The sequence below is a fragment of the Coregonus lavaretus genome (genome assembly GCF_964263955.1).
Source record: "Coregonus lavaretus genome assembly, chromosome: 28".
Classification (NCBI taxonomy): Eukaryota; Metazoa; Chordata; class Actinopteri; order Salmoniformes; family Salmonidae; genus Coregonus; species Coregonus lavaretus.
The window spans coordinates 14,042,423-14,186,601 of record NC_140015.1 but is presented as its reverse complement, the minus strand read 5'-3'; the positions used below and the strand labels follow the sequence as shown (position 1 = coordinate 14,186,601).

At 42.7% G+C, this 144,179-nt stretch overlaps 5 protein-coding genes across 5 annotated transcripts in view; 2 read left to right on the top strand and 3 right to left on the bottom strand.

Moving 5' to 3' along the window:
• Positions 1-28,874: 28,874 nt before the first annotated feature.
• LOC311103369 (rRNA methyltransferase 2, mitochondrial-like) lies at positions 28,875-40,822 on the bottom strand. Its single transcript, XM_084144932.1, has 2 exons — positions 40,481-40,822; positions 28,875-29,416 (listed from the first exon to the last, which is right to left on the bottom strand). The coding sequence occupies exons 1-2, from the start codon at positions 40,779-40,781 to the stop codon at positions 28,989-28,991; spliced, it is 729 nt and encodes a 242-aa protein (XP_084001058.1). The 5' UTR covers positions 40,782-40,822; the 3' UTR covers positions 28,875-28,988.
• Positions 40,823-41,528: 706 nt separating this feature from the next.
• Positions 41,529-43,261, top strand: LOC311103408 (oxidized purine nucleoside triphosphate hydrolase). Its single transcript, XM_084144976.1, has 4 exons — positions 41,529-41,697; positions 41,963-42,119; positions 42,392-42,537; positions 42,741-43,261. Exons 2-4 carry the CDS (start codon positions 41,968-41,970, stop codon positions 42,911-42,913), a joined length of 471 nt encoding a protein of 156 aa, XP_084001102.1. The 5' UTR covers positions 41,529-41,697; positions 41,963-41,967; the 3' UTR covers positions 42,914-43,261.
• A 94-nt stretch (positions 43,262-43,355) lies between these two features.
• On the bottom strand, positions 43,356-70,102 carry LOC311103409 (sorting nexin-8-like). The gene is made up of 13 exons (XM_084144977.1): positions 70,051-70,102; positions 54,942-55,069; positions 54,107-54,236; positions 49,360-49,550; positions 48,760-48,880; positions 47,740-47,876; positions 47,538-47,618; positions 47,276-47,436; positions 46,886-47,015; positions 46,716-46,784; positions 46,357-46,506; positions 45,619-45,768; positions 43,356-45,409 (listed from the first exon to the last, which is right to left on the bottom strand). The coding sequence occupies exons 1-13, from the start codon at positions 70,070-70,072 to the stop codon at positions 45,320-45,322; spliced, it is 1,560 nt and encodes a 519-aa protein (XP_084001103.1). The 5' UTR covers positions 70,073-70,102; the 3' UTR covers positions 43,356-45,319.
• A 1,124-nt stretch (positions 70,103-71,226) lies between these two features.
• On the top strand, positions 71,227-122,636 carry LOC311104448 (protein tweety homolog 3-like). Its single transcript, XM_084146286.1, has 14 exons — positions 71,227-71,905; positions 89,166-89,335; positions 95,303-95,414; positions 95,659-95,879; positions 97,369-97,464; positions 103,200-103,272; positions 103,865-103,940; positions 107,517-107,572; positions 108,619-108,711; positions 109,670-109,762; positions 113,716-113,852; positions 115,620-115,796; positions 116,475-116,553; positions 122,457-122,636. The coding sequence occupies exons 1-14, from the start codon at positions 71,780-71,782 to the stop codon at positions 122,625-122,627; spliced, it is 1,680 nt and encodes a 559-aa protein (XP_084002412.1). The 5' UTR covers positions 71,227-71,779; the 3' UTR covers positions 122,628-122,636.
• Positions 122,637-139,861: 17,225 nt separating this feature from the next.
• The window catches only part of LOC311103715 (beta-1,3-N-acetylglucosaminyltransferase lunatic fringe-like), a 7,903-nt gene continuing 3,585 nt past the window's right edge, over positions 139,862-144,179 (bottom strand). Inside the window, exons 2-7 of the mRNA XM_084145331.1 lie at positions 142,865-142,913; positions 142,465-142,567; positions 142,195-142,348; positions 141,826-142,077; positions 141,629-141,714; positions 139,862-141,483 (exon numbers count right to left, since the gene is read on the bottom strand). Coding sequence (XP_084001457.1) covers positions 141,417-141,483; positions 141,629-141,714; positions 141,826-142,077; positions 142,195-142,348; positions 142,465-142,567; positions 142,865-142,913 — 711 coding nt within the window. The 3' untranslated portion in view covers positions 139,862-141,416. The remainder of the gene's footprint in view (positions 141,484-141,628; positions 141,715-141,825; positions 142,078-142,194; positions 142,349-142,464; positions 142,568-142,864; positions 142,914-144,179) is intronic.

Here is a 144,179-nt window from a genome sequence, read left to right as displayed (position 1 = left end):
TTACTAATTAATTTAAAATGAAAAGCTGAAATGTCTTGAGTCAATGAGTATTCAACCCCTAAATAAGTCACAAAGTAAGTTGCATGGACTCACTCTGTGTGCAATAATAGTGTTTAACATGATTTTTGAATGACTACCTCATCTCTGTACCCCACACATACAATTATCTGTAAGGACCCGCAGTCGAGCAGTGAATTTCAAATACAGATTCAACCACAAAGACCAGGGAGGTTTTCCAATGCCTCGCAAAGAAGGGCACCTATTAGTAGATGGGTTAAAAAAAAAAAAAACAGAAAATGAATATTCCTTTGAGCATGGTGAAGTTATTAATTACACTTTGGATGGTGTCTGTATCAATACACCCAGTCCTTCCTAACTCAGTTGCCGCAGAGAAAGGAAACCGCTCAGGGATTTCACCATGAGGCAATGTTGACTTTAAAACAGATACAGAGTTTAATGGCTGTGATAGGAGAAAACTGAAGAGGAATCAACAACATTGTAGTTACTCCACAATACTAACCTAAATTACAGGTCCCCTGTAGCTCAGTTGGTAGAGCATGGCGCTTGCAACGCCAGGGTTGTGTGTTCGTTTCCCACGGTGGGCCAGTATGAAAATGTATGCACTCACTAACTGTAAGTCGCTCTGGATAAGAGCGTCTGCTAAATGACTAAAATGTAAAAATGTAATAAAACATTCATCCTGTTTGCAATAAGGCAGTAAAGTAAAATTGAAAAAAATGTGGCAAAGAAATTCACTTTATGTCCTGAATACAAAGCATTATGTTTGGGGCAAATCCAACACAACACATCACTGAGTCCCACTCTTCATATATTCAAGCATGGTGGTGGCTGCATCATGTTATGGATATGCTTGTCATCGGCAAGGACTAGGGGGAGGTTTATTATTTTTATTTTTATAAACAGAATAGAGCTAAGCACAGGCAAAATCATAGAGCAAAACCTGGTTCAGTCTACTTTCCAACAGACAATGGGAGACAAATTCACGTTTCAGCAGAACAATAACCTAAAACACAAGGCCAAATTTACATTGGAGTTGCTTACCTAAAATACATTGAATGTTCCTGAGTGGCTTAGTTACAGTTTTGACTAAAATCAGCTTGAAAATCTATGGCAACACTTGAAAATGGATGTCTAGCAATGATCAACAACCAACTTGACAGAGCTTGAAGAATTTTAAAAAGAATAATGTGCAAATGTTGTACAATCCAGATGTTAGACTTATCCAGAAAGTCTCACAGCTGTAATCGCTGCCAAAGGTGATTCTAACATTGTCACGATCGTCGTTAGATGAAGCGGACCAAGGCGCAGCGTGATAGGCGTACATACTTTATTAAATGTACAACACGAACCAAAACAACAAAACAAACGATACGTGAAGTCCTAGGTTATAAACCAAAACAAACCTTACGGAACAATCAGAGACAACGAGAAACAGCTGCCTCTGATTGGGAACCACCATGGCCAACATAGATCTACACGATCTAGATCAACAACATAGAAAATACAACATAGACACTACACACCCTGGCTCAACATTTAAGAGTCCCCAGAGCCAGGGAGTGACATTTATTGACTCAGGGCTGTGAATACTTACAGTGCCTTCGGAATGTCTTCAGACCCCTTTACTGGGATGGGGAGCATCACTGCACAGCTATTTTCAGGTCTCTCCAGAGATGTTAGATTGGGTTCAAGTCCATTCATCTTTCATCTTTCCCTCACTGCTGACTAGTTTCCCAGTCCCTGCCGGTGAAAAACATCCCCACAGCATGATGCTGCCACCACCATGCTTCACCGTAGGGATGGTGCCAGGTTTCCTCCAGACGTGATGATTGGCATTCAGGTCAAATTGGAGTTCAATCTTGGTTTCATCAGACCAGAGAATCTTGTTTCTCATGGTCAGAGTCCTTTAGGTGCCTTTTGGCAAACTCCAAGCGGGCTGTCATGTGCCTTTTACTGAGGAGTGGCTTCCGTCTGGCCACACTACCATAAAGGCCTGATTGGTGGAGTGCTGCAGAGATTGTTGTCCTTCAGCGGAACTCTGGAGCTCTATCAGAGCATCGGGTTCTTGGTCACCTCCCTGACCAAGGCCATTCTCTGCCATTCTCCCCCGATTGCTCAGTTTGGCCGGGCGGCCAGCTCTAGGAAGAGTCTTGGTGGTTCCAAACTTCTTCTATTTAAGAATGATGGAGGCCACTGTGTTCTTGGGGACTTTCAACGCTGCAGACATTTTTTGGTACCCTTCCCCAGATCTGTGCCTCGACACAATCCTATCTCGGAGCTCTACGAAAAATTTCTTCGACCTCATGGCTTGGTTTTTGCTCTGACATGCACTGTCAACTGTGGGACCTTATTTAGACAGGTGTGTGCCTTTCCAAATCATGTCCAATCAATTAAATTTACCACAGTTGAATTCCAATCAATTTGTAGAAACATCTCAAGGATGATCAATGGAAACAGGAGCTCAATTTCAAGTCTCATAGCAAAGGGTCTGAATACTTATGTAAATAAGGTACTTCTGTTTTTTATTTGTAATGAATGTGCAAAAAAACAAACACTTTCTGCTTTGTCATTATGGGGTATTGTGTGTAGATTGACGTGCGGTAAAAATTTCATTTAATAAATTTTAGAATAAGGCTGTAACTTAATAAAATGTGGAAAACGTCAAGGGGTCTGAATACTTTCCGAATGCGCTGTACATAATGACACTATAAGTTTACATCTATTCAGCATTCATTTTAAAAACAAAACACTTACAGTTGAAGTCAGAAGTTTACATACACTTAGGTTGGAGTCATTAAAACTCGTTTTTCAACCACTCCACAAATTTCTTGTTAACAAACTATAGTTTTGGCAAGTTGGTTAGGACATCTACTTTGTGCATGACAAGTAATTTTTCCAACAATTGTTTACAGACAGATTATTTCACTTATAATTCACTGTATCACAATTCCAGTGGGTCATAAGTTTACATACACCAAGTTGACTGTGCCTTTAAACAGCTTGGAAAATTCCAGAAAATGATGTCATGGCTTTAGAAGCTTCTGATAGGCTAATTAACATAATTTGAGTCAATTGGAGGTGTACCTGTGGATGTATTTCAAGGCCTACCTTCGAACTCAGTGCTTCTTTGCTTGACATCATGGGAAAATCAAAAGAAATCAGCCAAGACCTCAGATTTTTTTTTTGTAGACCTCCACAAGTCTGGTTCATCCTTGGGAGCAATTTCCAAACACCTGAAGGTTCTACGTTCATCTGTACAAACAATAATACGCAAGTATAAACACCATGGGACCATGCAGCCATCATACCACTCAGGAAGGACACGCGTTCTGTCTCCTAGAGATGAACGTACTTTGGTGTGAAAAGTGCAAATCAATCCCAGAACAACAGCAAAGGAACTTGTGAAGATGCTGGAGGAAACAGGTACAAAAGTATCTATATCCACAGTAAAATGAGTCCAATATCGACATAAACTGAAAGGCCGCTCAGCAAGGAAGAAGCCACTGCTCCAAAACCGCCATAAAAAAGCCAGACTATGGTTTGCAACTGCACATGGGGACAAAGATCGTACTTTTTGGAGAAATGTCCTCTGGTCTGATGAAACAAAAATAGAACTGTTTGGCCATAATGACCATCGTTATGTTTGGAGGAAAAAGGGGGTGCTTGCAAGCCGAAGAACACCATCCCAACCGTGAAGCATGGGGGTGGCAGCATCATGCTGTGGGGGTGCTTTGCTGCAGGAGGGACCGGTGCACTTCACAAAATAGATGGCATCATGAGGAAGGAAAATTATGTGGATATATTGAAGCAACATCTCAAGACATCAGTCAGGAAGTTAAAGCTTGGTCGCAAATGGGTCTTCCAAATGGACAATGACCCCAAGCATACTTCCAAAGTTGTGGCAAAATGGCTTAAGGACAACAAAGTCAAGGTATTGGAGTGGCCATCACAAAGCCCTGATCTCAATCCTATAGAAAATTTGTGGGAAGAACTGAAAAAGCATGTGCGAGCATGGAGGCCTACAAACCTGACTCAGTTACACCAGCTCTGTCAGGAGGAATGGGCCAAAATTCACCCAACATATTGTGGGAAGCTTGTGGAAGGCTAGCCAAAATGTTTGACCCAAGTTAAACAATTTAAAGGCAATGCTACCAAATACTAATTGAGTGTATGTAAACTTCTGACCCACTGGGAATGTGATGAAAGAAATAAAAGCTGAAATAAATCACTCTACTATTATTATTATTATTTCACATTCTTAAAATAAAGTGGTGATCCTAACTGACCCAAGACAGGGAATCTTTAACAGTATTAAATGTCAGGAATTGTGAAAAACTGAGTTTAAATGTATTTGGCTAAGGTGTATGTAAACTTCCGACTTCAACTGTATATAAATTCTACATACTTTGCTTGTATCAAAAACTGGTTTCCAGCCCATATCACTCTCTCTCTTGCTGTTGTTTCATTGGAAATGTGTTGATGGCTCTAGACAATGCTCAGTTTGTTCTTATGTCTTTAATGTTGCTTTGCTCCTAACGTTATGTGTTTGCCATCGTAACCATGCAAATCGTTTTTTATTCAATGAAGATGGTCTTGTATATTTTACAGGCATATATTCTGTGGAACTGAATGTATTATGATGACTTGGCCATTAGAGCCTGGGTCTTTTACATTAGAAGGTGCAAGATTTTCCCAAGTCATCTGACTGTCAGCTCAGCTGTTGTTACCATGGCACCCCTGGCTGGTAAAGGAGGAACCACAAACTGCTGCAGACAGCAAAGGCAAGAATAGAATAAGAATAGAGAAGAATGGTTTTGCATAATTTGGAGACCATTTTGTGAAGACTCAAGAGTACAATATGCAAAGTCCAGTTAAGTGAATTCACCTCAATGGGTGAACTTGAAATAAATTGACATGCCATATCTGTGTGCCAGAACTGTTCAAATTGTATACATTACACAGTTATTGTATCTAACTTTGCCACATCATTTGGATAATTGCGTCAAGATAAAGAGAGTGTATAGTAGATTATTAAGTTCAGAGAAGGGCAGGATTTGAATTGAAACATAGGCTATCATAGAGAAACCTTGCACATTAAAGTAAATGGAACTTGAAAAGAAAAAAACCAAAATAATAACTGGCTTATTACATTAAAAAGCATGCATTAATAATGATTTATTTATGTCGAGTATTTTTGATAAATGTTTTTCCTTTTGCTAAAATTCCTGAAGGGAATACAATTCAAATACAGCTGAAAAGTTTAGAATCACAAAGGCTTTTGGGACAGCATTTTTAAAGACAAAACCAGAGCTATCTCAGAACCCAAACTCTTTGAGAATACTGCTGAAACGAGATTCTCCAAGCCCACTTTCTTCATCATGTGTCTTTGAGAAGCATGGTGCTGGTTCCAAAGAGTTAGGGAGCTTTTCACCGGAGTTTGAGGCAGCTTGTGGAAACCATTTATTGTGTGGAAAGTATTGGCCACCTTTTCCCCCCCTCGAGGATTCATCAAACTTCTCTTTAATGAAGGGAAAATATCAAACACCATCCCATCGGTACTCATTGCCTGTAGAGGCTTTCACTTGTTGTTTGATAGCAGTAGAATTACAGTTTAGCTTTTCAACAGTCTTACCACCAGTTAGCAGTGTGCATTGCACAGCACGGAGTGTAACAACAACAAGTCTGTGGGGTCTAATTGAAGTCCGAACAACAGATCGTCTTTGATAATCCATCCAGATAGATAGAGTGAAGTACATAGGGATCTCTGAGCAGTGTCAGCCGCTGGAGCAAAAAACGTTGTCTAATCACAAAAACGAACGATACCGCTACCAATAGAGGAAAACAAAGCAATGGCTGTCTTGCACCAGAACATACATACAAATTGTGCCCCCAAAACTCAGACAAATAGTGACATAACTACAGTGAGGGAAAACGGTGTTTGATCCCCTGCTGATTTTGTACGTTTGCCCACTGACAAAGAAATGATCAGTCTATAATTTTAATGGTAGGTTTATTTGAACAGTGAGAGACAGAATAACAACAAAATAATCCAGAAAAACTTTCTGGCTCCCAGGTATCTTTTATACAGGTAACGAGCTGAGATTAGGAGCACACTCTTAAAGGGAGTGCTCCTAATCTCAGTTTGTTACCTGTATAAAAGACACCTGTCCACAGAAGCAATCAATCAATCAGATTCCAAACTCTCCACCATGGCCAAGACCAAAGAGCTCACCAAGGATGTCAGGGACAAGATTGTAGACCCACACAAGGCTGGAATGGGCTACAAGACCATCGTCAAGCAGCTTGGTGAGAAGGTGACAACAGTTGGTGCGATTATTCGCAAATGGAAGAAACACAAAAGACCTGTCAATCTCCCTCGGCCTGGGGCTCCATGCAAGATCTCACCTTGTGGAGTTGCAATGATCATGAGAACGGTGAGGAATCAGCCCAGAACTACACGGGAGGATCTTGTCAATGATCTCAAGGCAGCTGGGACCATAGTCACCAAGAAAACAATTGGTAACACACTACGCCGTGAAGGACTGAAATCCTGCAGCACCCGCAAGGTCTCCCTGCTCAAGAAAGCACATATACAGGCCCGTCTGAAGTTTGCCAATGAACAACTGAATGATTCAGAGGAGAACTGGGCCAAAATCGAGCTCTTTGGCATCAACTCAACTCGCTGTGTTTGGAGGAGGAGGAATGCTGCCTATGACCCCAAGAAAACCATCCCCACCGTCAAACATGGAGGTGGAAACATTATGCTTTGGGGGTGTTTTTCTGCTAAGGGAACAGGACAACTTCACCGCATCAAAGGGACGATGGACGGGGTCATGTACCGTCAAATCTTGGGTGAGAACCTCCTTCCCTCAGCCAGGGCATTGAAAATGGGTCGTGGATGGGTATTCCAGCATGACAATGACCCAAACCACACGGCCAAGGCAACAAAGGAGTGTCTCAAGAAGAAGCACATTAAGGTCCTGGAGTGGCCTAGCCAGTCTCCACACCTTAATCCCATAGAGAATCTGTGGAGGGAGCTGAAGGTTCGAGTTGCCAAACGTCAGCCTCGAAACCTTAATGACTTGGAGAAGATCTGCAAAGAGGAGTGGGACAAAATCCCTCCTGAGATGTGTGCAAACCTGGTGGCCAACTACAAGAAACGTCTGACCTCTGTGATTGCCAACAACAGTTTTGCCACCAAGTACTAAGTCATATTTTGCAGAGGGGTCAAATACTTATTTACCTCATTAAAATGCAAATATATTTATAACAATTTTGACATACGTTTTTCTGGATTTTTTGTTGTTGTTATTCTGTCTCTCACTGTTCAAATAAACCTACCATTAAAATTGTAGACTGATCATGTCTTTGTCAGTGGGCAAACGTACAAAATCAGCAGGGGATCAAATACTGTTTTTCCTCACTGTAAGAGCATTAGGTTCAAGTTTAAAATATCACACCACACGTGCAGTGAAATGCCTTTCTTGCAAACTCAAAACCCCAAAACGCAATAACCAATAACAATGTAATACTAGAAGAAAAAAAACACAAGAAATAAGAAGTAATATCAAGAACACAATAAGTAAGTAAGTAAGCATATTATATACAGGGTCATTTCCAATACCATATGCAGGGATACTGGAGTGATGGAGGTAGATATGTATAGGGGTAAGGTGACTAGGCAACAGGATATAAGATAAACAGAGTAGCAGCAGCTTGTTGGTGAGTGGGTGTGTGTGTGTGTAGAGTCAGTAGAAATGTATGTGCATGTTATGTGTGAGTGAGAAGATGATGGAGTGAGTGTGTGTGTGTGTAGGGCCCTGTGAGTGTGCATAGAGACAGTGTAAAAATAAAAGGTCACTGAAGATACAAGGTTAACTCAGATATTCTGTGTAGATATTTGTTAGCTATTTATCAGTCTTACTGTTGGTGCCAGACTTGATGCACCGTGTCAGGAGTGCTGTATGTGAAAGGTGCGGGAATCAGGCGCAGGACACAGAAGCTTCGTTCAACAGTCTTTAGTGAATCAATACGAGCAAAAGTGCCCGGAAACGAGCGATACGCACACAGGCGTAAACGAACAGGAAAAATACTAACGAGCACAACAAGTGCGAAAACCTCTCCTAAAACACAAGGAGGGAAAACCAATACAGACACGAAGACAGGAAGCTCAATAACACACAACACATGACTAACAAAACAAAGAACTTATAGGACACATAATCAACGCTAACTAACCACAGGTGTACAACAATCAGACAAAAGCAAACGAACATAGAAACATACAACGGTGGTAGCTAGTATTCCGGGGACGACGACTGCCGAAACCTGCCCGAGCAAGGAGGAGGAGCAGCCTCGGCAGATTCCGTGACAGTACCACCCCCTTGACGCGCGGCACCAGCCGTGCGCCGACCCCGGCCTCGGGGACGACCAGGAGGACGCCGTGCAGGGTGCGTAGGGTGACTACGGTGGAACTCAGTCAGGAGAGACGGGTCTAGGATGTCCCTCCTCGGCACCCAGCACCGCTCCTCCGGGCCGTACCCCTCCCACTCCACAAGATATTGGAGACCCCCCATCCGACGTCTCGAATCCAAGATGGACCGAACTGTGTATGCCGGAGCCCCCTCGATGTCCAACGGGGGCGGAGGAGTCTCTGCTATCTCACCTTCCTGGAGTGGACCAGCTACCACCGGCCTGAGAAGAGACACATTGAACGAGGGGTTAATATTCTTATACTCAATAGGTAGTAGTAACCTGTAACACACCTCGTTCAATCTCCTCAGGACTTTAAAGGGCCCTACAAACCGCCGACCCAGCTTCCGGCAGGGCAGGCGGAGGGGTAGGTTTCTGGTCGAGAGCCAGACTCGATCTCCAGGTGCGTACACCGGCCCCTCACTGCGGTGGAGATCGGCGCTCGCTTTTTGTCGACGGATGGCCCGCTGCAGATGGACGTGTGCAGCGTTCCACGTCTCCTCCGAGCGCCCTACCCACTCATCCACCGCAGGGGCCTCGATCTGGCTCTGATGCCCCGGTGCCAGAACCGGCAGGTAACCTAACACACATTGGAAAGGGGTTAGGTTGGTGGAGGAGTGGTGAAGAGAATTCTGGGCCATCTCTGCCCAGGGAATATACCTCGCCCACTCCTCCGGCCGGCCCTGGCAATACGACCTCAGAAACCTACCCACATCCTGGTTAACACGTTCTACCTGCCCATTACTCTCCGGGTGGTACCCCGAGGTAAGGCTCACCGAGACCCCCAGGCGCTCCATGAACGATCTCCAGACTCGGGAGGTGAACTGGGGACCTCGATCAGACACTATATCCTCGGGTACCCCGTAATGCCGGAAGACGTGGGTGAATAGTGCCTCAGTGGTCTGCAAGGCAGTGGGAAGACCTGGCATAGTGGGAAGACGACAGGCTTTAGAGAACCGATCCACAACGACCAGTATGGTGGTATTCCCCTGAGAGGGGGGAAGGTCTGTAACAAAGTCCACCGAGAGGTGAGACCAGGGTCGTTGTGGAACGGGCAGGGGTTGTAACTTACCCCTGGGCAGATGTTTGGGCGCCTTACACTGGGCGCACACCAAACAGGAGGAGACATAAACCCTCACATCCCTGGCTAACGTTGGCCACCAGTACTTAGCGCTAAGGCAGTGCACAGTCCGGCCAATACCTGGATGTCCAGAGGAGGGTGACGTGTGAGCCCAATAAATAAGTCGATCCCGAACCTCGAGCGGAACGTACGTCCGACCCACCGGACACTGTGGAGGGCTAGGGTCGGTACGCAACGCCCGCTCGATTTCAGCATCGACCTCCCACACTACCGGTGCCACTAGACAAGACTCCGGCAGTATGGAAGTGGGCTCAACGGACCTCTCCTCTGTGTCATACCGCCGGGAAAGGGCGTCTGCCTTACCGTTCTGGGACCCAGGGATGTACGTGATTTTAAATACAATCCGGGTTAGAAACATGTTCCACCGAGCCTGGCGAGGGTTCAGTCTCCTAGCTGCCCGAATGTACTCCAGGTTACGGTGGTCAGTCAAAATGAGAAAAGGGTGTTGAGCCCCCTCAAGCCAATGTCTCCACACCTTTAGGGCTTGAACCACGGCTAACAGCTCCCTGTCTCCTATGTCATAATTACGCTCCGCCGGGCTGAGCTTTTTAGAGTAGAAAGCACAGGGGCGAAGTTTAGGTGGCGTGCCGGACCGTTGTGATAGCACGGCCCCTATACCGGCCTCAGGCGCGTCCACCTCAACCTGAAATGGTAAGGCGGGATCCGGATGCGCAAGCACTGGAGCCGAGGTAAACAGGGCCTTCAGTCTCCCAAATGCCCTGTCCGCCTCCGCTGACCACTGCAATCGCACCGGACCCCCCTTCAGAAGAAACGTTATGGGAGCTGCCACCTGTCCAAAACCCCGGATAAACCTCCGGTAGTAATTCGGAAAACCCAATAACTGCTGCACCTCTTTCACGGTGGTTGGGGTTTGCCAATTACGCACGGCTGACACCCGGTCAACCTCCATCTTCACCCCTGACGCGGACAACTGATAACCCAGAAAGGAGACCGACTCCTGGAAAAACAGACATTTCTCTGCCTTGACATACAGGTCATGCTCCAACAGCCTACCCAACATACGACGCACCAGGGCTACATGCTCGTCTCGGGTAGGCGAGTAAACCAGGATGTCATCTATGTACACGACCACACCCTGCCCCTGCATGTCCCTGAAAATCTCATCCACGAAGGATTGGAAGACTGAAGGAGCATTCATCAACCCGTATGGCATGACGAGATACTCGTAATGACCCGAGGTGGTACTAAATGCCGTTTTCCATTCATCGCCCTCCCTAATGCGCACCAAGTTATATGCGCTCCTGAGATCCAGTTTCGTGAAGAATCGGGCTCCGTGCAAAGACTCAGTCATAGTCGCAATCAGAGGGAGTGGATAACTGTACTTCACAGTGATCTGATTGAGACTACAGTAATCTATAGACGGGCGCAACCCTCCATCCTTTTTCTTCACAAAAAAGAAGCTCGAGGACGCAGGAGAAGTGGAGGGCCGTATGTATCCTTGTCTTAGAGATTTGGCTATGTAAGTTTCCATAGCCCTCTTCTCCTCTTGGGACAGAGGATACACATGGCTCCGCGGAAGCGCTGCTCCTGCCTGGAGGTCTATCACACAATCCCCCTGTCTATGAGGAGGCAAACGCGTCGCCCTCGATTTACTAAACACAAGTGCCAAATCCTCATACTCAGTGGGAATGCGCAGTGAGGACACCTGGTTTGGACTCTCCACCGAGGTTGCCCCCACGGAAACACCCAAACATCTCCTCTCACACTGGGCAGACCACTCCTTAAGAGCCCTCTCTTGCCACGAAATAGAAGGATCATGGGTACTCAACCAGGGAATTCCCAGCACCACCGGATACGCAGGAGAGTCGATAAGATATAGCTGGATAGTCTCCTCATGACCCCCCTGCGTACACATCCTAAGTGGCGCTGTGACTTCCCTGATCCACCCCGATCCCAACGGACGGCTATCTAGGGCATGAACAGGAAATGGGATGTCAACAGGAAGTAGGGGGATCCCTAATTCTAAACAAAATTTACGATCAACAAAATTCCCAGCTGCACCTGAATCTACTAGCGCCTTATGCTGGGAATGAGGTGCAACCTGTGGAAATCGCACAGGTATACAGAAGTGCACAACAGAGAGCTCTGGGTAAGTGGGACGCCTACTCACCTGGAAGGACTCCCCAGTGCAGGGCCTGCCGTCCTCTCCCCTAGGAGACCCTCCCCAACACCTGGCCGCGGTGTGTCCTCCACGGCCACAGTTGGTGCAGGGGATGGCCCCCCTCGTGCTCCCTCCCCTCTTCTCTCTAGCGCCAGCACCCCCGAGCTCCATAGGGCTCGGCTCGGAGGTGCTGGAGGGTGGAATGGACAAACCCCACTCGGAACGTCCGCGGGTGGCCAGCAGGGTGTCCAGCCGGATGGACATGTCCACCAACTGGTCGAACGTGAGACTGGTATCCCTGCAGGCCAGCTCTCGACGGACGTCCTCCCGAAGACTACAACGATAATGATCGATGAGGGCCCGCTCATTCCACCCTGCGTCAGCCGCTAGAGTCCGGAACTCCAGTGCAAATTCCTGGGCGCTCCTCCTCCCCTGCCGGAGGTAGAATAGACGCTCCCCCGCCGCTTTCCCCTCAGGTGGATGGTCGAACACAGCCCTGAAGCGGCGGGAGAACTCCGCGTATGTGATCGTGGCGGCGTCTATCCTCCTCCATTCGGCGTTGGCCCACTCCAACGCCTTGCCGGTGAGACAGGAGATGAGGGCGGAAACGCTCTCGTGTCCCGAGGGCGCCGGGTGTACGGTGGCCAGGTATAGTTCCACCTGCAGGAGGAACCCCTGACACCCGGCAGCGGTACCATCATACGCCCTCGGGAGCGAGAGCCGAATCCCACTGGGTTCCGGAGCTTGGATGGGCGGACTGGCCGATGGTGATGGCAAGGTACAGTGGGGAAAAAAAGTATTTAGTCAGCCACCAATTGTGCAAGTTCTCCCACTTAAAAATATGAGAGAGGCCTGTCATTTTCATCATAGGTACACATCAACTATGACAGACAAATTGAGAAAAAAAAATCCAGAAAACTACATTGTAGGATTTTTTATGAATTTATTTGCAAATTATGGTGGAAAATAAGTATTTGGTCACCTAAAACAAGCAAGATTTCTGGCTCTCACAGACTTGTAACTTCTTCTTTAAGAGGCTCCTCTGTCCTCCACTCGTTACCTGTATTAATGGCACCTGTTTGAACTTGTTATCAGTATAAAAGACACCTGTCCACAACCTCAAACAGTCACACTCCAAACTCCACTATGGCCAAGACCAAAGAGCTGTCAAAGGACACGAGAAACAAAATTGTAGACCTGCACCAGGCTGGGAAGATTGAATCTGCAATAGGTAAGCAGCTTGGTTTGAAGAAATCAACTGTGGGAGCAATTATTAGGAAATGGAAGACATACAAGACCACTGATAATCTCCCTCGATCTGGGGCTCCACGCAAGATCTCACCCCGTGGGGTCAAAATGATCACAAGAACGGTGAGCAAAAATCCCAGAACCACACGGGGGGACCTAGTGAATGACCTGCAGAGAGCTGGGACCAAAGTAACAAAGCCTACCATCAGTAACACACTACGCAGTGCCAGACGTGTCCCCATGCTTAAGCCAGTACATGTCCAGGCCCATCTGAAGTTTGCTAGAGTGCATTTGGATGATCCAGAAGAGGATTGGGAGAATGTCATATGGTCAGATGAAACCGAAATATAACTTTTTGGTAAAAACTCAACTCGTCGTGTTTGGAGGACAAAGAATGCTGAGTTGCATCCAAAGAACACCATACCTACTGTGAAGCATGGGGGTGGAAACATCATGCTTTGGGGCTGTTTTTCTGCAAAGGGACCAGGACGACTGATCCGTGTAAAGGAAAGAATGAATGGGGCCATGTATCGTGAGATTTTGAGTGAAAACCTCCTTTCATCAGCAAGGGCATTGAACATGAAACGTGGCTGGGTCTTTCAGCATGACAATGATCCCAAACACACCGCCCGGGCAACGAAGGAGTGGCTTCGTAAGAAGCATTTCAAGGTCCTGGAGTGGCCTAGCCAGTCTCCAGATCTCAACCCCATAGACAATCTTTGGAGGGAGTTGAAAGTCCGTGTTGCCCAGCGACAGCCCCAAAACATCACTGCTCTAGAGGAGATCTGCATGGAGGAATGGGCCAAAATACCAGCAACAGTGTGTGAAAACCTTGTGAAGACTTACAGAAAACGTTTGACCTGTGTCATTGCCAACAAAGGGTATATAACAAAGTATTGAGAAACTTTTGTTATTGACCAAATACTTATTTTTCACCATAATTTGCAAATAAATTCATTAAAAATCCTACAATGTGATTTTCTGGAAAAAAAATTCTCATTTTGTCTGTCATAGTTGACGTGTACCTATGATGAAAATTACAGGCCTCTCTCATCTTTTTAAGTGGGAGAACTTGCACAATTGGTGGCTGACTAAATACTTTTTTTCCCCACTGTAGATGTCCTGGATGGCAGGGAGCTCGGCCCCAGTGATGTACTGGGCTGTCCATATCACCCTCTGTAGCGCCGTGCGATCGAGGGTGGTGCTATTGCCATACCAGGCAGTGATGCAGCAAAATGCTCTCAAAGGTACAGCTGTAGAACTTTTTGAGGATTTGAGGGCCCAAGCCAAACTTTTTCAACCTCCTGAGGGGGAAGAGGCACTGTCTTCTTCATGACTGTACGCGTGTGTTTGGACCATTTTAAGTCTTTGGTGATTTGGATACCGAGGAACTGGTAGCTCTCGACCTGCTCCACTGCAGCCCCGTCGATGTGGATGGGGGCGTTTTCTGTAGTCCACGATCAGCTCCTTGGTCTTACTGACGTTGAGGGAAAGATTGTTGGATCCAGTTGCAGAGGGAGGTGTTCAGACCCAGAGTCCTAAGCTTGGTGATGAGCTTGGAGGGGACAATGGTGTTGAACTGAGCTGTAGTCAATGAACAGCATTCTCACATAGGTATTCCTCTTATCAAGTTGGGTGAGGGCAGTGTGGGGAGCAATTGAGATTGCGTAATCTATGTTTCTGTTGGGGCAGTATGCAAATTGGAGTGGGTCCAGGGTGTTTGGGATGGTGGAGTTAATGTGTGCCATAACCAGCCTCTCAAAGTACTTCATGATTATAGAAGTGAGTGCTACAGGACAGTAGTCATTGTGGCATGAAGCCTTAGAGTTCTTGGGGACAGGAATGATGGTGGTAATCTTAAAACATGTGGGGATTACAGACTGGGACAAGGAGAGGTTGAAAATTGCTGTGAATATGCCTGCCAGCTGTTCTGCGCATGCTCTGAGATCGCACCCTGGAATACTGCCGGGGCCCGCAGCCTTGCGGGTGTTAACCTGATTAAAGACCTTTCTCACGTCGGCCTCGGAGAGCGAGAACACCCAATCCTCTGGGTCGGTGATAAAATGCATTGAGTTCGTCTGGCAGAGAGGCATCGTTGGGCAGATCACAGTTGGGTCTTCCTTTTGTAATCCGTATAAACTGTAGCCCCTGCCACATGCGGCGGGCGTCGGAGCCTGTGTAATATGATTCCACCTTATTCCTATATTGTCCTTTTGTTCATTATACCTCAGATTTACATGACTCTATATCATCCATAGGTTGATATCCTTAAGCATTAATGAATTACTTGCCTTATACAGTGAGGGAAAAAAGTATTTAATCCCCTGCTGATTTTGTACGTTTGCCCACTGACAAAGAAATGATCAGTCTATAATTTTAATGGTAGGTTTATTTGAACAGTGACAGACAGAATAACAACAACAAAATCCAGAAAAACGCATTTAGAAAATGTTATAAATTGATTTGCATTTCAATGAGGGAAATAAGTACTTGACCCCCTCTCCATCAGAAAGATTTCTGGCTCCCAGGTGTCTTTTATGCAGGTAACGAGCTGAGATTAGGAGCACAATCTTAAAGGGAGTGATCCTAATCTCAGACTGTTACCTGTATAAAAGACACCTGTCCACAGAAGCAATCAATCAATCAGATTCCGAACTCTCCACCATGGCCAAGACCAAAGAGCTCTCCAAGGATGTCAGGGACAAGATTATAGACCTACACAAGGCTGGAATGGGCTACAAGACCATCGCCAAGCAGCTTGGTAAGAAAGTGACAACAGTTGGTGCGATTATTCGCAAATGGAAGAAACACAAAATAACTGTCAATCTCCCTCGGCCTTGGGCTCCATGCAAGATCTCACCTCGTGGAGTTGCAATGATCATGAGAACAGTGAGTCACCAAGAAAACAATTAGTAACACACTACGCCGTGAAGGACTGAAATCCTGCAGCGCCCGCAAGGTCCCCCTGCTCAAGAAAGCACATATACAGGGCCGTCTGAAGTTTGCCAATGAACATCTGAATGATTCAGAGGATAACTGGGTGAAAGTGTTGTTGTCAGATGAGACCAAAATTGAGCTCTTTGCCATCAACTCAACTCGCCGTGTTTGGAGGAGGTGGAATGCTGCCTATGACCCCAAGAACACTATCCCCACCGTCAAACATGGAGGTGAAAACATTATGCTTTGGGGCTGTTTTTCTGCTAAGGGGACAGGACAACTTCACCGCATCAAAGGGACGCTGGACGGGGAAATGTACCGTCAAATCTTGGGTGAGAACCTCCTTCCCTCAGCGAGGGCATTGAAAATGGGTTGTGGATGGGTATTCCAGCATGACAATGACCCAAAACACACGGCCAAGGCAACAAAGGAGTGGCTCAAGAAGAAGCACATTAAGGTCCTGGAGTGGCCTAGCCAGTCTCCAGACCTTAATCCCATACAAAATCTGTGGTGGGAGCTGAAGGTTCAAGTTGCCAAACGACGGCCTCGAAACCTTAATGACTTGGAGAAGCTCTGCAAAGAGAAGTGGGACAAAATCCCTCCTGAGATGTGTGCAAACCTGGTGGCCAACTACAAGAAATGTCTGACCTCTGTGATTGCCAAAAAGGGTTTTGCCACCAAGGACTAAGTCATGTTTTGCAGAGGGGTCAAATACTTATTTCCCTCATTAAAATGCAAATCAATTTATAACATTTTTGACATGCGTTTTTCTGGATTCTTTTGTTGTTATTCTGTCTCTCAATGTTCAAATAAACCTACCATTAAAATTATAGACTGATCATTTCTTTGTCAGTGGGCAAACGTACAAAATCAGCAGGGGATCAAATACTTTTTTCCCTCAATGTAAATAATGCAGCAATATAGTTAATGCATTCAATGTAAATAATGTTTACAACTTTTAACTCTCATATGCAACGCAAAAGCCAGCTCATTTGACTTGCCAGTTGCCATTGACTATCACCAACAGTGTTCTGTTAAGCTGTGATTTAAAAGGCACAATCTGTAAGATTTCCCACTGTTCAATGGCAACTTAAATGATATATACCAGCCAGGTCAGACTGTTGAAATAACAGATTGTGCCTTTAGGAGGGATATCTGGATTCCTCAGTAAGGGCTTCAGGCTGATTACCTTGAGTGAGAGACTGGTTTGATTCTCATCCAGCTCACTCCTGGCATTTCTGAGTGTTCGGCAGCCCCTTACATCTGTCACCCATCTATCATTTTTCTTGACAATCGATTGCATGTCTTAAACTTTAAAGTTCAATGTAATTTTATGCATTTAAGCCGTGTTGAAAATATAATTACTCTTAACGTTTGAGCTGAGAATAATAGTTCATCTTAATCCTAATGGAAAAATGTGCCATTTTAGACAACCTTTCCTGAGTGAATGCATGCGTCATTCTCTCTAATGGAGGATAAAAGGAAACGATATTACGGTAGATGTTGGGTTGACCACTCATCAGAGCTGTCTAAATGAAATAGTTGCTTTGAGGGCATCAATGACATATATATACATATACAGTGAGGGAAAAAAGTATTTAATCCCCTGCTGATTTTGTACGTTTGCCCACTGACAAAGAAATGATCAGTCTACAATTTTAATGGTAGGTTTATTTGAACAGTGAGAGACAGAATAACAACAACAAAAATCCAGAGAAACGCATGTAGAAAATGTTATAAATTGATTTGCATTTTAATGAGGGAAATAAGTATTTGACCCCCTCTCAATCAGAAAGATTTCTGGCTCCCAGGTGTCTTTTGTACAGGTAACGAGCTGAGATTAGGAGCACACTCTTAAAGGGAGTGCTCCTAATCTCAGCTTGTTACCTGTATAAAAGACACCTGTCCACAGAAGCAATCAATCAGATTCCAAACCATGGCCAAGACCAAAGAGCTCTCCAAGGATGTCAGGGACAAGATTGTAGACCTACACAAGGCTGGAATGGGCTACAAGACCATCGTCAAGCAGCTTGGTGAGAAGGTGACAACAGTTGGTGCGATTATTCGCAAATGGAAGAAACACAAAAGACCTGTCAATCTCCCTCGGCCTGGGGCTCCATGCAAGGTCTCACCTCGTGGAGTTGCAATGATCATGAGAACAGTGAGGAATCAGCCCAGAACTACACGGGAGGATCTTGTCAATGATCTCAAGGTAGCTGGGACCATAGTCACCAAGAAAACAATTGGTAACACACTACGCCGTGAAGGACTGAAATCCTGCAGCGTCTGCAAGGTCCCCCTGCTCAAGAAAGCACATATGCAGGCCGTCTGAAGTTTGCCAATGAACATCTGAATGATTCAGAGGAGAACTGGGTGAAAGTGTTGTGGTCAGTTGAGACCAAAATGGAGCTATTTGGCATCAACTCAACTCGCCGTGTTTGGAGGAGGAGGAATGCTGCCTATGACCCCAAGAACACCATCCCCACCGTCAAACATGGAGGTGGAAACATTATGCTTTGGGGGTGTTTTTCTGCTACGGAGACAGGACAACTTCAAAGCATCAAAGGGACGATGGATGGGGCCATGTACCGTCAAATCTTGGGTGAGAACCTCCTTCCCTCAGCCAGGGCATTGAAAATGGGTCGTGGATGGGTATTCCAGCATGACAATGACCCAAACCAAGGCAAGGCAACAAAGGAGTGTCTCAAGAAGAAGCACATTAAGGTCCTGGGGTGGCCTAGCCAGTCTCCAGACCTTAATCCCATAGAAAATCTGTGGAGGGAGCTGAAGGTTTGAGTTGCCAAACGTCAGCCTCGAAACCTTAATGACTTGGAAAAGATCTGCAAAGAGGAGTGGGACAAAATCCCTCCTGAGATGTGTGCAAACCTGGTGGCCAACTACAAGAAACGTCTGACCTCTGATTGCCAACAAGAGTTTTGCCACCAAGTACTAAGTAATGTTTTGCAGAGGGGTCAAATACTTATTTCCCTCATTAAAATGCAAATATATTTATAACATTTTTGACATGCGTTTTTCTGGATTTTTTTGTTGTTATTCTGTCTCACACTGTTCAAATAAACCTACCATTAAAATTATAGACTGATCATGTTTTTGTCAGTGGGCAAACGTACAAAATCAGCAGGGGATCAAATACTTTTTTCCCCTCACTGTGTATATATCCTCCCTACTGTTATTTTATTTTACTTCTGTTCTTTTTTCCTCAACACTTTTTTGTTGTTTTATTTCACTTTTTTATTAAAAAATAAATGCATTGTTGGTTAAGGGCTGTAAGTAAGAATTTCACTGTAATGTCTACACCTGTTGTATTCGGCGCATGTGGCCAATAAGATTTGATTTGATTTGATTTGAAACACCTGATTTCTTTACTCCCAGTGCCATGAGATAACAATTTGATGTAAACTATCTTCAAAGCTGTCAACTCTGCATGGCTGGAATGGAAAGGCCTAGCTAATTAGCTGATTTCCATTTTTGAGATGAAAAGACAGTGTAAATTCTGTTCATCCTGTCATTTTAAACCCCTTCTTCTTGCTATATGATTGGCAGCAATAAAGTGATTCATTAGAAAATAGATGGTGCTGGATGCTGCAGTATACTTAGAGCAGATATGTTTTTTAAGGGATTAAAACATTTTCAAAGATTTCATAAACATTAAGATCATGCCTTAGATTGTTAGCAAGTGAACTTCAAAGCCAAAACGAATGCCTTTTATTGTAAGTTCCTGTGGCAATTAGACAAAACAAGAAACATCCCTGAGCAAATCATGTTTATGCCACTCTGTATATACACACTTTCCGAATATCTTATTAAACACCAGTTGATTATTTACCCGAAGATAAAACAGGTTTGAAATGGAATTTCTCTGCATGTTTTATTTATTTTAGGGCAAATATATTAAGATTACGAAGTAATTTGCAGTTACCCCCTTTTCCTCTTTGCAAATGTATCAAAATATCCTTGGCAGAGGCAATGCTAAAGACAGATTAAGCTTCATTAAATGCTCCATTTGATTAAACTTTGGGTGAATAAAGTAGTGATGTGCAACTTGTTTTTTTACTTCTTCATATTGAGCCATATGCAGTTTGTGATGACAAACTGGTACTGTACATCCTATGGTGTTGGCACATTCTGACACATTCGGATTCTGAAGAAAAATGGATCATGCCATGTTTAAATTCAAGTGAGGTGCTGTACCTCAGAAATGCTAATCTTTAAAAGATCACAGCTAAACAAGACCAAAGTGTAATTTAAACAGGTCACATGTATAATTCAAAGCTCTTGTGTAACAGCAAGAAGAGTCGTTTTTCCCCCTTCATTTGTAGACCTCCTGCTGCTTTCCATTCTGAGATAAATGTTAGATGTCTTACCAAAAAGTAATGTCTCCAGCTGTTAGCCTGAGAACTATCACCAAAGGTGAGTCAATAGGAATGACCACCAGAGCACCATGGGAACCCTCTGGTTCTCCAGACAGCCAGTCAGAATGGTTTAGCAACCAACACCGCTCCATAAACACAGAGGAGGCTGTCAACATACACCTCTCTATACTGACTCGGGCCCTATGGTGGAACTTACTGTAGTGCTGTGTCAAATTCTGCCTTCATCATCTCTAGAGAGATGAATGACTACATGTAGTCCAAAAGACTCCCCAGTTTACACTGTGGGTTCCAAAGTAATCCAGGAGGGCATCCAGCCATAACCAGAGATGCAAAGTGGGCGAATTTGTCTTCAACGGTTTGGATTTGATATGCAGGGATCATTTATAGCAATTAAGACTTGGTGTGACGGTATGAACATTTGTACGCGTCAGTGATGCGTCAATATTCTTTGGGGGAAAAATAAGTTCCCTTAACCATCAGTTAATTTTAAACAGGAATATTTTCAACCGTACACTTACTTACAAATCAATCAGGGTTTAGTATAAATAATTTGTTCAAGTATTTTAGTGCTTGCCCTGAGAGGTCCCTTCTATATCATGCTCAAATTAGATGTCATGGGCTAATTTGTAGCAGATAGAAAGTGCAGATAATAAATGTACTTGCTACATTTTTGTGAATAAATCATCAACATCTCCCATGTTTTCCTTGTAGTAGGATCCAAATAATTTCCCCTGTCTGACAGGTAACGAAGCAAGATGCCCCAGAACTAGCCCTTGCACCATCTGTCTCACCACACGCTCCATTCCGGCTGTAACTTCTCATTTATACTGTCCACCAGCCTGCGATCCAGCCCTGTAACCCCAGAAACCAGTTACACACCTGTCCCTTGACAAGTTAATTAAATGAAAGGAATAATTGGTCCATAGCAGAGGATCCTAATAGCTCTCTCAAAGCTCTCTCTCATGCAAATAAAAGAGAAACTTCTAATGGGGACTGTATGGAAGTCCATGTGGCCTATAGGTACTTTATACAATAAGAACATACAGTGGGGAGAACAAGTATTTGATACACTGCTGATTTTGCAGGTTTTCCTACTTACAAAGCATGTAGAGGTCTGTAATTTTTATCATAGGTACACTTCAACTGTGAGAGACAGAATCTAAAACAAAAATCCAGAAAATCACATTGTATGATTTTTAAGTAATTAATTTGCATTTTATTGCATGACATAAGTATTTGATCACCTACCAACCAGTAAGAATTCCGGCTCTCACAGACCTGTTAGTTTTTCTTTAAGAAGCCCTCCTGTTCTCCACTCATTACCTGTATTAACTGCACCTGTTTGAACTCGTTACCTGTATAAAAAGACACCTGTCCACACACTCAATGAAACAGACTCCAACCTCTCCACAATGGCCAAGACCAGAGAGCTGTGTAAGGACATCAGGGATAAAATTGTAGACCTGCACAAGGCTGGGATAGGCTACATGACAATAGGCAAGCAGCTTGGTGAGAAGGCAACAACTGTTGGCGCAATTATTAGAAAATGGAAGAAGTTCAAGATGACGGTCAATCACTCTCGGTCTGGGGCTCCATGCAAGATCTCACCTCGTGGGGCATCAATGGTCATGAGGAAGGTGAGGGATCAGCCCAGAACTACACGGCAGGACCTGGTCAATGACCTGAAGAGAGCTGGGACCACAGTCTCAAAGAAAACCATTAGTAACACACTATGCCGTCATGGATTAAAATCCTGCAGCGCACGCAAGGTCCCCCTGCTCAAGTCAGCACATGTCCAGGCCCGTCTGAAGTTTGCCAATGACCATCTGGATGATCCAGAGGAGGAATGGGAGAAGGTCATGTGGTCTGATGAGACAAAAATAGAGCTTTTTGGTCTAAACTCCACTCGCCGTGTTTGGAGGAAGAAGAAGGATGAGTACAACCCCAAGAACACCATCCCAACCGTGAAGCATGGAGGTGGAAACATCATTCTTTGGGGATGCTTTTCTGCAAAGGGGACAGGACGACTGCACCGTATTGAGGGGAGGATGGATGGGGCCATGTATCGCGAGATCTTTGCCAACAACCTCCTTCCCTCAGTAAGAGCATTGAAGATGGGTCGTGGCTGGGTCTTCCAGCATGACAACGACCCGAAACACACAGCCAGGGCAACTAAGGAGTGGCTCCGTAAGAAGCATCTCAAGGTCCTGGAGTGGCCTAGCCAGTCTCCAGACCTGAACCCAATAGAAAATGTTTGGAGGGAGCTGAAAGTCCGTATTGCCCAGCGACAGCCCCGAAACCTGAAGGATCTGGAGAAGGTCTGTATGGAGGAGTGTGCCAAAATCCCTGCTGCAGTGTGTGCAAACCTGGTCAAGACCTACAGGAAACGTATGATCTCTGTAATTGCAAACAAAGGTTTCTGTACCAAATATTAAGTTCTGCTTTTCTGATGTATCAAATACTTATGTCATGCAATAAAATGCAAATTAATTACTTAAAAATCATACAATGTGATTTTCTGGATTTTTGTTTTAGATTCTGTCTCTCACAGTTGAAGTGTACCTATGATAAAAATTACAGACCTCTACATGCTTTGTAAGTAGGAAAACCTGCAAAATCGGCAGTGTATCAAATACTTGTTCTCTCCACTATATATGGGGTTTCAGATACTACCTGAATTAAAGGAGAAACTTCCCTGCGTCTCTATCTCCTCCCTCTCTCCAAGATGGAATTTAATTGATCTGCCTTAGACTAGCCTGGGAGACAGCTGATGTGGAGCGCTAACCCTTGAGTACTCCCGGACGGGTGTAATTTTGAACATTTATGCTAGAAAGAGAAATGTCTAATTGAAGAGAGCAGTTCGGACACATGTCTGAAAGCCTTTCGATTTCAAGACTTCATGGTGTAGAGAGAGCCACTTAAGCACATACTAATGCTGAACAGGTATGAATATTCAATTGCATGCCTCATTGTACCCTCCCACATCCTTCAGGAGGGCCTGCACCTAGATGTTTACAGACAAGTCTCTCAGCGTCTCTGTGTCAATTGACGTAGCTGAACCATCAAAATTATGAAATGTAAGTGTCATTGATAACACAAAGAAAGACAAACATACATCATCAAGAGATTTCTGGATAAGACATTTTGTTAAGCAAAGGCAATCCTTTAACAAGTAATAGCAGGTAGCTTAGTGGTTAAGAGCGTTGTGCCAGAAACTGAAAAGTCGCTGGTTCTAATCCCCGAGCTGACTAGGTGAAAAATCTGTCGATGTGCCCTTGAGCAAGGCACTTAACCCTAATTGCTCCTGTAAGTCGCTCTGGATAAGAGCGTCTGCTAAATGACAAAAATGTAATAGCTAAGTGTCAGGATCTGCATGCAATGCTCGGTTGGCAACTTTCTTAGTCGAATCCTAACTTGACAAGCACCAATTCCTCATGCGTCATCCAACTCTGAACTCAAATGACTACAGACAACATCACTTTACATTCAGGCCCAAACCAACACTTCCTGAATTTAACCACTAAAAGAGAGGCTCCTAATCTCCAGGATACAGGCTTTTAGCACAAGAGCAAATTAACTCATTGCTGACGGAGCCAGGTAGCTACATCTATTAACAATCCCTGTGGGAATACATTTCCACCACAATCCATGAAAAAGTTTATTGGAAATCCCTAGTGCTGCCTGAAAGAAAAGAAACACATTAGAAAGTTAACTTCAAAACAGTTCCTCTAAAGCAGTGGAAGTTTGTTCGCAAGCCAGATGATTAAAGAGGTGATCTCATTTCCATAATTGAATTTGAAGGAATTTATAGTGCCTCCAAAATATTATATTTTTTAGCTTAATTGACTAGTATTTACATAAAAGCCACCAGCTGTCTCCACAAAGGTAAATTAACCTGCAATGCATTATACCTAGCCTAGCCCTTCAGCAACAGAAGTAACAAGTGCAAAGGGATTGTAGGATTGCATTAAAATATGTATCAGCAGCACACAGTGTTTTGGGAATAATATTAAAATGTGATTTAAATATCGAAGAAGTGGATGATCAACAAGTAATGAGCTGAAAAAAAATGGGTCAGCTTTTCACATTTTTCTCTCCATCAACGGACAGACAATTGGGATTAAAGGTTTCTTCTTTATTAACGTAATTTCAGCAGAAATGTGTTCAACAATGTATATTCAGTCATCATTCCTAAAGAAAGTGACAGGTTGCCTAAAGGAAACCAAATAAGCAGATTTAATTAATACATTAACGTGAACTATCTATTTCATTGGTGCCATAAATACATGCAAATCAAGTCATAATTAGGTTAAAAAAAATCCATTTCATGGGATAATCAGACTTCAAAAAACTCAATTTTAGGTTTTAATCAGATTTCAACAAGGATATTAATTCAGTGGTAATTTGAAGGGCATTTATTCATGTAGAGTATATTCAGCCTAAGCCTGAGAGCAGTTGATTAATTAAATAAAATTAAACCGTTGAGAGCTTTTATTCAGTAGAAATGTTAAAACACTGTTAGGCACTATGTTAAAAGAAATATGTTTTGTTTCACCAATTTAGTATGAACAACCCCAATTGTAAGATACGGTCAAAGTTCTATTTGAAAAATCAATTTGAAAAGAATATGAATTTAAGAGGTTATCTTTTGTTTTGACCCATAAAATACTTACGTCTTTTGTAACTTGTAAAGAATGTATAATTCTGAAAAGCAGCTGGTAGACATTATACTTGGGGATGGCTGAACACAAAAGCTGCCATCAGAATTCGTTTTTACATCAGGGTTTGTAAAGATAGCAAAATAAACGCCCATTTACGAATGTGAAATCATTCCCAATTAATTCATGCCTTATAATTGGCATACTAAACCCATTGCTATGAACAGCAGGTAAAGCTGTCTATCAGGGCTCTGGTAAAACTCCACAGGCACTTCAAAACCACCTGTATTGAGGATTTACACTACATTACAGAAACTGGTGAAACGCAACATGTCCCTAAAGCTGGAAAGTGAGGACTCTTCAAAGACAAGAATGGAAGGGCAAATGACTAGACACAAGGTAGCCTAAACTACACGGAGACTGCGAGAAATATCTGGATCTTCTTACCAAGGCAATGCACCAATATTGGAACATGGAATGTCAGAACAATGTATGAAAAGTATTTATGATGATTGTGTTAGGCCTATACCTTTCGCCTCTAAACATTTCTAGTTTACTCAGAAGTTCTTTGCACACCTTCCTGCTGGAGCAGGTGAAACCGTCACCCTGGTTGTGGTTCATCGTACTACAATGACCTCTGTGTCAGCAGCAATAACAAATCGAACTTGAGGTTACCACGGAGGTGGAAAGAAATAGGACAGCATATCAGCTCACGCAGTGTACAATGTCATCTATTACGTCCTCTCCTACCAATGCACAATGTTTTATGGTAAAGGTGACTGGCTACAAACCTCTCTATGGAATTTGTATAGTCAGTGATAGTCTCATTTATGGCAGTGAGGTTGGAGGAGTATTGAATAGAAATGCCTTGCTCATTCAGTCTGTTCTAAGGCATTTAACTGGACATTATTTGTGGCTTTGGTCATCAATGATTTGTGAAAAGTGAAGGTATTTGAAAAACATAATTCAATGTTGAGTCCAGTGGTCAATAACATGTAGACAATATTTAAAACGAGGTTGATTTGTCATGCACAAACCTAATATTTTTGTGCAGGCTCTGATGTCCACATTACTATTCATGCTACAGTGGGGGAAAAAAGTATTGTCAGCCAACAGTTGTGCAAGTTCTCCCACTTAAAAAGATGAGAGGCCTGTAATTTTCATCATAGGTACACGTCAACTATGACAGACAAAATGAGAGAAAAAAAATCCAGAAAATCACATTGTAGGATTCTTAATGAATTTATTTGCAAATTATGGTGGAAAATAAGTATTTGGTCAATAAAAGTTTCTCAATACTTTGTTATATACCCTTTGTTGGCAATGACACAGGTCAAATGTTTTCTGTAAGTCTTCACAAGGTTTTCACACACTGTTGCTGGTATTTTGGCCCATTCCTCCATGCAGATCTCCTCTAGAGCAGTGATGTTTTGGGGCTGTCGCTGGGCAACACGGACTTTCAACTCCCTCCAAAGATTTTCTATGGGGTTGAGATCTGGAGACTGGCTAGGCCACTCCAGGACCTTGAAATGCTTCTTACGAAGCCACTCCTTCGTTGCCCGGGCGGTGTGTTTGGGATCATTGTCATGCTGAAAGACCCAGCCACGTTTCATCTTCAATGCCCTTGCTGATGGAAGGAGGTTTTCACTCAAAATCTCACGATACATGGCCCCATTCATTCTTTCCTTTACACGGATCAGTCGTCCTGGTCCCTTTGCAGAAAAACAGCCCCAAAGCATGATGTTTCCACCCCCATGCTTCACAGTAGGTATGGTGTTCTTTGGATGCAACTCAGCATTCTTTGTCCTCCAAACACGACGAGTTGAGTTTTTACCAAAAAGTTATATTTTGGTTTCATCTGACCATATGACATTCTCCCAATCCTCTTCTGGATCATCCAAATGCACTCTAGCAAACTTCAGACGGGCCTGGACATGTACTGGCTTAAGCAGGGGGACACGTCTGGCACTGCAGGATTTGAGTCCCTGGCTGCGTAGTGTGTTACTGATGGTAGGCTTTGTTACTTTGGTCCCAGCTCTCTGCAGGTCATTCACTAGGTCCCCCCGTGTGGTTCTGGGATTTTTGCTCACCGTTCTTGTGATCATTTTGACCCCACGGGGTGAGATCTTGCGTGGAGCCCCAGATCGAGGGAGATTATCAGTGGTCTTGTATGTCTTCCATTTCCTAATAATTGCTCCCACAGTTGATTTCTTCAAACCAAGCTGCTTACCTATTGCAGATTCAGTCTTCCCAGCCTGGTGCAGGTCTACAATTTTGTTTCTGGTGTCCTTTGACAGCTCTTTGGTCTTGGCCATAGTGGAGTTTGGAGTGTGACTGTTTGAGGTTGTGGACAGGTGTCTTTTATACTGATAACAAGTTCAAACAGGTGCCATTAATACAGGTAACGAGTCGAGGGCAGAGGAGCCTCTTAAAGAAGAAGTTACAGGTCTGTGAGAGCCAGAAATCTTGCTTGTTTGTAGGTGACCAAATACTTATTTTCCACCATAATTTGCAAATAAATTCATTAAAAATCCTACAATGTGATTTTCTTTTCTCAATTTGTCTGTCATAGTTGACGTGTACCTATGATGAAAATTACAGGCCTCTCATCTTTTTAAGTGGGAGAACTTGCACAATTGGTGGCTGACTAAATACTTTTTTCCCCCACTGTATATAACTGAGGAGATAACAGGAAGGTATGCATGGCTTGAAAGTCACAGCTCACTGGCTAATTGTATGAAGGTTTATAATAGTATCATGGAGACAGGTCCCCTCCACCAATGTTTAGCATCAAATATATGAAACCTTCCATCTTTAGAATGAGCTTCTTTTCATCATATTTTCTATTTTAAGGGGCATTTGTATCCGTTTCTCCTGTCCCCATCACATTTAATTGTCTTCTCAGTCGTTTGCACAGTTCTGATACATTTGTTTCTTTGTTCCTGGTAAAATCAGCAGAGTACTTTCAAACCCTGAGAGCCATAGAATTACAGAAAGTAGTCGGTGATAAGCCTAGAGAAAAACAGGCAAAGTAAATAGTGCCAAATCAACACTACTGTGGGCCTTCATCCCAAGGTATTTAGCTCTGTATCTGAGGGAAATCTCAATCAGTGGCAGTCCACTTGGCAAAAATAATTCAAAATCACATCATTTCAAGCAGAGCATTCAAATGCCAACCTGATGTATTGAAGAGCACATCCCCGCTGTGAGAACGAAGCCCAACACTATTTATAATGCACAGCTTCAGTGGCATCAGCCTTTTCATTAGTCATGCTGTCCATGGCTCTTTCATCCAGCCCTTTTCCCCTTTATAAGCCCTAAATGAGAGAATGATTACATGTTTCTACATGGCTGGCAAAGCAGATTATAAGCATTACAAATGGCAAACTGGAATATTTCTTATCAAACAAATACCACATTTACTTTGTAATACTTCAAACATGCCTGACAAAGGGAAAATAATAGTTCTGACATGCACAGAACTTGAGGAACATGGTGCCTCTGATGATGGCTTGATACATAAAATACATTCTGGCCCATAGATGTTGGTATCACCTCGTCTGTAGGTAAAGATGAAAACAGCCCCTACTGAGAAATTATTGGCCCGCAAATGCACAGCTTATTGATGCCTCAAGGACGCCATCTTCTGGTAGGCTAAATATTTCACCTCAAGTGACAAATGAATGACGCATGCTTGATCCAAATTTCTTGTTGGATTTAAAGATGTGGAATGGATGGGGAAAAAACAGTCGACTTGTACTTATAAAGTATGTCTAAAATATTTTAGGAAAGGTTTCAAGAATTGTAGATGTTGAATAATGTAAATCATTGTAGAATATCCATAGATTTTAATGAGTTGGTAAAGATATCATAGATTTTTACAAAAAGTACATTCAGGAAGGATAAATAGAGGGGCTCCTCAAGTGCTATAGCACCTAAAGCCTTTCTTTGCAGGTCAACAAAGCTTACAATACACATGAAAATATACAATCAGACTATTTTATTTCTCTATACGACTTGGCAAGGAAAAACAACTCTGACGACTCCTTTCGGCTGGCTTTTGGTTTGACTGTCCTGACTTCACGGAACACAGCTGAAAGCTTCTGCTGAAGCTGGTGCGCTAATGCCCCGTCCCAATACTTACAAATCAGAGAGCCACCAGTCTGCAACACCTTCTCAGCCAAGTCAATCAATGACAATGACATTGTGATGAGTTTTTCATGGTCCATCTCCTTGAAACCACTGGCATTGGGTGCCATATCACTCATGATGACATGAGCCTGGGCACCGGGGAGAAGTTCAAGCAGCTTGGTATGTGTGACAGGATCAGTGATGTCATGATTGGACAGGAAGTGGGCTCCATCTAAAGGTGCTATGCGCAGAAGGTCAATCCCAACCACAGTGCCACGGGGGAATTCTCCATCTGGAAGTAACAAAACATGCAAGAGGTCATGCAGTGTAGAACTACTGTCATAACTCATTTTCACAGCTTCTCGTGCTAAAAGGACATTGGATAACACTGTCAAGCCTTGACAATTTATTTCACTGATGGCACACTGATGATCTTAATGCTTGGCACACAGCTCTCCACAAGACCAACAATGAACTTAAAATGTCAGAAAACAGAACAATGAGGCAACTGTACATTGACTCCACCCCCAAATGTAACATTCATACTTATTATAAAGGCACTGTGACGGTTCAAGGTTTGGAGGCCAGTCTGGATCAATTTGTCCACTACTTCGACCAAATAAAACCTCTTGCTGCTGAACTTAAAACCTCTCCACTGTCACTATCTACAACAGCCTCCACTCCCTCTGTGCCCTAGTATGTAGTCCCCAGTGTCCCTCTCCCTCCCTCACCTGCAGCAGACACAGCCCTGAGCATGCCTCTCTCACATGTGACACCTGCAGTACCACAGCATCTTCTAGAGGAGATCAGCCTGGTGCTTCAGCATAGGGATGAGATCCGGGAGCTGCAGTGTGCAATGAAAGATGTTGTGGAGGACAACCAGGCTCTCAGGATGGAAGTGCGCAGACTTAGAGAGGAATTGTCCAGCACAGTCAACACCAGCCACATGCACGACCTGCAGAAGGAGCTACATGAGCTAAGGCAGGAATTTCTCAGCCACCACCATCCACTCTACAAAGAGTCCCACAAAAACCCAGGACCAGGCCAACCGCTGAATCAGAACCCACCAACCAATGCACCAACCCAGCTGACCACCTCCATCCCCATCTCACGGCATGTAATTCTCCCCTCACTCCTGCCATCCTCCATAGACCTGACGAGAAACCAGACATTATATTAATGATGGACTCAAATGGAAAGTTTATAAACTTTTCCCAAATAAAAGTGTCAAAGTTATGGTGCCCCACAACAGAGAGAGCTATGGAGCTCTTGACTGTGGCCCAGCTTGTCTCCCCAAGCCATATCATCATTCACACAGGGACCAATGACCTGCGCACCTAACAGGGGAGGGTGGCCACGTCACTAAGGGGATTGATAGAGAGGGCCTCCAACATCTTCCCCTTTGCGAATATCTACCCTGCTCCAGAGGAGAGATTTCCCATCCTGCCACCATCCAGAGGGTAAATGCCAGCCTCTCTCTGGACTGTGTGCTATGGCCCAACGTACACCTGGCCCACCATCTCACCCTCAGCCTGGACTGTCTTTACGAAAATGTAGACCTGTACAGAGGCAGTCCCCACCTTCGCCAGGACGTTAAAGGATGTTGCAGTGGGTTGCCAGTCCACCTCACCCCACAGGAGCAACAGAACAGTCACCAACTCCCTGAGACAAATCAGATGCTCCTTTAGACCTGGAGAACAGCCAGCAACACTGCCCCCCACATCACCCTCCACCACTTCTCTCCCAGGAACTGCATGCAGATAGACTGAGCAATGCCCAAGCCGTACTCAGTCAAAGAGGCCCCATATAGAGTTTGGAGCGTCGCCAGCCACACTGCCCTCCACACCACCATCTTCAATTCCCCCTACAACCTCCCTCCCATGCTACCAGACCAGGCTCGCTTCAGCATAGTTCTACCAGACCAGGCCCATCACAGCACAGCTCTACCAGACCCGGCCCATCACAGCACAGCTCTACCAGACCCGGCCCATCACAGCACAGCTCTACCAGACCCGGCCCATCACAGCACAGCTCTACCAGACCCGGCCCATCACAGCACAGCTCTACCAGACCCGGCCCATCACAGCACAGCTCTACCAGATTTGGCCCATCACAGCACAGCTCTACCAGACCAGGCCCACCTCAACTTAACTCTACAAAGCACTGACCACTACCCTAGGGTCTGGCAAAATACTGTCGAGGGTAGTGCACCATATGATGCAGTCCACACCATGTATCATTCACATCATCAGCCCTCATATGCTGAGAGTTTGGAGCCTCCACACCACCCTCCTCAATTCCCCCCACAACCTCCCTCCCAGGCTTTTGGTTACCCTCCCTAGTCCCATCCACAGGACAGGCTTGGGACACACCTGCCCCCATGGCAGCCCCAACCCTGCAACAGGAGCCACATCAAGGCCTCCTGTGCATATCCAGAATGGAGCATTGGCTCCACTCCGATCCCCTGCAGCAGCTCCACTCCTTTGGCAGGAGCTTCATCAGGGTGGACTGAGCTATGCCAACACTGCTCTCCCAGTTCCTGCCCCAGCATTCAGCGACTTGAGGGAGGTCTGTCAAATGCTCAGTCTTCTCTGCTCTCATGTGAGTTGGCCAGGGACCTTGACAAAGTCTCAGCTCACTCATCAAATAGCTCCAGATGACCCTATGCCTGTTAGCTCTTATGGGAAATAGCTGAATACCCCCTCTGACTTTAGATCTCATAGGGGGCTTGGGATAATGCACCTAAATGGGTACAGGACTCTTGTCCTGACATTCTGGTTCTCTCTGACACATGGTTAAATGGTTCTGTATCTGATAAAGACATTGAAGTAAATTATTATAATGTATATAGATGTGATCGATTACAGAAAGGGGGAGGAGTGGCCATATATACAAAACCAGTCAAAAGTTTGGACACCTACTCATTCAAGGGTTTTTCTTTATTTTGACTACTTTTTACATTGTAGAATAATAGTGAAGACATCAAAACTATGAAATAACACATATGGAATCATGTATTAAACAAAAAATAGCCACCTTTTGCCTTGTTGACAGCTTTGTACATTCTTGGCATTCTCTCAACCAGCTTCACCTGGACTGCTTTTCCAACAGTCTTGAAGGAGTTCCCACATATGAAGAGCACTTGTTGGCTGCTTTTCCTTCACTCTGCGGTCCGACTCATCCCAAACCATCTCAATTGGGTTGAGGTCGGGGGATTGTGGAGGCCAGGTCATCTGATGCAGCACTCCATCACTCTCCTTCTTGGTAGAATAGCCCTTACACAGCCTGGAGGTGTGTTGGGTCATTGTCCTGTTGAAAAACAAACGATAGTCCCAGTAAGCCCAAACCAGATGGGCTGGCGTATCGCTGCAGAATGCTGTGTAAGTGTGCCTTGAATTCTAAATAAATCACAGACAGTGTCACCAGCAAAGCACCCCCACACCATAACACCTCCTCCTCCATGCTTTATGGTGGGAAATACACATGCGGAGATCATCCATTCACCCACACCGCATCTCACAAAGACACGGCGGTTGGAACCAAACATCTCCAATTTGGACTCCAGACCAAAGGACAAACTTCCACCGGTCTAATGTCCATTGCTCGTGTTTCTTGGCCCAAGCAGGTCTCTTCTTATTGGTGTCCTTTTAGTAGTGGTTTCTTTGCAGCAATTCGACCATGAAGGTCTGATTCGCACAGTCCCCTCTGAACAGTTGATGTTGAGATGTGTCTGTTACTTGAACTCTGTGAAGCATTTATTTGGGCTGCAATTTCTGAGGCTAGTAACTCTTATTAACTTATCCTCTGTAGCAGAGGTAACTCCAGTGGTGGGAAAAGTACCCAATTGTCATACTTGAGTAAAATATATGTTAATAGAAAATGACTCAAGTAAAAGTGAAAGTCACCCAGTAAAATACTACTTGAGTAAAAGTCTAAAAGTATTTGGTTTTAAATATACTTAAGTATCAAAAATAAAAGTATGAATCATTTCAAATTCCTTACATTAAGCAAACCAGACAGCACCATTTTCTTGTTTTTTTAAATGTACGGATAGCCAGGGGCGCACTCCAACACTCAGACATAATTTACAAACTGTCACGCCCTGGCTCTGGGGACTCTTAAATGTTGAGCTAGGGTGTGTAGTTTCTGTGTTGTGTTTATTTCTATGGTGAATATCTATTATGTGTAGATCTATGTTGGCCGGTTTGGTTCCCAATCAGAGGCAGCTGTAGCTCGTTGTCTCTGATTGGGGCCCATACTTAGGCAGCCTTTTGGCACCAGTCAGTTGTGGGATCTTGTTCCGTGTAAGGTATGTTGTTTGTATGCTACCTTGGACTTCACGGTTCGTTTGTTGTGTGTTTAGTCGTTAATAAATATGAATGCATATCACGCTGCGCCTAGGTCCTTCTCGTCCGTAAACGATCGTGACAAACGAAGCATGTGTTTAGTAAATCCGCCAGATCAGGTAGTAGGGATGAACAGGGATGTTCTCTTGATAAGTGTGTGAATTTGACCATTTTCCTGTCCTGCTAAGCATTCAAAATGTAACGAGTACTTTTGGGTGTCAGGGAATGTAGTGAAGTAAAAGTAGTCAAAAATAGTAAAGTACAGATACCCAAAAAAACTACTTAAGTAGTACTTATAATTATTTTTACTTAAGTACTTTACTCCATTGGGTAACTCTGGGTCTTCCTTTCCTGTGGCGGTCCTCATGAGAGCCAGTTTCATTTTTTTACATTTTAGTCATTTAACAGACGCTCTTATCCAGAGCGACTTACAGTTAGTGAGTGCATACATTTTCATACTGGCCTCCCGTGGGCAACGAACCCACAACCCTGGCATTGCAAGCGCCATGCTCTACCAACAGAGCTACTGAGGCTGCTAACTCTAATGAACTTATCCTCTGCAGTAGAGGTAACTCTCTGGGTATTCCATTCCTGTGGCGGTCCTCATGAGAGCCAGTATCATCATAGCGCTTCATGGTTTTTGCGACTGCACTTGAAGAAACTTTCAAAGTTCTTGACATTTTCCGGATTGACTGACCTTCATGTCTTAAAGTAATGATGGACTTGTTTTTCTTCACTTATTTGAGCTGTTCTTGCCATAATATGGACTTGGTCTTTTACCAAATAGTGCTATCTTCTGTATACCCCCCCCCCCCCCACCTTGTCACAACACAACTGATTGGCTCAAAAACATTAAGGAAAGAAATTCCACAAATTAACTTTTAAGAAGGCACACCTGTTAAATTAAATGCATTCCAGGTGACTACCTCATGAAGCTGGTTGAGAGAATGCCAAGAGTGTGCAAAGCTGTCATCAAAGCAAAGGGTGGCTATTTGAAGAATCTCAAATATAAACTATATTTTGATTTGTTTAACACTTTTTTGGTTACTACATGATTCCATATGTGTTATTTCATAGTTTTGATGTTCTACATTGTAGAATAATAGTGAAGACATGGAATAAGTAGGTGTGTCCAAACTTTTGAATGGTACTGTATGTAAAATCTAATTTCATGGTGTCCCAATCTTTAAAAATGTCTGTTCCCAAGAAATCTGAACTCCTGGTTGTATGTGTCCATAAACCAGAATACACATTTATTTGTTGCTAGGATTTACCGCCCCACCCCTTGCTTCCATGGCGGATGCTATATCTGAGTGTTTAACACCTTTTTTGTCCTCGAAGTTGGTCATTTTAGGGGATTTTCATCTGGATTGGCAATCCCCAGCCTCAGATCAATTTAAGAGTGCCTTCGGAAAGTATTCAGATCCACATTTTGTTACGTTACAGCCTTTTTAAAAATGGATTAAATAAATAAAAATTATCAGCAATCTACACACAATACCCCAGAATGACAAAGTCTAAACAGATTTTTAGAAATATTTGTAAATGTATTAAAAATGAAAAACAGAAATACCTTATTTACATACAGTGCCTTGGAAAAGCGTTTTTCCTATTTTGTTGCGTTACAACCTGTAATTTAAATGGATTTTTATTTGGATTTCATGTAATGGACATACACAAAATAGTCCAAATTGGTGAACTGAAAAAAATAACTTGTTTCAAAAAATTAGACAAAATAAATAACGGAAAAGTGGTGCGTGCATATTTATTCACCCCCTTTGCTAAATAAGATCTGGTGCAACCAATTACCTTCAGAAGTCACATAATTAGTTAAATAAAGTCCACCTGTGTGCAATCTAAGTGTCACATGATCTGTCACATGATCTCAGTATATACAGTGGAGAGAACAAGTATTTGATACACTGCCGATTTTGCAGGTTTTCCTACTTACAAAGCATATAGAGGTCTGTCATTTTTATCATAGGTACACTTCAACTGTGAGAGATGTAATCTAAAACAAAAATCCAGAAAAATCACAATGTATGATTTTTAAGTAATTAATTTGCATTTTATTGCATGACAAATATTTGATACATCAGAAAAGCAGAACTTAATATTTGGTACAGAAACCTTTGTTTGCAATTACAGAGATCATATGTTTCCTGTTGGTCTTGACCAGGTTTGCACACACTGCAGCAAGGATTTTGGCACACTCCTCCATACAGACCTTCTCCAGATCCTTCAGGTTTCGGGGCTGTCGCTGGGCAATACGGACTTTCAGCTCCCTCCAAAGATTTTCTATTGGGTTCAGGTCTGGAGACTGGCTAGGCCACTCCAGGACCTTGATGCTTCTTACGGAGCCACTCCTTAGTTGCCCTGGCTGTGTGTTTCGGGTCATTGTCATGGTGGAAGACCCAGCCACGACCCATCTTCAATGCTCTTACTGAGGGAAGGAGGTTGTTCGCCAAGATCTCGCGATACATGGCCCCATCCATCCTCCCCTCAATACGGTGCAGTCGTCCGGTCCCCTTTGCAGAAAAACATCCCCAAAGAATGATGTTTCCACCTCCATGCTTCACGGTTGGGATGGTGTTCTTGGGGTTGTACTCATCCTTCTTCTTCCTCCAAACACGGAGAGTGGAGTTTAGACCAAAAAGCTCTATTTTTGTCTCATCAGACCACATGACCTTCTCCCATTCCTCCTCTGGATCATCCAGATGGTCATTGGCAAACTTCAGACGGGCCTGGACATGCGCTGGCTTGAACAGGGGGACCTTGCGTGCGCTGCAGGATTTTAATCCATGACGGCGTAGTGTGTTACTAATGGTTTTCTTTGAGACTGTGGTCCCAGCTCTCTTCAGGTCATTGACCAGGTCCTGCCATGTAGTTCTGGGCTGATCCCTCACCTTCCTCATGATCATTGATGCCCCACGAGGTGAGATCTTGCATGGAGCCCCAGACCGAGGGTGATTGATCGTCATCTTGAACTTCTTCCATTTTCTAATAATTGCGCCAACAGTTGTTGCCTTCTCACCAAGCTGCTTGCCTATTGTCCTGTAGCCCATCCCAGCCTTGTGCAGGTCTACAATTTTATCCCTGATGTCCTTACACAGCTCTCTGGTCTTGGCCATTGTGGAGAGGTTGGAGTCTGTTTGATTGAGTGTGTGGACAGGTGTTTTTATACAGGTAACGAGTTCAAACAGGTGCAGTTAATACAGGTAATGAGTGGAGAACAGGATGGCTTCTTAAAGAAAAACTAACAGGTCTGTGAGCCGGAATTCTTACTGTTTGGTAGGTGATCAAATACTTATTTCATGCAATAAAATGCAGATTAATTACTTTAAAATCATTCAATGTGATTTTCTGGATTTTTGTTTTAGATTCCGTCTCTCAGAGTTGAAGTGTACCTATGATAAAAAATTACAGACGTCTACATGCTTTGTAAGTAGGAAAACCTGCAAAATCAGCAGTGTATCAAATACTTGTTCTCCCCACTGTATACACCTGTTCTGAAAGGCCTCAGAGTCTGCAACACCACTAAGCAAGGGGCACCACCAAGCAAGCAGCACCATGAAGATCAAGGAGCTCTCCAAACAGGTCAGGGACAAAGTTGTGGAGAAGTACAGATCAGGGTTGGGTTATAAAGATTGCTGTACACCAGCAGAACCCATCCAACTTGAAGGAGCTGGAGCTAATCCCAGTAGCTAGATGTGCCAAGCTTATAGAGACATACAGTGGGGGAAAAAAGTATTTAGTCAGCCACCAATTGTGCAAGTTCTCCCACTTAAAAAGATGAGAGGCCTGTAATTTTCATCATAGGTACACGTCAACTATGACAGACAAATTGAGAAAAGAAAATCACATTGTAGGATTTTTTAATGAATTTATTTGCAAATTATGGTGGAAAATAAGTATTTGGTCACCTAAAAAACAAGCAAGATTTCTGGCTCTCACAGACCTGTAACTTATTCTTTAAGAGGCTCCTCTGTCCTCCACTCGTTACCTGTATTAATGGCACCTGTTTGAATTTGTTATCAGTATAAAAGACACCTGTCCACAACCTCAAACAGTCACACTCCAAACTCCACTATGGCCAAGACCAAAGAGCTGTCAAAGGACACCAGAAACAAAATTGTAGACCTGCACCAGGCTGGGAAGACTGAATCTGCAATAGGTAAGCAGCTTGGTTTGAAGAAATCAACTGTGGGAGCAATTATTAGGAAATGGAAGACATACAAGACCACTGATAATCTCCCTCGATCTGGGGCTCCACGCAAGATCTCACCCCGTGGGGTCAAAATGATCACAAGAACGGTGAGCAAAAATCCCAGAACCACACGGGGGGACCTAGTGAATGACCTGCAGAGAGCTGCGACCAAAGTAACAAAGCCTACCATCAGTAACACACTATGCCGCCAGGGACTCAAATCCTGCAGTGCCAGACGTGTCCCCCTGCTTAAACCAGTACATGTCCAGGCCCGTCTGAAGTTTGCTAGAGTGCATTTGGATGATCCAGAAGAGGATTGGGAGAATGTCATATGGTCAGATGAAACCAAAATATAACTTTTTGGTAAAAACTCAACTCGTCGTGTTTGGAGGACAAAGAATGCTGAGTTGCATCCAAAGAACACCATACCTACTGTGAAGCATGGGGGTGGAAACATCATGCTTTGGGGCTGTTTTTCTGCAAAGGGACCAGGACGACTGATCAGTGTAAAGGAAAGAATGAATGGGGCCATGTATCGTGAGATTTTGAGTGAAAACCTCCTTCCATCAGCAAGGGCATTGAAGATGAAACGTGGCTGGGTCTTTCAGCATGACAATGATCCCAAACACACCGCCCGGGCAACGAAGGAGTGGCTTCGTAAGAAGCATTTCAAGGTCCTGGAGTGGCCTAGCCAGTCTCCAGATCTCAACCCCATAGAAAATCTTTGGAGGGAGTTGAAAGTCCGTGTTGCCCAGCGACAGCCCCAAAACATCACGGCTCTAGAGGAGATCTGCATGGAGGAATGGGCCAAAATACCAGCAACAGTGTGTGAAAACCTTGTGAAGACTTACAGAAAACGTTTGACCTGTGTCATTGCCAACAAAGGGTATATAACAAAGCATTGAGAAACTTTTGTTATTGACCAAATACTTATTTTCCACCATAATTTGCAAATAAATTCATTAAAAATCCTACAATGTGATTTTCTGGATTTTTTTTCTCTCATTTTGTCTGTCATAGTTGACGTGTACCTATGATGAAAATTACAGGCCTCTCTCATCTTTTTAAGTGGGAGAACTTGCACAATTGGTGGCTGACTAAATACTTTTTTCCCCCACTGTACTACCCACCACTGTGACCTGTACGCTCTAATTGGCTGGTCGTCACTACATATTCGTCGCCAAACCCACTGGCTCCAGGCCATCTATAAATCACTGCTAGGCAAATCTCTGACTTATCTTAGCTCATTGGTCACCATAGCAACACCCACCCGTAGTATGCGCTCCAGCAGGTATATCTCACTGGTCATCCCCAAAGCCAACACCACCTTTGGCCGCCATTCCTTCCAGTTCTCTGCTGCCAATGTCTGGAACGAACTGCAAAAATCTCTGAAGCTGGAGACACTTATCTCCCTCACTAACTTTAAGCATCAGTTGTCAGAGCACCTTACCGATCACTGCACCTGTACACAGCCCTTCTGAAATTAGCCCACTCAACTACCTCATCCCCATATTGTTATTTATTTTGCTCATTTGCACCCCAGTATCTCTATTTGCACATCATCTCTTGCACATCTATCATTCCAGTGTTAATACTAATTGTAATTATTTTGCACTATGGCCTATTTATTGCCTTACCTCCATAACTTGCTACATTTGCACACACTGTATATATATTTTCTGTGGTATTTTTGACTTTATGTTTTGTTTTACCCCATACGTAACTCTGTTGTTGTTTTTATCGCACTGCTTTGCTTTATCTTGGCCAGGTCGCAGTTGTAAATGAGAACTTGTTCTCAACTGGCTTACCTGGTTAAATAAAGGTGAAATAAAAAATTAAATAAAATATGCATGCACCACTTTTCTGTAACTTATTTTTTATAATTTTCTTTAAATAAGTGATTTTTTTCATTTCACTTTATCAATTTTGACTATTTGGTTTATGTCCATTACATGAAATCCAAATAGAAATCCATTTAAATTACAGGTTGTAATGCAACAAAATAGGAAAAATGCCAAGGGGGATGTATACTTTTGCAAGGCACTGTATATTACATTTTAGTATAGAGAGGCCTTAATCCTTAAGAGTCTATTTTGTTCACATTTTAGTCATTTAGCAGACGCTCTTATCCAGGGCGACTTACAGTTAGTGAGTGCATACATTTTCATACTGGCCCCCCGTGGGAAACGAACCCACAACCCTGGCATTGCAAGCGCCATGCTCTACCAGCTACAGGGGACTATATGAAGGCAGTTGCCACTTCATTACAGCCGTTAGATACAGTTTATCATAGCGTACTATGCTTTATTACGGGCGACAATTTTAGTACTCATCACTGCATTCTCTATCAGAAAGTTGGTTGGCCCTCTTTGATGTCACGTAATAATATGCCATGTAGCAGACGCTTTTATCCAAAGCGACTTAGTCATGTGTGCATACATTTTTTTAACGTATGGTTGGTCCCGGGGATCGAACCCACTACCCTGGCGTTACAAGCGCCATGCTCTACCAATTGAGCTACAGAGGACCAGACAGAGGTCAATGTAGGTTGATACATTGCTATGTTTTCATTTATAAAGCCCTTTTACAAAAAGTCCCACTGTACCGAACATCTCAGTATGACTCCCTGATAAAATAAAGGTTAAATAAATAAATAAATAAATAAATAAATAAATACAAATAAACATGGCAGACAGAACAATGTCAGATGCAGAGAAATATATATTTGGCCTGGCTGGTATATTAATTATAACAGCATGTCATGTGTTAATATGTCAGTTGGGTAAATACAAGATGCACTCACTAGCCCCAGTTGAGTTGACCCTGTGAACAGCTATCTGGCTCCAAGCACCCGGTGCAGCACCACAATCTATTACGTTGAATCCAGGTTTTAAAAGTTTGTATTTGTCATCGATCTCCAGCAGTTTGAAGGCGCTTCTACAGCGGTAGTTGTGCACATGGGCAGCCTTCACAAAAGGGTCATTAAGCTGCCGAACTATCCAACGCTGATCAGCAGTACTCTTTCCTTTCAGATTATACGCAGCCTTTTTTAGGAGATGTACAGAGGTATGTAGATATGATTTTTGTAACACTGAGTGCCACATTGTTTAGCTAGATGTAATGCTGCTAGCAGACAGCATTTAGTTTGACTTTATAGCTGCACTTCCTGATCACGTGATTTTGTTTGGATACGCTCGATTTAGTCAAAGGCTGCCGACTCTGCGATTTAGCGCTCCCGGTATTCCTGCAGGGCAACATTGAATGATGCGTGATCTGCCTACCCGGCGCGCCGCGCGAGCTAAATTGAGCGCAGCTAATTAATGTATCCGAGAACGTTAAGGATGCACATAATCTACGCAAATCTACTTATTTAGGAAAAGTTATAACGTGTGAAAATAATTTTGTTTTCAAATTTGTTAAATTATGAGGTTGCGTAATTAAAGCTGTTACTGTAATACTACAGCAATTGATCTCACCTGCTATAGAATTGTTTTGAAATGGTGTGGCATTATACTTCTGTTTCTAGTCGACAATATTTGAGGGTAACACATTTTTACAGATATTTAACTAAAACGACCGACCTTATCCTAAATTGTTTATATCGATATCGTACACTACAGCTCAGTGCCCGGATGAGATCTAGTATGAGGGAGAAGGGGATACAGGAAATTAGTTTAAGGAGTAAATTGAGTAGAACGTCATTAGATATAGTCTCAAAAATGTTGTTATCTTTTTTAAGAGCAACGGGGCTGATAAGTAGGATTTAGATTATCCCTGTCTCTGGCCCACACTCCAGTACAGTAGGTGGCGGTAATGCACCATAACGTTGGATGCCAACCGCTGATAAACCCCACTGAAGAAGAAAGAAGTTCGTCAGTGTTCGACATGTTGAATACAATCACATGGCAGGCCTTGCTACTGTAAAAGCGGGATTGGAGAAATTCGTTATTTCTTCTGGATAACTCTAATCTATGAAAATCACTTAAGGACTAGATTGACAACCTAAAAGTTGCTATAAAGGTAAGTTATTTGCATGGAGGTTTACTTCAAGTCTACTTGAAGAAGGCAATAAAAGGCTACAAGTTTAAGTTTGCTGCTGTGATGTCTTGCATACGAGAACTCTTACAATAGAGTGTTTTGGCAGCAAAGAACTTTACAGAATGCTTCTCAATAATCTGCTGTGTATCATCTCTAGAGATACTGTAGCTTCGATGCAACAAAGAGAGTGAGATTATCCATGGATTGTGGTCTACTGATTATTACATAGTGATTATGTATGTTACAGGTCCAATGTTTACCAACAAGCTGCTGACCCTGGTGCTGGTGGTGCAGCCTGGACGGGTGCTGCTGGGCATGAAGAAGAGAGGGTTCGGCGCAGGGAAGTGGAATGGGTTTGGTGGCAAAGTCCAATCTGGGGAGACTATTGAAGAGGCTGCCAGGCGGTGAGATTGGTTGCAGTCCTCGGTAGTTGGATGTGTCTTGAAAAATAGTTTTTCCTACAGTTGTGTTTAACAATTTGCATGTAAAATCATGTAACCAGATTCCAGCACTGGGCAGTATCTAACACGGTATACCCTCATACATGTCATATTGTGACGTTACAGTAGGCATGCCTGTTATGAGGCCTGCTATCTAGTTTTTTCCTACTTTGGTCTGAAGGCAACACACTTTCCTGCTACTTTCTCTCTACTTACAAACTATTTGTTCTCTCCAGAGAACTGCAGGAGGAATGTGGCCTCACAGTGGATGCACTTAATAAGATTGGAAATATCAAATTTGAATTCATCGGAGAAACAGAGCTGCTTGACGTCCATGTTTTCCGAGCTGAAAACTACAACGGGGAGCCAACAGAGTCAGATGGTATTCATTCTCAATCTCATGCATTCTATTTAGGGCCAGCAGGTTTGTGACCAGGATAAACTCATGGCCCAATAGGCTATAATCGTAGTCCCCATAGTTTTCCTGGAAAAAAACTGCTGACCCTATACTACATGCCTTTTTATGGACATTTCTTAAGACTGATGTCTGACAAAGCTCACTAACTTATACTTTTTCTCTTATAGAGATGAGGCCACAGTGGTTTGACTCTGACAAGATACCCTTCAGTCAAATGTGGGTTGATGATGTTCTGTGGTTTCCACTGATGCTTCAAAAGAAGAAGTTCTTGGGCTACTTCAAATTTCAGGGTCATGACTTAATCATCGATCACAAGTTGGAGGTGGTAGACAAGCTTTAAGACAGACTACTGGCCTCTGACTCATTCATACTGTATCAAAGATCATCCCCTCATGTTGCCTACCTGCAGAATCCCTACTGATTCCAGCTGCCCTTGTTCATATTCAGTGCCTTCAAATCTCCAGATCTTTGTAAATTTACAAAAGCTTTTAGTTGCCAGTGATAACCATATGCCTGTGAATCAGTCCTAAAAATTCCCACTGAGCCAAAACGAAATACTGGATGTGTAAATGTTGATGACATTTATTTTATTTTATTTCACCTTTATTTAACCAGGTAGGCCAGTTGAGAACAATATGTATCCCATTCTACTATTGTGTTTATATTAAATTGTTGAAGTATGTGCGAATGCACCTCTTTTGTTACTTTCTCAAAAAGGTGGTATGGTAAATTGGAATGACAATGATTTTGATTGTTCAACATCGTGTTTAATTCAATTTAGTACCATAAGAGTAATGAGGCTGGTATCTGATACCTTTTATTTAATGTCAAGTGAGATTCAACATAAAACTGTACAATAGTTAAACTTTCCTGTATCTACATCCTTCACCTATTTCCGCTTTTCTTTCTCAAAGATCATATAAAACATTTGTTCCTCTTATTATCTGAGACTTGCCAAAAATAAGCTCATGACATAATAATACGAACTTGTGAGGAACCAATTAACAGTTCCACAGAGAAGACTAAAAATAATGCATAGAATAACAATGTATTGCCCCGGAGCTCTCTAATATTACTCAGTTGTAATAGGGATACATTTTGTTTTCTTACACAGCCTCATTCATGTACATTAATTACGTGTAAAACACATGCAATTTGCCCATCCTGCAAGAAGAGGGTGGTTACGTAAACCTTCAATTGTTAGTGAAAAATTGCTGGTTAAACTTTTAATCAGATCAAATAATGACAAACTTTACCAACAATCTTATTCTTTAGACATGGAATCGTAATGTATACCTTTGAATAAAAGGACAAGATAAATCTTTGGGTGTGTTCTTGAAAAAGCGGACAAGATAAATCAGAATATTACATACAAAGAAAAATATTCAATCTAGTTTTATTTAAATCTACATTGAGAAAACACTGAACCACCATATCTTAATTGAAACTGAAACATTGCAAACAGGTTAGAAGCATTAACACAGAGCACATTTAATTTCTACCTGAAATAAAACATTACATGATAATTACACTAATGACTATGTGGCACTGTAGCATGTTTCTTTGGTATGTTCACGTGGAGTGTTATAACAGCCATAAATCACACATTATTTTAATTTGATCAAACCTCTTCTTCCTCTTAATAGCTTGCTTGGCTCAGGCGTAGAAACTGAAGTAGCTTTTCACAGTATTGCAACTAAGATTCGATTGAAGCAAAGAATCTGAAGTCCTTTGCATGAAGTTAAAGACAACAAGCTAGCAAGCCCAATTGCACAAGTGTGGTCAGTAGGATGATTAATACCTATGTTGTACTTTATAACAAACCATTGAATAGCATGCTGCTACTACATTTCCTTAAATATATATTGGATTGCCTGTCTTTTGGAAATGAGTCTGTTCCCTGATTAGAATCTTTCTAAACATCTTAAACATTTACACTAGTCATTTTAAACACAAAGGGTATATTGCCACCCCCTGGCTGCGGCCAGGAAACACATCTTCCCTGTGTGGCAACATCTTCAATCAGCTTAATTAGTGTTTTCTTACATGCACATACATTCTTACATTTGTCTGCCTGCAATAAGACACTACATTATACCTCAACATAGCTGAATAATCCTCCAAGAAGTGTAGGTAAGAAGTCCCTCATATGGTAAAGGCAGTGAGCTACAAAATAACACAGAAAGGTCCAGCTTTTTGTGGGTTTCTTTTCAACAAAACGTTCCCCGTATATCAATTATGAAAGCAATATTGTCCTCTTCTCGTACAGCAAAGCAGCATCAACGATGGTGCAGCATCAGCAGCACACATTCTTCAAAGCACTCTTCCACTTCCCAATGAGCTCCTTTGATCAACCTCTGTGACATCCCTAATGAGGATGCACATACTGTATAATATATCATGAGCTGCAGACCACATCCATTCATTGAAATCAGTGATGCAGTGGTAAAAAAAAAAAAGGCGGGTAAACTGATCACCAGTAGCAGAGAAAAAAGTAACACTCCCTATACTTCAATGCATTTTTCTGCAAAAGGTGGATAAACTGTTCCATAAAGAAAAAAAGGTGAGTAAACTGCATTAGGCTACTTGCGTTTACCCTCCACCACACCACTGTTACTTAAGGCACAGTTTGTAGTGTTTTTCAAGGTTTTATGAAAACAGTTCACCATCAGTCCCTTCTGAGACTTTGACTGTATCTTGGCTTGCAAAGCAGCATCTTCATTGCTTGTTGAGAGAGCATGGGAGTCTACTTGGGTGTAAGAGGAGGGGATTGCATTCCATTGACACCAAAGAGACACCCAAGCTTCGGCTGGAGATCATTCCACACTGCACCCATCTAGTTATCGAACAAACAAAAAAGTCTGTTATAGTGAAAGCATCCTCTGACCAAAATTCCAAGACGATCATCTTATAATTGTGTATCTATTAAAGATTACAATTCTAGTTACAATCCACACACACCCCTAATGAACTGTGACCTCTACTGCTTCAACTCAATCCTTAGAAATCCATGCATGACACTGTATATTTCCAGGTGAGTCTCACCTCTTGGTGTCCTTGGACCTGTGAGTTGACGAAGGCTCCCAGGATGTGAGAGGTGATGGGCAGGTAAGTGAAGATGAGCTGAGTCTCCTGGTGAAGGCAGAACAGGGAGAAGTAGTTCCGCAGTTCCATGGTCTGAATGGCGTTCTCTTGCTGTTAGGGGAGGATACAAACCATTACTTCACAAACCACAACCATATGATGGTTATCAAGAGGAACAAAGTCATTGATCATAAGACTATGCTGTCATGGCCTTGTCTGTAGGAGTCAGTGTGTTGAAAAACATGACATATGAGATCCATTCTAAAGGCTGAAATGCCCAACTGTCAAATGCAATATCGTCCTAAGATGGTTTAGTATGAGAAATGTGGTAGGATATACCAGGATATCAATCCTTATACCAGGGTATCAATCAACTCCCCAATGATGGCATATGAGAAAATGCTGTTCCCTCCTTCCTCTCAATGTCAGAGAGGACACAGTCTCTCCGAGGGAGGTTGGGTTGGCCTGTGATGTTTGGTCTCAGCATAATGAAGATTGAATAGTGTTCATGTTGGCAGGGGTGCTATGAAGCTGACAAAGCTGTATTAATAATGTCAAAACAGTGTTGATTTGACGTGTGACAACCCTGAGTGAATGAGGAAGGAACAGCATTTTCAAGCACACTGAGTGAAAGAGAGTGAGAGAGAGAGAGAGAGAAAGAAAGGGGAAGGGAAAGACAGAATGAATGAGAAAGAAAACCTGCACAATGCGAGACTCCAGTTGCTCCACAGACACCTGCTCTTTGGGCTGCACTGTGGCACTCATCATCTGCCTCTTCATCATACCATACTTCTGCAGCGCTTTCTGGTGCTCGTGCAATACTCCCTTCTCATGCCGCTCACACAGATCCTATGGAACACAACACAACACACACACACTGGGTAAGAAATGACTCTACCAACTGAGCCACACGGGACAAAGATATATAGGTAACACTCTAAATTAAGTTGCTCTTATACATGTGTAGTAAATTTGTAATTACACTAGTAACATTGTATTAACATGTTGTTCCATAGTTCTTCAGTAACTGTATTTTTTCATTTCTCAAACAAACTTACTCTGTATGATTGCAGTAAATCCAAGAATAGATTCAGTTTTTCCACAACATCATCCTCTTCTCTCCTCCCCTTAAGATATCAATGAATAAATTATTATGTTTTGCACGCAGGTAGAGTTTGGCAATAGCACAGTAGAGCAGGTGGTATGTATACAGTGGGCTGGATTGTACCTGCTGAGCACCTTTGTCGGCTAGCAGAGCAAACTCCACGGAAAGGCCTTTCAGAGACTGACGGAGAATGCCCCAGGTGCTTTGGGATGAGGCCAGAGAGGGAATGGGTGAACCATCGGAGCCCAGTGTACTGCAACAGAAAGCATATCTAGTGAAGCTGGACCAGTACTGTGTCTCGGCTGACAAAAACGATTTGAAGTGAGAACCATGAAAAGGAAAAGAAAACAAATCCTTTACAATTGCCAACATTTTCTTCCCCAAACCCCCCCCCCCACAAACGTTGTATGGGTGGGATAGCTAACATAATACGTTTCCTTGGGCCAAAACACTTGTGTAGAGAGTGGCGATAGAGAAAGAGCGCTTTATGCCCTTAAATGCTGAGTTCTGTACCTGAGCTCCCTTCCAAACATTAGCAAATCAGTGGCGTTTTCCTTGGAGCGCTCGGCCATCTTCTCTGCCCGGTCCCGCAGCTTGTGAAAGCTGTTGTGGATATTCTTGATCAGTTCCCTGCTTGATGAAAACTGGGCCTGGATATCAGCTGGTAGATATTCCTATTGCACAGATGTACAAAGACTCACACTGCTGCATCTCAGTAGGATTTCAAATAGCTAAGTCATTTGATCAAGTATTTCATAATAGAAACAACACAAACCTTTGCCAGAGTTGCCATTCTATTCGTCATGAATTCATCTCCCATTTTCTTGCAAGCATCACGCATTTTCACTTGAACGTCCTGAGAGAGAGAGAGAGTAAAGTTGTGTGAGCAGTACGTGGCAAACCCAATAACAAGTGATCTTGGCGAAGACAACTAGCAGAGATGATGCAAGGTGGTCTTTTCAGTAGCAGAGACATACCGAGCTGTTGAAGGTGAGAAAGGTCTTGACCAGTTCGTCCTCTGAGAAGAAGGGGTGTCGTGCCACTAGGTTGATGAACCGGGCCAGAGCACGCCGCCTTCCCTCTATAAAGTCCCGCTCAGACATGGAGGTCAGGACTGTAGAAAGACAGAGGTCAGTTAAAGAGCCAAAATAATCCGTTGTTCTGCTTCCGTAAAAGAGAACAGATGATGTCTTACAGTTTTATGTAATACAGTCAGGGTTGGGTAATAACGGATTACATATAACTGGGATTATAATAGGCTATATTTTGAGTTAGCAATCTAGCTAACCACTTCCTCAGTTGGGGAATTAGTCCCAAATAAATTAGCCTATATGATATTAGTGCCCAAAAAGATGTAGACAAATAATTATCTATTGAACAAAATAAATATGAAAATTCTGGAACCATATTTTCATAGTAAAATAATAACAACAATTGCCTAGTTGCCAAACCCCAAATTCATGACAATCACTGGTTTAGGTTGCACATAAAAATATCTGGAATCATGCATTTGTGCTTGAACATGATGTTAGAATAAACTATTTATTTCTTGGAAATACCCATGTAAAAAAAGAAAAAAAAAAGCTATATTTTTAAGCATTTTAAAAATATGTCTGGGTGTTAGAAGTGAAAGTAATGCAAAAGTAATCCAAATGTAATCAGATTAGGTTACTAATTTTGAGAAATCCAAAGGATTACTTTACTGATTACTTTATTTATCATGTAACTGTAATCAGTCACGGATTACATTTTTCAAGTTATTCGCCCAACCCTGAATACAGTCATAAAGTAATAACATTTGTATTTAATAATGATAATATAAAGACATAGTTCATATCTGCTGTAGGAACACGGAGTGAAGTTGGATTAATACCATTGGAGTTCCCTTGGGGCAGCGGGACCCCAGCTCTGATGCAGATTGGAACACTATTATCTACAGATCAAAGCCTCACTCTCCTCCTAATAAGCAAATGTTCTGACTGACATCCTATATATACCTCCTTTCAGCATTCTCTTAGGCGGCAGTGCAGGCACCATTCTGTAGGCAAACCTCTGCAGCAGGAGCTCGTGGAAGACATCGAAATCACTGTACCGCCGGTAAACTGATATCTTAAAATGCTACAAAAGTTAAAACAAACATTATCAGTGAATAACCGAGATGTACAAAATAACATAATGCTTTGGGTTGTAAATTCAACAAATATATTGACAATGGATGTGTTTGTCATGCGTTGGCTTTGGTTCATACTGATTGTGAATGCTCACTGCACAGAAACAACACCAGCTCTGTTCAGCTGAGGCATCAAGTGTAAACGATGCAATGTACAGTATGTATACATTAATTCTTAGATGGACCCTTTATAACGTGGATTAAAGCCATTCGTTTCACCAAGCCAAAAATCCAGAAATAATTGAGGAGCCAGCAATAGAGCCAGAGTGAATTACTGGCTTTTTGGAGTTATGATCAAAATTCCTAGTAAAAGTAAAAAGTTAAATACATGGTAAAAGTATGTACTTGACCTTTTCTATGAATAATTTCCTTCTTCTAACGAAGCCCATTTTTGTTACGATCATATATAATTAAATGCAGCCTTCACCTGGCTGGTGATCTGGTACTCCACGTGTTTGAGGAACAGACCCTTCTTCTCAGGAATTAGCTCCACCTGGACTGTATCCCTGGCCAGCAGCTTGCCCAGGGTCTGGGACACCGTGAGGGGGCTCTCCTGAGTTGGCTGCATCCTCAGATTCTGGAGGTCCTTGAACTCACCAAGTTGGGGCTTAGGGAACTCTTTCAAACAAACACCAAGTCAAACATGAGTAACCAATGCTCTCATCTACTTATTTATCTAGAAGGCAATCAGCACAGCTATGCTCACAGACAAAGTGTACACATCCAGCTGTATTCAACTATTAGACAACATTTATGATTCCCTGTAGTGCAGGTTTGAATTTAAAAATGTTACTACACACATCCATGTTGTGTGGGAAAAGCAAGCATGTTCCAGTGTACATTTGACATTTCACCTCCCTTATGTGAATGGGAGAATTCAAGTATCTGAAGGATCCTTGAGGACAAAAATGTCATCAATACAACAACAGAAGATAAAAAATAAACTACATTACATAAGATTATTACAACAAGTTATAATAGACAATTGAAACAACTGCACACTTCAGTGAACTCATTTAACAACAGAGTTTTAAAACTGCCCTATCGGCACCAAGGAATCCAGGTGTAATTTGTTTAGTAAGGTATTCCATTACTGTGGTGCGTTAAAACTAAAAGCAAATTTACCAAACTTTGTGGAGACAACTGGGACCTCAAGAGTTAACTTCAGAACGGGATTGGAATCTTATATTTTAATATTTCAACAGGGAAGTGAGGTATGTTGGAAACTTGTGGAGCAGAGCCTTGTAAAGAATAAGGGAGCAATTAAGTGATCTACAGGGTTTTAGTGAGGTCCAGCCAACCTTCTGATACAGGATGCAGTGATGAGTATTAAAACTGTCAGTGAAGCTTGCTAAGGTAGATGGCATCCAATGATTTAAGAGTAGTGGCTACTGCAGTCTGGTAAATGGTGTCACCATAGTCAAGAACTGGCAGGAAAGTTGATTGCACAATCTGCTTCCTGCTGTTCATGGAGAGACAAGATATATTTCTAAAAAAGAAGCCCACATTAAATCTTAGCTTTTTAACTAGCTAATCAGTATGTTTTTTAAACGTTAGATTTTTATCAATCCAAACGCTCCGATATTTATAGGCGGTGAGAGAACCATCCAATTAGTGGATATGCAGCTCATCTTAGAGAACAACATATATTTAGTTTTGCCCGCATTAAGTACAAGTTTTAAATCAACAAGGGCTTTCTGTAATGCAACAAAATCTGATCGCAGCTCTAACATAGCTTGGTCAACTGTGGAATGCAGTGTTTGGTTTTTGCCAAGCATAATGGCACCCATGTCGTCCAAAAAGTTGACTCAAGTTTGCCAAAAAGCACCTGGATGATCATCAAGATTCTTGCAAGAATGTTCTATGATTGTTTCAAAAGATGATTCAAAAGTATAACTTTTTGGACAACATGGGACCCATTATGCCTGGCGAAAACCAAACACTGCATTCCCCAGTAAGAACCTCAAACCAACGGTCAAGCATGGTGGTGGTAGTGTGATGGTTTGGGGATGCTTTGCTGCCTCAGGACCTGGACGACATCCCGTAATAGAAGGAACCATGAATTCTGCTCTGTATCAGAGAATTCTACAGGAGAATATCAGGCCATCCGTCTGTGAGCTGAAGCGCAGCTGGACCATGCAGCAAGACAATGATCCAAAACACACAATCAAGTCTACATAAAAATGGCTAAAAAGCAACACATTTTAAGTTTAGGAATGGCCTAGTCAAAGTCCAGACCTAATCCCAATTGAGATGTTGTGGCAGGACTTGAAACAAGCAGTTCATGCTTGAAAACCCACAAATGTCGCTGAGTTACAGCAGTTCTGCATGGAAGAGTGGGCCAAAATTCCTCCACAGCGACATGAGAGACTGATCAACAACTACAGGAAGCGTTTGGTTCATGGTTGTGCTAAAGGTGGCACAACCAGTTATTGAGTGTAAGGGGGCAATTACTTTTTCACACAGGGGCATTGGGTGTTGCATAACTTTATTTATGAAATAAATATGTAATTGTAGTGTTATTTGTTCACTCAGGTTCCCTTTATCTAAGTTAGGTTTTTGTTAAAGATCTGATAACATTAAGTATAAAGAATATGCAAAAGTAGAGAAAATTAGAAAGGGGGCAGATACTTTTTCACGGCACTGTATATACAGTGGGGAAAAAAGTATTTAGTCAGCCACCAATTGTGCAAGTTCTCCCACTTAAAAAGATGAGAGAGGCCTGTAATTTTCATCATAGGTACACGTCAACTATGACAGACAAATTGAGGAAAAAATTTCCAGAAAATCACATTGTAGGATTTTTTATGAATTTATTTGTAAATTATGGTGGAAAATAAGTATTTGGTCACCTACAAACAAGCAAGATTTCTGGCTCTCACAGACCTGTAACTTCTTCTTTAAGAGGCTCCTCTGTCCTCCACTCGTTACCTGTATTAATGGCACCTGTTTGAACTTGTTATCAGTATAAAAGACACCTGTCCACAACCTCAAACAGTCACACTCCAAACTCCACTATGGCCAAGACCAAAGAGCTGTCAAAGGACACCAGAAACAAAATGGTAGACCTGCACCAGGCTGGGAAGACTGAATCTGCAATAGGTAAGCAGCTTGGTTTGAAGAAAGCAACAGTGGGAGCAATTATTAGGAAATGGAAGACATACAAGACCACTGATAATCTCCCTCGATCTGGAGCTCCACGCAAGATCTCACCCCGTGGGGTCAAAATGATCACAAGAACAGTGAGCAAAAATCCCAGAACCACACGGGGGGACCTAGTGAATGACCTGCAGAGAGCTGGGGCCAAAGTAACAAAGCCAGGGACTCAAATCCTACAGTGCCAGACGTGTCCCCCTGCTTAAGCCAGTACATGTCCAGGCCCGTCTGAAGTTTGCTCGAGTGCATTTGGATGATCCAGAAGAGGATTGGGAGAATGTCATATGGTCAGATGAAACCAAAATAGAACTTTTTGGTAAAAACTCAACTCGTCGTGTTTGGAGGACAAAGAATGCTGAGTTGCATCCAAAGAACACCATACCTACTGTGAAGCATGGGGGTGGAAACATCATGCTTTGGGGCTGTTTTTCTGCAAAGGGACCAGGACGACTGATCCGTGTAAAGGAAAGAATAAATGGGGCCATGTATCGTGAGATTTTGAGTGAAAACCTCCTTCCATCAGCAAGGGCATTGAAGATGAAACGTGACTGGGTCTTTCAGCATGACAATGATCCCAAACACACCGCCCGGGCAACGAAGGAGTGGCTTCGTAAGAAGCATTTCAAGGTCCTGGAGTAGCCTAGCCAGTATCCAGATCTCAACCCCATAGAAAATCTTTGGAGGGAGTTGAAAGCCCGTGTTGCCCAGCGACAGCCCCAAAACATCACTGCTCTAGAGGAGATCTGCATGGAGGAATGGGCCAAAATACCAGCAACAGTGTGTGAAAACCTTGTGAAGACTTACAGAAAACGTTTGACCTGTGTCATTGCCAACAAAGGGTATATAACAAAGTATTGAGAAACTTTTGTTATTGACCAAATACTTATTTTCCACCATAATTTGCAAATAAATTCATTAAAAATCCTACAATGTGATTTTCTGGGTTTTTTTTTCTCATTTTGTCTGTCATAGTTGACGTGTACCTATGATGAAAATTACAGGCCTCTCTCATCTTTTTAAGTGGGAGAACTTGCACAATTGGTGGCTGACTAAATACTTTTCCCCACTGTAAATAGTAAAGAGAACAGGTCCCAATTCCGACCTCTGCGGTACACCTTTCGTAATATTGAGGAAACTAGACTTGACGCCATCAGAAAGCACAAATGCCTCTATCCTAAACTCAAACGTCTCTTTAGTCTTTCAAACAACAGTGATGAGGGTGTGATTAATGTGATCCTGAATTCAATCCTCCTTGCACATTTCACAGAGAGGTATGAGCAGAGTTAATCAACTTCCTACAACAACCAGGAAACCAGTTCTACCATAGCTCAGCAGAGAAAACATGACATCAGTTTCACAGAAAGCAGTCAGCTGCCATATTGGCAGCACCTGAAATAACACAGAGGGCCCTAAATAATCATATGAGCTTTGGAACAGAGCTCTAACTCAGGGCTGCGTTCGGAGTAATGGCTACCTCTGAAAAATCAAAGACTCATCCTCCTCTCCAACTTAATGGTACTGTACACTGTAACAAAAACCTAGCCGCAGAATGTGAAAGTAAATTGATTTATATAATCAAGAAATACAAGTGTACATGAGAGAGAGGGAAGAGTTATTCCTGTAACTTTCATTGTGATTTTCACAGAGCTGTTCTAGAGGAAAGAAAGGGCAGGGAAAGGTTGTGAGCCATGTCTTTTACAGAGACATGGGAGGGGAGCTGGTGTATTCCCGGACGCAATGCCCAGAGGTTAGAGGAAACCGGCCAACACATACAACACACTATGATAAAACTAGGACCACCTTTTTGGCACAGCACACTTGCTTGCTTTGTGTGCAAATGCAATGTGTACTTTAGCTTGTCACATGCATATTCAACTTCACACAATAAATATATAGTGAACTGAACTTATAGGAGTCATAAGGGTTCTTGACCTTAGATACTAAACAGTCAAGCTACTCATTAAGCTACACATTTTCGACGGTGTCCTCACTTGAAAACAACTAGTTCAAAGGCTTACCTTGTATGCAGTTCTCCAAGAGTTTCGGGCTTGGTTGCTTTCCTTGCTGAGCAAGTGCAATCAACGCCAGTGCTTTATAGAGGGACAACTTGCTTAAGAATCCATCAGTGTAGTCAACATGCTCAGCAATCTGGAAAAGACAAGGACATAATATGACTCTCTTAAAAGGTCGTTGCTCAATCCAAGGTCTAAATCCAGCAGTGGTTGAGAAGAAAATGCAGAAAACACTTTAGTAATGATATATTACAGTAAGACACATCAAACTGAACCATGAGGCCTCAGCTGAAATACATCTATGAAGTGTTTCCATGGATAATGTGTAACACATTATATTTTCCATGTCCATGTGCACTTAATAACACAACCTTTAAACGTCATCCCCTCAAATACCATCACTTTCGAGTAAGCTTTCCTGAAGCAAATACCACTAATTAAAAGGCAGCAAGGAGATAGTTTGGAGAAAACACCCTTACTAATAACTGGTGTTGGAACTAGTATTGTAATTACCCCCTTAGTACTTAGTGGTAAAACAAATATAGGCTTGAGAGGGTCTTTGGATAGAGTTGAATGGTTTGTATCAAAGAGCGCTAGATGTTTTTCAAGTATTTTCTGTCTAGTGTCTACATCCTATTCTGAAGAATGTCTTGTTCACTTTTCTTGGAGTTCCAAGAAGGGAAGCGGATAGAAAACCCTAATACATAACAAGCCAGTCTGTGCTTCTGTGTCATAACAACAAAAACATGAGCCTAAAAAACCAAACCACAAACTTCCTTTCCACATTTGGTGGGCATTCTAATCATAGCTGTGACAAGTAAAGCAAACGTTTTGTGTTCACCTGGCCCTGCACAGCACTGGGAAGATCTGTCCTGCTGAGCAACCTCTGGAAGACCTCCACCTGCACCCGTTCATCTATCTTACTCCGGATGGCGTCATACACCTCCCTGTAGTATGGAGGAACTGATCCTGAGAGAGGAGGAGCACAAACCATTAGGCATGGATTTATCTGGATGAATAGACATTTTTATTAATTGCATGATTTGTTGTTAAACATCATGGCAAAATCCATTTCATTTAACCTAAACAAACCAAATGCATTGGTCGAGTACACATATTTTGCAGATGTTCTCACAGGTGCAGTGAAATGCTTATGTTTCTAGCTCCAACAGTCAATACAAAACACACAAATTCCAAATAATTAAAATAAATAAATTAAGAAATATCAGAATGAGCAATGTCAGAATCTAGAATATATATATATATAAATAATTATTAACGGTCAAAAAAAATTGAACACCTACTCATTCAAGGGTTTTTCTTTATTTTTACTATTTTCTACATTGTAGAATAATAGTGAAGACATCAAAACTATGAAGTAACACATATGGAATCATGTAGTAACCAAAAAAGTGTTTATATTTGAGATTCTTCAAATAGCCACCCTTTGCCTTGATGACAGCTTTGCACACTCTTGGCATTCTCTCAACCAGCTTCACCTGGAACGCTTTTACAACAGTCTTGAAGGAGTTCCCACATATGCTGGGCACTTGATGGCTGCTTTTCCTTCACTCTGCGGTCCGACTTATCCCAAACCATCTGAATTTGAATGAGGTCAGGAGATTGTGGAGGCAAGGTCATCTGATGCAGCATTCCATCACTCTCCTTCTTGGTCATATACAGCCTGTAGGTGTGTTGGGTCATTGTCCTGTTGAAAAACAAAATGATACTCCCACTAAGCCCAAACCAGATGGGATGGCGTGTCGCTGAAGAATGCTGTGGTAGCCATGCTGGTTAAGTGTTCCTTGAATTCTAAATAAATCACAGAGTGTCACCAGCAAAGCACCCCCACACCATAACACCTCCTCCTCCATGCTTTACGGTGGGAACTACACATGCGGAGATCATCCGTTCACCCACACCGCGTCTCACAAAGACACGGCGGTTGGAACCAAAAATCTCCAATTTGGACTCCAGACCAAAGGACACATTTCTACCGGTCTAATGTCCATTGCTCGTGTTTCTTGGCCCAAGCAGGTCTCTTCTTCTTATTGGTGTCCTTTAGTAGTGGTTTCTTTGCAGCAATTCGACCATGAAGGCCTGATTTACACAGTCCCCTCTGAACAGTTGATGTTGAGATGTGTCTGTGACTTGAACTCTGTGAAGCATTTATTTAGGCTGCAATTTCTGAGGCTGGTAACTCTAATGAACTTATCCACTGCAGGAGAGGTAACTTTGGGTCTCCATTCCTGTGGCGGTCCTCATGAGAGCCAGTTTCATAACAGCGCTTGATGGTTTTTATGACTGCACTTGAAGAAACCTTCAAAGTTCTTGAAATGTTCCATATTGACTGACCTTCATGTCTTAAAGTAATGATGGACTGTTATTTCTCTTTGCTTATTTGAGCTGTTCTTGCCATAATATGGATTTGGTCTTTTACCAAATTGGGCTATCTTCTGTATACCTTGCATTCTACCTTGTCACAACACAACTGATTGGCTCAAACGCATTAAGGAGGAAAGAAATTCCACAAATTAACTTTTAAGAAGGCACACCTGTTAATTGAAATGCATTCCAGGTGACTACCTCATGAAGTTGGTTGAGAAAATTTCAAGAGTGTGCAAAGCTGTCATCAAGGCAAAGGGTGGCTATTTGAAGAATCTCAAATATAAAGTATATTTTCATTTGTTTAACACTTTATTGGTTACTACATGATTCCATGTGTGTTATTTCATAGTTTTGATTTCTTCACTATTATTTTACAATGTAAGAAATAGTACAAATAAAGAAAAACCCTTGAATAAGTAGGTGTGTCCAAACTTTTGACTGGTAGTTTCCTTGTTTTTGAAAGAAAAGCAATTTTTTTGTCCATTAAAATAACATCAAACTGATCAGAAATACAGTGTAGACATTGTTAATGTTGTAAATAGCTGTTGTGGCTGGAAACGGCTGATTTTTAATGGAATATCTGCATAGGCGTACAGAGGCCCATTATCAGCAACCATCAGGCCTGTGTTCCAATGGCACGTTGTGTTTGGTAATCCAAGTTTATCAATTAAAAAGGCTTCTTGAGACTAGTTGAGTATCTGGAGCATCAGCAATTGTGGGTTCAATTACAGGATAAAAATGGCCAGAAACAAATAACTTTCTTCTGAAACTCGTCAGTCTATTCTTGTTCTGAGAAATGAAGGCTATTCCATGCGAAAAATTGGCAAGAAACTGAAGATCTCGTACAACGCTGTGAACTACTCTCTTCACAGAACAGCATGAATAGAATAGAAAGAGAAGTGGGAGGCCCCGGTGAACAACTGAGCAAGAGGACAAATACATTAGAGTGTCTAGTTTGAGAAACAGACGCCTCACAGGTCCTCAACTGGCAGCTTCATTAAATAGTACCCGCAAAACACCAGTCTCAACGTCAACAGTGAAGAGGCGACTCCGGGATGCTGACCTTCTAGGCAGAGTTGCAAAGAAAAAGCCATATGGCAGACTGCCCATCTTAATCTTTTATTTTTATTGGCCAGTCTGAGATATGGCTTTTTCTTTGCAACTCTGCATAATGGGCTTCTGTATGCCTCTGTAGATATTCCATTAAAAGCAGCTGTTTCCAGCTACAATATCCATTTACAGCATTAACAATGTCTACACTATATTTCTGATCAATTTGATGTTATTTTAAATGGACAAAAGAAAAATGCTTTCCTTTCGAAAACAAGGACATTTCTAAGTGGCCCCAAACTTTTGAACGGTAGTGTATATATATATATATATATATATATATATATATATACACAGTGGGGAAAAAAAAGTATTTAGTCAGCCACCAATTGTGCAAGTTCTCTCACTTAAAAATAAAAAAAATCCAGAAAATCACATTGTAGGATTTTTAATGAATTTATTTGCAAATTATGGTGGAAAATAAGTATTTGGTCACCTACAAACAAGTAAGATTTCTGGCTCTCACAGACCTGTAACTTCTTCTTTAAGAGGCTCCTATGTCCTCCACTCGTTACCTGTATTAATGGCACCTGTTTGAACTTGTTATCAGTATAAAAGACACATGTCCACAACCTCAAACAGTCACACTCCAAACTCCACTATGGCCAAGACCAAAGAGCTGTCAAAGGACACCAGAAGTGGGATTTTGAGTGAAAACCTCCTTCCATCAGCAAGGGCATTGAAGATGAAACGTGGCTGGGTCTTTCAGCATGACAATGATCCCAAACACACCGCCCGGGCAACGAAGGAGTGGCTTCATAAGAAGCATTTCAAGGTCCTGGAGTGGCCTAGCCAGTCTCCAGATCTCAACCCCATAGAAAATCTTTGGAGGGAGTTGAAAGTCCGTGTTGCCCAGCGACAGCCCCAAAACATCACTGCTCTAGAGGAGATCTGCATGGAGGAATGGGCCAAAATACCAGCAACAGTGTGTGAAAACCTTGTGAAGACTTACAGAAAACGTTTGACCTGTGTCATTGCCAACAAAGGGTATATAACAAAGTATTGAGAAACTTTTGTTATTGACCAAATACTTATTTTCCACCATAATTTGCAAATAAATTCATTAAAAATCCTACAATGTGATTTTCTGGATTTTTATTTCTCATTTTGTCTGTCATAGTTGACGTGTACCTATGATGAAAATTACAGGCCTCTCATCTTTTTAAGTGGGAGAACTTGCACAATTGTTGGCTGACTAAATACTTTTTTCCCCCACTGTATGTGTGCAATTTTGCTGTTATTTGCTGTGGGATAGGAGTCCGTTCTAAATTTCAAAATGTGTTTGCGCTGGTAACAACGCAAACAGGGGGGAGTGTCTATAACTATTGAAGAATAGAATGAAGGAATAAGGACAAGGAAACATTTATAAAAAAGTAGGACATTGCGAATCTATGTTAAGCCCTCAAACGAGGCGATCATTAGGATGGGCCGAAAAATCCTAAAAGCACATTAGGTGAATTTAGGTTAGTCCCGGGGACTGGAGGTTGTGGTATATACATTCTATTACAAGTTACCGCTCAACTTATAGTTGACGAAGTATATGTTTGATGTAACCGCTCATTGGATGTCCGCGAACTCGTGGTAGCATAAATTTAGGAACAATGAAAAAACGGCGCAATGGAGGTAGAATACTGCCTTAGGGGTCCGTAGGAACGGAAAAAGCCTCTTAAACTGTGTATGTGTGTGTGGGAGAGAGAAAAATAATAAAATAAAGACGTCTCTGTTGTGTTTAAACTGTGTGTCGACTCATGTTAGGATAAGATTTATGTTAGAGATATATACATATATATATATTGGTTGAGGACAGGGGTTTTTGTTTTTATAAGGAAATATGTAAGTTAAGGTTAAAAATCTTATGAGTCTCCGTGGGTGAGAACGTTAATAATTGTTAACTATATATGAGCCCCCTGGAAGGACGTTAAGGTAAAAAATGTTATGAGTCTCTATAAAAAGAGAACGATTAATACTAACTATTAGAATAGCATGAGCCTACAGGGAGGAGTTTTTAACAGTGTATAGATATGTTTTGTAATGGATAAGAAAATAACTATAAATCTGCAGATTAGGATAAGTGAAGTTAAGAAACTTCAAAGTAGGATTTGTGTTCTATGTTTTGTGTTGGTTTGTGAGCTCTGTTAAGTGTTACTGTTTGTCTGATGGGGGAAAGAACGGAGGTAAAGTTGGTCTGTCTACTTTCTGTTGTTTAGCTGGGAGAGAGCTCCTTCCACTCTAAAATCGCATTGGTGAATGAACTACGCATGCGTGGGATTTTATGAGTTTAGAGTTACGTAGAGCAAATATGCCATTCCCCTACCTGCACTGAGCTGCTGGGAGACGCAGACTCAGAGCAGACAGAGAAGAAGGGGGAGATTTAGACACTAATAGTGTAGTCTGTTTGTTAAATCGGCTGTTGTTTAACGATGAAACTATTTGCTTGAGACCTATTGAATTGATAAACTAGAGATATGTTGACGGATAAAAAAAATAAAAAAATAAAAATGTATTGAGCTATCTATAAATATTCCTGAGTTAAGTTGTTTGCTTATTTCTTAGTGCGAATGTGAACAGAGGAATATTGAATGGTTGAAATAACTCAGTGAGTGCATAAAATACTAAATTCTTGTCTGTTCTTTGATCTCCTTCTCGTCTCTCATATGACAGAAGGAGACAGAGAAAGAGAGAGGAGGTGCTGACAAGTACATCACGTGACAGGGTGTGCTGCAACGATCAAGTCAAATTAAGGCCAGTACTGTTCTATTTACAAAACGTACCTTCCCATACAGGATATTTTGTGTGCCTAGCATATTTCATGTTGTGACAATTTGGCAGGGACTTGGCAACAGACTGATCAATTGATGTAATTGCATATTGGAGTTTTTGTGCATAAGTGGGTTTGATTAGAGTTGTGTTGGGAATCGAGTACTGACATTATTCTGTAAAATTAAGGTCATTGGGTGCTTATTAAGCAATTGGTTTGTGAGTGCTGTAGTGCTGCTATATTATACAGTGGGGAGAACAAGTATTTGATACAATGCCGATTTTGCAGGTTTTCCTACTTACAAAGCATGTAGAGGTCTGTAATTTTTATCATAGGTACACTTTAACTGTGAGAGACGGAATCTAAAACAAAAATCCAGAAAATCACATTGTATGATTTTTAAGTAATTAATTTGCATTTTATTGCATGACATAAGTATTTGATCACCTACCAACCAGTAAGAATTCCGGCTCTCACAGACCTGTTAGTTTTTCTTTAAGAAGCCCTCCTGTTCTCCACTCATTACCTGTATTAACTGCACCTGTTTGAACTTGTTACCTGTATAAAAGACACCTGTCCAAACATTCAATCAAACAGAATCCAACCTCTCCACAATGGCCAAGACCAGAGAGCTGTGTAAGGACATCAGGGATAAAATTGTAGACCTGCACAAGGCTGGGATGGGCTACAGGACAATAGACAAGCAGCTTGGTGAGAAGGCAACAACTGTTGGCGCATTTATTAGAAAATGGAAGAAGTTCAAGATGACGGTCAATCAACCTCGGTCTGGGGCTCCATGCAAGATCTCACCTCGTGGGACATCAATGATCATGAGGAAGGTGAGGGATCAGCCCAGAACTACACGGCAGGACCTGGTCAATGACCTGAAGAGAGCTGGGACCACAGTCTCAAAGAAAACCATTAGTAACACACTACGCCGTCATGGATTTAAATCCTGCAGCGCACGCAAGGTCCCCCTGCTCAAGCCAGCGCATGTCCAGGCCCGTCTGAAGTTTGCCAATGACCATCTGGATGATCCAGAGGAGGAATGGGAGAAGGTCATGTGGTCTGATGAGACAAAAATTGAGCTTTTTGGTCTAAACTCCACTCGCCGTGTTTGGAGGAAGAAGGATGAGTACAACCCCAAGAACACCATCCCAACCGTGAAGCATGGAGGTGGAAAAATCATTCTTTGGGGATGCTTTTCTGCAAATGGGACAGGACGACTGCACCGTATTGAGGGGAGGATGGAAGGGGCCATGTATCGCGAGATCTTGGCCAACAACCTCCTTCCCTCAGTAAGAGCATTGAAGATGGGTCGTGGCTGGGTCTTCCAGCATGACAACGACCCAAAACACACAGCCAGGGTAACTAAGGAGTGGCTCCGTAAGAAGCATCTCAAGGTCCTGGAGTGGCCTAGCCAGTCTCCAGACCTGAACCCAATAGAAAATCTTTGGAGGGAGCTGAAAGTCCGTATTGCCCAGCGACAACCCCGAAACCTGAAGGATCTGGAGAAGGTCTGTATGGAGGAGTGGGCCAAAATCCCTGCTGCAGTGTGTGCAAACCTGGTCAAGACCTACAGGAAACGTATGATCTCTGTAATTGCAAGCAAAGGTTTCTGTACGAAATATTAAGTTCTGCTTTTCTGATGTATCAAATACTTATGTCATGCAATAAAATGCAAATTAATTACTTAAAAATCATACAATGTGATTTTCTGGATTTTTGTTTTAGATTACATCTCTCACAGTTGAAGTGTACCTATGATAAAAATTACAGACCTCTACGTGCTTTGTAAGTAGGAAAACCTGCAAAATCGGCAGTGTATCAAATACTTGTTCTCCCCACTGTAGGTCTTTCTTTTTTGGATTGCTCTGAAGTTGACTACTTTCCTTTACTTTTCCTGATCGGATGTGGTAAGATTGCCACTAATTAATAAATTGTTTTTTTTTTTTTAAATACATTATACATATATTGATTGATTAATTAATTAATTAATTAATTGTTTAATTTAAAAAATAAAATAAAAAGAGGGAGGGAACCATAAGCTATATAGTCTAAAATAATAAAATATTTCACAATAAAGGAATATAAAAGAGTCGTTACAATGGGGAAAAAGGACATAAAAACTATTAAAGTAATTACTCCTGTTGATGTAGTACAAAATAGTAATCCTCTAGTTAATGGTATTGCAAGGTTATCTGGAAAATTGAATAAATGTTGGCCTGACATTGAACAACCATGGCCAGTGGAAGGGACTCTTAACCCTGACGTCACCAACATAATGAAAGTGATTGAATAATAGAGAGAGGACAAGCAGAAACAACCATAAAGATGAATCCAAATTCCAAAAGTAAGAAGAAAACGAGACGTCTGGAAACTAAGGGTGGAGTGAGGTTCAGGAGGATGGAACTTGAAGATGATGATGATCAGAGTGATTCAGAAGAGATCATGGGTGGATATGACCCTGTGATCAGATGGAGGTTGGCCAGAGCGGAAAGAAGGCGTGATGGATGTTTGAAGAAGAAGAATACAAAATATTCTAGTTCTGATGAAAGCGAAGATGAAGACAGCGATAAAGATTTGGAGATTAAAGGTGCTTCATATTCAAGAGGATTTTATCCTACAATGACTGGCACAGAAGAAATAGAAAGAGATATAGACCGATGCGTATCATGCCTGGATAAAGCGAATAATTTAGAAGAAGTAAGAGAACTGGAAGAACAACTCAAGAAGCTGAAGATACAGAAGAAAAAACTGCTGAGAAAAGGATCCCAAGAATTGGAGAAAAAGTATACATTGAGGCCAAGGAAAGAGGGCACCAGTAAGAAGATGATGCCAGTGATCATTCGAGGTCAAAACCTAGAATATAAGCCTTTTCAAAATACCGATATGTCAGATATACTTGAGAAGCTGCCTACTCTTCAAGATGGAGCATATCCTTGGATTAAAAAATTGTGGAAGAAATTACGGTGGGAACACAGTCAGCCATAGGAGACATTAAGATACTTTTGGCTAATCTCCTTGGGATTCCAGATATGGAAGAAATATTTCAGAGAGCTGGACTCAATAGATATGTGGGGACTGCAGTGAATGACCCTGAATTGTTGGCTGCAAGTAGAAATCGGCTGTGGAGAGCACTGAAAGATACGTTTCCAACAAATGTGCATCCTGACAACATTCTAATTGACCCACTAGGACAACAAGAAAATCAGCGAGCCTATGTGTCAAGAGATCATCAAGTGTGGAGAAATATTACCGGAAATGATCCAGATGAGTCAAATTGAGCAGTCAATTTTGAGAGCTAAACTGCAGATGGGACTGCCCTCACCAGTAAGGAGCAAACTGGCAGAGGTGGTTGTACTTGGAAGCATGACAAAACGCGTCTATACAGATCATATAGCCCATCAAGTGGATCTGTACAGGAAAAAGGAACACAACCAGAAAGAACAGGACCAAGAAACTCTCAGAAAACTCAATCAAATACAACTGGGGGAGAATAAGAAGGAGAAGAAATAAGCTTTGGTTATGAAGAATCAGTGTGCACCAAATCAACAATCACTGCTACAGCTTCAACTGGGCCAGTTCAAACTGCAATTGTACCAGCCACCAATAGCGGTACCAGTTGTTTCATATCCACAGCCAGTTTCTGGACAGACACAGAATTGGAGAGGAAGAGGACGAGAAGGCTTAGAAAGAGGAAGAGGAGGAAGACTTAAGCCATACTTCCAGCAATCTTCAGAAGTGTGTTATAATTGTGGACAGGTTGGTCACTTTGCCCGTGAATGCAATGGGCCAGGAGGAAACATCAGAGGGAATTTCAGAGGAAGATACAGGGGTCAGTGAAGATCATCTGGAGGACAGGTGAACCCTTATAGGGGCAAGGAGCAAGGATTCTAGGGGTGCCCAGAAGATCCGAAAGGGGGGTGTCAGCTGGTAGCATCAGGACCGGAAAAAAAAATCCAACAATTGAGGTGAAAATAAACAACCGACCATTGGAAGTGATGGCGGATAGCGGAGCTGCTTTTACCTGCGTTCGGCCTGAAGATGCTACACATCTCCCTATGTCCAATCAACTAATTAGGACAATCGGATTCGAGGGAGTAAAACAGCTGATTCCTCTTACGGAACCAATTGAGCTCTGCTATAAAAATCAGAAAATTACAATACCCATACTGGTATCAGAACATACACCTATTGCATTGTTGGGAAGAGATGCATTGTGTAAGTTGAACTGTACAATAAGATGTACCCCAGACAGCTGTCTGGTAGAAGTGCCAAAGGAAAAGGTTTACCAATTGTTGATGATGACAGAGATGGATTTGTCTTTAGTATTCTGGATTGGAAATCTCAGTGAAGATTCTTTAAAGAAGGCTAAGGTTAGGAGAAAGATCACAAAGGAGTAGGGTTTTTGGGCACCATATTTGCTTGAATAGATTGACTATATCATAGGAAGGTGCATAATCTGTCTGAAAAATAATGTTTACAGGGGGTGACTGTTATTCATGGTTACATTCCTACACCAAGAGGTGAATAAGATGTCAAACTAAGCTAAAAGATGCTCAGTCGTTTGCCAAGTTCTTGTGTAAAGAAGTCATAAGCAGGTGGGGACTACCCGATCACATATCCTAAAATTAGTGGGAAAGGAATTTGTGGATAAATCAGTGAAATGGTTTTTGAAAAGTTAGGAGAAAAGTCAGATTAAAAAAGTTAAGAAAACTAAGGTTGAAGTAACTCTAGGAAAGTCAGCTCAGCTCCAATGTAAGTGCACGAGAGAGAACAGTGGTGAATGGAAATTTAAAGTTAAGTGGAGAGATAATTATGGAGAAGAAGTGTTGTTATCAGGACCAGAAGTAGAAGCTGTGCCCCCTAGTCAAAGGAAGTATATTTTGTACAACAATATGAAGTGGAAGAGGGGTATGAGTGATTGCTCACTTATTTTGCATAATGTTACATGGAAAGATGAGGGAGATAATTGTGTACTTAATAATTGTGTACTTATTTAGTGCAAGCATTAAAATTTGTTCCGGTTAAGAATTATTGGTTAAAAGGCTATGTAACTCGTAAGGTGACGCTTATGATGGAAGATTTGAAGTCTGTTGAAGCTTCCACAGTCACCAAAGGAGTTCAGGAGAAGTATATTACAGTAGCCACTCCAACAGTAAATAATACACAGAGGATATCTGTCACTTTCCCACTGGAAATAGTTAAGAGTGTTAATACATCAACTAAAGCAACTATTTTAATAGTAACTTTGAAAGAGATTAATGGTACGACGGCAATAACAAATTTAGGAAATATGACACAGACACCAACAACAACTTTTCTGAAACTAAAGGATGTAGCAAGAGCGACTCAGGAGTTTATGATACGGATGGAGAGTGCTGTCAATGGTAGTAAGGATAGTGTTGAAATAGGAGAGCAGATGGTAGTAGAGAATGATGTAGATTAATCTGAAATAGTGCAGAATACTATCATTGAGGTACAGGATGAGTTCTTTGATTTTAATGGAAGACAAGAAGATATATCTGATCAATACCGCTCGTTAGGGAAGAGAGAAACTAAATGGAAGGCATATGGATTTGATTCTTCTGTTTTGCAAATTAAAGATGGATGGGCAGGTAGGAATCTTTGGTTCCAGCAGTTAACTCATTCTGTAAGATCAGTGAGGAATCTTGAGGGTCCATGTCTGTTGAGAATTCCAGCACCAGGCACATGGGGTTCAATCTTAGAGACGGTGGCTCAACCTCTATCAAGTACGTGTCAATCTTATGCTTTATCATGGCTGTTGTATCAGCAACAATCATTAACAGATACAATAATGTCGTTGTCGAAGCATTTGTTTAGGCCTAGGTTTACGTGTTCTTGGTTAAGTGAATTACTCTATGTGAATTTGTTAGATGGGAAGGAAAATCAGTTAACAGCGATTCCTGAAGCATTGGAGGTGAAACCAGTGAGGGCTAAAAGCTGTTTTTGTTCTAATAAAACATATGATGGAAAGGGTATGTTTATGGGAATATCAGATTGTGATGATTATATGATGACTTTGGGTAAGCATGAACATAAGGTTAGTAATGAGAAATATGTAACTTTTTATGTTCCAGTTAGTAAGAAGAGCAGGACTTTGATGGTGAAAGATCAGCTTTTGCCTGGTAATGTGACTATTGGGAATTTGAGATATTTGGTGGGTTTGTGGTGATAAAGCGTATATATTCTTACCCTATGGATGGACAGGATGTTGTTACATGTTGACGTTGAAGCTTCCATATGAGGTTTTTACCATTAAAAGAGGGGAAGCACCGGACACAGATAAATCAGAATCTAGGTTTGGAAATAGGGTGAAAAGGGACATGGCGAAATTTCATAGTCTGGAAGCCTACCATTGGAGGATAAGTCTAGGAGAGAAGTGGGGACTGGGACTTTTTCCATGGTATGGTGTAACATTTTTGGCAGATCATATTGATAATATTACCTATACTTTGCAGGGTTTTGCAAATGAAACGATAAGAGGGTTTAACCTTCTGTCGAATACTCAAAGAAGTCACAGACTGACGCTGTTGAAACATGACATGGCTCTTGACTATAATTTAGCAAAACAAGGTGGCTTATGTTTGGCTATGAATTTGACGGGGGATGATTGTTATACTTTGATCCCAGATAGTTCCGATAATATCACTAGTGTTATAGATGCATTGAAGAATATAAGGGATGCGTTTGGTAGATCTGAAAGAGCTGGATGGTCAGCGAAGGCTTGGTTGCAAGATCAGTTAGGCCCAGTGGGAGCAGTGATAGTTCAGATTTTAGTAGCAGCTCTGATAGCGCTGTGTGTGATGTTTTGCTTTTGTACTTTGTTATTGACTTTTGCGAAGGCTATGATATTGAGATGGGTTGGAGTTGTGATGCCTGGAGAAAACTCAGATGCCGTTGTTAACTGTTACTGATCTAGATGAAGATGAACAAGTGGGAATGGATGGAGTATTGATGGATAGATATCCATTTTGAATATCCGATCATTTTTCACATGTTTTTAAATATTAGTGTGATTTTAGTATTTTGTGATGAATCAAAGGGGGGAAATGGAATGTGATTCATTTTATATATCATTTTATATATCATTTTTAGTTGATATTGATGTTTTAATTTGAATGTGTTGTTTTGCAAAAGATACTGTTTGGTCTTTTCTTTTCTTCCAGAAGCATATGGGGGAATGTGTAGAGGGGATTCAAATACTCAAACATGGACAATATGAAGGGACAATATGAATGGACTGGAGGAAGTGGAATAAGGAAGGTGTGTAAATGTTCAGATTCCATCATCGACGTTGCATTGGAAGTCGACACTGCTGAGGAGATTAAGTGTAGTGGACTACATTCCAGTGTCTGCAATGATATATAGACATATTTGCATGTGTAATACATAATTTGTGTCATATTCTTTCTGTATTAATTTTTGAAGAATGATATTTGCTGTTATTGGGTACATGTGGGGATCTCAGATGTTTTTGTTTATTTCGTGGATGCTTAGGGATATTGGGTCTAGGCAGGGATAGAGAGAATCCACAGGAGGGTCCGATGGGTCGACCAGCCTGAATGTGGACATTTTTGATTGTATTTTGTTTGCTGAGGCTTTCATGTGTATTCAAATTGCATCATAGTTTAAAATGCATTGATAAAGATTTATGAATTGATCTGGAGTACTTAGGTGGTTGCCTGGGGCAGAGGGGCCGTGAGAGAATTTTACTGTCTTGATTGATTGATGGATATTTGGAAAGAAAGCTGCCAGACAGGTTTTTCGCTCTCACACTCCATAAAGATTTGTTCATATTTCATAGAAATGTATTTACACTCCATAGAAAAGTGTTTTTTGGTTTATTGTTAAAGATACTCAATAAGATAAATAGTTATTTGTCATAATCCTATTCTTTTTGTTTTCGAGACTTAATTAGTCTCGAAGGGGGGAAATATGTAGTGTTTAAACAGTTTATGACTTTGTTGATGTTTGCAAATGGTGTGTTAGAGGAAGTCTGTTAGGTGGCCTCCTGGGATTGGTTTATGGGAAAACACCCATATTATGTTACATAGGGCATAGGATATAAATACCACGGTTAAAACAAAGGAGGACAGAACAACATATTATTTTGAGTTTGTTCTCCAGATGCCTGCAGATGTCTGTAAACTTACGCTGAAATCCTTTGAAATAATAAACCTTTATAATCAAAGTACAGTGTAAGCGGACTCCTTGTTCTCACAGCATAATTAGCATCATTATTTAGATACCACAGTTGAGATCGGGTGACTGAGAAGACCATGGCATATGGTTTACATCGTTTTCATGCTCATCAAACCATTCAGTGGCCACTTGTGCCCTGTGGGATGAAGTCATTGTAATCGATAGCATAGCCTTGGTAGCCAAAATAATGGCCCCCCAGCATTTTTATACAGCATGATGGGTTGTTAATTGCTTAATTAACTCAGGAGCCACACCTGTTTTCAATATACTTTGTATCCCTCATATACTCAAGTGTTCCCATTATTTTGGCAGTTACCTGTAAATCTATGGGCGAAACAGTTCTTAAAATAATGTATTTTTGTATTGGCAAACATGTTTACAAAGTAAACTTTTAATTGTATGTCATTTTCATAAAAAATACAAAACTGTCGACAACTTTCCTATGCTAGTCTGGGTAACAGTCTTTTTAGCTAACTTTCCACTCATGTCATTTGCCAATATGTTGATTTAAAAAAAGTAAAACGGGAGTCCTCTGTTCTCCCCACGCCCAATGTTATGTTTACAATTAAATGTATTAGGTCAGAATACCCAATGTTAAAATGTTTCTAAATAAATGTATGAATTACATTAGAACGTTTTCCTATCAGTCTAATTTGCATAAACATTGTGATTGGATGATAGCTGTGAGGGTTATCGAATCCGGATCAAATCCTCTGATCTCCTCGAGCTCATTAATAATAGAATGTTCATATGAAGATTGCCTAAAGGCTAGTCTCTTAGGCAAATGTCAGGATAGGCAAGGAGTGGAATATAATAGCTAAACAGAGACGACAACCAAGCTAGTCCTATGCTATGGAACGTTGAATACGCGAGTTGAACAGGTCATAGAAATATAATCTAGATTGTAATTATATGGGACAGGTAACATCCATAACAGGTGAGAACATGGGACTGAGCAGACCAATGCAACAGTACAGTAGTTTACCCTGTAAAAAAACCCACAGGTATCGGTCAAACCACCCTTAATTACACTTTTTTATTGAATGTAATATCTTATGTTGTTCTTGTCTATTACTGTTCTGTACTTTGTCATGTATTTGTACGTTTCATGTGGACCCCAGGAAGAGTAGCTAATGGGGATCCTAATAAACTAAACTATACTAAACACCCTTCCTAAACTTGTAATCTAATACTCAGACTAGTAACCTATATTTTACAATTCTCAGTAAATCTACTATATTACTGTTTATCTTAAAGTTGACAGGTTGTATTGTTACATCACGAATCGTAGGCTATAATATGGCTCTGAACACTTCACACCGCGTTCTCTTGGTCTGAATTCAATCAACAAACATAACCCCCCAAAAAACATTATGTCGCCACGTACAACGTTTACAAAAAGTCGAGAACACATTCTTAAATCCAACATAAAGATGCGGAACATAACATGCATTTAGCAAATTACCTTCATTGAGCTCGCCTGCCATAGTTCAGATTGTCATGTGAGCACGAATGCACCTCCATGTGATTTCCTGAAGAAAAAAACCCCGAAGAATTTCCTATTTCTTAAAGTTGTAGTGAACTTTGGATTTTTGCCAGATTTCAGACCTTATGCAGCAGTACTGTATGTGTCCATACATGATTGAAGACACAGTAGGCATTAAACTAGACCTGGATTACTGCAAACGGGATATTAGGAATCCAGAACATAGGAGCATAGGTGAACAAGTGTTATTGTATATGTGCCATTGTATATGTGCCCCCCCCCCTCCTCAATTATAGCCTAACCCTAACTTGATTTGAAAAAAAACTCTAGCCAAATAAATCAAAGAACATCTCTTTGAGGACCATTGCACCAAATCTATTTATTGGATATTGATATACACATTGTTATATGATTACATTGTAACCTATTTTGTACCTGTTGGTCACTCAATGGGTTCAGACGGTCTAAAAGGTTGAAGGGTGATTTGTGGGTTTGTCTCCTCCAATAGATCCCGAAGGATGGTGTAATTGTACAGTATGTGTGTGTCATAATGATTTCCTGGATACAGCCCAATAGTTTATTAATTATTCCCTTTACTCAGCAGACTCGACAATTCGCGTTTACTCAAAATATGCCTGGGTGTGTGTAGCTTCACCAACTCGCCAACAGAGGTCACTACACACAAATAATTTGCACGAGACAGCTGCGATGCGTGAGGAGTGGGGTTGTGGGTGCGAGCGGGACTGCAATCTGCATCGGATGGTGTGGAGGTTGCTGCATTGTTGTCCCCTGAACAGTTCACCGGATTGTTGTTTATGTTTAGTGCATGAACAGGAATCGTCGACTTTAAACTACTTTGCAATACAGTAAAAGACTTGGCCATCATCCGAGCATTTTGGAAAATTGAAGAAAACCGAGATGTCAAAGACAAAGGGCGCAAATGGAACTGGAGCAACCATGGACGGAGCACGGATATATTCGCTAAACCAACTAGCCTGCTGCTAGCTTGATAAATTGGAACACGATGAACTAGCAACTGGCTATGACTAATAACGAGGAAAGGACAGTCAAATTGTAGTCCAGAAGGAATTATTGAGAATCAATCAAATGTTTTAGGTACGCATTTTTTTATTGCGAAAGTATTTGAATGGAATGGATGCGGTCTGTAGAATTGCTCAACAACAATAGCTAGCCGGCTAGCTAGCTAATGTTACTTGCATGTTGAGTTGGGAAGCAATCCAGTTAACCAAATAACGTTACGTCATCTGTACACTAGTTACCCAGGCAGGCAGGCAGGCAGGCAGGCAACTACAGGCAGAAAACTACAATAAGGTGGATGGACTGTCACCTGCGTGTGGGTGCTGGTGAAGTTAGTTGACTGGGTAGCCCATTATTCCTCCTTCAGCTTTTTTCGACACAGTTTAGTATTACGAAATGACAAGTGAACATGGGAGTGTTATAGGACAATGGATATAGTTAGCGACCGTTTTGGCAGGACAGTAGGAAAGAAGTGACAACCGATATCAGTACAGTAACATTGGACTACAATGCAGTAGATCTGACGTTCTGCATTCGGACATAGGGATCTCTTTGGTTTTGCTGGACCGCTTGCTAACAAAAACTTTATGACGCGGGCTCAATTCATTATTTTATTTTTGACTGACCACACCGGTCACAGTTTCCCTAAAGCTTCCACATCCCTCATACCATGGCATCGTTTGTCAACTACTCACCACCATGGTGGGTGAACCTGCTACACCGACTCCCTCATTTCAACCTTCAATTCGAACAGACAAGCAGTGATTTTCGCCCCGAGGACTCGTCATATCAACAGGTAACTTTATGACATGCACTTACTTGAACTGTGCCTTGTGAATCAGAAGCAATATATGTCTCAGTCAAATATTATACGTTTGTAAACAAAGGAGTTGCCAGTTGGTTGCTGTTGTTTGATGTATGAAAATATTCTGGGATGATGCAATTGATAGAGGATTTTGGGGAGTTGAACAAATGGGGCAGGCATCAGGACAGACCAATGCAATGTTATACCCCCGTGCACTGACAATGCTAATTAAACTTGTTTGGTGCAGAGCCTTTGAAAGAATACTCAAGACTCCTTATTAACCCGTAATTCCCTAGGTGTGGTACAGTACATAGGCCTAGACCTAGTCCCTGCTGAGACTGGGGGGTGACTGACAACTACTCTTGCAGGCTATATTCCTCAAACTGTTGTCATGTTGATTTCCCATTGCAGAAACAGCCACTGTTGCCTTCTGACAATACATGACATGTATGGATTCCAGGAATGGGTGGAGATGGATTAAAGACAGTGGTCTTTAAACCGACTCATGTCATAACAGGGATCCCATATGTCATAAATTGCTGCATAATCATAACTATTCATCTAGGCTTGTTTTCTGGTTCTCCTAATTAAGTGTATGTGGGGGGGAGCATAGTGCCCATTTACTCTGTGTCCATTATGGCTTTGGCCTGTGCAACAGCAAACAGAAACTATGGACATTTTAAGTTAAGTAGCTAATCACAGGAGATGGGGATTTCCGAAACGAGCTTGTCTGCTTCCAAAGTGTATGGAGGAGGACAAGAGATTAACAGATGGCTTCCCCTTCTCTCTCAGCTGCTGTGGGTATCACTATGACAGAGTTGTCACAACAGGCTCAAAAAAGAGGGCTGTATTTTCTGGCACTGGGTGTGACTGTCAGTTGAGTGCTCAGGGAGTAGGGAAAGGGAGATTGCCAGAGCTGCTCATTCACAGCTTCTAGGGCCAAGATAACCTGTCAGTTATCAGACTTAATGCTGGGCTGGGCCGTGGGCCTGCTGACAAAACACTTCATCCAGCCTACACATCTCAAGATAACCCTAGATGAAGTCATGCTGAAGGAATTTAATGTACTATCCCCAACCTCCAAAGTTATTTCTCAAATTTCTTGAGGTAACTCTGTCCTAACCAAGGCAAGCTGTGGGCCATGTCAGTGTGAATGAGACTCGGTTATGTCTGTAATGTGCCATGTGTTAGCTGATGATTAGTCTGTTAGGCATTATTGGCATTCTTTTCTGCATTCCTGTCATACTGGAGCTCTGTTCCTCAGGAGACAGAGCCCAGCACCAATAGGTCATTAAGACCTTGATGTATGACCTTTGACCTGAAGTTGTGTTTTCTGGCTGCCTGATTGTACATTTAATAATTTAGCAGATGCTCTTATTCAGAGTGACTTACAGTTAGTGCATTCATCTTAACTGGGAATTTCACTATTTAGGACCCTAATCTGTATGTTATAGAAGGTTCCAGACTGTTTAATTTGCAATTTCACTTGTTTTTGAGAAACGTATCCTACCAGCAATTGACTTCCTGGAGTTACAGGGCATCCAGAAAACATGAACTGATGCTCCAAAAACACCCAAATATGTCCTTTTACAAATGGCAACGCTCTCAGTATCCTGATGCAGGGATGTAGCTCAGTTGGTAGAGCGTGGCGTTTGCAACGCCAGGGTTGTGGGTTCGATTCCCACCGGGGGCCAGTATGATTTTTTTTTTTTTGAAAATGTATGCACTCACTAACTGTAAGTCGCTCTGGATAAGAGCGTCTGCAAAATGACTCAAATGTAAATGTAATGCAGGTCATTAGATGTTGGACACATGACATTTTGTCATACCAAACTTTATCCGCAACTTTATAATATTTTTTTTTTTACCTCAAGCGATAATTTCTAGCGTGCACATATTGACGTGCGTGCATGTACTTCCTTGTTCCTCACGCTTCTGCCTATACCTCAGTGGCTACTGCGCACATATACTTTGGGGGGGGGGGGGGGGGGGGGGGGGCCTGGTTCATAAACGCACTAGGCAGTCCACAACCACGTGTCCACTGTAAACGCAGAGCTGCTAGCTAGCTGCCGTTCGCTAATCTACCATGCAAGCTAATTCTTTTTTACTATGCTACCAACATGTCTGACTAGAAAATACAAGGCGGAAATGTTCGAATTTGCAGGCAAGCCTTATTTATTTGAACCGGCATACACAGACGAAGATCTTCAACAGATGGAGGATGACGGAGAAAGTAGAGGGAGAGACTGAGCAGGCAGGAGCTCAGGCATATATTCAACCAGCAGCTGAGATGTGACTCAGGACATCTGGGATCTGGTGGTATACCTGTGGGCAATGCCAAGCGATGCCCACTGAATACAAGTGTCTCTGCTGCGCGGAGTTGGACCTGCTTATACCAGCTTTGGAAAATCTATACTGAACAAAAATATAAATGCAACAATTTTACAGAGTTACAGTTCATATAAGGAAATCAGTCAATTGAAATAAATAAATTAGGCCCTAATCTATGGATTTCATATGACTGGGCAGCGGCGCAGCCATGGGCATAGGCCCACCCACTTGGGAGCCAGGCACACCCACTGGGGTGCCAGGCCCAACCAATCGGAATGAGTTTTTCCCCACAAAGGGGCTTTATTACAGACAGAAACACTCCTCAGTTTCATCAGCTGTCCGGGTGGCTTGTCTCTGACGATCCCGTGGGTGAAGAAGCCGGATGTGGAGGTCCTGGGCTGGTGTGGTTACACGTGGTCTGCGGTTGTGAGGCCGGTTGGACGTACGGCCAAATTCTCTAAAACGACGTTGGAGGCGACTTATGATAGAGAAATAAACATTACATTCTCTGGCAACAGCTCTGGTGGACATTACTGCAGTCAGCATGCCAATTGCACGCTTCCTCAAAACTTGAGACATCTGTTGCATTGTGTTGTGTGACAAAACTGCACATTTTAATGTGGCCTTTTATTGTCCCCAGCACAAGGTGCACATGTTTTTTCATACGCACAAAAAGCTTATTTCTCTCAATTTGTGCACAAATTTGTTTACATTGCTGTTAGTGAGCATTTCTCCTTTGCCAAGATAATCCATCCACCTGACAGGTGTGGCATATCAAGAAGCTGATTAAACAGCATGATCATTACACAGGTGCACCTTGACGGGATCCTGAGGCCCATTGTTGTGCCATTAATCTGCCGCCATCGCCTCATGTTTCAGCATGGTAATGCATGGCGTCATGTCACAAGGATCTGTACACAATTCCTGAAAGCTGAAAATGTCCCAGTTCTTCCATGGCCTGCATACTCACCAGATATGTCACCCATTGAGTTTGCGATGCTCTGGATCGACGTGTATGACATCGTGTTCCAGTTCCCGCCAATATCCAGCAACTTCGCACAGCCATTGAAGAGGAGTGGGACAGCATTCCACAGGCCACAATCAACAGCCTGATCAACTCTATGCGAAGGAGATGTGTCGCGCTGCATGAGGCAAATGGTGGTCACACCAGATACTGACTGCATATCTGTATTCTCAGTCATCTGAAATCCATAGATTAGGGCCTAATGAATTTATTTCAATGGACTGATTTCTTTATATGTACTGTAACTCAGTAAAATCTTTGAAATTGTTGCGTTTTATATTTTAGTTTAGTATACATCTCATCCTCTTTCCAACTTTCCTTTGATGCTTGAGCTGCTAATCGCTAGATGCGCGGGGGTGTAGTGCGCTAAGGGCTATGGCACTAGTCAATAAATGTGTTTGATGTGTGGACTTTCTTTTGTACAATGCACATTTTCATTGCTTGCTAGTAATTATAGAAATCGATCTTCTTTTAAAAACGGTTGGATGTGTCTGACTATTCATTCATTATTCGACAGCAGTCGACAAGGTTGTTCTGGCTCTGAGGCCTAATGTTATACAAGGTTGTTCTGGCTCTGAGGCCTAATGTTATACAAGGTTGTTCTGGCTCTGAGGCCTAATGTTATACAAGGTTGTTCTGGCTCTGAGGCCTAATGTTATACAAGGTTGTTCTGGCTCTGAGGCCTAATGTTATACAAGGTTGTTCTGGCTCTGAGGCCTAATGTTATACAAGGTTGTTCTGGCTCTGAGGCCTAATGTTATACAAGGTTGTTCTGGCTCTGAGGCCTAATGTTATACAAGGTTGTTCTGGCTCTGAGGCCTAATGTTATACAAGGTTGTTCTGGCTCTGAGGCCTAATGTTATACAAGGTTGTTCTGGCTCTGAGGCCTAATGTTATCTAATGTTGTGTCGTGACGATGCTGACTCAGTAGCTCGTCACAAACGCGCATTATTTATTTCCCCTCATAAATAGTTTAGTGCGTTCACGTTTCTCTGTATATCTAGTAATTCATTTATTCTAAATGTGTTTACTGTTGCTTACTCTTTTGCCAGTGTCATTGGTATTTACTGTGCCCAAGGCTAATTATGTGTTGAGGAAATGTTTGGTCTAGTTGCATTGTGACACATTTCAGTTTCATATTTAAATGCAGTAATTTACCATTTTGCAATCCTCCCGGTGGATGCAATGTTCAGGTGCACATGAACACTTGCTACACTGACGAGAAAGAAGTTAGTTTATTTCCATATTGTAATGTGTCCTGTATTTTGAAGTTTGCGTGTCTCGGAAGCTCCATAAGTAATACGTTCTGCCGCCTGTTGGCCTGCAGAACTATTGTTATGAATTGTGGATTCATTAATGGAAAGTATTCCCGCTTTGAGGATAAGCCAGGAATGTTTAAGATGTTTATTTAGACAGAATATGTAAATGTAGGTATAATGAAGATGTCTGTTACATTATTTAAAATGCCATATTTGGGTAAAGAGCTCCATGGTTAATGGTATGGTCCATATGGAGGGGCCATAGGTATAAAGGTAGCTGTTTCACCTGTGAGCTTCAGTTATGTTCTAGCTCTGCTATGTGAGCTGTGTGGGGAGGCTGTCCATAGCCTGGTATACCCCAACCTGCTATAGTTGGTTGGCAGGGTAGGCCTGATTGAGGCTTAGGTTTTCCATTTATATTCAAACCTGTATTTTGAGTCTGTTCATTTTGTAAATACCTTTGTAGGTTATGTAAATATTCATTACTTTTCGTCATTCACCTGGAACCACCTTTCACTGCTAATAAACTGGACACTATTTTGCACCTGATCCTGCTGCCTCCTGCTACTTACTGCCCTTAAGGCTGCTCCAACATCTGGTCTCTACGACATGTGCCTAATGTTGTGTCAAATGGACAATGAATGTGCCAATCCTCTCCAACCTGGCATGGTATAATTTGATACAGAATCTTTTCTTAATTTATAGACTAATCAACGCTGATCAGGTCCGGTCCTGGCCAATATGCTGCCCTAGGCGGAACAAAAAAATATTGCCGCCCTCCTATCCCCGCAAATAGAATAGTAGCCTAGGCTATACAGTGTCGGCACGCAATTCACATTTATGTAGCCTGTCTGGACTACTACTTTTAGGGAGAAGTGGGAGAAAACCCATCGGACTTGAATGGTTTTGTGCGTCGAAATAGGATCTGTATTAGAAAATGTTATATGCAGAAAAGCCAACAGACAAGGTAGGCATATCTTTATTTTTGACTTGTTAATGTTGTGTCAATACAAAAATGTGACAGATCCTCTCCAACCTGGCATTTCTTAATTTGTTGATTAATATTTATAAGTAATAGCCTGAATAATAATTAAATTACATGATAATAACGAAGTGTAATGTCTTGTTTCAAGTAGGATTTTATTAAGACGCATATCAGTGTCAACAAATGTACAAATATAATTGTTACCTCCCCTTTTTTGATTACCAATTGTGTGGTGGCTGTGCTTAGGGAGCAGGAACTCTCAGTGGGGTGTCGGCAGCAGAGTGGGCCTTGTCTGGTCTTGGAACACTAGCCATGTTCTTGAGTGGTCGTCTTGGAAGTTGTACGCGGGAGAGCGGGTCCTTGTCCTCCCGTCTTTTCAGCACACGCTCTACCAGGTCCAACCGGAAGGTCTGTTTTGTTGGCTCGTAAATGTTCTTAGCATCCCAGGCTTTGGTTTGTTTTGAGAGAACCATACTGTACCTGGGTGTGCCTGAGGAGAAATGACAATTTCTCACTTCCGCATAAGATTTACACACTGTCTGCCTGGTGTCTACCTTTCCTGACAATAAGAGTCTACAAAGATATGAAAACAATGACAATGTGATTAGCTTCTCCCTAACCCTAGGCAATGTCTCCAGTCATCATAGCCCTTTATAGAATCCATGACCTGTCCATTATAGAATCCATGACCTGTCCATTGCAAAACATCACATTTTACCTGCAGCAGTGGTTGCCTGTCAGGTGTTTTTGTCCGGGGCTACAACAAAAATGTGTGATGTAGGGGTTATCGTGAACCAGAGTTCGGAAACACTGATCTAAGGTGTAAGGTCTACAAATTCTAACACATGTTGAAATCCGAAAAGCTTGTGAGAGTACAATATAATCCACTCACTTGTGGTGCAACTTCATGGGTTTGTTCTGTCTGACTTGGAGCAGTGGTCAATTCATTTGAGGTTTCCTGTGACATAAAAAAACCCATAAGCAACAAGACAACAATGCCAAATCAGTCGTTTATACATATAAGTGAAAGCATTATTGGTAACTGTTGATAAGCAGTGTACATATTATTTCTGATAACTATATATATATATATTTTCTCATTGCGTTGTCGCATGTTAGGATTGCACATCTGCAAATCATTTTCAACAAAAACTACTTCAGTCCCCTTGTTGTCGCCTGGCTGATCTTGTGAGTGAGTGACTGACTGAAAACGTAACTAGCTAGCTACCTAATACCTGTGCCGGTAGCACACCTCCTACTTACACGCACGTAGCGAGAGAAACAAGGAAGTACACGCATGTACGCAAATATGCGAGCAACGGAAATTAGCGCTCAAGTTCAACAAAATGGATTATAACGTTGTGGATAATGTTCGGTATGATAAAACTTTGTGTGCAACATCTAAAGGCCTGCATCATGATACTGAGAGCTTTGGCGTTTGTAAAATGATGTATTTGGGTGTTTTTGGAGCCTCAGTTCATGTTTTCTGGATGCCCTGATTATTTAAGATACTCTTTGAAGAGGTAGGGTTTCAGATGTTTTCAGAAGATGGGCAGGGACTCTGCTATTTTACATTTACATTTTAGTCATTTAGCAGACGCTCTTATCCAGAGCAACTTACAGTTAGTGAGTGCATACATACATTTTTTCATACTGGCCCCCCGTGGGAATCGAACCCACAACCCTGGCGTTGCAAGCGCCATGCTCTACCAACTGAGCTACACGGGGCCTGTAGCTTCAGAGGGAAACTCGTTCCACCGTTGGGGTGCCAGGACAGAGAAAAGCTTGGACTGGGCTGACCGGAAGCTGCCCTCCTGTAGAGGTGAAAGGGCTAAGAGACCAGAGGTGGCAGAACGGAGTGCTCGGGTTGGGGTGTGGGGTTTGAGCATTGACTGAAGGTAGGGAGGGGCAGTTCCTCTTGCTGCTCCCTAGGCAAGTATCATGGTCTTGTAGTGGATGCGAGTTTTGACTAGAAGCCAGTGGAGGAACAGGGTGACATGGGAGAACTTGGGAATGTTGAACACCAGGCGGGCTGCAGCGTTGGTTTCATGGCACAAGCGGGGAGCCCAGCCAACAGCAAGTTGCAGTAGTCCAGATGGGAGATGACTGGAGTGCCTGGAGGTAAGGTCGTACTCTAAGGATGTTGTAGAGCATGCAGGAGAGAGTCACTGGTTTGATGTTTGCAGAGAACAACAGGGTGTTGTCCAGAGTCAAGCCAAGGTTATTTGCTCTCTGGGAGGGGGCACCATGGAGTTTTCAACCGTGATGGAGAGGTATTTGAGCAGGAAGGCCTTCCCCGGGAAGAAGAACAGCTCCGTCTTGTCAAACCTGAGGTGGTGGGCCGACATCCAAGCTGAGATATCTGCCAGGCACGCAGAGATGTCTCCCCACCTGGGTGTCAGAAGGGAAGGAAAAAGTAGTTGAGTGTCATCCACATAGCAATGATAGGAGGGACCATGTGAGGATATGACGGAGCCGAGTGACTTGGTGTATAGAGAGAAGAGGAGAGGGCCTAGAACCGAGCCCTGGGGGACACCAGTAGTGAGAGTACGTGGTGCAGACACAGATCCTCTCCACGACACCTGGTAGGAGCGGCCTGCCAGGTAGGATGCAATCCAAGAGTGTGCTGAGCCTGAGAGGGTGGAGAAGAGGATCTGATGGTTCACGGTGTCGAAGGCAGCGGATAGATCTAGGAGAATGAGAACAGAGGAGAGAGAATCAGCTTTGGCAGTGCGGAGAGCCTCCGTGACACAGAGAAGAGAGCAGTCTCGGTTTAGTTACCCGTCTTGAAGCCTGACTGGTTAGGGTCAAGAAGATCATTCTGAGAGAGATAACAAGAAAGTTGGTCAGTCAGCACGCTCAAGTGTTTTGGAAAGAAAAGAAAGAAGGAATACCTGTAGTTTTTAAACCTGTTCTTTATTATGACAACTCTGTTCAATAACACTCAGGCAGCTGTCAAGTGTCAAGCATATATGATGTATTAAATGTGCATGAAAACAGTGTTATATCGATGTTACCAGTGGTGGAAAAAGTACCCCAATTGTCATACTTAATAATAAAGGACTTAAGTAAAAGTGAAAGTCACCCAGTAAAATACTGCATCGCAGTGCTAACTGTGCCACTAGAGATCCTGGTTCGAATCCAGGCTCTGTCGCAGCCGGCCGCGCCTGGGAGACTCATGGGCGGCGCACAATTGGCCCAGCGTCGTCCAGGGTAGGGGAGCGAATGGCCGGCAGGGATGTAGCTCAGTTGGTAGAGCATGGCGTTTGCAACGCCAGGGTTGTGGGTTTGATTCCCACGGTAGGCCAGTATAAAAAAAATAATAATAATGTATTCACTAACTGTAAGTCGCTCTGGATAAGAGCGTCTGCTAAATGACTAAAATGTAAATGTAAAATACTTAAGTATCAAAAGTAAATGTAATTGCTAAAATATACTTAAGTATCAAATGTAAAAGTATAAATCATTTCAAATTCCTTATATTAAGCAAACCAGATGGCACAATTGTATTTATTTTTGTATTTACTGGCACTCGGACCTAATTCACAAATGAAGCGTTTGTGTTTAGTGAGTCAGTAGGGATGACCAGGGATCTTCTCTTGATACGTGCATGAATTTGACCCTTTTCCTGTCCTGCTAAGCATTCAAAGTAATTTTGGGTGTCAGGGAAAATGTATGGAATAAAAAGTACATTATTTTCTTTAGGAATGTAGTAGAGTAAAAGTTGTCAAAAATATATAAGCAACATGCAACAATGACTGGGCAGGGGTGCAGCCATGGGTGGACCTTGGAGGGCATAGGCCCATCCACTTGGCACCAAGATCCAACCATTGGGGAGCGAGGGCCAGCCAATCAGAATTCGTTTTTCCCCACAAAAGGGCTTTATTACAGACAGAACTACTCATACGCACCCCCCCCCTCCCAGAAGATCCCGCAGGTGAACAAGCCGGATGTGGAGGTCCTGGGCTGGCATGGTTACACGTGGTCTACGATCGTGAGGCCGGTTGGATGTACTGCCAAATTCTCTAAAATGCCGTTGGAGCTTAAGGTTGAGAAATGAACATTAAATTCTTTGGCAACAGCTTTGGTGGACATTCCTGCAGTCAGCATGCCAATTTCACGCTCCCTCAAAACTTGAGACGTCTGTGGCATTGTGTTGTGACAAAACTGCACATTTTAAAGTGGCCTTTTATTGTCCCCAGCATAAGGTGCACCTGTGTAATGATCATGCTGTTAAATCAGCTTCTTGATATGCCACACCTGTCAGGTGGATGGATTATCTTGGCAAAGGAGAACTGCTCACTAACAGGGATGTAAACAAATTTGTGCACAGCATTTTAGAGAAATTAGCTTTATTTGCGTATGGAACATTTCGTTTTTTTTTTCTTCAGCTCATGAAACATGAGACCAACACTTTTTACATGTTGCGTTTATATTTTTGTTCAGTGTAGTAAAGTACAGATACCCCAAAAAACGAAGTATTTTTGCTTAAGTACTTTACACCACTGGATGTTACAGACAGTGTTAGCAGGGCAGGCTTTATGCTGTCCAGCACACTCTTCACTAGGCTATAATCTGCTTTCAGTCTTACATTTACATTTACGTCATTTAGCAGACTTCAAAGGTCTTTAAGGGTAATGGGCCAAGTATGTCAGGAAATAATTAGACAGTCGGACAGATTATTTATGCTGACATTCTTGCCGTCCCTGGTGACTGAGGGCTACCCCCCTCCAACATCCCTCTCTCCACAGTCTTTCTTGACGCCTCCTATAATATTCTACCCATCTTCTACTCACCAACCCATCTCTTATCTATATATACTCAGGCCATACCTCACACCTGACTATTGTAAACATGATTGAAACATACAGTATATGATGATCAGGATTCCTAATTCCTAATTTCTGCACCTGTAGTGCTCTGAGTGGTTCAAGCAGCAGGGTAATGGCGATGAGGCATACTACTGTAGCGGGTAAATTCATTTGAATTCAATCACTTTTTGACAGCACCCCTTTTGATGTGAATGCAACCTTTCAGACCCATTGTAGAAGTGCTCAGAAAGTGACTTTTTGGACCTGAATGACAAAACATTCAACATTTACATTTTAGTCATTTAGCAGACGCTCTAATCCAGAGCGATTTACAGTTAGTGAGTGCATACATTATCATTTGCATACATTATCACATTACCGGTTTGGCCGGCAGGGATGTGGGTTCGTTTCCCACGGGGGGCCAGTATGAAAAAAAATAAAAACGTATGCATTCACTAACTGTAAGTCGCTCTGGATAAGAGCGTCTGCTAAATGACTAAAAATGTAAATGATGAGTGAGTGCAGCAGCCCAGGCAAGCGAGCTGCACAGCTGAAGATGGGGGAGGGGAGAACCAACCTCCTGCACTCTGCAGCATGGCACTTGTCCACAGGGTCAGAATTAATGGATATTCTCAACTCATTTAGTTAAGGGTTTAGCTCAACCCTCCCTTTGAGTGTCCTTGATGAGCTTATCAGTGAACGTTTTCCCATTTCTCTTTTTAATGGCAAGCGCTAAGAAATTAGTGTTGAAGTGGATTTCAAAATCAGAGATTATTGCCAGTCTGTCGACAGGGTACGACAAAAGCCAGGATTTGTTTTGGTCAATGCTTTGTTTTTCCCCCGCCTCGAGTGTCCACATCAATTTTGAGTAGGCCTGTGTTGCAAAGTACGCCAATTCTCCCCTTAACCTCTGTGAGCCAAATCAGAGGTTATCTATAGGCCTAACCAGGCATATATCCAAAATGTCTCCTGAGGCATACATACAGTAATCACGCTTTTCATGCTGTTCATTCTGATATCCAATGATGTCTTAATGATGACAGACAGTCATCCACTTTCTTCATTGGTGCATTATATAAAGGAGTTAGAAACGTTTTGCCAATAGTGAGAAACGAGTGAAGATGGCTGTCTGACAAAAATTCCTTCTCTTCTGAAGGCCAACATGGAGGGGGGTTGTCAAGAGACAGCTTTTGTAAGTCGTGGACCAGAGCCAAAGTTTGTGAGGTGGAAGAAGAGAGGCAGTCTATTGCCATTGTGATGGATGGGAGTGGGACAGGAGCTGGGTTTGTTTGGGTGTGGGCAGACTGGGGTGAGGAGAGCAGACAGGGCCAGCATGGTTTCAGCCTCTCCTACCTGGGTCAGAGAACCAGGAGAGAGCCCAGGCTGGCCAGAGGAGTGGGAAAAAATATTTATTTTTGATTTAGACCATACTTGGCCATAAATGTCTCTTTTTTTAACTAGGCTACTTTGGTTAGGGCAAGTATGTTGACATCCACACTGCCAATAGCACAGTGAGATGTACGAGAAAACCAATTTTTGTTTACCTGGTGTGCTGGAGTGTTTGTGCACATTAGCCTAAACTGCAATGGTATTTATCCAATTACTTTGTCTTTACATAGTGTCATCTAATGATGTGCCTTGATGCACAGGAAGTGGAAAAGGGCAACAAGGTGCTAATCTGTTGTGTCAGCTTGTTCGCCTGGTGTGACACAAGACTCCTAGCTGTTACAGGAAACAGGCTGTTTGTCACTGCATCCTTCTGCCTATGTTCATCAAGCAGTTAATTTTGGATGTGGGGAATTTGTTTGACCTGGAAGTGAAACCTGACTGTAAAGGACAGAGTGACAGTTGAGTCAGCACTTTTTACTTCCTCTCTTCCCTTCTTGACTTGTGATTTGGGTCTGCTATTCTTTCATGGCAATGTGTCTTATTCAAATCCAAACTTAAGTGCCCTTTAATGGAACACATATGGACCATGATTTGTTATTTTGACTACCGGTATGTGAAAAACGAAACTCCCATTCCTGAAATTTGAATCACAACAGTGGAGAGTGAATATGAAAGAAATCATGACTAAAAGGTAGAGAAGGACTTTGAAATGGAAGAAAGTCATTATTAGTCAGCATTGAACTCCTATTCCCATTGTCTTGGATCAGAAGCTGGGAAGATGAGTAGGGGTTGAAATATGCCAGCATCCTGTGCACAGGATGGTACGTTTCCTCTCCAGCCCATTTGAACTTCACTAAGTCAGACAGTGACATTGCCTATTTTCCATTTATTTAACCACTCACTGTATGAATTGTCCATACTTGCATTTCAGCAGATGTAGTATTTGAACATGTTTGCACAGTGTATCCATGAAGTAGTGGTATAATAGCACTAGGTAACAAGATGGCTGCCCAGGAGATGGAGCTCAGTGAGATACTGTAATTGAGGTCAGATATTGTTTCTCCAGGGCGTGGAAACCGTCTCAATAAAGCGCTTCAATGGAGAGGCCTCCATTCACCAAGAGCACAGGGGCGGCCCATTAGGCTAATCTTACTGAAATATGCATCTGTTTGAAGAACCAGAGTGCCAGTATTTTCCTGTTTAATCTATCAGACGACTATGGGAAGAAAAACTGTCTGGATCTAAATCTGTGTAATTACAGTGAACTCCCTGCCTGGATTCCCCCACAGGAATACAAACGTGAGAGAGCGGCCCACTGACTGTGTGAACTACATATGAAGTGCCTGCCGTCTCCCTGTGTGCTGCAGGCTGAAGTATGGGACTGGTGGTGGACCTACAGTACTCAGCAATAGACCCGTTTCTCTAGCACAATACTTAACATGTCATCAGGCCTTGAGATGCATTTGATAATAGATGTTATGTTGTTTCTGTTTGATCATATTTAGCCTAAGCTGGTTCACTTAGGCTATTCAGTCTCTTAGTTCACTCGTTCACTCACTGACATGCCTTTTCATTACTCAAACATACCTCGCATTTTCGCTTGCTCGCTCTCTCTCTCTCTCTCCTTCACCTCTCACACACTCTTCTTCACCTCTCTCTCACACACACACATTCACCCTAAGACTTCCAAGGTTTAGCAGATGGGTGCCTTTTCACATCAACGCTCTATATCGTAAGATCTGATCCCAGACCATGACATCTGCCTTGCAGCCTAGCCAGGACTCCACTTGTCACTAGTGAGTTTACGTCAGTATTGAACCCACTTACGACGTAATAAAGGTAGATATGTACAGTTGAAGTCGGAAGTTTACATACACTTAGGTTGGAGTCATTAAAACTTGTTTTTCAACCACTCCACAAATTTCTTGTTAACAAACTATAGTTTTGGCAAGTCGGTTACGACATCCACTTTGTGCATGACACAAGTAATTTTTCCAACAATTGTTTACAGACAGATGATTTCACTTAGAATTCACTGTATCACAATTCCAGTGGGTCAGAAGTTAAAATACACTAAGTTGACGGTGCCTTTAAACAGCTTGGAAAATTCCAGAAAATGATGTCATGGCTTTAGAAGCTTCTGATAGGCTAATTTGAGTCAATTGGAGGTGTACCAGTGGATGTATTTCAAGGCCTACCTTCAAACTCAGTGCCTCTTTTCTTGACATACTGGGAAATTAAAATAAATCAGCCAATACCTCAGAAAAAAAACTGTAGACCTCCACAAGTCTGGTTCATCCTTGGGAGCAATTTCCAAACGCCTGAAGGTACCACGTTCATCTGTACAAACAATAGTACGCAAGTATAAACACCATGGGACCACGCAACCATCATACCGCTCAGGAAGGAGATGCGTTCTGTCTCCTAGAGATGAACGTACTTTGGTGTGAAAAGTGCAAATCAATCCCAGAACAACAGCAAAGGACCTTGTGAAGATGCTGGAGGAAACAGGTGCAAAATTATCTATATCCACAGTAAAACGAGTTCTATATCGACATAACCTGAAAGGCCGCTCAGCAAGGAAGAAGCCACTGCTCCAAAACCGCCATAAAAAAGCCAGACTACGGTTTGCAACTGCACAGACAAAGATTGTACTTTTTGGAGAAATGTCCTCTGGTCTGATGAAACAAAAATAGAACTGTTTGGCCACAATGACCATCGTTATTTTTGGAGGAAAAAGGGGGTTGCTTGCAAACCGAAGAACACCATCCCAACCGTGAAGCACGGGGGTGGCAGCATCATGCTGTGGGGGTGCTTTGCTGCAGGAGGGACTGGTGCACTTCACAAAATAGATGGCATCATGAGGAAGGAAAATTATGTGGATATATTGAAGCAACATCTCAAGACATCAGTCAGGAAGTTAAAGCTTGGTCGCAAATGGGTCTTCCAAATGGACAATGACCCCAAGCATACTTCCAAAGTTGTAGCAAAATTGCTTAAGGACAGCAAAGTAAAGGTATTGGAGTGGCCATCACAAAGCCCTGACCTCAATCCTATAGAACATTTGTGGGCAGAACTGAAAAAGCGTGTGCGAGCAAGGAGGCCTACAAACCTGACTCAGTTACACCAGCTCTGTCAGGAGGAATGGGCAATAATTCACCCAACTTATTGTGGGAAGCTTGTGGAAGGCTACCCAAAACATTTGACCCAAGTTAAACAATTTAAAGGCAATGCTACCAAATACTAATTGAGTGTATGTAAACTTCTGACCCACTGGGAATGTGATGAAAGAAATAAAAGCTGAAATAAATAAATCTACTATTATTCTGACATTTCACATCCTTAAAATAAAGTGGTGATCCTAACTGACCTAAGACAGGGAATTCTTTCTAGGATTAAATGTCAGGAATTGTGAAAAACTGAGTTTAAATGTATTTGGCTAAGGTGTATGTAAACTTCCGACTTCAACTGTACATATAGATAGGGAGAAAGTGACTTGGCAACGGGATAGATAATAAACAGTAACCCAACACTCATTTAACTCCATCCAGATAGTTACCAACTTCTGCAAAGATCCTTTTTCATTTAAGGACTGAAAAAATGATTTGTTTTCAAACCAATTTTTACTTGGCATACAGTTGGCAGTATAAAGTCTATTTTGTTTTTCATGTGCAAAAATGAATGCCATTGGGCTAGATAAATAAATGCATCTAAAAACTCATTAAAGTCAAGAAGTCTTCATTTCCCTTTATCCACTGTTCCATTTGAGGGACAATACTTTGTTTTTTGTTCACTTTTCTCTGTCCGCAGAACAGAAGACTGGAGCCCAGGCAGCGCCTAAAATTAGATCCGTATTTAGCATTTGCCTTGCTTAAAGGAACTGGGCTGTCTTGCATTTTGGAAATCATTTGATATCTCATAGGAGCACAGAGCAGCTGTTGTTGAGGGAATGTACAGTAATACTGGATGAATTCTCATTTAAGGCGTTACAACAACAGGAAAAGGTGGAGAAGAACAACATACAATTTCCTATGCATGTTTGTTCTCAACTATCCATGAGGTAGTGAAGCCAAATCATGACCACTACTATCTGGCCATTTTAATTGTATACAGTATTGCAATCGGCAAATCACTGCAAGTTTACATCTGACAGCAGCAAAGAGCGAATGAGCGGTGCTAAGCCCAAACAGTGGCCTTCCCCTCAGTCACCCCAGGGCCCTGGTCACCCAAGACTCTGACCGTGCCACTCCTCTCCAGACGTTCTTCTATTTTCCCACTTCTGGAGAAGTAAGTCACTCCTCACACGAACCCTGACTCTCTTTACCCCACTTCCTATAAAGTCACAAGCTCTCTGGTCTGGCCTGAGCCAACACAATGCTCTCTCCAGTCCCCTGTACTGTATTCCCACACAGAGTAGGTGAGTAGGAGATACATGGCACACATTGAAAGGGAAAGATGGCAGCTTGTGAGCTTCAAGATTCCAGTCATTTTGAAGTGCTACATGGAAACAGGAGTTCACTGGGTCCACAAAAATCTAGTTATTTCATATCAAGCCAAGCCCAAATTTCATACAGGATATATCCATTACCATGAATCATAAGACAGAAGTTACTGTAAAGCAGACAGATTGGGAGCATATGAGAACTGGCTTTAAGTGAATCTTCAAAATGAGGCTAGATAAATAAACACATTATTCATGTGTGATGATGTTAGGTACTAGGATTATATGGTTTCTATATGTCTATTTAAGTAGGCCATGTCAGTGTTTGCGCCTTATGGCGGTGTGTTTGTGCTTGTTCATGATGGGGGACATTTAATGAGGCTTGAGGTTTTTCTCCTCTGTCTTCTCCGTTATTCTCAAAGTTATGACGATAACCCTTAATTAGCTGTGATCTGGTGTAAATGAGCTATGACGAGCCAAAGGGCATAGCTAATAATCAGAGAGACCATCTCATTACCTTGTGACTCCTCTGGGTGGTCAAAGGGTATATCTGCTTTAATAGCTTCTCATTCCTTGCAGACTTGATGTGCAAGATAGCCTAGCGGTTAGAGCGTGGGGCCAGTAACCAAAAGGTCGCTGTTTTGAAGTCCCGAGCCAGCAAGGTAGAAAAATCTGCCGTTCTGCCCTTGAGCAAGGCAGTTAACCCCCAACAACAACTGCTCCCCGGGCTCCGATGACGTGGACGTCGATTAAGGCAGCCCCGCCGCACCTCTCTGATTCAGAGGGGTTGTGTTAAATGCGGAAGACACATTTAGGTTGAATGCATTGTTGTGCAACTGACTAGGTATCCCCTTTCCCCCAATATCACTCTAACGGGCAACAGCTATGCCATTGTCTCTCTGAAAGCTTTCACCATCGGTTGTATGTGTGTAATAACCTCTGAAAGCCTTCCTTTGCTATTCATTGTGTGTGAGATGACGTCTCATCGTCCTCCTCTTGTTCCCCCCTCAGTCCATCCTGCTGCTGGGAGGCGTGGCTCTAGCCTGCCTGGCCCTGGACCTCCTCTTCCTGCTCTTCTACTCCTTCTGGTTGTGCTGCCGGCGGAAGAAGAGCGAGGAGCAGCCCAACGCCGACTGCTGCTGCACCGCCTGGTGTGTCATCATCGCCACGCTCGTCTGCAGGTGAGTCCCACGTGGAAAGACATAAGGCTTTGATCACTCAACAGACCATTGGTTCACTACCCAAAATATAGACCTAGCTGTAATGTGGGCCATCTCTAATTTCAACATGTAAAGCCCTGGGACTGCAGACAACAATGCAAGGATTAGCGATGTTCACCGTCACCCCTTAACCTCCTCAGATTAGCCATATTCGCCATCACCCCTTAACCTCCTCAGATTAGCCATATTCGCCATCACCCCTTAACCTCCTCAGATTAGCCATGTTCGCCATCACCCCTTAACCTCCTCAGATTAGCCATGTTCGCCATCACCCCTTAACCTCCTCGACCTGTAGTGCACAGACATAAGCGTACTCCATGCATGATGGAGCAGTTTGTGCCTTTAATCTCCTCCTTGAAGCCTTTGGTATCTAGCACAAAGCCAGCAGCCTTCCTCTGAGATGAATGAGCACCACCCACAGTGTCATAGGTGACTGGCTTTAAGACCTCATGCCTAGTCTGCCGGAGGTAATTTATTAGGGGTTTAATGGTACACGTATTCATACCGAACCATTCGGTACAGGTACCTCGGTTCGGTCCGTACTGTGAACCCGAATGAATACATAAAAAAAACATATTTACAGTACAAAATAAAAACACTAGGCCTATAGACTATGCTTACACTGCGTTGTAGTCCTCTGCCTCTTGAGTACATTTCAGACTATTCTGTTAAAAACAACTAGAGCTTTTGCTCTGGGACAGACATGATAACCGTGAGCTTTTGAGGCCTCGTCTCTGCACGTAGTCATCAAGCAATGTACTGGAAAGTAATGAAAAAGTTAAGAAAATAAAGGATTTCCCACATTCAAACTGAAATCATGCTACAAATGAGTGCCCACTGTAGTTTCCATGGCAACATTCTCTCAGAAGCCAACTCAGGACACAGAAGAAGACCCACAGGACTGGCTCAGAACAGAGCAGGCAGAGGGATACTCAGGGACTCAGTGGTTTAGAGTTAGAACCCTTTGAACTGCACAGTAAAATAGGTGGTATCTTTTCAGGAATTAGGATACACCAAAAATTCTGCAGAAGTGTAAATCTTGCAGAGCTAGCAACACTAGATGGCCTACTATACTGAACAAAAATATAAACGCAACATGTAAAGTGTTGGTTTCATGTTTCATGAGCTGAAATAAAATATCCCAGAAATGTTCTATATGCACAAAAAGCTTATTTCTCTCAAATGTTGTGCACAAATTTGTTTACATCCCTGTTAGTGCGCATTTCTCCTTTGCCAAGATAATCCATCAACTTGACAGGTGTGGCATATCAAGAAGCTGATTAAACACATGTGCACCTTGTGCTGGGGACAATAATAGGCCACTCTAAAATGTGCAGTTTTGTCACAACACAATGCCACAGATGTCTCATGTTTTGAGGAAGCGTGCAATTGGCATGCTGACTGCAGGAATGTCCAACAGAGCTGTTGCCAGAGAATTTAACGTTAATTTCTCTACCATAAGCCGCCTCCAACGTCATTTTAAAGAATTTGGCAGTATTTGGGGGGGGGGTTGCTAAGGAGTATTTCTGTCTGTAATAAAGCCCTTTTATGGGGAAAAATCCATTCTGATTTGCTGGGCATGGCTCCTATGGCTGCGCCCCCGCCCAGTCATGTGAAATCCATAGATTAGGGCCTAATTTATTTATGACTGATTTCCTTCTTTGAACTCTAACTAAGTAAAATCTTAGAAATTGTTGCATTTTATATTTTTGTTCAGTGTACTTCAATGGGATGGCAAAGTATCACATTGGGGTAATTGCTAAGGACAATATGCCCTTTCACTATCAAAGAGTCGCTCTGTGTCTAGTCCAGTGGGAAACCAGACCAAACTGTTGTCTGTTTCTGAGTGCTTCCCTCCAGAGTCCCTCCCAACCCCTGATTTACACGGCTGTCTGGAAGAACGACAGGCGAGTCCACCACAGTCACACAGACAAGCTTTGGAATCCCTGGTTCTCACAAAGGGTCATGTTCTGAGGGGCAGTGACAGATAAGGGAATGAACAATGCTGTCTGTCAAAATAATGGACCTAGAAATCCTAGAAAAACCTTCCTTTTCGATTATGCTGCCCCTTTGTGAGTGATCTCTTAAGACAAAGCTATTGGCCAGAATGGCCGCTCCTGTAGTGTCTGGGGCACAGTCCAGTATTTATGACTGATGAAGGGTTTATCATCTTCCCTCCTCAGTCTCCCTCCATCTGTCTGTGGGATAGGCACTTCCCAGCCTTCTGTTTCAAGGGGCTGTGACCCAGATGGAGGATGGTACCTCTCCCTGAACTGTAATTGCATCTCTGGCTGAATCTGAATGATGGATCTCTCGCCTCCTTGAACCCCCAGTGAGTAATGACAGTCAGCACCTGCTGCTGCCATCACGATGAGCTTCTGGAGTCTCTCTGCTGCCTCTCTGGCCCTGGCCCTCCTGTGAGAAATAATCCATCCACACGATGCAAGTCTCTGCACGCCCAGGCAGCCTAAAAGATTTCTTCAAGACTGCGGGAGTCTTATCAATTCCCATCTATGCTGGTAGGGAGAAGATATTAATCGAAACCTCATTTCGCCCTGCCCTCCTTTCACGGGCTATGAGGGTCTCTCCCCGTTGGGAAGGAGCACAACCCATAATAAGCAGCAGAGGTATCATGAATTGAGCATGACTCTCTGTGCTTCATGCTAATGTATAATTAATGTGGTTTGTGCTAGGGATGGGCTCGGTTAATCGATAATCGAATATCCGAACGAATGTTAGTATTCGATTACTTGCGAGTGTACATTTTTTGGCACAAAAAAATTATAGGCCTATTTTAACAATGAAAAGGCTTTGTCTGCATTAACTAAAATGATGCATGATGTGACATTGCTACATACAAGTATATACCATGATAATGTATTTCGGATACATTATCATATTTCAAATGCCCATCCATAGTCTGTGTGCAGGGAAGCCTTGTTGGAAGAGGAGAAAATAAATCCAGTTTGCCATTAATTATATAAACGGTAACCGTAGTAGTGGGTGGTTTGGTAACAGAGACCTGCTGTGATGCCAAAAGTGAATCTTAACTGTCATGCACTTTGTGATGTGGGTTAATAATCTGCCCATAAAGATTTGTGAGGATGAGGAAACAGCTCCTTCAGCTGTAATTTAGAAAACATGAGTTTTGTGTTGTGGGTTCAGCCCCCAGGCCACCTAAACAATTAAACAGTTTAATCTGTTTCTTCTATTTGTTTAGTACTTCTCAGATTAAGGCATCATTGTCTAGACAGAAGCCCAACCACGAGTCTCAAGGCGCTGAAATGGAAGTCCTTCTGCTCATCTAGGGACAGACAGATGGACAGACAGCGAACTGTAGACAGTCACTGTCTGTAGCTGGTACATACATGATCAAAGGGGAAATAGGAAAGCAGCCACAAAGGCACAGCAAAATGGCCTCATGGCAAGAAGACAGGAGAAGGAAGGAAGGACGGACAGACAGACAAAAAGGGCCGATAACTTCATCTTTTTCAATGTATTTCTGTTCGCCTGCTGACCACATGGGAAAAGAGGCTATGGCTCTTCATGGATCCACCCAAATAAATTCTTTAAGGCGGTTTTCTGTGCTGCGCTGCGTTCAAGGACACCTTTTAAGAATCCAACCATCTGCTTTGTGAAGTTTATGTTCAGCAATGTGAAGGTGAAAAAACAAATCTGCCTGGAAACAAAGCCCTATTCTCTCATGTATAATACTATGTAAGTTAATCCTCTGGGATCTGACTGTTAGGCCAGATGTTTGTATATGCATGCAGTCTCAGAGGAGCCATGAGAAAGGGAAGAACAACATGAGAGCAGAGCACAAAGTACTCCCACGCATACAGAAAGTTGAAAATGTCTTACAAATGGAGGACGCCCAAGAGAGAGACACATTAAAAGCTTCCATATCCCCAATAAAGAGTTAATTTATTTCTGAGAGCTTGTGACCTTCTTGCTGACTCAGTTGTGGAATCTTCCTGTTTTTGTCACATCCATTTTAACAATGGGCTTCGCTGAATCCTGTTTTCACTTCTCCTGAGTTGGGTCAGTTCAGAGCCATCTTGTTTGATTCAGCTGAAATCACTGCAGAGCGGTTCACAAAAGCATGGAGACTTGATGAGCATGTGGGCTGCATGACAATTACTCTCTCTTTCTCTGTGTGTGTGTGTGAGTAAAAAACCTGCATGCAGTATTTCAATTCAGTTTGATGCCACATGAATGACAGGCAGTGTAAGTTCATGGTCCAACTGTCATGAAACTTGAGAGAATCTTGATGCATTTTTTACTGAAGGCTCATGATTTGAGGAAGTCCTCACAGTCACATGCCCATCCTCTGTCACTCTAAGTTTTGGCTGCAAAACTTGAGGTTGTCGAGATGAGAGTTGTTGTTGCTGCTTGCACATTTTAGCTGTGTTATTGCATAATTAAAGATTATGGAAATCCCAGGCAATAGCCTAGGAAGCAGAACTGCTTTTCATGTAAATCTGTTTTAGGCTTGACATTGAGTGTGTGATAACATCTCTCTGGTTTGTCTTCAGCCTGCTGTAAACTCACTTTGCTGGTCGATGACAGGGGGATGGAACTCAGGCAGGCATTAGAGATTAGATCTGGACAGATATGTCATTTCTGGCATTGTCTTTTTGAACACCTAAACATAAAGCACTTAAAAAGTCGTGTTATCTGCCTGCTTTGGCAGTCCTGAATCACTGACAGTACAGTAAGAGAAAGAACAACGCTCTGTACATTTCTGTGAAACTGCACAGGGGTGTAGTATGGACGACACAAACCGGATTTAATGTTTTCTAGACACAGAAACTCCTAAACTATCAGGGCGGTCAAAGAGAACACTAAGCCAACAAACTAGTGGGGTTGTTGTGTATTTCATCTCTGGCTGTGTTTCCTGTTCCAAGTTTCCACCACAGTTACCAGTCCCCAGAGGGAGATGTGGCTGGATATCCTTTGGGTGGTGGACCATTCTTGATTCACACGGAAAAGAAGACCTAGTGATATCATTGTTGATTCAATTGATTACCCCCTACATGTATTAAGCAACATCTCCCTTGGTCTTCATTTCCTACTGAGTTTCTTGGGTTTCACTGTTGCGCAAAATTGTATTGCATTCTATTCTAAAGGACAACACAGACTTCAAAAGGCCTACTGGTAGCAGTATTTGATAGGAGGCTAGTAAGTTGGAAGTGATGACCACTATAATATTCTGAATGTTTATGCAAGTAATTAGATGATACTTGCATCAGAAATGTAGCGTTGGATATTGCCACCTGTAATGCATTTGATACCACTTGTTTATAGGTTAGCTCATTGCTTCCATTGGTTCCCATGCCTGTCTAGTGCAGTGGTTCCCAACCTTTTTTGGTTACTGTACCACCTGAATTTTGCTCTGCCCGGAGTACCCCTGAAGTACCCCCTCATGTGCATTTTACCAGTAGGCCTATGGTCTCATGAGTCTTCTCAAGTGGATAGGCCAAGTACCCTCAGGGGTCCTAGTACCCCTGGTTGGGAACCACTGGTCTAGCGCTAGCTGGCTGGCAGTAGGTCTTTGTGATTGCCAGGACGCCTCACCCAATAATCTCCGGCCTCCATGAATGGGCAAGGGTTGATCTCCTGTGTCAGTGCAGCCTTTGTCAGCTCTGGCGTGGGGCTCTGGGCATTGCTGACCCATTCCTCTTGGTTGCTATGGACTCTGTATAGAGAGGCTTTCTGCTGGAGCTCAATGCTGCCTGTTCAGTGGGATCTATCCCAGGCAGGGTTGATGCAGGGTTCACACGCCTACCCCCCTCTCTCTCTGTCTCTCTGTCTCTCTCTCTCTTTCTCTCTCTCTCTCTCTCTGTCTGTCTGTCTGTCTGTCTGCCGTGCTGTTCCGATCCCTTTTCCTCCTAACCACTTCCTCTCCTCCCCTTTGTCTCCCTTTAGCGCCGGCATTGCTGTTGGTTTCTATGGGAACGGCGAGACCTGTGACGGAGTGAACAGGCTGACGTATTCCCTGCGCCACGCCAACCGCACGGTGGCAGGAGTGCAGAAACTGGTAAGACTCAGAACTCCCGTCGAAATAATGACACCCCAGCAAAATCTCTACTGTCACAGCCATAACATGGGCTGGGCCTACCATTCACAGTTATCATACTGTTGATCACTATAAGGATCAATGATTCCCCTGCTAACCCCACATAGATACGATATAATATAATAAAGATGATTCATTTTGTCTATCCCCATAAGGAGCGGGTTGTTTGTGACCTTGCGTGTCCCTCCCTGTGCCTACTACCTAGGTATCAGACAGCACGGGGTCCCTGAAGCAGACGGTGGATGGCAGTCTGGAGCAGCTGGAGGGCCAGTACGCCAAGCACACAGACTACCTGTCCATCATCCAGAAGCTGCAGGGCCAGCTGGACGAGCTGGTGAGGCAGATGGTGGAGATCCCTTTCTGGGACAACAGAGAAATCTCCCTGGATGAGCTGGCCGTCAACATCGAGCTCTACGACTGGTACAGGTGAGAGACTGAGAGACAGGGAGTCTCAATACAGTACATCTCAGGACATAACATTTCTATTGTTCACCAAAACCATTACCAGAACTGAGGCTTGTTTTGTTTCATTACTTTGTTCGGCTATTGTAGGTGAATGTAGTTCAGGTTTGTTTTCCTGTCATGTTGTATGATACATTGCTTGTATTTCAAGGTAAAGATTAGTGAGTTTTTATTATTAGCTACATTTGCTGCTGCCTCATTTACATACAGGAGCTCACAGCAACCTCGGTTTAATGGAGTGTGAACAGAACTACACAGCTTCCACTCTGAGAGGAATCCTGCAATACAGGATTAGCAGTTTAAGTGAACAGTACGTCGTCCCTCATAATTACGCCGATGTCGTCCCGCATAATTCTACTGCTAGGCCTTTTAGAGAGAGAATCATCTCAAAGTTGATACTGTTAGGTTCTAAACGATTAGTAAAGCTCAACCAAGTTTATTCACCCACTGGATCCCACAGCTGCATAAGACAAAGGCATGTTTCCACCAGCACAAGTATATATACCCCAATTTGGGTGAAGTATCCTCCTTCCCTCTAAACATTACATGTTTATTGCTAGGCAGGAAGTTAAGTGATGCAGGCAATAAACTGTTCCTTCTCCCTTAATGTGACCTGACCTGACCTAATTCCTCACTCCTCACTGATCCACAGCTATCCACCATTATCAGTGACTGCAACCATGTGATTGCCTCCACCATATACATGCCTCCAACAGATAACCATTAACTTCCGGTGTAGAAACCAGACTATGGCACTCCTCATTTCCATAGGATATTTGATAATTAACAATAACATGTCCTGCATTCCTCTCTCTTCCTCTGTGACATGATTAAGGATATTTCTAGTTTATAAGTCAGAACCCATCAATACTCAGAAAGTGACTAAGCTAATATGAACTTGAACAGACATCAGATTTCTCTGGGAAAACCCCTCAAATGAACCATTTAGTGGGAGGAGATACTGGATGAAACCCAAAACACACAACACAGTCATCCCTCTTCCTGTAACTCGTGTTAACACCCCTGCAGTGTAAGGTAGAGTTTATTCTATATCCTCAGTACATTTCACAGTTGAATAGTTCATCTCTCTCCTGGTGAAACCGTGAAACAACTGGAGTCAACAGTGGAAACACCCTTACAGTTAAATCAGTCTGATTCAGCAGCCGACCCTCGCTGCTGCTTCCTCTTGAGATCTCAAACACTGCCTCTCTCAGCATCTCGCAGGGGAAGTGGACTTCAAATCACATCTCCTTTTTGTTTTGTGTATGTTTAAAGCAATCCCCATGTTTGTATCCTTTTAGATTTCTTTAACAGTACCAATGTGAACTGTACAGTGGTCCTAGATAACTTCTCCTTTTTCTTGCTGTACTGTGCTGCGTTTGTCAGCAGGTGTTGGGGTTTCTTCAGTCAGTTGGTCTATAGTTCTGTTGGGTGTTGTTGTTTTCCACCTCAGGTGGCTGGGCTACTTGGGCCTGCTGTTGTTCAACGTCCTCATCTGCCTGCTGGTGCTGTTTGGCCTCATTCGCAACTCCAAGGGAACGCTTATTGGGTAAGTCCAACCATGTGACCATGTGAGGGAGTGAAACAGTAAGACCAGTGGGGAGGGGGACGATATTCTGCTAGGCCATATATTTATAGCAATTGTCATGCTATTGAATGATTTAAACAAAATTAAAGCCTCCAACGTGTCAAGTTTTATCTCAAGTATCACTTTATTCGCCCGTTGCAAATTACTTTTGACTGTACGCTGAACAACCTTGTCACTGCGATTATGTGAGACGAATTCACGCTTCATAAAGTGTCAGCTAGTCACAGTCCATTTGGAATGTGCATTAAAACTAATCTCTCAGAAAATTCCTCTCGGTCTCAACTCTTGACAACTCTGCAGGTAAGTATGTTAGATCCTTTTTAAAAGGCATCAAGGACACAGGCTTAGCACTGCCTGTCCTCCTCTTCAGTCCCTCCCCTTCTAATTAATGTAATGATCTGTGTCTGTGGATACAGCGGGGTCAGTTTGGGTGTCTCATTGTCATTTGAGTCAGTTCAAGAGCATTAGGCATCATGGTTCCCCCAGGTCCCCCTCTCCTAGCCCTCCTGTCCTGTCATCTCACTCATCGTCAGTGAATCAGACCAAGGTCATTCTCAAGCCCTGCCCAGAGACCAATGAAGGGGTACATCCTCTGACATAATTAACCCTAACTCTCTTTGTGAGGTGAGGGAAACATTATCCCAAGTCCCTGTGGGTGTTTAGGGTTGAAGTCAAGGTTTCCTTTTTTATAGCTCAACAGGGTTGAAGTCAAGGTTTCCTTTTTTATAGCTCAACATTAAACCCTCCAGCATTTTATTTACATCAGTCAAAATGTGTAATAGCCATCATTTGGGATTAAGGCTAAGCAACTTCCAGTCCAAGGCAATGTTCCCTCAATTTTTTTCCGGCATTGAGCACAATTTTGGTCTGCTGAGAGCAAACTTGAACGTAATGAAAATTCTATGCAACTTCTGGCACGTGTTTACTGTGAAAACTGAGGCTGTACCCGCTTTAAGTTAGTTTTAACAGTGGCCAAGTAGGCTAATGTGGCTATATGATTATAATGTAGGCCTACCAGAGTGGCCTACCATAAAAAACAATGGAGAAAATGCATCCCATAACATTTTAACATGGAAATAACTATTGAAATAACTGTTCTATGATACAGACTACATTCCATGAGACTTTTGAAAACATGCATGGCTTGACATCAACCTGTTTAGCCACTTGTCCTTCAGACAAGGAGGTGACTGAAACTGTTGTTGTATTGTGTTGTTTGATGCAAGAGACCACTTTACAAAATAAAATGCATTATTATTCCTATACCAGTATTCTTATTTCAGAGAATCAGACAAAAGTGTATGCTACCCTCTGCATGTTGGCTACTTAGCTTATTCAAGCCTGTCTTAAAATACAACACTGCCCCTTTAAGCCAGAAAAAAAAGCTCTTTACCTGACTCGCTTTTCAAAGATTGCTAGAAATGTACACGTTTTTTGTAGGGTTGGGAATTGCCAGAGACCTCACAATACAATATTTTCATGGTTAGGTGCCAATACGATATGTATTACGATTCTCACAACTCTATATGTATTAGCGATTCAATACTGTTCTTTTATTGCGACGAATAGGAATTATAGCTAAATGCATAGGAAATGTAGTCATTGATGAGGTTAGAAATAATGATTTTTAATATAAATAATAACGGTGTCCTTCAAACCTTGCTTTCGTCAAAGAATCCTCCATTTGCAGCAATTGCAGCCTTGCAGACCTTTGGCATTCTAGTTGTCAATTTGTTGAGGTAATCTGAAGATATTTCACCTCATGCTTCCTGAAGCACCTCCCACAAATTGGATTGGCTTGATGGGCACTTCTTACGTACCATACGGTCAAGCTGCTCCCACAACAGCTCAATAGGGTTGAGATCCGGTGACTGTGCTGGCCACTCCATTATAGACAGAATACCAGCTGACTGCTTCTTCCCTAAATAGTTATTGCATAGTTTGGAGCTGTGCTTTGGGCCATTGTCCTGTTGTAGGAGGAAATTGGCTCCAAATGGAGTGATAGCCTTCCTTCTTCAAGATCCCTTTTACTCTGTACAAATCTCCCACTTTACCACCACCAAAGCACCCCCAGGCCATCACATTGCCTCCACCATGCTTAACAGATGGCATCAAGCACTCCTCCAGCATCATTTCATTTGGTCTGCGTCTCACAAATGTTCTTCTTTGTGATCCGAACACCTCAAACTTCGATTCGTCTGTCCATAACACTTTTTTCCAATCTTCCTCTGTCCAGTGTCTGTGTTCTTTTGGCCATCTTAATCTTTTATTTTTATTGGCCAGTCTGAGATATGGCTTTTTCTTTGCAACTCTGCCTAGAAGGTCAGCATCCCTGAGTCGCCTCTTTACTGTTGACGTTGAGACTGGTGTTTTGCGGGTAGTATTTAATGAAGCTGCCAGTTGAGGACCTGTGAAGCGTCTGTTTCTCAAACTAGACACTAATGTATTTGTCCTCTTGCTCAGTTGTGCACCGGGGCCTCCCACTCCTCTTTCTATTCTGGTTAAAGCCAGTTTGCGCTGTTCTGTGAAGGGAGTAATACACAGCGTTGTACGAGATCTTCAGTTTCTTGGCAATTTCTCGCATGAAATAGCCTTAATTTCTCAGAACAAGAATAGACTGACGAGTTTCAGAAGAAAGTTATTTGTTTCTGGCCATTTTTATCCTGTAATTGAACCCACAATTGCTGATGCTCCAGATACTCAACTAGTCTCAAGAAGGCCATTTTTATTGCTTCTTTAATCAGCACAACAGTTTTCAGCTGTGCTAACATAATTGCAAAAGGGTTTTCTAATGATCAATTAGCCTTTTAAAATGATAAACTTGGATTAGCAAACACAACGTGCCATTGGATCACAGGACTGATGGTTGCTGATAATGGGCCTCTGTACGCCTATGTAGATATTCCATAAAACAATCTGCAGTTTCCAGCTACAATAGCCATTTACAACATTAACAATGTCTACACTGTATTTCTGATCAATTTGATGTTATTTTAATGGATAAAAAAATAGCTTTTCTTTCGTAAACAAGGACATTTCTAAGTGACCCCAAACTTTTGAACGGTAGTGTATGTATGTATGTATGTATGTATGTATGTATGTACATACAAATACATAAATATATCCTTTTAAAAAATATATTCCCCTTTATTACTTTCCTACCCCACCACCCCTTCCCTAATTGGAGTAAACTAGTGAACAACCACGCTTAGGCCTCTACTTCCAGCTTATACATTTTATGGACACAGTCAATTTTACAATAATTCTATTTTGTTTGTTTTTACTCCTGAACTTCCTCTACCCTCAACCTCTCCGATCATTTTCATGATGTCCATCCGGTTTTCTTCTATATGCCTTATCTTTCTAACTGTGCTCTTTCACAAAAGCTCTCAACCTATATACAGTGAGGGAAAAAAGTATTTGATCCCCTGCTGATTTTGTACGTTTGCCCACTGACAAAAACATGATCAGTCTATAATTTTAATGGTAGGTTTATTTGAAAAGTGAGAGACAGAATAACAACAAAAAAATCCAGAAAAATGCATGTCAAAAATGTTATAAATTGATTTGCATTTTAATGAGGGAAATAAGTATTTGACCCCTCTGCAAAACATGACTTAGTACTTGGTGGCAAAACCCAGAGGTCAGACATTTCTTGTAGTTGGCCACCAGGTTTGCACACATCTCAGGAGGGATTTTGTTCCACTCCTCTTTGCAGATCTTCTCCAAGTCATTAAGGTTTCGAGGCTGACGTTTGGCAACTCGAACCTTCAGCTCCCTCCACAGATTTTCTGTGGGATTAAGGTCTGGAGACTGGCTAGGCCACTCCAGGAACTTAATGTGCTTCTTCTTGAGCCACTCCTTTGTTGCCTTGGCCGTGTGTTTTGGGTCATTGTCATGCTGGAATACCCATCCACGACCCATTTTCAATGCCCTGGCTGAGGGAAGGAGGTTCTTACCCAAGATTTGACGGTACATGGCCCGGTCCATCGTCCCTTTGATGCGGTGAAGTTGTCCTGTCCCCTTAGCAGAAAAACACCCCCAAAGCATAATGTTTTCACCTCCATGTTTGACGGTGGGGATGGTGTTCTTGGGGTCATAGGCAGTATTCCTCCTCCTCCAAACACGGCGAGTTGAATTGATGCCAAAGAGCTCGATTTTGGTCTCATCTGACCACAACACTTTCACCCAGTTCTCCTCTGAATCATTCAGATGTTCATTGGCAAACTTCAGACGGCCCTGTATATGTGCTTTCCTGAGCAGGGGGACCTGGCGGGCGCTGCAGGATTTCAGTCCTTCACGGCGTAGTGTGTTACCAATTGTTTTCTTGGTGACTATGGTCCCAGCTGCCTTGAGATCATTGACAAGATCCTCCCGTGTAGTTCTGGGCTGATTCCTCACCGTTCTCATGATCATTGCAACTCCACGAGGTGAGATCTTGCATGGAGCCGAGGGAGATTGACAGTTATTTTGTGTTTCTTCCATTTGCGAATAACCGTACCAACTGTTGTCACCTTCTCACCAAGCTGCTTGGCGATGGTCTTGTAGCCCACTCCAGCCTTGTGTTGTAGGTCTACAATCTTGTCCCTGACATCCTTGGAGAGCTCTTTGGTCTTGGCCATGGTGGAGAGTTTGGAATCTGATTGATTGATTGCTTCTGTGGACAGGTGTCTTTTATACAGGTAACAAACTGAGATTAGGAGCACTCCCTTTAAGAGTGTGCTCCTAATATCAGCTTGTTACCTGTATAAAAGACACCTGGGAGCCAGAAATCTTTCTGATTGAGAGGGGGTCAAATACTTATTTCCCTCATTAAAATGCATTAAAAAAAAAAATATCCCTCACTGTAGACCTAATTAAGTTTGAGTTTTCTCTCTCCTCACTTTTCTTAGACAATTAAGGCAAGGGCTGTTTTCTCGTCTCCTAACTCCACTGCTGCCTCCACCGCATTGTTTTCAACACCAATATGCTGGTTAACTTTGATATTATGCACATAGCAACATGGTCTAGGAAAAGGCGCCAATTCAACAGCGCACTGATGTGTTTCAGAAACACGGACAGCGACCGCTATCCAACGCAGAAGAAAGCGCATTTGTTATAAAATAATAATATTTGTATTAATGTTGCACCATTGTTCTTAAGTAATATAACCATATACAATTTCAGTTGCACATCTTAGAGTGATGGACTGTGCCATCCCCACGGCCTCCAGAATGGATCAGTCCACTCAGACAGGTGCGAGTCAGACAGGAGTCTTGTACATATTATTTTATTATATATATTTTTGCTACTGCTCGACTAAAGAAATCTCGGTCGACCAACAGCCTATCGACCAAACAATCGACCAGTCGACTAAATGGGGTCAGCCCTAAAATGTGCACGCGGATACATGCAGTTCTTCACTTTCATCTCAAAACAAGCGCATCTACTCGCGACTGCTCGTGCCTGCTAATGCAATAGAATCCTCCTCCGATGCGCTCTGCCTAGAACAAAATCTCAGAGAAACGGGCTAATATTATGTTGATTCGATCCCAATTCCCACAGTAGAGGGAAACGTTGATAGTGTAAACTAACGGGGTGAAACTGTAGTGAAGTTCAGTGTTGTGCATCTCTGCGGGGGCTGATATTTCTTCTGGGTGGCAGTCCTGTTCTAACCTCTCTCCTCCCTCCCTCTCTCTCTCTCTCTCCGTCCCCAGAGTGTGTCTTCTGAGCATGCTGGCTCTGGTTATCAGCTGGGCCTCCCTGGGTCTGGAGTTGGCTGTTTCTGCCGTGAGTATCTCCATGGGAACATGGCTCTATATATCTATGTTGAGGCTGGAACCCAGAGCTCAGTCCCAGTAGTGTGGGAGTTAGAACCTGTACAACCTTTACCTGAATCACTGCGCTGGGCCAGCTGACACTGAACAAAATAGAATGTTTGGCATAAGGTACTATTATCAGTATGAGTCATGAAGTTAGGTTTGTTAACACTTGCTAAGTTTATCTAGGGATAATTGCGAGGCAGACTAGCTACTACAGTTTATAGCTGGTTCAGTGTGCCGTTCATTGTGCGCAGCATGCCTTTATCAAATATATAAGACCCAGTGGGATCTGTCTTTATGCAAATCCCCCTCCCACACCATTTAAAATGGATAATTCCCTCCCCTGCATATGAATCAGAGATGACCCCCTGCCTCGTCTTCCTTCCGTAACACGGTGGTGCCTATGATCTTTATTACCTCCAGATGGACACTGATTATCCTACAGACTAAACATTCTCATGATTCTAAATACTGTGGTGTTGTGAAATGTCCTGTTGTGCTTCTGACTGTTTGGGTATGTTTTTCAGATTGTGTGAATGTGTTTTACTCCCTCTTTGCAGACTTCCAGTGACTTCTGCGTTGCTCCTGACATGTTCGTCACCCAAATGACAGAACAGTATGGAGTGCTCAATAAAGGTAAAGATTCATTAAGAGACTTGTCATGTTTATTGTGAGATCAATCATAAAGTGAAATACAGACATTGCGCTGTATGAGACTCACGTCTAACTCTACTTTTAACAGTTGTTTTGTGCAAGAATTCTGAGAGGCAAGTTTTTGTTAGAGATGTCTCACAGTCACATAAGCTTTCATATCCTGTTTGTTTTGGAGGAGAACCGTCTGCTGACTATGAATCTCTTCAACTTGACAGAACACTACAACAGTTGTAGAAAATCGTCGTAGGGGAAATGCATAACACCAATGACAAGTCTGGCTCTAACACTGTCTGTTTGTTTGTGATAAAATATGAGTGTTTCTTTTGTCGAGGGATACTCTCATCTGGAGGATGTTTTGATAGCTCTGAGAAATTATTGATTTGGATTCATTCTCATCAGTAGCATGCACACTGAGATATGATGCAGAAATAATGACAGAGCAACGACACAAATGCCAAAAGCGCTTTAATATGTGCCAGACAAGCCCAATCACTGTGATGCTCAATCGATCCCCCATCCCACCCTGGGGAGATATATAAACCTGTTTCTATTCTCTGGCAAGCGGTAAAATGTATTGCTTTCAGATTTATGGACCTGGGCTAGAGTGCATGAGCTACCTCCTCAAACCTGTAATAGGACTCAATAAATTACCCCCAGAGCATCTGTCGCCGGGCAGACAAGCCATGGGTGACGGGCTGCGCTGCATTTTAAGTGTCCAATGCGGCCCGTGGAGTAATTGGCCAATCTGGTCCCATGATGAGGTGAAAGAGGTGTGAGAGGAGAGGGATAGAGCCCGGAGTGTGTGAATGAGATAAGACCAGTGGAGGAGGGGGATGAGGAGAGACATGCTATGGTGGAGGAGGCAGGCAGGCAGAGTGTTTGAGTGAGGGTGTGTGTGTTTGTTCCTTCTGTAGTCGACGTATCTGTGGAAAAGTACTGCATAATTTAACACAGTCACCAGTAGGGCTGGGAATTGCCAGGGACCTCACGATACAATATCATCATGATACTTAGGTGCCTTGCGATTTTCACAATTCTCACAAGGGAGCCATGAGAAAACAAGTTTTGATCAGTCATGGAAATAAAAGTGCTGAAAACAAATTGGCTCACTATTTCACAAAATAAGAAGCTATGAAGGAAACATTTTGTGTTTTGGTGTAGGTACAGCCAACTAGCACAAAAATAATATTGCGATATTGTCAAAACCATACAATATATCGTCAGAAATACCCTAATATGTAACTGTATCGATTAACAATTTTCCCCCATCACTAGTGCCCAGTTAGTCATCCTCTCTCTAAATCACCACTCCAGCTTTCACTCTCCATTGTCAAGTAGTTGCTGGGTAGAATAGAGCTCTCTACCCTCTCATTGTGAAGCCCTCTCTGCCTACTCTCAATAGGTATACTAGAGGAGGAACTCTAGTAAAGAAAGCCTACATTAACTGTAGATCCTGATTGGTGTAACTATTGTTGTTAAGACTCATTTGACCTATGTGCATCATCTCCTCCTCAGTACAGTAGCTTCCTCCACTGCCTTGAGGCTGGAATCAGGCAACCAGGGGTGTTTGTGTGTTCTATTTTCCTTGCATGTTAACATGCCTGTGTGTTTATCAGCAGCAATGTAAATTATGTAATGACAATATAAGGTGGTTTAGACTTACAAGGGAGCTGAACATTTATGTGACATTGCAAACTTTAAAATGTAAATTATTACGCTAGTGGTAATATGACTCTATAAATATATATATATTTTCTTTTTCTCTCTCTCTTCAACATGGTGTCCAGTACATGTTTGTGACCCCTAAGAATGGCCTTGCCTTCCACCCCTAGGTTGTCTTGATCTACAATGGCAGCCTTTTCATTACCTTTATTCCATTCTGTCCTTATTTCATACCTGCCGTCCTGGACAAGCCATTACTGTTTATTTTGCCCTGGTAAACAAACGCCACAGACTATACCTCACTCTGTAGCACTGAGGTCTCTCTGTGGATAATTTCAACAGCTCTGTTGCCATTCTTAATCTTATCTGTTGTTCCTCACTGGCCGTAATATGTATATCTTTACTGCCCTGTCCTAGCCCCGACAGAAAGGCTGTTCTTTACTGCCCTGTCCTAGCCCCGACAGAAAGGCTGTTCTTTACTGCCCTGTCCTAGCCCCGACAGAAAGGCTGTTCTTTACTGCCCTGTCCTAGCCCCGACAGAAAGGCTGTTCTTTACTGCCCTGTCCTAGCCCCAACAGAAAGGCTGTTCTTTACTGCCCTGTCCTAGCCCCGACAGAAAGGCTGTTCTTTACTGCCCTGTCCTAGCCCCGACAGAAAGGTTGTTCTTTACTGCCCTGTCCTAGCCCCGACAGAAAGGCTGTTCTATTCTCCTGTTATCTGCTTAATGTTTCGGCCATTGTTTCTCTTTTACATCACTCTGACATTTTAGTAGTAAAATCCTGAACCCAATTATTGCAGCTCCAACAAAGAGAAGTTATGAGTCTGTCATCTCTGACTGGCTGCTTTAAACACTATTACAAGCCGTAAATGAGAGGTCTTCCATTCAGCCTGTTGTATATGGCCATCCAATGATATAATTGAATGAGCAGTTCATTTCCCAGTCATAATTACACTGTTTATGAGACTCACAGGGAGGGAGCTCAGCTCAGCTTCGAGTAGCTACGGCAGATGTGAACTGGCCCATCCATAACCAGAGCAGACTGCTGCTGTTCTCTCTACCACTCACTGTGCATGTGCGTGCGCGCAAGATAGATGGGAGGTTTCCGAGAGAAATGGAAAAGCACACTTTGGAACCAGTTGACAGCTCTGCGGAATCCTCACAGAGAATTGTAATGTCTGGAACCCACTTGACTTTGTGGGAGTCAGTGGACGTTACAGACCAGTGTGGCGTAAGGGATAGGGTGCCATGTGTTGTGTTGGTGGTGTTGGTGATATTCTCTCTGATTAATGCTGGGGACCAGAAGGAGAGGTACTCTGATTCAAGCCTGTGCCATGGTGTGCTATGTTTGAGTCACGCACTCCCAAATATCATTATTTATTAAATTGTATGTGGGTGGGTGTGTGTGTGTGGGTGAGAATACGTGCCTCCTTCTTACACCATGCCAGATTGAGTTCCCTAAAGCAGGATACTATTAATCCTACTGGCACAGTGTGCCTGACCGTGCTGCTAGCTAACTCATTAACCCAATCTCTGTCCGTCTCTGTCTCTGGGGAAGCTGACCTGAGATGATACCACAGCACTGTAGGCTATGGGGTTCAACACCTGACATTCAGTAGACTGGGCACTGCTTCAGGCAGTGGCATATAAAGGCTATGGGATGTCAAGGTCAGTAAGTCATCATGGTGGCAAATGAGACCTCCACTGAAGCTTCTAAAGGACCTGGTTTCATGGGTGAAATGGTTGGAGAAAACCTTATGTCCTCTGTGAGAATGGGTTAATGCAATTCGCCTTACTGAACAATTGACTGTCACTGTACTATAACTAACTACACTGAGATTGTCTGCAGTACTGCTCACATCATCTGATCCAGTCCTGTTGTATGTGTTTTTCCACAGACATTCTGCAGTACTACATGAGATGCAGTGTGGACCAAACCAACCCATTCCAACAGGTAGGCTACTTCAAACTAACTTTTACTGGCCATCATATTTTCAGTAGCAAAGAGCTTTGATATTGGCGTCACAGACACCAAGGATGTGTTGGTTTTATAATATGTTTAGTATTCATATCATCTATTTCAGTAGACAGTATATGCGTGAATCAGGCTGATATGTAACTTTGATGCAGGCCATCATTTATCTGGTCTAATGAGGCTGAACAGTGAGATGACTCATCTAGCTAATGCATCTCACTGCATACAGTGCATTCGGAAAGTATTCAGACCCCTTGACCTTTTCCCAAAAAAATTACGATACAGCCTTATTCTAAAATGGAAATATCACATTTACATAAGTATTCCGACCCTTTACTCAGTACTTTGTTGAAGCACCTTTAGCAGTGATTACAGCCTCGAGTCTTCTTTGGTATGACGCTAAAAGCTTGGCACACCTGTATTTGGGGAGTTTCTCCCATTCTCTGCAGAGCCTCTCAAGCTCGGTCAGGTTGGATGGGGAGCGTCGCTGCACAGCTATTTTCAGGTCTCTCCAGAGATGTTCGATCATGTTCAAGTCTGGGCTCTGGATGGGCCACTCAAGGACATGTCAGCTTTTCATGGAGGTTTAAATGTAGAACTGCGAAACGGCCACTAAGGCAATTGCCAGTGTGAAATATGAATGTGATTTGAAGACCCTACCCTAAGACCCTTTCCATGACTTGCTTTTAATGGACTGTAGTTGTTTTTTCTCTTCTCATGAATTGATCAAATGGCTTAGTGCAGGACAAGCCCAGGCTTAGCTATCACAGGTACATCTGAAAGAAAAAGGTTTGATACATAATGCATGCCATTTATCTCACAGGTACAGGGTGTCAATGTACCGACATTAGGTTGAGTGTAAAGGGACATATTTGGCTATCAGAAAGGACTAGTTTTCGCTAGCAGGGGGTTTAGATTTTCTGTGTAAGGGTCAGGTGAGGTTTCTCATGAAGACATTGAACAAGTAGTGTAGTACTCAAGGCAATGTCTGATTCAGACGGTTGTGTTTTCCTCTTGTGTTGTAGAAGTTGTCCGGGAGCCACAAAGCCTTAGTGGAGATGCAGGACGACGTGTCTGAACTGCTCCGCTCGGCCACCAGAGAGTACCCCCAAACTAAGGTGAGTGTCCTGACTCTTGCGATCTATCACTTTACTTCCTGCTGTGAATGCCACCTCCCAGTGTACTTGTATTACAGTATACCTGCTGGCTCATTCACTCTACACAAGCACACCCTGCCTTCCCCCTGGTCTGGCTACACTGGCTGTACTATTGTAGCAATTCTAAGGGTTGAATGGAACCAAAGGACCAACAGGCAGAGAGAGAGGAGATGACACCTGGCCATAAAAGTCTGCTGACACGTCATCTTTGCGTTATGCTCATGTTACTTTCACTGGCCTCCTGTACAGCCCTGTGTTGTATTATCCAGCGATGATCCTTCCACTGTGTGCACAGAGGAACAAATGATGCCTGACATTTGGGACGTGTTGGAAAATAGAGGCAGGCAGGCAGGCATACTTCAGTGGCACAGTGAAGAGAGAAAATGCTGAGTTCATGGAAACGTTTCACGTACTGTAGGGCTATCAGAGATGTATAACTCTGCCAACACTCAACAGCCCTCATGTCCTATTTAGTCATTTTAAAATGCAACTCTGGACAAACGCTGTTCTCTACCGACCGTTACATCCATAGGAAAATGTAATCTGAACGTAGTTTGTTATTACTCCTCGTGCAGACAGACTGCGGTATAGCCTAAATGTGTGAATCGGAGGAATTACCTTTGTTTGTTTTAATGGAATGTGGCGCGCACCATTAAAACTCTGGAGTCTGTCTGCAAGAGGCGTCAGGGTTGCTGACTCTGTTTTGGTTTGGGAGTTTTCTCAAAGTTTCGCCAATTCTACTTTTGTTAACCTCATACAAACCTTCTTTACTAGTTTAAGTAGGACACCTAAATAAGTACTCCAAGTATCTCTCTCATACACACACACGCTCACTGAGACAGTGGTCTGGCCTAATTTACTGTGTTAAATGGAGACCTGGCCCTGTTTTTAAACTGTGTGTGGTGTGTGTGTCTTGCAGGGGAATCTAGAACAGATCCAGGGGGTACTGAACACCACAGAGATTGGCCTGCATCAGCTCACTGCCCTGGTGGACTGCCGCAGCCTGCACATGGTGAGCTGCCTCCCTGCCTGGGACTACAGGGGAACCATGGCTAACATCCTTACTCCACAGGGGGTGTTGTATGGTCTCTGTGTTGTATGTTCATGGTCTACATGTGTACATATCCCTCTCTGTGATGTGATTTTAGCATGTACAGTACATTCAGTGCACGTCTAGTCCGATGATGTTTGCAGATGTGTATGCGAGCTGTGTAAACGGTCCAGTGAGCCCGTTGCATGACTTGCAGTTGGCTTTCCCTCTGCCTGTGTGGTGGAGAGGACCACGTTCACAGTTCACACTCCTGTGCACGTGCATCTGTGCACCACTCAGCTGAGCTCAACTCTGCTCCACTGCTCTTGGTTCAGCCCTGTATTCAGCCCCGCTCTGCTCCTCTCTGCCTGCAGGGCACCCGCCGCCCTGGGCTGGGCAGCATATCTCTATGATCTGTAGTAGCAGCCCTCCCTGACAGCTCTTCACATCCTCCCCTGTTAACCCCTATGTGGCCAGGCCCACTGTCACACTCAGAACCCTGCCTGAGTCTCACTGTTCCTACTGTCACTCCCACTTTCATCCCCACCACTCACAGCCCTCACCGCAGAGGGCAGGAGAACCTGAGCCAATCAACCAGTAGCCCAGGAGCTCACATTCTGCCTATACCAGGGCCACTTTCAGTAGGCAAACTTTGTGTAATGTTGCAGATCGAAATGTCATGACATGAATAGAGCTGATGTAATTTGTTCTTCTACAGAGAGGGATGTTTGTTCTGCATCATATATTTCTTTCTGAACATTGTGCTGAGCATGACCCAGGAGGATGCCGTAACACGTCTGCTACTACATCACATGTAAACATGCTATACCTAGAAGGAACAACCAAGAGGTCTCTCAATGCAAATGCAGGAAGCAGAAGCGCCCATCATGAAAGGTTTTCTTTAAAAGCTGGACTATATTATTCCCCATTTACTCTGTGCTTTTGTCATGTTGAATAGCTCTCCTGGGTAATGCACATATTGTCGAGCTACTTCCTCTCAATAATGACTGTAATTTGCATGGCTCTGAAGCAAGGCACAGGAAAAGCACGGTCTTGGCCTGCTTTCACTCCTCGACACGAGGTTGAGTTAGGGGGAGATGTGTCATTAAATAATAATGTCTAACCTTCCTCTTCCAGCATGTGTAGCATGTGTGTCAGACAGAGCACTGCGTACAGGAACCCTGTGTAGCAAACAGACAGGCAATATGAAGCATCTGTTTGGTAGGTTAGTTGTATTTTAATGACATGATGTGGACGTCTAGCCTGTGCACTAGTTGTCATAGATACAGTTGAAGTCAGAAGTTTACATACACCTTAGCCAAATACATTTAAACTCAGTTTTTCACAATTCCTGACATTTAAACCTACTAAAAATTCCCTGTCTTAGGTCAGTTAGGATCACCACTTTATTTTAAGAATGTGAAATGTCAGAATAATAGTGGTCAGAAGTTTACATACACTCAATTAATGTTCTATAGGATTGAGGTCAGGGCTTTGTGATGGCCACTCCAATACCTTGACTTTGTTGTCCTTAAGCCATTTTGCCACAACTTTGGAAGTATGCTTGGGGTCATTGTCCATTTGGAAGACCCATTTGCAACCAAGCTTTAACTTCCTGACTGATGTCTTGAGATGTTGCTTCAATATATCCACATAATTTTCCTTCCTCATGATGCAATCTATTTTGTGAAGTGCACCAGTCCCTCCTGCAGCAAAGCACCCCCACAGCATGATGCTGCCACCCCGTGCTTCACGGTTGGGATGGTGTTCTTCGGCTTGCAAGCACCCCCTTTTTCCTCCAAAGATAACGATGGTCATTATGGCCAAACAGTTATATTTTTGTTTAATCAGACCAGAGGACATTTCCCCATGTGCAGTTGCAAACCGTAGTCTGGCTTTTTTATGGCGGTTTTGGAGCAGTGGCTTCTTCCTTGCTGAGCGGCCTTTCAGGTTATGTCGATGTAGGACTCATTTTACTGTAGATACTTTTGTACCTGTTTCTTCCAGCATCTTCACACGGTCCTTTGCTGTTGTTCTGGGATTTATTTGCACTTTTCGCACCAAAGTACGTTCATCTCTAGGAGACAGAACACGTCTCCTTCGTGAGCGGTATGACGGCTGCGTGGTCCCATGGTGTTTATACTTGCGTACTATTGTTTGTACAGATGAACGTGGTACCTTCAGGCGTTTGGAAATTGCTCCCAAGGATGAACCAGACTTGTGGAGGTCTACAATCTTTTTTCTGAGGTATTGGCTGATTTCTTTTGATTTTCCCATGATGTCAAGCAAAGAGGCACTGAGTTTGAAGGTAGGCCTTGAAATACATCCACAGGTACACCTCCAATTGACTCAAATGATGTCAATTAGCCTATCAGAAGCTTCTAAAGCCATGACATCATTTTCTGGAATTTTCCAAGCTGTTTAAAGGCACAGTCAACTTAGTGTATGTAAACTTCTGACCCACTGGAATTATGATACAGTGAATTATAAGTGAAATAATCTGTCTGTAAACAATTGTTGGAAAAATGACTTGTGTCATGCACAAAGTAGATGTCCTAACCGACTTGCCAAAACTATAGTTTGTTAACAAGAAATGTGTGTAGTGGTTGAAAAATGAGTTTTAATGACTCCAACCTAAGTGTATGTAAACTTCCGACTTCAACTGCACATGCATATGACATGACAATGAACCAGACAGTAGTGATGGGAGGAAAGATCGATATAGTAACATATCGGGGTGTTATTGTTGACGATATATTGCATAGTTTTGACAATATCGCAATAATAGTTTTGTGCTAGTTGGCTGTACCTGCACCAAAACTCCAGTATTTGTCCTTCATAGTTTGTTCTCCATCTTCTTTTTAAATAGGGAGCCAATTGGTTTTCGGCACTTTTATTTCCGTGACTGATCAAAACTCATTTTGCAGCAGCAATATTTTTGGATGATCAAATCGCAATAAAATCACAGTATCGAATCGCAGTACATATGGTATCGGCACCTAAGTATCGCCCTACAGATCTGTGACCATGTAAGTGGTTTTTTATCCAGGCATTGCAACACTTCACATTTGCACATGCACAATTGCATCAATGTCCTGTCATACAGGCCTACTGTGCATGTAGAAATGTATGTATGTATGTATGACATCTGCCAATGATATAGTGTCATTACGTAATTGAAGAGACTGACCCTGATATGCACTGTACCACCCTGTGCATACTGTGCTCATAAACAATGTTAGGTACCGTTATAAATAACTTGTCTGTTGCTGTGTTGTGTTCCAGCAATGTCCAGGCATATTAATATCACAACCCTGTTATAAATAATAATAATAAGCCATTTAGCAGACGCTTTTATCCAAAGCGACTTACAGTCATGCGTGCATACATTTTTTTTAAATGTATGGGTGGTCCTCTGTAGCTCAGCTGGTAGAGCACGGCGCTAGTAACGCCAAGGTAGTGGGTTCGATCCCCGGGACCACCCATACACAAAAAAAAAATTATTATGCACGCATGACTGTAAGTCGCTTTGGATAAAAGCGTCTGCTAAATGGCATATTATTATTATTTATAACAGGGTTGTGTTATTAACTGTGTTGTGTTCCAGGACTATGTCCAGGCTATAACAGGGTTGTGTTATTAACTGTGTTGTGTTCCAGGACTATGTCCAGGCTATAACAGGGTTGTGTTATTAACTGTGTTGTGTTCCAGGACTATGTCCAGGCTATAACAGGGTTGTGTTATTAACTGTGTTGTGTTCCAGGACTATGTCCAGGCTATAACAGGGTTGTGTTATTAACTGTGTTGTGTTCCAGGACTATGTCCAGGCTATAACGGGGTTGTGTTATTAACTGTGTTGCTGTGTTGTGTTCCAGGACTATGTCCAGGCTATAACAGGGTTGTGTTATTAACTGTGTTGCTGTGTTATGTTCCAGGACTATGTCCAGGCTATAACAGGGTTGTGTTATGATGGACTAGAGGGCCTGATCTACCTGGTGTTCTTCTCCTTCATCACGGCTCTCATGTTCAGCTCCATCGTCTGCAGCGTGCCTCACACCTGGAACAACAAGAGGTAAGAACCCATCTCCCATACACACCACTATCCTCCAGTACCACATACAGTCAGTCCAATTGGACCTCAATGCTATTTCTGTTTGTCTGTTAGTGTTCCATGTCTATGAGCAAAATGGTTCAGAAAATAAAGGATGTTTTAGGTATTTCAGGGTTTGAGAAACCGTTTAGAATTGCCTCCAATAGAACTCAGTTAATAGAGCTTTCGCTGAACCCGCGGACTGTAGCCTCTGCGTCCCATTTTTACATTACACAGAAATGACTCCAATGATAATGATTTGCCTGTAGACAGACAGAAAGACACAATACTATTATAGAATATAATTGTTTTTTTGTGAAGAGTTTCTAAACCCCTGACGAAATCTGTTAGCTGCTTTAAGTCTTCCATTGCTAGTGTGTAGAACACTGGCAGCCTGTTCCATTGGACCTGGCCGGCAGGGCCCAGCTGCTTCCCCAGATATATCACTTCCTGTTATCCCCCTCTCCCTTATCATGCAAAGCTTTGCCTAAATCTATTGCAACCATTGCATGGAGTGGTGTAATTTTCAAGGTTGAGCATTGTACTTTATGAAATCCATCTGATTTCCCTCCACTGGGTGACCCTATTAGCAGCAGATGGATAGGATTAAACATAATGCCTTGTAAGAGAGACGAGAATTAGTTGTCCCAGGCAACGCCTCCAGCTTAACTCCACTATGTAATTAGCAGAGTTCTAACTGAGGATACGGCTGGATATGTTATGTTCTGCAGTTGTCTTTGTAATGTTCTGTATGGGTGAATGCATGCTGCGCTGAATGGGATGATGTCATTAATTAGCTGTGTGGAGGAAAAGCCTATGGGTGGTGGTGTTGAACACTAGAGGGAGACAAGCTCCACCATGTCATCATCAGCTCTATTCCCTTCAGCGCCACAGGGCTGTTTCTGTCTTCTTTTTGTTATCCAGGTTTTATATCTTAACCATTGTGCTTCAGGGGGAAATGTCTTAGTTTTTTGATAATGTGGGCTTTCAGTGGTGCCCTTGCACTAGTCACAATCACAGTTCATGTTTGAACAGAAATGGCAAAGTAAACCAATCCATATTGTAGCAGATCAATCTGTAATATTCCTGTGGAAACTGAATACCTTCTTATCTTACTGGAGTGTGGTTTCATTCCTTAAGCTCAGCGGGAATTTGCTGCTTTCCCTTTTTCAAAGAGAACACATCTTTCGTCTCCCGTTGGGCAGTGAAGAAATTGAATAGAAACGTGGCCGTGAATGAATACAAAACGTGACCATGAATGTGCATGCTTTTGTGCTGCAGCTGCTCTCCCCGTCAGTGGGAGAGGGCTCCCCCTTGTGGCCGTTTGTCACTCTGCAGGGTTGTGGTCAATTCCATTTGAATTTGGAAGTAAACTGAAATTCACATTATCTCCCCAACTATGAAATCAGGGAGGGGACTGTGGATCTGTCTCCGTATGTTCGTCACACACAGTATCTCAGACAGCACTGGTCTGATTTTGACTAAACTTAGGTGAATGATGCGTCTTGCCATAGAGATCCAGCATTTACAAAATTACACTGATTGGCCCAAGGTGGGAGCTATAGTAATGAACTGAAATGTGTTAGTCACACGCAATATCTCAATTGGCCCAGGGGGGGGGTCCCTACATCATTCTTTGGGGACGACATGTTTTCTGTTGCCTTGTCCTCAATGAGTTTCCTGGTAGTATGTGTCCTGGTGGACCTGTGTGACTCAGCAGTGTGTGTCTCTCTCTCTGTGTCCCTATAGGAACGAGGCGGACAGCGAGGAGGAGTCCATGGCCCACGGAGGCAGACTGCAGAACCATGACAACCTGTACCGGGTCCACATGCCCAGCCTGTACAGCTGTGGCAGCAGCTATGGCAGCGAGACCAGCATCCCTGCTGCAGCACACACCGTCAGCAACGCCCCCGTCACAGAGTACATGTGAGTACAGTAACACCAGTCACATGGAACACTCATCTCAAAGAGAATCACTGGGGAACAGTGGGTGCAGTTACAAGTGTTAGGGGATCTGTTTTTTCCCTCCACTTTCTCAGTGTTGAAAGGTTCAAAGCAGGCTGTGGTGGTGAGGAATGTGAGATACCATGTGACCCAGGGCTGTACTAGCACAGCCTCCACGTTTAGGGCACCGCTGAGAGAGAGGAGCCGTGCTCTGCTCTCCCATAGAGGGTCACATTCTGGCGGCCGCGACCGATGCAGCTGTTGCTCTCCAGCTGTGGCCCTTTGAAACCCAAGGCCAACAGCTTTATGAATGGACCTCTTAGGATTGGGATGGGGGCTGGGTTGCCTGGGAGAGGGGATTTGGTGTTACTCTGGTTTTGGTGGATTGTACAGTATAGTACAGCCATGTATGTACTGTGGGGGTCTGTGTCTGTGGTGCCTGTAGGGGTTTAAATGGTATCATGAAAGATTTGTATATGTGGGTGTACGTGCTTCTGTGGCATGGAAAGGTTATTTTGAGGGTCAATAAGTCATGGACGTGTTTGTGAACCTGTTTCTGTGTGTGTGTGTGTGTGTGTGTGTGTGTGTGCATGTTCTGCAGCTGTAGTTCCCTCCCCGCCTGTGTTTAACCTTGGAGTGTGTGTTTGTTCTGTTACACAGGACCCAGAATGCCAATGCCTTCCAGAACCCCCGGTGTGAGAACACTCCACTGATAGAGAGAGAGTCCCCTCCTCCCTCGGTAAGTGTCCCAATGTCTACGTTATACACTGATGGACAGAACACCTCCACTGACTGGGTCATTTGGCAGCCGTTGTGTAGGACAGGATAATGACAAAGATCTTTCCAATGAGATCTTGTTGTTTAAAAGTAAACAGTCTGCCAACAGGGCCTGGTTTTGGAAATGATGTCTCAGTGCAGTATTTTTGCCTCTGATTTTGACATATTGAAGTTAGTTTGGCTCACAGTAAGAGCTAGTCAACATGACGATCCTAGCTACCAGTCTCCATAGGTTGTGTGTTGTAAGTCAACCTGAGTCCTTCCGTCAGTGGTCCCTGTTCCTCCCTGGCCGGTTGCCCTCCTGTCCTGGAGAGTGAGCCCCTCCTCCTCGGTGTCAGTGTGTCTGCTTGGACCTAGACTCTGCGCTGTGTATCTTCTCTATACTGTCTTGTCGCTGTTGTTTTCTTTCCTGCAAACCCACACAGTTGTATTTGACTGCCGGCATGGAAAGTTACAGCTGGCAGTTAAAGCCCTCGGCGAGTGAGAGATCGTTTTGGTAACCTCCTCCGCTATGCTAACAGGTACAGACAATGCCCCCCCCCCACCCCCCCACCTTCACTTACTGGCCTGTGTTCCCCCAAACCAAGTCTACTCCCCCCACCCCAACCACCCACGCCCTAACCAGAGCTACCTGCCACCCCACTGCCCTCCTGTGTCTTGCACCTAACACATGTCCCCTGACTGTGGCCTTGGGCAGCATGTCATCCTATCGCCCAGCACTGCACTGAACATGTCACGTTCTAGTCCTGCCTTCAGGCCCATCATGGCCTTCCTTTCATGAACATTTAAGCCTACATCCGACAAAAAACGACATTCACGTACTGCGTTGCATTCCGTTTTGTTCCGAGCCCTTTAGACTAAGTGTTGCATTCCCCTTTCCACCTGAAACAGGGAAAGGAGTTATTACTGTGTGAATTACATCACAGTGGACTTCTTTAGGGATTGACGGTTTTGAAAAAGGAACAAGTTAATTACTGTAGAAGAGAACAACTTTATCCAGTTGTTGATAGATCTGGGCAGTTTGTTGCTAGAACATTCCACTGGTCCAGAACCTGTACTAGTTCATTTTGGAAGTCTTGAGTTCTTCTGTGAGCCAGAACATCCTTCTGCTATTGTCAAGTTGTTCCACCTATGTCTCTGCCTCTCTCTCCTGGCCTTCAGAGCTCATAGATGTACAGTATAGCGGGTAGAATGGCTCCTGAGTGTGGAGTGGGATGGTCTCCACCTCACTTTACCACTAAGTCTAAGAGACTCCCATTGAAAATCATGTTGATCTGGCAAGGCCACTTTTCAGCACAACTGTGTGCAGGATATAACGTGTGGTTATATCCAGTTGGCCGAGCATGGCGCTTGCAACGCTTAGGATCGTGGGTTCGATTCCCACTGGGGCCGCCCACACTAAAAATGGATGCACGCATGACTGCAAATCACTTTGGATAAAAGCATCAGCTAAATGGCATATATATTATATAGGAGCTATAGGCGAGTGGAATAAGGTGTTAGGAGCTTTAGTTCTGTAAACCTGTCACATATCCTTTCACAGAGTATGTACTGCAAGTGCACCTGGTTTTATCTGCTCCTTTGCAATAAATATGTTGTAATGTATACAGATGTGACAACCCAACCCAATGCCAGTATGGTTTATTATCTCTAAGTACAGTATGATAAGCCCTTACTTTCCCATGTAGAAACATACTATATATACACGATAGATAGATACAATAGATATACAGTGGGGAGAACAAGTATTTGATACACTGCCGATTTTGCAGGTTTTCCTACTTACAAAGCATGTAGAGGTCTGTAATTTTTATCATAGGTACACTTCATCTGTGAGAGACGGAATCTAAAACAAAAATCCAGAAAATCACATTGTATGATTTTTAAATAATTAATTTGCATTTTATTGCATGACATAAGTATTTGATACATCAGAAAAGCAGAACTTAATATTTGGTACAGAAACCTTTGTTTGCAATTACAGAGATCATACGTTTCCTGTAGGTCTTGACCAGGTTTGCACACACTGCAGCAGGGATTTTGGCCCACTCCTCCATACAGACCTTCTCCAGATCCTTCAGGTTTCGGGGCTGTTGCTGGGCAATACGGACTTTCAGCTCCCTCCAAAGATTTTCTATTGGGTTCAGGTCTGGAGACTGGCTAGGCCACTCCAGGACCTTGAGATGCTTCTTACGGAGCCACTCCTTAGTTGCCCTGGCTGTGTGTTTCAGGTCGTTGTCATGCTGGAAGACCCAGCCACGACCCATCTTCAATGCTCTTACTGAGGGAAGGACGTTGTTGGCCAAGATCTCGCGATACATGGCCCCATCCATCCTCCCCTCAATACGGTGCAGTCGTCCTGTTCCCTTTGCAGAAAAGCATCCCCAAAGAATGATGTTTCCACCTCCATGCTTCACGGTTGGGATGGTGTTCTTGGGGTTGTACTCATCCTTCTTCTTCCTCCAAACACGGCAAGTGGAGTTTAGACCAAAAAGTTATATTTTTGTCTCATCAGACCACATGACCTTCTCCCATTCCTCCTCTGGATCATCCAGATGGTCATTGGCAAACTTCAGACGGGCCTGGACATGCGCTGGCTTGAGCAGGGGGACCTTGCGTGCGCTGCAGGATTTTAATCCATGACGGCGTAGTGTGTTACTAATGGTTTTCTTTGAGACTGTGGTCCCAGCTCTCTTCAGGTCATTGACCAGGTCCTGCCGTGTAGTTCTGGGCTGATCCCTCACCTTCCTCATGCTCATTGATGCCCCACGAGGTGAGATCTTGCATGGAGCCCCAGACCGAGGATTATTGACCGTCATCTTGAACTTCTTCCATTTTCTAATTATTGCGCCAAGAGTTGTTGCCTTCTCACCAAGATGCTTGCCTATTGTCATGTAGCCCATCCCAGCCTTGTGCAGGTCTACAATTTTATCCCTGATGTCCTTACACAGCTCTCTGGTCTTGGCCATTGTGGAAAGGTTGGAGTCTGTTTGATTGAGTGTGTGGACAGGTGTCTTTTATACAGGTAACGAGTTCAAACAGGTGCAGTTAATACAGGTAATGAGTAGAGAACAGGAGGGCTTCTTAAAGAAAAACGAACAGGTCTGTGAGAGCCGGAATTCTTACTGGTTGGTAGGTGATCAAATAATTATGTCATGCAATAAAATGCAAATTAATTACTTAAAAGTCATACAATGTGATTTTCTGGATTTTTGTTTTAGATTCCGTCTCTCACAGTTGAAGTGTACCTATGATAAAAATTACAGACCTCTACGTGCTTTGTAGGTAGGAAAACCTGCAAAATCAGCAGTGTATGAAATACTTGTTCTCCCCACTGTATACAATAGATAGATACAATAGATAAATAGATGGATACAGTAGATAGATAGATGGATACAGTAGATAAATAGATACAATAGATATATAAATACAATAGATAGATACAATAGATAGATAGATACAGTAGATATATAGATACTGTGTGTGTGTGTGTGTATATATATATATATATATATATATATATATCTCTATCTCTACCTGGTAGAATTCCAAATTGTATACAGGTAAGGCAGTTGAGGGACAAAATGATCTGTAGTTCAGGTTTACCTCCCATCACAGACTGAATATGCAATTCATTTTTGCCATTGCCAACCAAAATGCAGACTGAAACTTGATTTTATGCACCAAGCAGTTAGATTTCTGATCTCACACACAGATTGTTCAGAGTCAAATCTGAGGGTAGGGGAATCTGAGATATTCTGAACCTACTGCTGATCCTAGGTGTCCACAATAGGCTGTCCAAATGACTCCCAGGGTGGCATTCCCACAATGCAAAACCGCAGCGCTGTATTCCGCATGGACTCTGCACAGTTACTGAATTTAAAACGAATGGTCCTACGAGTTTTTACTTCTTCTTTTTTTTTCACACTAGTACCTAATTTTTCTGCATCATCAGAATCGGACCCTGAATGTTTTTCTCTGTGTTGGTGCTGTCATATGTGATGTGTGAGGCTTGTTCATTCTCAAGCCCTCACAGCCAAACCCTCTCTATTGATTTGTTAAGGTGACCTGTTTTTGTTGTTCTAAGCTTTTTACATTGATGTCAGGGCAAACACCTGCACTTTCAAACATAGCAAATATAAAATATACACCACTATCGTAACTATTTTTATACAGTGCCTTCGGAAAGTATTCAGACCCCTTGACTTTTTCCACATTTTGTTACATTACAGCCTTATTCTAAAATGGATTTTAAAAAATAAAATCCTCACCAATCTACACACAATACCCCATAATCACAAAGCGAAAACGGGTTTTTAGATTATATATATATTTTTTACAGAAATACCTTATTTACATAAGTATTCAGACGCTTTACTATGAGACTCAAAATTGAGTTCAGGTGCATCCTGTTTCTATTGATCATCCTTGAGATGTTTCTACAACTTCATTGGAGAACACCTGTGGTAAATTCAATTGATTGGACATGATTTGGAAAGGCACAAACCTGTCTATATAAGGTCCCACAGTTGACAGTGCATGTCAGAGCAAAAAACAAGCCATGAGGTCGAAGGAATTGTCCGTAGAGCTCAGAGACAGGATTATGCCGAGGCACAGATCTGGGGAAGGGTACCAAAAAATCTCTGCAACATTGAAGGTCCCCAAGAACACAGTGGCCTCCATCATTTTTAAATGGGAGAAGTTTGGAACCACTAAGACTCATCCTAGAGCTGGCCGCCTGGCCAAACTGATCAATCGGGGGATAAGGTTAGCGAGGTGACCAAGAACCCGATGGTCACTCTGACAGAGCTCCAGAGTTCCTCTGTGGAGATGGGAGAACCTTCCAGAAGGACAACCATCTCTGCAGCACTCCACCAATCAGGCCTTTATGGTAGAGTGGCCAGACGGAAGCCACTCCTCAGTAAAAGGCACATGACAGCCCGCTTGGAGTTTGCCAAAAGGCACCTAAAGACTCAGACCATGAGAAACAAAATTCTCTGGTCTGATGAAACCAAGATTCAACTCTTTGGCCTGAATGCCAAGCGTCACATCTGGAGGAAACCTGGCACCATCCTTACGGGTAAGCATGGTGGTGGCAGCATCATGCTGTGGGGGTGTTTTTCAGCGGCAGGGACTGGGAGACTAGTCAGGATTGAGGCAAAGATGAACTGAGCAAAGTACAGAGAGATCCTTGATGAAAACCTGCTCCAGAGCACTCAGGACCTCAGACTGGGGCGAAGGTTGACCTTTCAACAGGACAACGACCCTAAGCACACAGCCAAGACAACGCAGGTGTGGCTTCGGGACAAGTCTCTGAATGTACTTGAGTGGCCCATCCAGAGCCCAGACTTGAACCCGATCGAACATCTCTAGAGAGACCTGAAAATAGCTGTGCAGCAACGCTCCCCATCCAACCTGGCAGAGCTTGAGAGGATCTGCAGAGAAGAATGGGAGAAACTCCCCAAATACAGGTGTGCCAAGCTTGTAGCGTCATACCCAAGAAGACTCGAGGCTGTAATTGCTGCCAAAGGTGCTTCAACAAAGTACTGAGTAAAGGGTCTGAATACTAATGTAAATGTGATGTTTCTTTATTATATATATATATAAATTAGCAAAAAGTTCTAAAAACCTGTTTTTGCTTTGTCATTATGGGGTATTGTGTGTAGATTGATGAGGGGGAAAAAACAATTTAATCAATTTTAGAATAAGGCTGTAACCTAACAATGTTGAAAAGGTCAAGGGGTCTGAATACTTTCCGAAGGCACTGTAGTTCTCTATTGGATGAAAACTGTAATTCTTTATCTGTGTATACATGGGTCATCCCATGCTGTTTTGTTACGCCTACTTTTCTCTTTCTCTCAACAGTACACCTCCAGCATGAGGGCCAAGTACCTGGCCAACAGTGGCCCTGGTCCCAGTACCTCCACACCCATACCTCCACAGCACCCATCACAGCACCAAGAACACGACTCGGCACACCACTCACGACAGCACACTCCACACCGCCCACCACTTCACCCTACAGCACAGCTCTAGACAACACCGGGGCGTGACCCACCTACAGACACACCAGCGTGGAACCACCTAGCCTCTGGAACCTCTTCTCCAATGCCCTTCAACATTTCTGTGACATCATCTCCATTCCCATCCAGTCTACAGTCCAGATCTGCTTTCCTTTTCACCCTTACTAGCCCTCTCCCCCAGCAACAACTTCAAACATCGGAGCCAACTATGTATTTGAAGTGTGCTTGATAGCAGAGCTTAGAAAGGGACATGCAAGGCAGACGCATCATGTAAATAGTGCTGTCGTCATTACAATGTGTTCCGGAGGCTCTTTCATGATGTTTCCAGATGGTCAGTCTGGGCTGGGCCACACAGAGCGGAGCAGCTAGCCAGTGCATTGTGAGGGCCAGGAGGAGGTTATTTTCAGCATCGTGTGATTGCTGTCATTGGCTGCTATTGGACTGACGGAGTGGTGGCCCTTGTTCCCCTGCTACCCCCTACCACCGCCTCGTCTCTGTGCTGGGCCATCCTCATGTGGCCCAGAGACAATAGAGACTAATGAAGCAACTGGCCTCCAGCTCTTCATGAAGGATCTCTGCTCCTTTTCCACTCCTCTGTCTGCTCAGTCCACCAAATATCATCTTGAACTGAGTGATAATGTCTAATGTGAGGATATATTGCTCAAACATCAAGCTTTTATTTTTCTGCCACTTTTGGGGTCTCCCTGTGTTTGATATTGTATGAAGGAGATATCCACAATCAAATGTCCATCTTTACAACTGCAAAAACTGCTATTTATGGTGCTGTGAATGTAGTGAAGGAGAGAACACCTGAATAGATAATGAAACTAAACTGCCATTGCTTTGGTGAGGACTGAGAGAGTTATGGGAATGTATAGGCTAGCACTTCTAACTATTGATAGTGATTTTGTTCAATATGTTGCTACGTACTGTACTCTCTCTCTCATTGCTGTAGGAGATGTTGAGCAATGCCTTACACAGAGAGCAGTGGAAAGGCCTAGAAACTACTGTTCCCTCACACCCTTTACAGAACTAGGCCTCTGTCATAGCAAGTTGTGATGCAGGCACAGTTCCTCAAAGGTTGGATGTAGCGCAACAATACTAAGGCAATGATATGTCTTAAAGACAAAGACCAGTGTTTCTCAAGCATTCCGTGTGAGTGTTCTTCATAACAGTGGAACATCTCAGTTCCTCATGTAATCCTGTTATCTGGAGGACTTGCAACACGACCAGTAGAACGCCTGATCCAAGAATTAACATCAGTTGTATTATCCTGTCTCTTAATACGTGTCTGACGAGATCACATTGACATATCATTACTACTGCCTAACAAGCTGAGACTACTTATTTCTTATCTAGGTAGACATCAGCTTGTTATTGCATTTGTCTTAAATCTCAGTTATCTTGTTTCATAATGTCTTATAGTAGTAGGTCTATGACTGGAAAAGACTGGGAGCTCTTAACTCTTATATTAGTCCTGACCTGCATGCTTGTGGCTGTTGTTCCCCCCCAGAGGGAGGTTTGCCATTGGAGTAATGCAGTATGCCACTATTCCAGAAAAATGACTGAAGCTACATGGATTTTGAACTGGAGAGTTTTGCTGTGAAAAACTGGAGTTCATTTGCGATTCCAGTGTCTGCTCTTGGATGATGTGAGCTGAAAAGACTGATAAAGGTCACTAAAGAAGAGGAGCTGTAAATGGTGGGACCCACTGTCCTCTCATCAATACCACAGACTGCTATTATCAGTACTGTAATTCTCATTACATTGAAGAGTTTGGTCAATTGAGAATATGCTTAGCAAAATGTTCAGATGTCTATGGTAAGGTTTTGTTCCCAAACAGAAGACTATTCAGACAAGGGAAAGGAAACCTTTTTAAACTAACGGAAGCACAAGCGTTTTTTCAACAGACAGCTGAGGACTGGTTCCTGATTGCTGAGAGACAAAACTAAACTAAACAGAAGTTTTCCTCCACCATTATAAGACTCATTCAAAATATAATTTGCAGTGCTGTTCTATTAGCCAAATATCTTGTGCTAGTGTTGGTGTTCCTCTGCGTACAGTGGTCGTTGTGTTTGCTTGCCGTCTCCTGTCCTCCCAACAGATCTGGAAAGCAGCAGCTAGTCCACTCCTATCTCCGACCGCCTCGCAACGTTCTCCTCTACTGAACCCTATGGATATAGTCACAGACTGTAACATCACATTACATCCAGAGTGTCTGGAGGCTGTGTACATTAATCAGTATGTATTTTCTCTTGAGGTGTGGAATAAATGTGTTCTAGTGTACAGTTATGCATGTTACAACAGCCAAGAGAACTGCAAAATGTACATCCTAATGTACCAGCATTTCATTGTCACAAAGATGTGTTTTAGCATAAAGAACTCTTTTGGAGAGAAAAATGAAAACTGCAGGAGTTGTTTCACAATTGGTAAATTGAAGAAATGCTGTAGTGACACAGGTTCATTTGTACCATTCACCTTTTCAGTAAGAGCATCCTACGTTTCTGTGGACTCCTAAAGCATGGTGACCCTTCAAATGTATAGTGAAATATTGTTGTACATTGTTGCTACTGACGCTTCTCTTGGCGCCACTTCGTTCTGCATTGTAATCAATGAGAGGTGTGTTTCTTTCTTCAGACTGTGCCAATAACCAAACACAACACCTTACCTTTACTATTATATTTTTTATGTCTCACTAAGGCCTGTTTGTACAGTTCACAGCACTGTGGTTGCCTGAGCAACCCAATGAGGAAAATGAGCCCTACATTTTGAACTTGATGATGCATTTTTACTGTTTTGGAGTAGTCATATTCTCTTTGTTAACGTTGTAATGCTAGACCAATGTACAGACTTTAAAGGGATACTTTGGGATTTTGGCAATGAAGCCCTTTATCTACTTCCCCAGAGTCAGATGAACTAATGGACCACCATTTGTATGTCTCTGCATTCAGTATGAGTTATAGGTAGTTTCGCAAGCCAATGCTAACTAGCGATAGTGCAATGAGTGGAAGTGTATGGTATCTACTAGCAATGGTGCTAATGCTAGTTAGAAACGTCCTTCAAACTGTACGCAGAGACATAAAAATAGTATCCACGAGTTCATCTGACTCTGGGGAAGTAGATAAAGGGCTTAATTGCCAAAATCCTGAAGTATCCCTTTAAAACATGTTTGCTAAATGAGCTGGTGAAGTTGACATTTCCTTTCTCATTGTGATGAAATCTCTTTGCTTCATAAAAAAAAAAAAAAGTAATTTACCATTGATTCTTTTTAGTGTTCATTGCATATATTACGGTGTGTAGCAAACACAAAATGTTTTTTTTTATTATGTGAATACGATTTAGTTTTTGTCTTTCATTGCTTTGTTTTGATAACATTTCACTGTAGATTTACTCATTGTTTTTATATTATTTTAAAGCAATTACTAAAATATTGTACATGTTAAACCTGTGGTTTTATTGAGCTTGAACTCAGTGTTTTGAAAATAAACCAACCTTAACTGTTGAACCCTGACTTGTCTTTACATAGAGAATGTTGATCATAACTGTTCCAGATGGACAGAAATGCATGATTTATACGAGAGTTTGATTTTAACTTCTGCTTCCACTGTAAAATAATCTAGGCTATGTGCTGCTATCAACGGTACAACAAAAGCAGCAGTTAGCTTAGTGGGTAAGAGCGTTGTGCCTGTAACCGAAAGGTCGCTGGTTCTAATCCCCGAGCCGACTAGGTGAAAAATCTGTCGATGTGCCCTTAAGCAAGGCACTTAACCCTAATTGCTCATGTAAGTCGTTCTGGATAAGAGCGTCTGCTAAATGACTAAAATGTAAATGTAAACAAAGATAACAGATTGCTTGCCCCACTTGGCTGACATTGTGACTAGTAACACTGGGTAGCAGCAGAACTGCACAGTGTGTCTCAGTAAATGTATCTGTGCTATAGTACTCTGAGGTGATGGTTGTTTGTTGATACAAATATTTTGATATTCAACACATCAGGCTTTGTTGCAGGCAGTAATATAGCTCAAATGTATTTGTCTATTTCTGGGATGTGCTATTGTTCTCTGAAGTCTGCAGATAGAAAGGCTTGGATGTCCTGTTGACTGGAGGAGAAAGGTTGTGTTGTGTGTGTGTGACCTCACTGGGCTGACGGCAGGCGAGAGGTCAGTGTCACAAACAGGACAGACGTCCAGCATTGTCTCCTTCCTGTAGGGCAGACCGTCAGGCAGCTGCTGTCTCTCCAAGTCTGGCGTCCAGTCTAGTCTAGGGGGGTTGGAGGGATGGGATGGGGACATGGATGAATGAAGATTGAATGGTCCCTCGATCCTGAAAGATCATGAGCCAAAGTACATTTAATCCTGTTATTTTGTTCATCCCATTTTACTACAAATATAATGTAAGGAACTCAGCCTATACAATACATTAATTTAACAAACATTACAGAAATGTCCAACAAATCCTTTTAAATCAAATCAGTTGTGATGTGTTCTTCCAACATGGTATTAACAAAGAAAACTGGTCAACATTTCTTCCTGGATAGTAGGATGATGATAAGTGAACAGCTGGAGAAGTAGTTGAACTCAGCAGCTGTGCATTCCTTCTGGCCACTCAATGCACTGTCATCAGTCTGGATGGTCCAGTTAGTATCTCACACCGGACGTCAACTTCTTGGTAACCCTTTATCAGTGGTGGAAAAAGTACTAAATGCTCATACTTGAGTGAAAGTAAAGATAACTTAAATGGAAAATGACTCCAGTAAAAGTGAGTCACCCAGTAAAATACAAACATTACTTGAGTAAAAGTACAGTGCCTTGCAAAAGTATTCATCCCCCTTGTTGTTTTTCCTATTTTGTTGCATTACAACCTGTAATTTAAATGGATTTCATGTAATGGACATACACAAAATAGTCCAAATTGGTGAAGTGAAATGAAAAAAAAAAATCATTGTTTCGAAAAATTCAAAAAAATAAATAACGGAAAAGTGGTGCGTGCATATGTATTCACCCCCTTTGCTATGAAGCCCCTAAATAAGATCTGGTGCAACCAATTACCTTCAGAAGTCACATAATTAGTTAAATAAAGTCCACCTGTGTGCAATCTAAGTGTCACATGATCTCAGTATACAGTGGGGAGAACAAGTATTTGATACACTGCCGATTTTGCAGGTTTTCCTACTTAGAAAGCATATAGAGGTCTGTAATTTTTTATCATAGGTACACTTCAACTGTGAGAGACGGAATCTAAAACAAAAATCCAGAAAATCACATTGTATGATTTTTAAGTAATTAATTTGCATTTTATTGCATGACATAAGTATTTGATCACCTACCAACCAGTAAGAATTCTCACAGACCTGTTAGTTTTTCTTTAAGAAGCCCTCCTGTTCTCCACTCATTACCTGTATTAACTGCACCTGTTTGAACTTGTTACCTGTATAAAAGACACCTGTCCACACACTCAATCAAACAGACTCCAACCTCTCCACAATGGCTAAGACCAGAGAGCTGTGTAAGGACATCAGGGATAAAATTGTAGACCTGCACAAGGCTGGGATGGGCTACAGGACAATAGGCAAGCAGCTTGGTGAGAAGGCAACAACTGTTATTAGAAAATTATTAGAAAATGGAAGAAGTTCAAGATGACGGTCAATCACCCTCGGTCTGGGGCTCCATGCAAGATCTCACCTCGTGGGGCATCAATGATCATGAGGAAGGTGAGGGATCAGCCCAGAACTACACGGCAGGGCCTGGTCAATGACCTGAAGAGAGCTGGGACCACAGTCTCAAAGAAAACCATTAGTAACACACTACGCCGTCATGGATTAAAATCCTGCAGCGCACGCAAGGTCCCCCTGCTCAAGCCAGCGCATGCCCAGGCCCGTCTGAAGTTTGCCAATGACCATCTGGATGATCCAGAAGAGGAATGGGAGAAGGTAATGTGGTCTGATGAGACAAAAATAGAGCTTTTTGGTCTAAACTCCACTCGCCGTGTTTGGAGTAAGAAGAAGGATGAGTACAACCCCAAGAACACCATCCCAACCGTGAACCATGGAGGTGGAAACATCATTCTTTGGGGATGCTTTTCTGCAAAGGGGACAGGACGACTGCACCGTATTGAGGGGAGGATGGATGGGGCCATGTATCGCAAGATCTTGGCCAACAACCTCCTTCCCTCAGTAAGAGCATTGAAGATGGGTCGTGGCTGGGTCTTCCAGCATGACAACGACCCGAAACACACAGCCAGGGCAACTAAGGAGTGGCTCCGTAAGAAGCATCTCAAGGTCCTGGAGTGGCCTAGCCAGTCTCCAGACCTGAACCCAATAGAAAATATTTGGAGGGAGCTGAAAGTCCGTATTGCCCAGTGACAGCCCCGAAACCTGAAGGATCTGGAGAAGGTCTGTATGGAGGAGTGGGCCAAAATCCCTGCTGCAGTGTGTGCAAACCTGGTCAAGACCCACAGGAAATTTTATTGCAAACAAAGGTTTCTGTACCAAATATTAAGTTCTGCTTTTCTGATGTATCAAATACTTATGTCATGCAATAAAATGCAAATTAATTACTTAAAAATCATACAATGTGATTTTCTGGATTTTTGTTTTAGATTCCGTCTCTCACAGTTGAAGTGTACCTATGATAAAAATTACAGACCTCTACATTCTTTGTAAGTAGAAAAACCTGCAAAATCGGCAGTGTATCAAATACTTGTTCTCCCCACTGTATATACACCTGTTCTGAAAGGCCCCAGAGTCTACAACACCACTAAGCAAGGGGCACCACCAAGCAAGCGGCACCATGAAGACCAAGGAGCTCTCCAAACAGGTCAGGGACAAAGTTGTGGAGAAGTACAGATCAGGGTTGGGTTATAAAAAATATCAGAAACTTTGAACATCCCACGGAGCACCATTAAATCCATTATTTAAAAATTGAAAGAATATGGCACCACAACAAACCTGCCAAGAGAGGGCCGCCCACCAAAACTCACAGACCAGGCAAGGAGGGCATTAATCAGAGAGGCAACGAAGAGACCAAAGATAACCCTGAAGGAGCTGCAAAGCTCCACAGCGGAGATTGGAGTATCTGTCCATAGGACCACTTTAAGCCATACACTCCACAGAGCTGGGCTTTACGGAAGAGTGGTCAGAAAAAAATAAGCAAACCCGTTTGGTGTTCACCAAAAGCCATTTGGGAGACTCCCCAAACATATGGAAGAAGGTACTCTGGTCAGATGAGACTAAAATTGAGCTTTTTGGCCATCAAGGAAAACGCTATGTCTGGCGCAAACCCAACACCTCTCATCACCCCAAGAACACCATCTGTAGCTCAGCTGGTAGAGCACGGCGCTTGTAACGCCAGGGTAGTTGGTTCGATCCCCGGGACCACCCATACACAAAAATGTATGCATGCATGACTGTAAGTCGCTTTGGATAAAAGTGTCTGCTAAATGGCATATTATTATATATTATTATCCCCACAGTGAAGCATGGTGATGGCAGCATCATGCTGGGTGGATGTTTTTCATCAGCAGGGACTGGGAAACTGGTCAGAATTGAAGGAATGATGAATGGCACTAAATACAGGGAAATTCTTGAGGGAAACCTGTTTCAGTCTTCCAGAGATTTGAGACTTGGACGGAGGTTCACCTTCCAGCAGGACAATGACCCTAAGCATACTGCTAAAGCAACACTTGAGTGGTTTAAGGGGAAACATTTAAATGTCTTGGAATGGCCTAGTCAAAGCCCAGACCTCAATCCAATTGAGAATCTGTGATATTAAAGATTGCTGTACACCAGCGGAACCCATCCAACTTGAAGGAGCTGGAGCAGTTTTGCCTTGAAGAATGGGCAAAAATCCCAGTGGCTAGATGTGCCAAGCTTATAGACACATACCCCAAGAGACTTGCAGCTGGAATTGCTGCAAAAGGTGGCTCTACAAAGTATTGACTTTGGAAAGGTGAATAGTTATGCACGCTCAAGTTCTGTTTTTTTGTCATATTTCTTGTTTGTTTCGTAATAAAAAATATTTTGCATCTTCAAAGTGTTGTGTAAATCAAATCATACAAACCCTCCAAAAATCCATTTTAATTCCAGGTTGTAAGGCAACAAAATAGGAAAAATGCCAAGGGGGGTGAATACTTTTGCAAGGCACTGTACTTTTACTCAAGTAACGTTTGTATTTTACTGGGTGACTTTCACTTTTACTGGAGTCATTTTCCATTTAAGTTATCTTTACTTTCACTCAAGTATGAGAATTTAGTACTTTCGCAAGCCACTGTATTTGGTTTTAAATATACTTAAGTATCAAAAGTAAAAGTACTAATAATTAAAAATTCCTTATATTAAGAGAACCAGACGGCACAATTGTCTCTTTTTTATTTGATTTACGGATAGCCAGGGGCACACTCCAACACTCGGACTTCATTTAAAAACAAAGCATTTGTGTTTAGTGAGTCCGCCAGATCAGAGGCAGTAGGGATGACCAGGGATGTTCTCTTGATAAGTGTGCGAATTGAACAATTGTCTGTCCTGCTAAGCGTTCAAAATGTAACGAGTACTTTTGGGTGTCAGGGAAAATGTATGGAGTAAAAAGTACATCATTTTCTTTAGGAATGTAGTGAAGTAAAAGTAAAAGTTGTCAAACATATAAATAGTTAAGTACAGATACCCAAAAAAACGACTTAAGTAAAAATACTTGAAAGTACTACTTAAGTACTTTACACCGCAGCCCTTTATGATATACTTTAAGTCGGCATGGAGACAACCGTGCCTATCAGAATCTATTATTTTGGTATTATATATAAATGGTTAATGATGCTTACGATATTCAATGGAAAAAATAATCTAAACAAATTAAACTTTTTCTAATTCAATATTCTTATTTTATAACAAATGAATATAGCAATCACGTCTACCTCCTTCCTTCCCTGCTTCTCAAAGTTTCAGTTTGACTGAGAAGTAAGAAACAAAGCAGAACGGTGTTTAAATAGAGTATTGTTTCTCCTGAAGATGCAGCCAGGTTTTTCACAAATGTACCGGAAATGTATTCAGCGAGAAGGAGCGCGCTAATGAAATTTCACACAGTCTTACTTGAGGAAATTGAATTACTCCCCATTGTTGGATTGGAGGAATGCATTGCTAATGCATTGAGGTGGAGGGCTGAATAGCGGAGCGGGGCGAGATGGTGCCAGGGCCCTCTGACCCCCAGCAGACACTTCCTGAATCGGGCCTGGGCGCGCTGCCAGGTACTCCTACACTAGCACAGCTCTCTCTCCTCTGGAGGATTCTAACCCTAGCTATCTCTCCAGGACTCAAAGCAGCTGCATGACAGACCAGACGGAAGAAGCCTATTAGTGTAGATGCCTCTCTAAATTGTCATCCATTTTAACTTCTGTAAAGAAAAGTCTAATTCTAGAGGATTTCTCAGTGTATTCTGATTCACCCTTTTTTAACATAATGTACAGTAGTGTCCTGTGGGACTGACCCAGGCAAAGAGCAGTGAATGCAGGTCTCTGGGCATCTTTGACTGGAGGGACGTCCTACCAGGCACATTGTAGTTACAGTAATGGGGGGGTGCCTGGGAGTCAAGGAGACAGGGTGTGTTGCTTGTCTCTCCTTTGTGGCTGGACTCAAAAGAGAGAGGCAGCTGTATCCTGGGGGGGTGTGTCTGTGTTACTCACACCCCAGCAGCTCTTTTAAACACATCCCACACACACCAGGAGGGGGAATGAGGGATTGCTGGAGCTACCCTGTTGCCCCCTCCCTAACCTTTTATTCCATGGCTGTGTGGAAAACCAGTCATTTTCAGAAGCAAGCATTGGTATTGGTGCAGGGTAGTTAACTCCTCCCTCTCACTGTGTCCTACCGTATCCCTTTTCATTCCTAGGCTTTGAGGGGCGTCTTGCCTCCTCTGCAAAACAAATGTCTTGAGGTAACAAGGTACATTTTCACATTAGTTTGCCACACTTGCCGTAAATGTTTCCACATTCCTCCTGTAGAAGCAACAATGGCTGGAAATGTCATTTACAGAAAGAGCTATTGCGTTAGAAGGCAGGGTGACTTGTATCTCGGAACAAAGAACTGGTCTTCCTCTGTGGTGGCGATTGTCTTGTTGCTGGTTGTTTTTTTTTGCTGGTTGGTTCTTAGGCCTAATACATAAATACTGCAATGTAATGATTGAATTGAGCCCCATTTGAAGTGTGGCACACCTATAACAGTAATCCTGGATTACAGATGCATTATTTGGATTTGGTATAGGTTATTATGAATAAACAATGTTATGCAATAGCTGTACTATACTGTATTTAACTGAAAATCTCCAGACAGGTGGCTATGAGGCACACATGCCTTACCTCCATAACTTGCTACATTTGCACACACTGTATATATATATTTTCTGTTGTATTTTTGACTTTATGTTTTTTTTTACCCCATATGTAACTCTGTGTTGTTGTTTTTATCGCACTGCTTTGCTTTATCTTGGCCAGGTCGCAGTTGTAAATGAGAACTTGTTCTCAACTGGCTTACCTGGTTAAATAAAGGTGAAATAAAATAAAAATAAAACATGCCAGTAACCAAGCTTCAGTCAACGCTCGTAGCGTGGAGTCATATCTCTCTGAGTGTCTGGGGCAGAGATCTGGAGAAGGTGCTGTCTGTCTGGAAAATTAATTTGCATCCTGATTTGCATTCCATGCAAAAGCTTGTGTCTCGCACACCCCAGGACACTTACACAAGAAAATAGATTTCTTCAGTTCAATATGTGCTTGAGTCCCTAAATTAGGACTATTTCCCTAAATGTGTAAAATAAGTGTTCTATTGTGTTGCATCCACAATCAAATCAACCTTTCTTGCATATCTCTGCAAAATATCTATTTGGTGTTATAAGAATAGGCCTCCTTCCATGTGTACATTTAAGAATGTGTTGTAATGGAGGTCAAATGACTATAGGCGTGTCAACCTAGTGTTCAACTGGTAAACACAGAACTCCACATCCAGCAAGTCTTATGCGATACAACTTGGGGTGTAAGCGCTGACGGTGATATTTGCATATCTGATAGCAGCATCAAGATTTAAATACTGATCTCCTCTGCTGTTACCGTTATGATGTTAACACAGAGGGTGTGGGCCCAAGCGTCACTCAACAGCCCTGCAGGTGCCAATGTTATCACTGTAGAACACTGGAGTGGGAAAAGTATTAAACCTCAGGGCGTACAGTATTGACTTCACAAACTAATCCTTGTTCCCCAAGTATAATGGAGTTAGCTTTCCTCCCTCACAATGGAGCTCCCTTATACACTGAGTATACCAAACATTAGGAACACCTTCCTAATATTGAGTTGCACCCCTCCCCCCTTTGCCCTCAGAACAGCCTCAATTCGTCAGTGAATGAACTCTACAAGGTGTCAAAACCATTCCACAGGGATGCTGGCCCATGTTGACTCCAATGCTTCCCACAGTTGTGTCAAGTTAGCTGGATGTCCTTTGGGTGGTGGACCATTCTTGATACACATGGGAAACTGTTGAGCGTGGAAAAACCTAGCAGTGTTGTAGTTCTTGACAAAAACTGGTGCGACTGGCACCTACTACCATACCCCGTTCAAAGGCACTTAAATATTTTGTCTTGCCCATTCACCCTCTGAATGGCGCACATGCACAATCCATGTCTCAATTGTCTCAAGGCTTAAAAATCATTCTTTAACCTGTCTCCTCCCTTTCATCTACACTGATTGAAGTGGATTTAACAAGTGACATTAATAAGGGATCGTAACTTTCACCTGGATTCACCTGGTCAGTCTATGTAATGGAAAGAGAAGGTTTGTATACTCAGTGTATGTTTCTGTAAGTGTAAGAAAGTACTTTGGGCCTGGGGCAGCAATGGTACAGTGGGGAAAAAAAGTATTTAGTCAGCCACCAATTGTGCAAGTTCTCCCACTTAAAAAGATGAGAGGCCTGTAATTTTCATCATAGGTACACACGTCAACTATGACAGACAAAATGAGATTTTTTTTCCCCAGAAAATCACATTGTAGGATTTTTAATGAATTTATTTGCAAATTATGGTGGAAAATAAGTATTTGGTCAATAACAAAAGTTTCTCAATACTTTGTTATATACCCTTTGTTGGCAATGACACAGGTCAAACGTTTTCTGTAAGTCTTCACAAGGTGCTGGTATTTTGGCCCATTCCTCCATGCAGATCTCCTCTAGAGCAGTGATGTTTTGGGGCTGTCGCTGGGCAACACGGACTTACAACTCCCTCCAAAGATTTTCTATGGGGTTGAGATCTGGAGACTGGCTAGGCCACTCCAAGACCTTGAAATGCTTCTTACGAAGCCACTCCTTCGTTGCCCGGGCGGTGTGTTTGGGATCATTGTCATGCTGAAAGACCCTGCCACGTTTCATCTTCAATGCCCTTGCTGATGGAAGGAGGTTTTCACTCAAAATCTCACGATACATGGCCCCATTCATTCTTTCCTTTACACAGATCAGTCGTCCTGGTCCCTTTGCAGAAAAACAGCCCCAAAGCATGATGTTTCCACCCCCATGCTTCACAGTAGGTATGGTGTTCTTTGGATGCAACTCAGCATTCTTTGTCCTCCAAACACGACGAGTTGAGTTTTTACCAAAAAGTTATATTTTGGTTTCATCTGACCATATGACATTCTCCCAATCCTCTTCTGGATCATCCAAATGCACTCTAGCAAACTTCAGACGGGCCTGGACATGTACTGGCTTAAGCAGGATTTGAGTCCCTGGCGGCGTAGTGTGTTACTGATGGTAGGCTTTTTTACTTTGGTCCCAGCTCTCTGCAGGTCATTCACTAGGTCCCCCCGTGTGGTTCTGGGATTTTTGCTCACCGTTCTTGTGATCATTTTGACCCCACGGGGTGAGATCTTGCGTGGAGCCCCAGATCGAGGGAGATTATCAGTGGTCTTGTATGTCTTCCATTTCCTAATAATTGCTCCCACAGTTGATTTCTTCAAACCAAGCTGCTTACCTATTGCAGATTCAGTCTTCCCAGCCTGGTGCAGGTCTACAATTTTGTATAGTAGTGGAGTTTGGAGTGTGACTGTTTGAGGTTGTGGACAGGTGTCTTTTATACTGATAACAAGTTCAAACAGGTGCCATTAATACAGGTAACGAGTGGAGGACAGAGGAGCCTCTTAAAGAAGAAGTTACAGGTCTGTGAGAGCCAGAAATCTTGCTTGTTTGTAGGTGACCAAATACTTATTTTCCACCATAATTTGCAAATAAATTCATAAAAAATCCTACAATGTGATTTTCTGGAGAAAAAAAATCTCAATTTGTCTGTCATAGTTGACATGTACCTATGATGAAAATTACAGACCTCTCTCATCTTTTTAAGTGGGAGAACTTGCACAATTGGTGGCTGACTAAATACTTTTTTCCCCCACTGTATATGAGTGAGGAATAGGTGGGAGCACAATGTATGATCTTCAAGATCTTGACAGTCTTTCATGTCTTTGATGAAATAATAAGTGGGTGTTTTCAGATAATTAAAATACAGATAATTAAAATGATTCAATTAAGACAATGTCATGGAAAGTGTTTGAGTAGATTATCGTTGTCACTATAAGACTGTTGATGGATAATTCAATTACAGCTTGTGTCAATAGGAATTAATTGCCCAGCACAGATCAAATAATTCAATGATCATAATGAGTTACAGGCACAGCCATTCCGAGTCAGTGTGGAATGGATGGGTGAGATCAAGCTATTGGCTGAACACACAGGAAGTGTTTTACCTGCTGTGGGACACTGTAGAAGGTCCCTCATGTATTACCTTACCCAATGGACCTTACAAGAGGCTACGGTATATGGATGGACTGGTCTGGGAGGAGCCTATAGCACCCCTCTAAAGCTGGATCTTCACTATAGTCTGTTCAAGGACAATGTCTTCACAAATAATGGCCACTCTGAAGTTCAAGCAAGTTCTCACTTCTAGAGATATGTGATACATGGATTATGGTAAAGACAGCCTTCCCAGCCTTTGAGTACATGTTGAGGAAGCGGATGAAGCCCTCAGCCAGTTGCTGTGAGTGCTCCCTCCCAGTGGGGCAATGCAGAACCGTCCCGCCACTCCAGCAGCTTCTAATCCTACAGACACCGTGGGCTGTTAATTGATCTGCAGGGGAAAGTCACGGTGACAGCGTGCGAGTCACCAGTGTCTCCGTAATCCCCGGTGCGCTGTGGAATGTTCGTCTCCTGGCAGTTGTTTTAACGTTGGACGCCTTCCATACCTCGCCAGATTTTAGCCTTGTGCCACGATTCACCATGACCATCACTGCAGGAGTTTCCTAATCCACACCACCACTGCCAAAGGCCATTCCATTGTCAGACAGTCATTTATTAATTGACATATACATGTAAATAATACCCACTGGGTACAGACGTCAATTCAACGTCTATTCCACGTTGGTTCAAGGTAATTTCTTTGAAATGATGTGGAAACAGCAGGTATGAATGAAAAAAAGGCAGACCTCCCTACTAAAACATAATTTTCGTGTGTAGTTTGACACGTTTGAACCAACAGCGAGCAGGGAGGTGCTAGAAGTAACACCTATGAGGCTAGAGATTCTCCAAGGTGTTGCAGTGTTTGTTTGTCTTAGCAGGGGACAGACAGTTCCATGTCATCACCATCTATAGTCAGCTCTGACACTTCCTTCCCTTTAGATAAAATGATAGTTGGGTTAACTGTTGAATGTGTTCACCAAATGAGTCAGTGAGTCACAATGCAACTACCTTACCTCAAGTGTTTTAACAGGTTTGCTTTTGATTATCAAGGCACCAGTTGTTCTGTCCTTTACATTGCAGAACATGATTTTTGGATTTCATGATTTAAATATAGTTGTAATGTTTGAAATCCTACTTGTTCTATTATTGGCCTACACATTCTCAAGTAGGTTGTGAGCTTTTTCAGACAGGAAGCACCCATTAAATGGACCGTCTGGGAAAAGGCGGAACTGTCTGCAGCCTCTGAAGTGGAGGGGAACCAGTCAAAACAAATATAAACCTTAAGTAAATGTGTGTTTAAAGTACTTATGAATTCATGTCAACTGCCACTTGGGAGTTCTCAGAACTGACTATCATTAATATTGTGGCAGAGCAGACAGACAGACAAGATACATCAGCTATTCATGATGACTGACTCCCAGGGTTAAAGCCACAAGTACAGGGAGGGTGAGGGCAGACAGTTTGACTGGCACGATTCTGGAGAAGCTAACACAAGGAAGACTGGAGATCGAGTGTCGACTGGCATCAGTGTGTGGAGAAACAACACCAACTATGCAGACAATTCTTCATTTAAAAACTGAATTTGGATAGTGGACTGGTTTGGCTCCTACATTCTTTATCAGTGATAACAGGATGAGGCACAACAACATCCCCGGTTCTATTTCAACATTATGTCTAGTCACCAGAAGAGATGAGGTTACAGGGCTGTAGCATCCTGTTGTTGCTCTCTGATAACCATCTCACCAGTTACATGTCTTTCTGTCTGTCATCTGTCACCTGCTATGTGTCTGTAAATACATGTCTATGGTTGCCTGTCTCACGCTCTCAGGACTTCCATTCAGTGGGACTGTAGCCTATCTCTCAAAGCATTTTAATATTTTGACTCAGCCACTTTACATTTACAGTAATTTGTCCATTTAGAAAACATTTCATGTAAACAAGGGATGAAGGACCCATCAATGAAGCTGAGCATGTGAGACAAATGACCAGAGAAACATCCAGACCACAAGGCCATAATCATAGATTGGCTTGGTGAGATGTAGTGGGAAAAGTTACAGGCCCTTAATGTGTCTGAAGCTCAGTTTCAAACAGACATCTGTCATCAAGCTCTCTCTCTCTCTCTGTTCTCTCCTCTCCAGTGACACATGAAATTATAACTGCCCCCCCAATCTTTATGGAGGTTTGAAATGAGAGTGAAATATATTATATGACACGGGTATGTTAAAGCCATCACTAGTAACCTTATCCATTTAACCAGTGGCTATTGGTTGGGTAAAACTGTATCCAGACTGTAAACCAGAGGAAGGAAGGGGTTATTTACTGGCGCTGGACCCGTGTGAACTGCAGAAAAATGGCTAAAGTATATAAACTCTTATACAATTAAGTGGTAAGTCGCGGATTGTCCTCATAATAATGTCTTTTTCGGCACCGACAGCAGTTTGATCTTTCACTTAGAAAAACAAAGGTTTTATATGAATAACAAATCCTTAATTGAAGTGTAATGTGATCTCCTACAACTTTGGCTCTAAAGTCTGGTCTGACACACAGTTACACAAACATTACCTTGGTCAGTAATTTCAAAACCTAGAGTGATTAAAACTTCTGAGAAGTTATTCTGAGCTATGTTATAGGTGAGACTGCATTGACTGAGTGATGGACATTAATTGGGTCGAATATATTTCAGATCAGGCAGGGCTACTGTTTATGTACAGTAAGAGGGGGACAATAGGGGATACACAATGTGTTACCCACAATTCATCATTGCCAAAATGTTTTCTTAAGGCTCTGTGTCACACTGTACGATTTCCTCCCTCATCTTTTGCATAGAATTCTAATGTTTGAAGAAAAGCATTGGCTCCATCTGTCAGACACAGAAATGTCACGTCTGATCACAACTTCAGTCGAATTAATATTGTGACACATGGAGAACTGCGGTTCCACACTGCGGTTCTCTGTTTATTTTCTCGCAATCCTTTCGATTGCAACAATGTCCTTTCCCATACCCAGTGTTGTAGAACAATAAATAAAGTCTGACCGAGTTGTCGCTTTTAAGTGTGTCCCATTAGCATTATAATTTACACCCTGGGCCAACATTCAGACTCACTGGGAGATGTTTGCCTAAATGCTTTAGCATTTAAAGCACAGAGCTTTAGAGAGAGTAAATAAGCACTTGGGCATTTACATTTCTATTTAGCCCTTTTCTTTGGCATGGTTGTGAGAGATGACAGAGTTCACAATGATAGTTTTTATGCCATGCCTCGGTGTGCCCTCTAATAAAAAAGTGACATATAAAAGCATGACAAGTTGAAGGTCATCCTATTTCATCCCTTTGAAAAATAAGGACCTGATTGAATAGGCTGATATTTTGTTCACACACTATCTGTAAGATACAAGGACATGGCTTATTCCATTCTAACCTTTATGTAGAAGTAGATCATCTGTAATCTCATGCTATGAATGGAATGCAATAGAAAACAAAATACGAAACAAAGATTGTTATGTTTCTCAGCAGTTATCCAACTTTATTTCAAAGCATCATGTTCAGGCACCACAGTGTTTCCTGTGGTAATAACATCAGGGTTTGATCATAATCCCTGAGAAGCAAACATTTGAAATAGAACATTAGAACCATCCAGATACTGGAGAATAAATAACAGCCATTTAGAGCAGTTACAACAAGCAGTAAAAAACATGTCAAGGTCATCAAAAGCATTTACATTCTAATCATCAATATACACATTTAGCATTTCAACAAAAAGGCACAGTACACAAATACTGCTTTTAATCAACATATACAATCCTACCCAATATGGGTCATTTACAGAGGAAGAACACCTCTGTGTGTAAACACTGGTGTTGCTCTTGCAAAGCTCAATACAAAACCAACCCACATACTCACTGAGGAATAAGGTAGATTAGTATAAATGGCTCTGCATCAATCCATTTTGTGCAAAAAGTATCAGAGTATAACATGTGTTGGTGGTAATCTAAAAGGTAAATATAAACTCTCAGTGGAAGAGTTGGAGGTAATTGAGCTACTTTACAAGAGCAAGCAAAAGTCCATTTGAAACCCAGCTGTGCAATTTTTAAACAAGAACATCTTCAAGCAAATCAACAGTTGATTGTAACATTAAAAATCAATATCTTTGCTATATATTATGTTCCCTGATTCTATCAAATGCAAGGAATGTTATTAAATACAATCAAATCTAGAGATATTGATATTTTTGGGGTTATGTCATTACATCCGTTGTTTTTGACACAGCTGTGAAACATATCTAAGGAATGTCAATTCTGTCAATTAATTCATTTAAAAACTATCAATAAGGGAAAAAGTGCTTATTCCTGATATACCTCAGATTTTATAACCTGAGAGTACATTTGGAAAACTGCCTACTGCCAGCTCTAGTCATATTAGTAATAACACTGACAAATCATTAACAAAAAGCACCAAAATATCTTCATATTATTGTTTTTGTCCGGAGTCTTCTGAAATGAACAAGCAAAAATAAACTACAACCAAAAAGCCCAAAATGAAAACCCATTTCCTCCACAATCTCAGAAATTCTGACCATCTGATTATTTCAATAGAACCTAAAAGGATCACCTTGAATGGCTTCCAAAACCCAGAAGAAACAAAAAGGAATTGAACAATAAGGCAAACAATTCAATGGAAATTCAACAAATTAATAATGTAAAGCTGGCAAAAGGCTTGGATATATAAGTAGTACATTCTATAAGAATTGCAAATACATTTACAAGCAACATTTAAAACACAAAGCACATCTGATTGCCTGCAAAGCCATAATGCAGAAAGCTCCATCGCACTAAATGCCTGCCAGGCTCCTCTGCCCCTATGCCAGGGAGGAAGCCAAGACACCACACAGGAAGGAAATGTCCCTAGGCGGGCCGCACAGCAGCCCAGAAAAACTATCAGAGTCCGTGTGCCACTGCAACAAAAATACAGTGACATCACAGTCCAATACCAAACACGGGTCCCCACCAGCCTTTCAGATACCGAGGCACGGCGGGGACGAGGATACCAAAGGAGCCAGTCACCTAGTAGGCAACCTGAGGCGGGCACCAGGCGGTGTCTGGGTACAGCAAACAGTGCACAGACTTAAACCTGGAACACAAGGGGAGAGAGAGAGAGAGACATGGAGGTTAGATTAACAGAGAAAAAATATATACCATCTTTACAGTCAAGATAGTTAAAGTAGAGTAGGATCTCCATTTCTGTATTAGTAGTCATGCAGAGGGTAATGTCTCACCTTGATGGGTCCTCCTCCACAGGGAAAGCCCCTTTCATATTAATGATGTTCCTCTTGTTCTCAAACATTCCATAACTCAATGTGATCTGGAATAAGCAAATACGGGAAAGAAATTAGCAACCCTGCCCAATAAGTTCTGATAAATGCTGAAACTCTATTCTCACAGTGAAACGGACTGACACACGTTCATATCTCACCTGTTTGTGAAGTTCAGATCTGGACACCTGTTGCAGGTTCTCCAGGTGGGAGTGGAAGAGGTTGCTGCGGGTCAGAGGCACCCCCAGCACCGACTCGATGATGTAACCGATGGTGCAGTCATCAGGCAGACGAATCTTCTCTGCCGTGTTCATAAAATGGCCGCCACTGGCCCATGGGCTCATCTTCAAAGCCAGACCTCGACTCACACAGAAGCCGGCTCCCCCAGTAGCAAACCAGAAGTTTACTGGTCTCTGGAGAGAGAAAAAAAGACAGAAAGCATGTTAGGTTGTTGTAATGCAACCCTTCTGAAGAATCTCAAACTTTTAATAACCAATTGGAAAGTTGTCACAGGCCAGGAGTCCACCTACCATCTTGTTGTCTCCTAGCCTCTCTGTGGCCTCGATGGGCCGGTCCAGGCTGGGCTTGCCAATGTACATGTCCTGGGTGTGGGGATAGTGGGACAGCAGCTTCACCAGAGTCCTCATGTTAACGTAGTTATCATCATCCACGTGACAAAACCACCTAAGAGGGGAAAACATTGTTAAAGCGTTATAATATTTCAATCAGAACTATAATCCCTATCAAATCTAGAATGACATAGAACCTGGGTAAATTCATCACTTTAAATAGACTCGTACTTTTTCCCAGACTCAATGAACTTGTCGTACTCCACAGCCATCTTGCAGGATAGAGCTTGGCGGCTGTGTGCTGCTGAACAGTTGGTGTTGATGGCGTGACTCCCTGTAGGAACAATGAGGGAGGAGATGGTGAGTTAAACTAGTATCTTACTGGCTAGCTAATGCAAATAATTGGAACTATAGCGCTGTTAGAGCCTTTTTCACACAGCTTAACACCATCTGACACTAAGACTAGTGTCAGGAGCTCAAAGCAACAATTTCCATGAGGATTAAAATAGGGGCTTGGTTTCTCACACTATCAAATCTGGACATTTAATGGTTAACTAATTCCAGCTACTGTTCAGGTTAAGATAAATATAAAATTAGAACTAAAATGCTTCAGAAAAATCCCAAAACTCACCCATTTTCTTCTTCAGCTCCTCCTCTTCTCCGTCTGTGAAGATGTAAGTCTGAAAAGACAAAGATGGAAAATACATCAGCTCACGTTGTCGGAGAAGAAATCCAGGAAATCAAAGCCCCTCACAGAACAAATGGTGGCACAAGAATCAACTTGACTCCAAACTACAGTATGTCTGATGTCCTTGGTCACCATACATCTACTTCAATGTGATGACCATCTATCAGCAGTCTTTTATGCATGTGGAAAACACATGGAGTTAAACAAGCCACGCTCTAATAAAGGCCTCTTGTGCGATGTTCCCCTCTCTCCATGGCAACTGTGCAGGCCCCCCAAAAGCATCTCAGACATAGAACAAAGAGGGAGGCAACCATCTACCCCCACACCTAACCCCTCAACCCCCACCACCACTGACCCCCAACACCCTTAAGACCCACTCCCTAGCTCCAACATGTTGAATAGAAATACAAACATCATGGACGGCCACATCATACAGATATCATTGGGGACATCACCAATAATAATTTCAGCACCACCTGTGTGGCACAGAGTAAGGTCTTAGCAGCCAAAGAATAAAGCTGTCAAGGTTAAAATACTGCAGGCTGGTGTTTAGTTAACAACAAAAGGCAGCCTCAGTGGCACACTTAAAAGAGCAGGTATGGATTAGGAGTTGTTTTATGGTGGGTAGGGTTTAGCAGGTGCTAGGCAGCCCTCCCTCAGTCAGTCAAACAGGGCTGATGAAAGGGCCCCCACCCCCATGCCCTGTGTGTGTCTGCCGTTGCCAGTTTACTCTTCCCCTCAGGTGAGACAGCACCTGCCTTATCTCCGCCGCGTGCCCCAACACGCCAGGTAGCAGCGCCCACTCAGCCCAACTGAACCAACCCCACACTCCCACTAATTGATTGCCGCCACTGACTGCTGAGCAGCAACAGCCATCTGAGATCTGGATCTCAACAGTGGGGCTGGCTGACTTCATGCCAGAGGGCGATAAGGCAAAGACATTCACTTTTCTAATAACTACACTCCAATTTCTACAGTTCAGTACTATCTGCCATCGGTGCCAAAGCTTTATCTGATTTCTTTGCACAACAAACTGGGAGCAGATGTTGTGCGATGGATGCTGCGGGGCCCTGGGCCTGTGTTTGTTTAAGGAAGGGTGGTGGTTTCACTGGTAAGGGGATCAGAGGCTGGCGCTGTTTGCTTTAAGTCCCGCTGAATGGACAGCCTAATCACTGAGGCAGCTGCCAGAGCAGCCCGGGTACTGACTGAAAGGGGCTGATGGAGGGGGGAGAGGGGGGATCTCACTGCTGATTAGTAA

Excerpts from the sequence above, each read along its gene's own strand:
- LOC311103409 (XM_084144977.1), bottom strand. The coding sequence starts at position 70,072 with ATGGCAGGCGAGCTCAATGAAG. Across the intron at positions 49,551-54,106 it reads CTTGGAGAACTGCATACAAG|AGTTCCCTAAGCCCCAACTT; the intron begins GTAAGCCTTTGA and ends TTTGTTTGAAAG. Across the intron at positions 46,507-46,715 it reads ATTTACTGCAATCATACAGA|GATCTGTGTGAGCGGCATGA; the intron begins GTAAGTTTGTTT and ends TGTGTTCCATAG.
- LOC311103369 (XM_084144932.1), bottom strand. The coding sequence starts at position 40,781 with ATGTGGCACTCAGTGTTACAAAAATCATATCTACATACCTCTGTACAT. Across the intron at positions 29,417-40,480 it reads GGTCAACTCAACTGGGGCTA|ATGGAGAATTCCCCCGTGGC; the intron begins GTGAGTGCATCT and ends TGTTACTTCCAG.
- LOC311104448 (XM_084146286.1), top strand. The coding sequence starts at position 71,780 with ATGGCATCGTTTGTCAACTACTCACCACCATGGTGGGTGAACCTGCTA. Across the intron at positions 95,415-95,658 it reads TGGCAGGAGTGCAGAAACTG|GTATCAGACAGCACGGGGTC; the intron begins GTAAGACTCAGA and ends CCTACTACCTAG. Across the intron at positions 108,712-109,669 it reads GAGAGTACCCCCAAACTAAG|GGGAATCTAGAACAGATCCA; the intron begins GTGAGTGTCCTG and ends TGTGTCTTGCAG.
- LOC311103408 (XM_084144976.1), top strand. The coding sequence starts at position 41,968 with ATGTTTACCAACAAGCTGCTGACCCTGGTGCTGGTGGTGCAGCCTGGA. Across the intron at positions 42,120-42,391 it reads ATTGAAGAGGCTGCCAGGCG|AGAACTGCAGGAGGAATGTG; the intron begins GTGAGATTGGTT and ends TGTTCTCTCCAG. Across the intron at positions 42,538-42,740 it reads GGAGCCAACAGAGTCAGATG|AGATGAGGCCACAGTGGTTT; the intron begins GTATTCATTCTC and ends TTTCTCTTATAG.